General features: G+C 41.5%; 4 protein-coding genes across 7 annotated transcripts; 3 read left to right on the forward strand and 1 right to left on the reverse strand.

Annotated features, from left to right (window-relative positions):
• Positions 1–7014: 7014 nt before the first annotated feature.
• Positions 7015–19911, reverse strand: LOC111605864. Its single transcript, XM_023325210.1, has 5 exons — positions 19885–19911; positions 19519–19610; positions 13960–18247; positions 10553–10773; positions 7015–8133 (listed from the first exon to the last, which is right to left on the reverse strand). Exons 3-5 carry the CDS (start codon positions 18197–18199, stop codon positions 7261–7263), a joined length of 5334 nt encoding a protein of 1777 aa, XP_023180978.1. The 5' UTR covers positions 18200–18247; positions 19519–19610; positions 19885–19911; the 3' UTR covers positions 7015–7260.
• Positions 19912–24054: 4143 nt separating this feature from the next.
• Positions 24055–34733, forward strand: cstf1 (cleavage stimulation factor subunit 1). Its single transcript, XM_005810530.2, has 6 exons — positions 24055–24166; positions 24437–24638; positions 25271–25548; positions 25618–25815; positions 26820–27210; positions 34199–34733. The coding sequence occupies exons 2-6, from the start codon at positions 24470–24472 to the stop codon at positions 34456–34458; spliced, it is 1296 nt and encodes a 431-aa protein (XP_005810587.1). The 5' UTR covers positions 24055–24166; positions 24437–24469; the 3' UTR covers positions 34459–34733.
• A 989-nt stretch (positions 34734–35722) lies between these two features.
• On the forward strand, positions 35723–50583 carry cass4 (Cas scaffolding protein family member 4). Of its 3 annotated transcripts, none has more exons than XM_023353496.1 (7): positions 35723–35879; positions 45028–45441; positions 46048–46131; positions 46267–46383; positions 46822–48120; positions 48255–48329; positions 49682–50583. In XM_023353496.1, exons 1-7 carry the CDS (start codon positions 35727–35729, stop codon positions 50096–50098), a joined length of 2559 nt encoding a protein of 852 aa, XP_023209264.1. In that variant the 5' UTR covers positions 35723–35726; the 3' UTR covers positions 50099–50583. The 3 variants fall into 3 exon arrangements, with proteins under 3 accessions (XP_023209264.1, XP_014328596.2, XP_023209265.1); XM_014473110.2 differs by lacking the exon at positions 35723–35879 and adding an exon at positions 42824–43633; XM_023353497.1 differs by lacking the exon at positions 35723–35879 and adding an exon at positions 43645–44086 and having other exon boundaries at positions 49682–50582.
• Positions 50584–54134: 3551 nt separating this feature from the next.
• phf2 (PHD finger protein 2) lies at positions 54135–88183 on the forward strand. 2 transcript variants are annotated; one of them, XM_023325052.1, is made up of 22 exons: positions 54135–54494; positions 64762–64847; positions 65044–65158; positions 66847–67007; positions 67938–68079; positions 68175–68361; positions 68452–68614; positions 69415–69502; positions 70426–70532; positions 71968–72059; positions 72144–72233; positions 73014–73340; positions 74037–74153; positions 76583–76698; positions 76891–77069; positions 79409–79476; positions 79867–80033; positions 82530–82825; positions 84812–84907; positions 84978–85087; positions 85157–85472; positions 86338–88183. In XM_023325052.1, exons 1-22 carry the CDS (start codon positions 54397–54399, stop codon positions 86424–86426), a joined length of 3210 nt encoding a protein of 1069 aa, XP_023180820.1. In that variant the 5' UTR covers positions 54135–54396; the 3' UTR covers positions 86427–88183. The 2 variants fall into 2 exon arrangements, with proteins under 2 accessions (XP_023180820.1, XP_023180819.1); XM_023325051.1 differs by having other exon boundaries at positions 54136–54494; positions 79864–80033.
• Positions 88184–143070: the final 54887 nt, after the last annotated feature.

Below are 143070 nucleotides of genomic sequence, written 5' to 3' on the forward strand. Positions count from 1 at the left end.
GCTGCCTATGTCTGAATTTTACTGCTACACCCCGCAAAAACACTAAATCTTACCAGTACTTTTGATGTAGTTTGTAGTGCAAATATATTACACTTTAAATAAGACTAAACGAACTTAGAAGCAATTTTTCAGCAAGATATAGGAGCTTGTTTTAAGTCAATAATTCCATATTTCATCAATATGATGACAAAGTGCTAGTTCCATTGGCAGATTATTTCACTTATAACATGGGAAAAATGTCTTGTTACAAGTAAAATAATCTGACATTGGAACTAGTACTTTTTGATCAATATTAATAAATTATTTACTTAAAACAAGTTCTTAAATATTGCTGAAAAGTTATTTCAAAGTTAGTCTTGACTTATTTCAAGTATTGTAAGAGACATGCACTAAAAACTAGAGCAAAATGACTGGGCAAGATTTAGTGTTTTTGCAGTTCACTACCTGGAACATTAACTAGTTTAAGGATTTTGATTGGAGGTTGTTGCCTTCTTACCTGTGTTTCTATGACTTACAGAGGGGGGTTTTGGTGCATTCTTTCACATTAGACATTTTGGTAACATTTTGATAACTTGTAAAAGTGAGTCACCCGCTCAAAACGGACAATCAGCAGCAAGCATTCATTCATATCAGAGTCATCAAAATGTAAAATCCTAACATGTCTTCATTATGATGATTCACTCTGGAGATGATTTTGAATGTACAAAAGGTCAGATCTCAGTGAAAGTGTCTGAAAATGCTCAAGACAGAGCTATACAGTATTTACTCAGCCATCCGAAATCTGAACGTAGCTGTAAACAATATGTCACGTTGGAGCTGAACTGAGGGACACACTATGGACGGATCATCGCTGGTTAAATATCACCTCATTCATTTCTCCTTTCTCAGTGAAAGCTGAGCTTTAGCTGAGAGAAATTGTTCGGTTTGGGAGACATTTTCAGGGTAAAGAAACACATAGACAACCTGGTCACCATGTCTGTATGCACTGACTCAACCAACATAACAAGGAAGTTAAGTTTGATAGCATTTAGAAGTAGGGTTCATTTTGACGGAGATGACATGAGCAAATGGAGGACGTCCAGAAGTAGCAGAGAACTGTATGGAGGCAACTGATGAGTGTCCAAAAGCATTTTTATGACCTAAATGGGAGGTATTATTTTCTAAACATAAATACAGTGCAATCAAGTGGCTTTGTTTCTTTCGGCTGTTATAAAAATGCCCTCTGTCTCTTGATTTTTTTTCACCCGCTGTTTCTTTTGTTTTAATATTCACCTGAACCTCTCAGCTGATGTCTGACTTTATTCAAATGGTTTTCATTTCAACTCCCCATAAATCTCCAGACAGCTGAAAGTGCCAGAAGTCACTCGTGCCACGAGTGTTACTGAAATACTCCCAAACTCCCCAAAACCCTTTAGCCTGCACACGTCTGTTTGATCATCACTGTATTGTCAGAAGGAACCTCAACGCAGTCGAATAAATCAAACTATTTCTGCCATATGGTATTTTGACTCAGTATTTCAGAAGTTAATCTGTTTGTGTTTGGACTCTGAAGAGCAGCTGGATGGTTTTGATCTGCAACAAGCAACCATCAGTGGTGTTGCACTTGAAGTGCCTTCAAAGCTCCTCTTTTTTATATACTGTAGACTGTTCAATATCCCACCCACTCTCCTGGGAATTCTGTTGTTTTATGTCTTCGGGAACCAAAGTTATGCAGCTTTTATCATTTTATTCTAACCCAAAAGACCTACGTTGTCTCCACCACCGCATAATTAATCAACACAGAAGGAACAGGCTGATTTGGGTGCAGTACGACACACTTCTGCAAAGCACTGTTGAGTACGTCAGCAACTCTGTGCTGGTATGTTTGAAATGGGTATCACCCCATGACACGTTGTACACCAATAACTAAAAGACGAATTCAGGCAAAGGAATAAAAATATATTCAATTGAGAGCTGAGCCAAGGCCTATCAGTCAGATCACAGTTTGTCCTTCAGCCAAAGTTCAAAGACAGTGGATTCCTCGTAGATGCATCTCTATCCACAATAGATGAAATATTGTTGTTTTTTTTCCCCTTTATAATCGAGCTGCAAACTTTGTTCTGATAACATTTAGTATCTGATGTTTTGTTGTGTGAGAAGACATTTTGTAACTCCCATTTCAACCCTGCTGACATTTTGTTGTGGGTACCTCTATTTTTGTTCTGCTCTGGCTCCCTGCGTTCCCATTTTGATTTTGTTCTTTGTAAGTTTGCTGTGTTGTTTGGACTCTTTTTTTAATAACCCCCCCGAAAAAAACTTTTTTCATCATATTGACCCAGACTCAAGCTTGCACCTCGGTCCATCATCCACCCACAAGTCATGACAAAACACACAGTTCCTTTGTATCACATGGTGATGATTTTGATGATGACGTTTAAGATAATCCAATGTTTGTTGTTTTATGTTTTCATTATGTAAAGCACCATGAATTGCCTTGTTGCTGAAATGTGCTGAACATTTAAAGTCACGCTGCTTCGCCTCGCCCTTATATTTGTAGGAACCAGTGGGAGACTTTCAAGCCTCACAACACTGCTGGTGAACATGGCGGTGTTAGCATGGTTCCACCAGAGATATTGATCTAAAGTTTCTTGATAACTATGAACTCTGTGTTGCTGGGGTAAAATTTTGGCAGGGTTGTTATGGAAATATTTGAACCTGGACAGATAATGTTGACTTGAATGGATTAGAGATGATCTGCAATAAATTCAAACTAATTTGCTCTCATATAGTGCTTCACAGGACAAACCCTGGTGACATACCTTCTCCTAATAGTGAACCCATGACTTCATTTTACAAAACAAAAGAAGAAATAAATTGAAATGTTCACCATAAATGACACTAAAACCCACACCACACTGTTACCCCTCTTACTTTATAGAGAGACAACAGGCCCCCCCAAAAAAACTTCACACAGAGACCATTTAACAAAGTAATTAACATTAGGTTTGAACTCATAAATGTCCACTACAGGGGATAAATTTAAACTAGAAAGTTGATATATTTTGTCAAAAGAATAAAAAAAAAAAAGGAAAGACAAGTTGAATGTTGGACACTAATTTAACTGCCCTTGACATTTCCTTTGATGAGAGAGCACACTTCTGTCCTGTATATTATTGGAAGCATCGCTGAAAACCCTATAAAGACAATGTTGGGAAAAAATACAATAATAAACTAAATTCTTTCAACTATTATTTTACATTTCGTACAGGTCTTCCCAATTGTGAATCCCTCTTTTTGTGAGGTTTTGGTTTTTCTGTGTGTTTGTCTAGGTTTCTGTATTCAGTTTTGTCTCTGTGTTGTCCCCCTTGGTTGTCCCCAGTTGTCCCTCGTTTCCCCTGATTACCTTCCTTGTGTATTCAATCCCACTTGTGCTCCCTGCTCCTTGTCGGATCCTCAAGGAGGAAGTCACTGCTGTTGCTCGCCTGTGCTGCCTTACGCTTTTTGTGTAAAATGCAGGAGAGATGTTTCAAACGTTCACACATATGAATGAATGAATGAATGAATGAATGAATGAATGAATGAATGAATGAATCTGTTGCAACAGCACAGTGTCAGTAAAGCCAGTAGTGCAGAATTTGACTGTGGCTGCTGTTGAAGAGAATGTGGTTGATGAACCCTGCTTTCTATCATTAAGATCAGTTCAGGATCTGAATGATGTTGGGAACTTTCCCACTCCCAGCTGGAGCTTCTTTTTTTTATTTTTATTTTTTTACCTTTGCGATCTGTCATTTGGTCATCCAGAGTTTCCACACGTGTTTCATGTAACCTCTCTTCTTTGGTCATAAAAATTCCTGGCCTGGGATAAATACTTGTTTTATGTGAAACAAAGAATTTGTTAGTTACGAGAAGAAATTCAAAATGTTTTCAGTTTATGTCACCTGGATGTAACGTAATTCAAGTAATGATAAGAAACGTTGTTTCCATACATGTTATCTATGTTTCTCCCCTCCCTGAATTGAAGGCCTTGCTTCTGCACATAATGGTTTGCTATATTAAACCACCTTTCTTTCAGTGTAACTACATACAATGCAAATTTAGTTCATTCTACAAAAGAAGAATTTGATCTTAATTAAACTGGGATTTTAATTATTTTCTAAATAGACAGTCATCATTTTAATGCAGGTACATTGGTTAACTTACCTCACAGCACGACGTTTTAAATCGTTTTGGATGGAAATTTGACCACTCCTTCTGGGAAAAGCTACAAGAGGTCATGTGAAGGGTTTTAGAAAGCCCACCCAAAGCCCCAACCCCACCCAAATGAAAATGTGATCTTATTTAAAAACCAGGTCTGGTCAGTTTGAATGAATTTTTCCAATTCTACCAATAAGAGTGATCAAATACGCAGTCAGAATTATGCTGGAGATCCAGCATGCTAAGATGTAGTTCTGGTACCCTGTCTACGTTATCGATGCTGTATAAATAATTTTGGCTCTGTGTGAACTGGAGAAATCCACAGTAAATTCAAACTCCGTCCATCGAATCCCTACTCTAGTCATAAATTCAGCAGTTCCAAAAACTCACTAAAAACCTCAAATTAAGATCAACGAGTGATCTGGAACTCTTTAAAACTTCTGGAGCCAAAACAAAACGAAACACTTCAACAACAAGAAATGTTTACCGGGCCGATGTCTTCCTGTCTCTTCCGTGTCGCAAGTAATAATGACCTCTGTTAACATTTGGAATAAAACAAGCCTAAGCAGATGCGCTGGCGATGAAGCAGATTCACCCCCTGAAATCCCCTGTCAGGTGCAAAACGTTTTATGACAACGGACAGAGGAACAAAAAAAAAAAGGCAAATCAATACGAGCAAAAGCTGTGATCCGTCTTTAGGAATGTTACACATGCACACACTTCCTGTTGTTAGTGGTTTTATTTTACCTGCTGACTCATTCCTAGGCTGACACTTGGACTGGGCCCGAGGCCCTCCAGCCACCTTCTTCTTCTCTGACTGGCAGTAAAGATTAACTTCGCAGATATTTGGCAGCATGCGGACATGATTCACACAAGCAGGTGTTGTCTGGGACTGTAATAGAATTCACTAATAAGTGGGTGTCACTGTGGGAAGGTAGAGACAGATTGATTTTATAGGTGCTGGCTGTGTGTGGAGTGTGTGGGCAGAGGTAAAGTGAGTGGGTTGAGTTAGCAAAGGGGATGCATCTTGATTTCAAAGAGACATGCTATCATTTCTAGTCCAAGTAAGTGAAGCTGATCTGAAACAAATCTATTCATATGTTCATAACAGAGAGTGGCTGCATATTCATAAGCCTGACTATCTTTTTTATTGTCTGCCTCTAGCTTTACAAACATAATTTGTTCTTGTTAGATGAAAACTAGCCTATCTATTAAGTTTAATTGCAATCAATATCTGGGTTAAGTACACAATTTGATTCTCATCTCCCTTCAGGCCTCCTTCTGGGATTTCTCAAATTGAGCTTGATTTCTTGGATTCAATTCCAACCAAGCAAATGAGACAATGAGGAGTAGTGAACAATGACAATGATGTTTTTAGAAATGCAGTCTGGGGGCTGCTGTGGTGGTGCAGCGGTTAAGCACAGCAACCCACATAACAAGGATTTAGTCCTCAATGTGGCTGTTGTAGGTTCGATTCCCAGCCTGGTGACCCTCTCTCTCTCGTTACCTATTTTCCTGTCTGAGCATTTTCAAATAAAGGCCACTAGAGCCAAAAAGAGAGAAATGCGGTTTGTTCGTGTTTGTAGTTTGACCACGGCAGGAAGAAGTAAACAAAGCCATTCAGTCGGTGTTGGCCACACTTCCAAATGTTGAGCAGTTGAAGCCAGAACAAGAGGAACGTTTAAGACGTTTTATTACTGGCAAAGATGTCGAGACCTTACTCCTCGTGGGGTTGTGTACAGCGCACATAATTTCAATTTCTGGCAAGCTCCGTCGAGCCGGGCGCATGACATACATCACGGCCAAACATTAGCGACTGGTTCAAGTCAGATCCTGTGGTTTTAAACTTGAACAGGTGATGCTTAGCCTGTCCCAACAGCAATGGTGAGAGGCAGGTTTCATTCTGAACAGGTCAGCATTTCACAAGGACTTAAAGTCATTAGGTTAGATTGAGTTGGTTTGGCTCAGAAGTGGGAGCTCAAATGGTGTCACAGCTTAGCAAGCTCTACTTGCAAATCTGACAACCAGAAGGCCTGGCTAATCCTTGTGATGCTTGTATTTTTACTATTAGCAATACAAGCTCATAATATATTTCCTATTTTATGCCATGTGTTGACAAATAGTGGCTGGTACATATGTGTGCAAAATCAGCTGTGATCAGAACTGTTCATCAGTATCTTGTACTTTCAAGTTTTAGGATATTTTGTGTGTAGGGATGCACCAATTTACTGGCCAGCCAATTTCCTTAATTTTGGGAGAACGGTGATCGGCCGATACTTACGTGTGACGACAATCTTATCTACCTCTTTTAGGCCTCAGAAGATGCTTGAGAATCAACCACTGTCCTCTTCTGCTCTCCCGTGAGAGATGTTTAACTGACAGACCGGCCGACCAGGTCATGTCTGACAGTTTGAAGTTAACATTACTCACCCCACTGTTGCCAACTCAGCGACTTTCTTGATATGTTTAGCGACATTTCAGACATAAAGAAATTGGTATCGGCCAAATTCGGAATCGGCAGATCAGGCTTTAAAAGATTCGTAATCAGCCAGTAAACTACAATCGGTGCACTCGTATTTGTTTTACACGTCTAGTAAAACATCAGCGTGTGAATGTGTGTGTGACCGGGTGAATGACTGAATGTAGCATGAATCGCTTTGGGGACCGCTGGACTTGATAAAGCGTCTGGGCCGCTTTACCATTTACATGTGCTGTCAGTGCTATGTTGGTTGCTGTCAGAAATCCATGAGTAGGATTTGCATTCTCAAGTCTACAATGTGAAGGCATTATATTCATAAAGGTGAGGAGGCATTCAAAACCACCTGAGTTACCAGGAAGTAATATGTTTGGAATCGCAGCTTAATTTACTCTTTGCAGTATTACAACAAGATTACTTTTACAGTCATACAAAATATTTGCACCTATACAAAAGCCATATAAAACAAATCCATATGTGCAGTACTGTTTCTTTTGCCACTGAATTAAATCATCCACTGTTCTTATTTTTCCTTCCTGAGTACTTTGCCTCATAAAAATATACACAGCAGCAAAAAAATTGTCTGTAAAATAAGTTTTTGTCATGTTTTACTAGAGCTCAATGATGAGCTTTCCTTCGTCGTCACTGCTGCTGTTATCTTCTGTGTTGTCTTGAAAGCTTGGAACGGGTCTTACTCCACTGGGCAGACAGTCTGAAGACTGGTAGCCGTGAAAGGACCCGATCATGAAGACGGACTGGTATTTGCTGGTAATGTCAGGCCTCCCGGCGTTAGAGCTCTGACTGATGAAGTCATTCAGTGAGTCCATGGCGCCCTGCTTCTTTTCAGGTTCCAGAAGCAAAAACGGCTGAGATGGAGATTCAGTGATCTGGTTGTCTGGCAGCATTTGGATGTCCTCGGTCGTCTCACCAGTACCTCTGCACTCTTTGGGAACTTGGCTGAAGTACGTAGAGGACAATGTTCTAAAATCTGGTAAGACGCAAGAGTTGTTTTTACTCTCTACAGTGAAAACATCACAGCTGTAGTTACTGGTGGCAATACAGCCTTGCTGAGCTGAAAAACCGATGGCGCCTTTTGTTTGATCTTGACTTGAGAATGACTGCAGGCTGGGCTCAGCACATAAAAAGACACTCTGTGTTTCTGATGTGGAAATTGGAATTGGAGCATCCTGGCTCAGATTTGATTCACACGAGACCTGCATTTGCTGGTTGTAGAGGATGATGCCTCTGTCCCAGGTCTTCTGTGGCGAAGAGAGATGGTTGATTTCCAGTGGCGAAGAGTTCAAAAGGCTGGAATGAATGCTGTTGGCGGGAGTGTCAGAGTTATGTGAGGTGTTTGGGGCTTGACGAAGGTTGGGTTGAGGGCACTCGGACATACAGGAGTTCTTCTGGGAAAGAGACTTGAAATGTTGTTCTGACAGACAGGAGATTTTAGAGGTATCCATATGAAGGTTTGTTTCTTCTCCCTGGAATAGAAGAATAGAAAGGAATTAGCCTCTAACAAGAACACCATAGGGTGCCGAGACAGCATCTTTTCCCCAGTAATTGCAGCAGTGAGGTGTGCAGTTGAAACCTTCAGGAAGACCCCGACTCTACCGCAACTTGTCACCAGATCCTAAGCACTAAGTACTGGCCCCGTCCGAGTAATTTAAAATTAACTTTCCAAGTAAAGTTTCTAAGTGAATTTAACTATTCCTTATCCCTCCGCAGATCCTCATCACTGAACAGCTCCTACAGCGAGAACCCTGGTCCTTCTTACTCAAAACTGTGGACCATACAAAACCTTAAGAGACCCCAACACCATCATAATATTGGGAATGAAACAGTTAAACAGCCTCTTGGTCTTATTTCTTTGGTCCACTAGTCAATTGTTGATAATGGTTCCTTCGTTATGCTACCTCCTTGACTTTATGGCGTATCTCAAAAATACCAATGAACCGAGGACATTTTTCCTTTTCACAAACATATCTGTGTGTAAATAAGTTTGCTCTTTGTGTTGCTGCTCCATTGTTACCCCACGTCTGAGAATCCACATGTGTCTTTTGAGATGTTCATAAAGAAAAGCGTAAAGGTCTCTCCATAAAATCTCCCGTCATGGCACCACTTCCCTTCAAGAGCCAGAACATTTCATCGAACCCTGCGGTCACCAATTCCTTAAACATTTGAACTCAGTTTCGTAAACACTACAGCTTTGTTTCATCGACTCCCCTGACACAGCTCCGATTGTTTATCTTAAACGGACCTTGAAGAGCAAGTAGATCCCAGACAGTCAGTGGGAGTTAATTCTTAAATTGGTTCAAATTTCCTCCATGTATACAAGACTCAATTTTATCACAATCAAGGTTCTTTCCACAGTATACCGCTCCAGTGCTTTGCTGATGAAAGTGTATCCAGCCGTCACTGAGATGTCTAGAGCCAAATATTTGACACTCTCACAACGGTGGTGAAAGGTGACTTTATTCCCGATCCTTGTTTCGTTTTATTCAATACTTCCCCACTTAAACTGCCAAATATGCATCAACAGCAAATTGATGCATATTTGGCTTCACAGCCCTCTTAGAGACACATCAGCCTATTCAAATGGAAAAGTGCTCGACCTCTTCCAAGCCTTCGCTGGCTCAAGGAGGTCTTGACACACGTGAAACTTCAAAATATTACATAGTCTCTTGCAGGTTCTGGCCGGATGTAGGCTATAACAAGATCTGGTGACCTTTTCTGGAATATTTAGACAAAACAACCATCCACCCAAAGTGATCACAGGCCCCCAGGTCAGTCGTCCGCTATGCTCTTTATGAAGAAGATTTATAGAAATAACCTAAAAGAGAATTAAATTAAATTGTAGAAGCGCTTTTCTTCCAACGTGTGTTATTTTTTTTTAACTTGAAGTTTGTAAAGCAATCTCAAGAATTTTGATATCCTGGTTCAGTTGCCAGCTGCCTCCCCGTATTATTGATATAAGGAATTACTGGATGCCTCCAAGTGGCATAAATCAATTTGCCCCTGTGTGTGGTTCTGCGACTAAACTGTTTACTAAAGAGTCGTCTTGTGTAATTCATTTTACTACTTTCTACACTGTTTTGACACACGGGCAGGGTCATGTGTCTGTTGTGCTGCAACACTGTCATAAGAAGACGTCTGCTCCCACACCGTCCTCAGACAGCAGCATTCTAAATATGTGAATGATTTGTGGACGACTTGAGCTGAAGCTGTAATTAAAACAATAAAATCCACTGGAAGAATTCCAAACTGGAATAAGTCATCTTAGAAACTTGTTTTTTTTTTTTTCAAATTTTGTATTTTAAATTTTACAGTGGAACCAAAAGGGGTGGAGAGGAGGGGAAGCATTCATACACTTTTTGAATACATAACCACTTAATACCTGAGTGAAGTTGCCCCCTACCTGCTTCAAATCAGGCAAAAATTGTTGTCAAACATTTGTGCAGCAATTTTTTTTGTTTGTGCCGCTATCACTTTAAATATATTAAGGAATGTTTCCAGAGGTCATGAAAGGTCAACACCCCCTCCCCACCCCACACCTTCTTCAAATCGGATAAAATTGGTGTCGATCAACTCGATTACGTCTGCGCTGGTTTATGCAGCAAACATTTTTTGTTTTGTGCGGCTTTGGCTTGGCTTTGAAGATATTAATGAAAATTAAAAGGTCACTTTGATTAAGTAAAAGTGGGGGAGCTGGTTGACCTTTTGACCTTTACACTCTAAGCAATTAGTACATTTCGTACACAAACGTTGTCTAGATTTCTTCTAAGAGTGTGTGTTTATGTTTGATTCAGGCACCGAAATAATAATAATAATAATAATAATAATAATAATAAAGTAGGACATACAGTTTACATTCAACACATAAGCAGTGATTTTCCTTCTCACCTTACGCCTGCTCATGTCTGCTACAGCCACATGTCTGCTGTCAGACTCTGGTCCTTTGTCAGATTTTGTCAGCCCGTCGTTGCCCTGCTCTCCCAGGCGTTGCTGTTTTCTCTCTGGCTCCCCCTGGTTCTGCTTTGGTCTCCAGTCCGTGCTGTCTGGCTGCACAGGTGTCTCGCCGGGCTCCTGTGAGTCCAGATCCGTCTGTGCTCCGTCCGTGATCCCTCAGGCAACAAAAACAGACACAAAGAAGTTGCTTTTTTTTGTTTTTGATTTTTTAAGGCTTAAGTTTTACTGATTGAAGGCTTCAGGTGGGGATCAGGATTCACAACACTATGAAAACTAAATCGGCTCGTTCGGTCATAGTTGCTCGCTGTGACAAACTTTCTGGATCAAAATGCAGGAGCCAGGTTTAATCGTAAGCATACTAGATGTATTCTTTGAAGGAAAAAACGATGAATTTTGGCCCAACCATTTGCAATATAAATGTAATATGCTCTATATGCAGACCAGAAGGAATATTTACTTGATTCCTTTTATAGAGCCCAATTATATCTAGAATGGACATTAGAGAGAGTCAAACTCATTTTAATTTTAGGCCACATCTAGATCGTAAATGTTCTTATGGGGCCAGTTGTGGCAGAATATACAGGTAAAAACTACTTAATAAGTTGTTAAGCTGCAGTTTTCTCTGGATTCAATTTGTAATTCTTGATAAGTAAAATTTAATATCTTTACACATTTATGTCATTTGGCCTTGTGTAAATAAAAACTAACTTAATTTGACTAATAAAATAATGTTTAAGCACACAACAGTTATCTCGAACTTGTATTTATGTGGCCTTTTGAGCCCCGAAAGTGGTTATGACGGGCTGGTCTTGGCCCGCGGTCCTCGAGTTTGACACGTGGTCCTGAGTAGAGTAATAGTGTTAGTGGCTATCAAGACAGACAGTGGAGGGCACCAGACACAGAATGCACCACAGGAAACTGAAGACAACGAGAGTCGAATAAAGACAGCGCAATCAAAGAAACTGGACGTCGAGACTCTTTCAGACAGCGATGATGTTCAAACGATTCCAGGTCCAGCAGTAATTGACAACAGTCGATAGGGGTCACAACGCTGATTTAGTTCTGCAGAAGGTCAGATTGCTGTAACCGGGTATTGTCCTGCGCGTAGGGACGACTATTCGCAACACAGAGTTGGTGCTCTGAGCACTGGGCCGCCTTTGCACACATGCCAGACTTTAAACCGCACACATACACAACCTCATGACCTCATGCAAACCCAAAACAAGACACCGTTTTATGATCCCTGTACATTAGAAATGCAAAGTAATTAATTGAGAATTTGCTTCTATGCATTTTGTAGGTTCCTCAGATAACAAAAAGCTTTAAAGTCTAATGAACATTTAACACTGGAACTGGAAGACATGTTAAATATCCAAAATAAATAATAATAATAATAATAATAACAATAATAATAAAGAACAACAGAAACAACAAATACAATGAATTATAAAGACTCTGTAAACAAAATTGTCCTTCAGAAAAATGGTCTATTTTAGACCAAATCACCAAACTGAAGACTTTTGTCATCCAGCTTTTGGGAGGAAAAGAGAAAGAAAAATGATAAATCATGCAAATAGAAATTATTTTGCTTGTTTTAATTTATCATGCGATTAATCAATTTATAGATTTATTGTTGATTGCGACAGGCCTATCTGAAAGGTCGTCTACCCTTGACATTGTTTTGTAACGTCCTGCCTACAAGAGAAATGTGGGAACTTCAGCAATTACTGGGGCCTGGGAAGACAAAAACAAACTCCTATATTCTGTGATGAAATATAAGAAACAGAGTGTTAGCCCTGGGGATCCCGGCAGCAATCCACCGTCTTTTAATTAAAATAGCAAAAATAGCAAGCAAAAGCTGCTTTTGATTGTTTCCGCCTGCATTCAGAATTCCTGACAAACATCTTAATGTTTGAGTAAAAAAATGAATAAATAAAACGACATGATTTTTCTAGTTCCTGGGATTCGGGAGCCAGGAAAAGTCATTAGATTGTGCTGCCACCTTGTGTTTGAATGGGTCGTCTACCTAAAAATTTTTCAGGAACTGAAATCATCAGTGTGGTAATAATATACAGTACTCTTGTGCTGTTTGCGTACTGCTGGACACCAGGTTTACAGATATTAAATAAAGCAATGGCAGAAAATTCCCCAGACTCGGCCAAATCCACCATGATGGAGGAGATTGTTGACTGAAGACATTTTCCTTTGACCTGTCCCTGATTATTTTGCTCATCAAATATGTTTCTTTACTCATTTTTACTAAACAGATGCACCATGTGAGCAAAATCTAGATGGAGGTCATCATTTTAACACTGCATGCATTCGTAACTTTTACCTGATACACACCCGTGTCTCCTATTAAACGCTTTTATTTATTTTTACTGTAACCAATATTTCAGGTAACGTAAGCCTTTTTAAATTTCTGCTCCCATATATTCAACAGAAAAATTAGGCTTCTTTTCAAACGCTCTGCTTCTTTAATCAGAATTCGGATCATTTGGAGAGGAAGGCTACGTTCACACTGCAGCCTGAAATGACCAAAACTCGATTCATTTTCTAACTTAATGCGACATGTGTCTGATCTTTTCATGACAATTTGAGCAACACAGATAGTTTTTTTTAATTAATTTATTTTTTTTTTTCAAATTTGACCCAGACTACCTGTCCTGAATCCGACACCTATGATCTTTTCAAATGTGACCTGAGTCTACAGCGGCCTGGTCGCATTCCTCTGACCTGAACGCCATTGATACTGGACAGACGTCACGCGACTATTCTGCTCCCTGATACGCGCTCAAGTCGGAAGAAAAACAACCACCATGGTGGATGAGGATCAAGTTGTTAATGTGCTGTTTCCGGTCTTCCAACTTTAAAATCGTAAGATACGTTCACATTCGCAAACACTTCTTCTTTTTTATGTCTCTTTATGTCTTTTATGTGCAATAAGGTCACGCGCTCTCTGCGTGTGACGTTATTGCACCCTCTACTGCGCATGCGGGGCAACTTTTGCAGTTCACACAGGAGATCACATACAAGTCGCATGTTTGAACTTGTATGGACTTGTATTTGGAAGTGTGAATGACCACGCGAAAAAAAAAAAAATCAGATTTCATAAGAAGTCGGATTTGGGTCACTTCAGGCTGCAGTGTGAACGTGGGCTAATTATCTTCAAACTCTGTGTATGTAATGGCAAGTGACGGACACATACATACTTGCAGTAAGTTGTTTGCTCTGCTGTAGTTATCAATGCACTTGAATATAAAAATATTTCAATAGCATATTCCTGAATTATTTAAGACATAACACTCTGATGCTTAACATAATTAAGCTGTAATTCATACCTGTGGTGGAGCTCTGGAAGCTTGTAATGTCTCCGGGTCTTTTCATGTCAACAGAAGCGGGCTGTAAGTTAAACTGACCGGGAGATTTTTCTGAATGTTCTCTTCTCATTGCATTCTGTATTTCCTGAGGACAATATTCCATCGAAGAAGAGGAATTGTCAGAAAGTTCCACTCTGCTCAGATGCAAGTTTGCATGTTTGAGTGAACTCTGACTCGTGGATTTTGCAGGTTCTATTTGATGACTGTGAAAGACAAATGCTTGTGGGTTGAGCTGTCTTACCACATTGGGGTTACTGTTGGAAAGTTGAGAGACGGATGCATCAATGCCTGCGTCGCTTTTGGCTTGTTTGAGAAACTCTCCACTCTCTGTCCTACTGATTTTGCACGCCAAAGCTCCACCCTGACTGTTCAATACATTTGCGTTACACGAGGCTCCTGGATGTTTCGCTTTCTGTTGGCTTTTGTCCAGAGGTTCGATTTTCATGCTGCTCTGATTTGCTGGACTGGTGGAAAATGATCTCTCACAGATTTTCTGTTGACCTGTAAGCATTTGTGGGGCCATTCCAATTTGGTTCACCCTCTTGGTGGATAAAAATTTCTCCTCGGCACAAGTGTTTGGAAAGAGAACTTGTTTAGCCTCTGAAGTGTGGCTTCCTCCTGAGTTTTCACCTTTGACTGAAGCAGAGGTTGCCATAATACTGCCTACAGAATTTCGGGTCTGTGTGACTGTGATTAAATGGCCACTATTGTGCAAGTGCCGGGATGGTGGTTGAGGAGGGAAAGATTTGGTGGATGATGCAGCTCTGTAGGCAGCACTGTGTTCAGTTTTTTCTTTCACCAGCTGCACAGATTGTGGAGGTGATGCTCTCTCAGAGTTAAGTCTAGATAAATGCTCCTGTCTGACACCCTCCTTTAGATCTTTTGGTTGTTGTTCTACTTCTGTGGCATTGCTCATTTTCATTGAGTCAAAAGTTTGACTCTTACTCGGGGCACCTTCTGGGGTCACGACTTCAATTTCACGTAACTGTGACAGACTAGGGCCAGACTGACGTTCAATTTGGGGTGCAATAAGAGCCATCTGCTCATCTGATATGATTTGAAGACAGATCTGGAGGTCTGCTGTGTGAACATGAAAAACATTTTGAGCTTGCTGGTCCAATGGCACAATGCGACAACGTACAACTGAGGCATTAGAGTCAACATTTGCTTTGTTTGTGGGGTTTGCCAGGATTGATGCTGTTGACAATTGCCTGTCTCCCAAAGTGTTAGAGCTGTGGTTAGACAGATGATGCGAAAGGCCTGTGATGGTGGCAGCAGATGTCTGATTATTTCCTGTGGGCAAAGACACACTAGGAGCTGCAGTTGCAAGAGGTCTTGGTAAATGTGTATGCATAGAATCGGTTGCAGTTTTCGAACAATGCAACAAAGCGCTGCATAATCCACTCGAATAATCTTGAAAGCAGCTTGTGGTTATTGTGGTCGCTGCAAGCTGCCTTTGCATGACAGCCACATTAGAAGACAAACTATGGGTGTGTTGTGAAGTTTTAACCTGACATATACTTGTAACTGTGCGAGAGAAGGCAAGGTGGTCTTGTGTTTGCATGGATGGTAAGGTGTTTTTAGATATGTTTTCATAAGACGTCACTAAGGTTTGGTCGCTGGGACTGGGACTACAGTCATCTGTTCCCTTTGGTTTACTTTGAGCTTGCGGTAAGGACACAGAACCAGGTTCATGGGCGTTGGGTAACTTCAACTGATACTTGGGGAGGAAGCTGCTCTTTGAAGCAACAGAGACTGAAGTAGTTGCCGAAGTGCTAATCTGGGAAACATTTGCATTGAGTAAGCATGGCAAAAAGAGGGTTCCTTTGAGCCCAGGAGAATTTGGGATTTCTTTAGCTTGGACATAAGTAAGATCTGTACCCTGTGTAGGTGTGCTCACAGTGACAGACACAGGGTGTTGTGTCAGTGTGTTTGGCGCAATCTCCATCTCCAGAGGGGAAATGATTTTTTCACCAGTTTTCTGCTTCTTCCTGTCAGATGGAACGTGGGCTTCACAAAGCTCTGTCGTGGAGTCAGAATGCTTTGGAACATCTCCTAATCTCCCCGCCTCTGTTCGATTGAAACACTCTGTTTTGTGGACAGGCACGGATCTGGTGGCAGATGAAGGCAATACTGACAGAGACAAGTGTCTCGTAAGTGGAGCCTTAGCAGAACCATTTGTTGAATGAAGGCGACATCTTTCTACATTTAGATCCACAGAAGAGACAAGGGAGAGATTGGCCGAGAGATGGCCTGCTGTTGCACTGCTGGTTGAGAAGTTTACCGTTGAGCCCGATCTTGTTACTGTTTCTTTTTGAAGCATGGAGACCCTTTTCTGTACACCCTGAGCTGCCTCATGAACCAGGTTTGTCAAACATTTCCTGCCTTTGAGAGCAGTGGAATCACCACTTTTGTCAGAATCATAGAGCTTTTTAAATGTTCCACCCCCATACATGTACCACTTGTTGTAAGCAAACTTCTGTGCTTTCTTCCTCCGGAACTTTCTGCTGCCTGGCTCTCCAATAATGTCACTGGCATCCCTGTCGCAGCTGAGACTGCCGGTGCATGCCTCCTCCACAGATGAAGTTGTGAGGAGGCTGTCTGTTGTGTGGTTGCAGTCTACGGCTGTCTGCCGAACTAGTGGGCGGTGAGAAGACGAATGCTGGTTCACAGGCTTCTTCAATAAACCTGTTGGGTTGATCTGGCCAGAGCTTCCCCTGCCGATGTCTGTTGCATAATCACTTTGACTGGAGGAGGTTGGGCTGCTTCTGTCGGGCTGCAGAAGGGTAACGCTGAAAGGGAGTGAACTGCTGCGCGTTAAAGGGGCATGCTCTGTGGTAGAGGAGCACTGAGTGGGCACGGAGTTGAATAAACCGGACTTGGTGTGTCTCTGCATCCCAGTATTCTGGGCCGGGTTTATCTTTATGTCAAAGTGGAAGGAGTCCTTGTAGGTGTATGGCATGGGAAGGTCAATGCTGCCCTGCTTTGACAAAACAGTCTTTCTTGGCCTTACATTTTCAAGGTGCTTGTCCTCCACAACAGCCGAGTTATCTGAAATCAGCTTGGATATCCGTTCCTCTAGCCTCTTATGCACCTGCTCTCTTGCTGCGTCCTTTTCGTCTCGTCCGCCATGGCCTTGTTCTGAACATAAATATGTGTTCTGGGTTTCTTCAAGATGCTCCCTGGTAGGTTTAGAGAGGGAATCCACACAGTGTTCAGGTAAGACACTGCTGGGACTTGGGTAGTGGTCGCTGCTCTCGCTGAAGCCAGAGTCTGTACTCTCATGACTCTGTGATTTCCCTCTGGACACAGATCTCTCCCACTGTTTGGAGAACAGGGTGGCTTCCTGCCTCTGAAGCTGGAGATGCCGACTGATGGTCAAAGACTCTTTTGTATTTTCTGCCTTCTGTTTATCCCCCGAAACTGTCAGTTTGTCACTCCCATTTGTTTCTGCTCTGGGAACCGTTGGGCTTGTCTCGCTCTGTTTGGAACTTTGAATCCGAACAGCAGGAGTCGGGCTCTCAGTAGCACTCAGCGTAGTATGCTTCTCCTCGCTTCCCAAGTCTTCGCATTGCTCATCAAGCGACAGACTGGAAGAACAAGTCTCTCTCGAGCTGGACATGCTGTCCAGGCTGCTCAGGTTGCTCTGCTCTGACTCGGATGATTGTCGGGCATGTGCCTGAGTCCGTCTGTGTTTGTAGAGGTTGCTCTGAGTCTTGAAAGACACTCCACAGGTGGTGCAGGGGTAAGGTCGCTCCCCGGTGTGGCAGCGGAGGTGCTTCTCCAGGACACTGGGCTTCATGCAGTCACGTCCGCAGTGAGGACACACATGTTTGCCTGCAGACTTGGGTTTGGCTGCAGGAGTTGGAGTCGGAGTTGGAACTGGAGCTGGAGCTGGAGCTGGAGCAGCAGCAGCAGCAGCTGTGCTCAGTCCCAGTTGAGGCTGCAGTCCACCGGCGAGATGCAGAGTCAGGAAGGGAAGCGTCTCCTTAGAGTAGAGAGGTGGCATGGCCAGATGGAGTGCATTTGCCTCTCGCGCGTCTGCAGGAGGTTGAGGGAAAGGCTGCATCGGCACGGCAGGAACTGTCTGGATGTAAACAGCCGTTAGAGGTGCCTGGATGTCCATCCTTTTCTCTGCCTGTGCTCTGACAGAGCCGGTGTGCACCGGAACACTCGACAGTGTCGGCTTTCCGGTCTCCATGGCAACGCTGCAGCTGTCGTGATGTACCAGCGTCGGGTCTCTAATTACCTGAAAGATAAGGACATTTGTTTTTTAGTCCTTTTCTTTGCCTTTGCTCAAAAGGGCTGGTGAGTTTACTCAAGCAGACTGCTTTAAGTCTCAAAGTGAAGACAGCAGCAGTGCAATGTGATAAAGCAGCTAATGAAGACAAATACGCAGAATCGTTCGGGGCAGACGGCAAAGCCAGTCTTCATTTCACATTTTGATCAAATCTAGGATGTTTGCCACACATGTCCAACCATCCTGCAGCACCCCAAGCAAAAGTACATCCATTTGCTAATTACATCACTCTGGTGATGAGTAATAGTAACCATGATTGCAGAGGGGAGCGCAGGCATGTTGGGTCTCTAAGTGCAGATGGGAGGGAATCCAATGAGAGACAAGTTGAGAAGAGAGAGGCAAACATGAAGTAAACATATTGAAGGTGGGCATGTGGAACAACCCAATACTCTCTCGGACATTAAGAAACCTTAATCAAAACATTAGCTGCTAACATTAGCTGCCTGCTCCAGTCTGCAGACTGGCTGATGCGTTTCTGATCTTATCAAAGCGTACACGTCTCCCACATGGGAAGTATCAAAGGGCATATTAGGAGGAGCGAGTGACATTTCTTTCTGTTACAGTGTGGCGGGTTTTAAAAACCCACAGCGGTACAGTTGGCATGGAGCTCAGCCTTTTGTTGGCTGTGAAGCATGAGCACGCCCACACTGCATGGAGACTTGTGTGGTGTTGTGTACAGAGGGAAGTTTGCTTCTGATCACATTGAACAAAAAGCCCTGTGTGCATAGACTTCTCTTTCTGTCATTAGTCACAGTACGCAGATGTGGAGCCGAATGTGCTTTCACTTCCTTATCACCATGTAAATCACCTCGTATTGTTTAAAGTGCCGTAGCAGAACAGAAGCGAAGCGAAACAAGATTTTGTTTTGTTTTGCTTTGCTTCCACCTCTACAGTGACTTTGAATCTTGGTTTTCTTTTGTGGAATTATTTTACAATCAGCTCACACTCTCCTCCGCTCTGGCAGTTCAGTCAAACATTAGCCAGCATTTGTCAAATGAAAGTAAAAATATGGACTTTTTAATCCGCTGAAACGAATAAAATTAGGAAGGACACAAAGAAAGAATGGAAGAAAGCCCATCTATGCTGCTGTCAGGCAGCGCGAGCAGGAATAAAACAAAAGCAAACAACAGTACACGTAGTGCCTAACTGTGAGTGATAACTCAGAAGAGAACAGAAAGAAAAAAGGAAGTGCAGGAAACATTTAGGTAGAGTTCACTCACCGCCCTGACTGGTGACAGAGCCCTCTACACAGCCTCATTCTGACTGCAGCCGCTTGCTTCACGTTCCTCTCCAATCTCATCTTCTCTCAGCTCTGTGAGAAGAACCGTTTCTTGTGATGAGGAAGCGGAAGACATGCAAATGAGAGCGAGAGAGATGGAGAAGATGCAAGCTGGTATGGCAGAAAGGAGGAGAGTCCTGGGTGGGTGTGCTGGCTGTCAAACAAAGACTTCCGGAGGATAAGTTGAAGTCAGAGATTGCACTAAGAGATCAGCTGGAGCGCCAGGCTCACTAAAACAAAAGTGTTTGCAGTGAAATGAAAGCGGGAGCTGCTGGCGGAGGAAGTGCTGCAACAAAAGCCAACTTACCCTTTCGGAGGCTGACTTTTACCATCAGCAGTTTGAGGCAGCACCTGACTTCTCTCTGCCTCGCATGCTCACTCTCCCACCCACTGACTTCCACCCACGCGCAGAATCTCACACACCGACACAGACAGAGGAGTGAAAGTGCAGCTCGTGTTGATGTGGCTGCACACGTGCAGTTCTCATCCTTTCTGACAGAGAACAAATGGATGCGTTAAAGCGTTAAAATGATCTACCTCCAACCACAATCCCTCTTATGGGATTTTTTGTTGTTGTTGTTGTTGTTTTTTCTTTGTTGTGTAGGGGGTTTAGAGGTTAACTTTGCACACGCTCAAAGAGCTGGCTTTTGTTTAAATGAATTTATTTGCGCTGGCATTCTTATTTGTTAATCTGCTGCTAGTTTAGTGAGTAAGGATGATTGCGGAGCAAGCTTACTGTATTGATCATTTGTAAACAGATTATAAAATGTGTGTTTTTTTGTTTTTTTGAAGCAGCTTTACTTCAGCCTTTTATGAAACAAATTTGATCTATGAAAGAGCCAAAAGAAAACAGCCCAGCTAAGTTAAAATCCAAACTGCCAATCCAATCCAGATTCACAGGGTAAACGCGGAGAGGCAAAAACTCTGAAGACTGGAAGACTTCGAGCTGAAACTGGTCCATTCTGGACCAGTTTTGTTGAGGGATTTACACTCGGGTTGTTTCATTCTTCAATGTTTTTGTTAAATGATGTTTAAGAAAGCGAAGCAATAAGCGCAACAACACACACCTTACGTACGCCAAGAGCATTGCAACAAGAAGGGATGGACTGCATGAGGCAGAGAACAAAATGATGTGATTTTCATCGCGCCACTATAAAAGCCTATTCAAGGGACTTAAAGGTGCAGAATGTAGCCTTAATTTGTATATATATATATATATATATATACATATATATATATATCTTTTCTTACGTATTTGTTAAAACTGTCACCAGGTTACGACAGTATGCTATGAGACAAATCATCTGTGAAATGAGTCTCCTCCACCTCCTGCCTGTGCTGCTGAAGAAATGCACCGCTCCCGAGTCGTCCCAACCAAAATCAACCAATCAGAGACAATAGGAGTGTCTTAGCGCTGTCAATTAATCTCATGCACTAGCTGCTAAATGTGCCCCAACTCTGGATAAGCAGAGAGAACGGACGGACTGATTGATTGATTATATGAGAGGACCAATCAGGAACTTGGGAACACCCAGACAGCATCATTTCTAAAGGTCATTGACCTCCATGGGAGGAAGGATCGTGTGGGAAGTTCCTTCGATCAAGTAACTTCAACCTAGCAGTTTTTAACAAATCTTGTTTTTGAGAGTTTCGATCCTTTCATGACCTTTGTCAATCAAAGTACAACACAAGCCTTAGTAGTGGACGTGTTGCAACATGTTGAGTAAATTCATAGAATACAAGGAAAATCATTGTTTTTGGATTGTAGCTGACTTGGCTTGATCACTGGTTACAGTGCATCTGGAAAGAAATCACCACACTTCACGTTTTGCACATTTTGTTATGTTACAGCCTTTAGTGATATAGTATTAAATTTATGGCTTTCCTCAAAATTCTATACTGTAAAGGATTTACTCATAATAATTGTACTCAAAATAGAAAACTTAAATATTCATATAAGTGAATGAATATTCACGTATTCTTAGACTTAGACTTTTGCATGCACAGGGTGTATACAGAACGAAATTTCGTATTCGTTGTATGTGAATACTTACAATCCCATTTATGTAAGTATTCACAGTATTGACATGAAGCTCCATGTTGAGTTGTCTCCACTGATCATCCATGACCCTAACCCAGCTTAAATCTAGTCCACTTGTGGTAAATTCAGTATGAGTAGACTTGATTTGGAAAGGCAGATACCTGTGCATATAAGATCCCACAGCTGACAGTGTAGGTCAGAGGTCAAACATCAAGCATGGAATCTAAGGAAATGTCTGTAGACCTCTGAGTCAGGACTGCCTTGAGGCACAAGACCATCCCGACTGTTTCGTCTGCTTTGAATGTCCCAATTTCTCAGCGGCCTCCATCATTGTTAAATGGAAGAAGTTTAGCACCTGCAGGATTCTGCTGGCTGGCCGTCCAAGCTGAGCAATCGGTCACTCTGGACTCTCAAACCATGCCTCTTTATCCGTTTAAGATCTTTGGACAAAGAGGTTCCTTGTATGTCAGGAACCCGACAAGTGAAATGTTGCTACTTCGCATGTGCACTTTGCAAAATTAGTCAAGAATATTGACTGAAAGCAAACAAACGTTGCACTGCAACAGACTTCACTTGGTCTCCAAGGCAACTGCAGGCTGGTCCACGAAAGAGCATGCTTTCTGTTGACATGGCAACAGGATACCTCCTACCATGTTTTCTGCCATCCTCACCGAGCCCAGCAGGGAGGGGGCACGGCTCCAGGCACGTGTTCCTCAGATGTTACAGTCGTGGCATTCGATCTTTCTCGCAGGAATGCTTCAAGGAGACAGATATGAAAACAGTCACGCGGGGTCTAGTGTTGCTGACTTATTGTTTTCTGGCCATGTTGCTTAAGTTGCTAGGATACAAGGCTTTACAAGCCAGCCTTTAGAATAGAACAGAATAGAAATTTGATTTTACTTACTATTTTACTTTACCACTAATAGTGAGCAGCAACTAGAAATGAACAACATGTGTTTCTTTCTCACGTCATTGGCTTGTAGTTACTAAAGTTCTGCGCTGTTTGAGAAATTGGATGTAAATCCACGTGAAGGAGCTCTGCTGTCTGTACCGGCATAAGGCCAGCTGTAGTAATACTACAGCGAGTTGATGAACTTGATATCACTACACAGGTTTATTCGCCTGGAAGCTTCTCTCCAGGTTACTTTTTAATATACAGATAACTTACAAGCTTGAGGATTGAGAAAAGGATCAACAACATGTCAGGAGATGATCAGTTTTAACTCAAAGTCCTGAATGTAAAAGAAGGAAGACATGGAAAACATCTGTAATTCATCCGATTGCACAATTTACAAAATAGTGACGAATGCGTTATCGGTTATGCTTTGTGTTTTGGACAGGCTGTGACTGATTTATTTATCCACGCACGACCTAAAGTTTCTCTGATTATGGCAAGTCATTTATGTATTTATTCAATGTACTATTGGAGCCGTAATGCCTACAGGCAAGGCAGTTTTATTTGTATGGCACATTTCCACATCAAAGAAATTCAAAGTGCTTCATATAATTAAAGTGATAAAACAAGCAAGCAAATATTACATTGCAGTAGCAAATTCAAGGAAAGCCACTACAGCAGACTGCAGTTCGTGATGTTCTAGTGGAAATAATTAATTGGGAAATAATGAAATTACAGTGCTCAATGTTATACAATTTGTAATGTTCAATAATTCTGTCTTGACTTCCTCTTGGAATGTCGAAGGCTTTAAAGTCCCAATTAAAGCAATGAAAATTCTATAGTTTTTAATAAAAGAAAGAAAGAATTGCTATTGGATTGCTTAAGTAGACTCAAAGAATTCTGAGAATTTCTTTTTTGAATTTAGTTTTTATTTATTTTTAACAACATTGACACTTTTCCACAGTTACATTCTTCTGTCTCTCACTGATATATATCTTCTGCATTATAAGTTGACAAAAGGAAATGAGACAGCAGTAATACTTCACCGTTATAACAATGAATACAAATACAACAAAGACAGAGTGATAACAAATGAGAGACAAAAGCAAACTAAACTGAAATTTAAAAAAAACACACACAGTTAAGTCCCCTCTTTGAGACATGAAAGAGATCAAGTCAAAGTAAGAATAATGTGGTTACGGACAGAAACAGATAAATCAGAAAAATGAATCTACTGCCTACAAATATTTATATTGCTCTCTACCTCCACACAAACACACACACAACAAACATCATCACCATAATAATAATAATAATAATAATAATAATAAAGCGTCAAGGAATATTGGTAACTGAATAAAATAGAGGATATTCATAGATTAAGGAAAGCATTATTTATTTATCTTCATATTGCACAATTAGAAAATAGAATTTAATGGACGTGAGGTAGTGTTGTTACACACTCATATACAGTAGGGGGCGGTATGAACCGTAACGTTCCTTGCGATCCACCGTAATAGAAAAGAACAGGAAGAAGAAAGACGCTTTTCGTGACGTAAGCACGGCTCTTACGTCGGACGTAACGCACGTTTGAGTCCAGGAGCGCTGTTTGAACTGCACTTAAAAGTTGGGGATATTCTTCAAGTTTTAAATGTAAGGAGAACTTTTAGACACACTTTAAGCTTCTTACGTCGGTTGTTACATTGCGGTTCTAGTAAAGCCGGACGCTTAGTCAGACTGAAGCCTTATTTCAGTTAGCCGACGGTTGTTTTCCTCGGTGTTAGCAGTAGCATCCAGGCTAACGTTAGCTGCAGAGATATAGAGGAGCACCATTGACTCTGTCTCATACAGCCTATTCACCCGCTGTGCAGGATAAAGGTTGCAATATTAATGCAGATATAGTGACTGACTCTCTCTGTGTAGTGTCAGCCATCTACGTTGCAGCAGTGAGCCAGAATGTATCGTCCTAAGCCGACACTGAAGGACCGACAGCACCTGTACAGGCTCATCATCAGCCAGCTGCTCCACGACGGCTACACCAACATCGCCAACAACCTCATCAATGAGGTGAAGCCGCAGAGCGTCGTGTCGCCTTCCGAGCAGCTGATGCAGCTGGCAAAGATAGGTGAGAGCTGAAGCTGGCCCAGCTTTCATCATAGTGACGGCAGTTTGTTCCTCTAAGACCAGAGGAGGGCAGAAAACCCCCAAACTACTCGGTTAAAAGTGGAACTACTTCAACATATTTCTTACTCAAGTAAAAATGAAAAGTATCCGTCCAGGACATTACTCAAGTAATGGGTAAAAAGTCTACTAAAGTACTGAGCAACCGATCAATCATTTAATGTTTAAACATTACATCATCAGACAGACCAAGATCTAACGGTAAATGGAAATGTATGCATTTTAAAGACAGAAATGACAATAATTTATCCAAGTAACAAAAAATAACAGGCAAAGACACATTTTCCAAATCAGTTTCTTTCAATAAAAATCTTATGAAAGTTTAGTAAAAACTGCAGCTGACTGGTGAATTTTTGGTTAAAACATGTTTGTTTTTCATTCAGCGGGTAAAGAATCCAGAAATGTTACTCGCTTAAGAGTATTGATACTTCATAATAAAATTACTCGAGTAAAAATACTCATAAAAGAACTTTTTCTTTTTTTAAAATTACTCAAGTAAATGTAATTGCGTAAATGTAACTAGTTTCTACCCAACTCTGTCTAAGACTAACTGTACAGCCTGGACTCTTGCCACAGGGATGGAGAACGACGACAGTGCCGTCCAGTATGCCATCGGCCGCTCGGACACTGTAGCGCCTGGTGTTGGCATTGACCTGGAGTTTGACGCGGATGTCCAGACCATGTCCCCGGAGGCGTCGGAGTACGAGACCTGCTATGTCACATCCCACAAAGGTCCTTGTCGCGTGGCCACGTACAGCCGGGACGGCCAGCTGATCGCCACAGGCTCGGCTGATGCCTCCATCAAGATTCTGGACACAGAGCGCATGCTGGCTAAGAGTGCCATGCCCATCGAGGTGAGGCAGGCTGAGGGCGGGGGACGGGTTAGACTCACTGTTGCTCCACTAACACTGTGCTGCTTTTAGGTGATGATGAATGAGACGGCGCAGCAGAACATGGAGAACCACCCCGTCATCCGTACGCTTTATGACCATGTGGATGAAGTCACCTGCCTGGCTTTCCATCCGAGTGAACAGATTCTAGCATCTGGCTCCAGAGACTACACCCTGAAACTGTTTGACTACTCCAAGCCCTCCGCTAAAAGAGCTTTTAAATATATACAGGTCAGAGAATGATTATCTCAGTGGTCAGAACGGCCGTTTGGGAAATGTCCTGCTGCTTTTGTTCATATGCCTGTTGATTTGACATGAAATATTTACATCCACTGCTGTGCAAAAGTATTAATAGTTCTTTAAGCATTTTACTGTCGCAATAACACATTTTGCTGGACGACAAATTGTCCCTGAAGTTATCGCGATAAACGATAATATCGTTTTGTTTTCAAGTAATCTAGTGGTAATGGCATAATAATGCAAGAACACATTTTCAAAGATCAGTAAAAGTTACATTCTAATGAACGTTTAACACTGGAACTGGAAGACATTTTAAATATCCAACATAAACAAAACAGAAACTGCAAATAAAATGAATCATGAAGTCTCCGTAAACAAAATCGTCTTTCAAAAAAAGGGGACAGTCGAGACCAAAACACCAGACTGAAGACTTTTGTCATCCAGTTATTGGTAGGAACAGAGAAAAGACAAAAATGCTAAATCATACAAATGGAAATCATTGAGCTCATTTCAATTTATCATGCAATTAATTGATTTATTGCGTATTGCGACAGGCTTATTTGTTACAGCCATAAACTTCAAGGTTTTACTCAAACCACAACAAATAAACCTTGCAAATTTGTCTTAAAGCAAAAAAAAAAATCATAACCACGAAACAATGTTGTAAGAGGAAAAATGTTACTGCAATAATTTGAAGTTCCAAATCTCTGGTAGCTTTCTAAGTCCTAATTTACATCACATCCTCCGTGCTCCTTGGAGGGCATTTCCAGGATTAAACAACCTTACAGACCTCCCAGGCAAACTTCCAGAAAACTACAGAGCTGCTGAAACACAGAGTTCCTTTAAATGATGGCTAGAAATCCATTTTGTTTAGAGCTGCCTTTGATTAAAAACCGGAGCATTATTAATTTTGGTCCGTATCCCAACTTTTCCTCATGTAACACAGTTTCGTTTCCGAACATGTGCTGACCCGTTTTTAATCCGCCACCCAACAGGAAGCGGAAATGCTGCGTTCGATCTCCTTCCACCCCTCTGGGGACTTCCTGCTGGTGGGAACGCAGCACCCTACGCTTCGCCTCTACGATGTCAACACTTTCCAGTGCTTTGTTTCCTGCAACCCGCTGGACCAGCACACGGACACAATCAGCGGCGTCAGCTACAACCCCACCGCCAACAGCTACGTCACCTGCAGCAAGGACGGCAGCATCAAGCTGTGGGACGGCGTCTCCAACCGCTGCGTCACCACCTTTGAGAAGGCGCACGACGGAGCAGAGGTGTGCTCTGCCATCTTCTCCAAGAACTCCAAGTACATCCTGTCCAGTGGGAAGGACTCCGTGGCCAAACTATGGGAGATCTCCACCGGTCGGACCCTGGTCAAGTACACGGGTAAGGAACGTCCGAATGTTCAGGGAGAAACGTCACAATAATGATTTCTGCTGGACGATAAATTGTCCCAGAAGTTATTGAGAAAAACGGTAATATTGTTGTTTGGAGACCATTTTCAAGTCACATAATGGCAATAATGGCATAACAATAACACATTCTGAAAGAGATCAATAAAATGTAGATTCTAATGAGCATTTAACACTGGAACTGAAAGACGTTTTAAATATCTAAAATAGATAAACAAAACAAAAACAATAAATAAAATGAATTATGAAGTCTCTGTAAACAAAACGGTCCTTCAAATAAAGCGCTAGTTGAGACCAAAGCACCAGACTGAAGATTTTTATCATTCAGTTTAACAATTTTAGCAACAGTACTAAAACCCCAAACAGCACACACTGCAGGAGGACACACAGACTTCAAGAAGAGAGAACAGCAACAGATTGCTAAGCCAGTCACACTAAGCAATAAATTAATTAATCGCCTAATAAATTAAATCTGACACAGTCATTTCCATTTGCATGATTTATCGTTCTCCTCTTTCCACCAAAAACTGAATAACAAAAGTCTTCAGTCTGGTGCTTTGGTCTCGACTATCAGATTTTTTGAAGGACAATTTTGTATAGAGAGACTTTATAATTCATTTTATTTGTTGTTTTGTTTATTTTCAGTATTTAAATTGTCTTCCGGTTCCAGTGTTAAATGGAAATTATAAATTAAAGTTTATTGATCTTTCAGAATCTGTTCTTACATTGTTATTATAACATTGCCAAAATGACCTCAAAACAACAATGTCATCGTTTATCGCAGTAACTTTTGGGACAATTTATCATTCAGCAAAATTTGTTTTTATATGTAACTAGTTTAGTAGTTGATTAATTTCTAACTGGAGTAAACTGGCTAAAGAAAAGCCATCCGCTGAAAGAAAAACACCCTCAGAGCGGTAATTAGGCCAAAACTGTCCAAAAAATAAATACTAATAAATATTAAGATTAAAAACCTTGTCTGCAAATGTTCTACACAGAATTCTTCAAAGCACTTTTTAGCTTCAGGTCTAAATTCTGTATAAGCATAAGACTCCGGTTTACTGTTTCCTGATAACTTTTCCAGAAAATGAAGGAACTTCAAAGCATCAATTAAAAGGCAGACTTCACTAGCACGACTTCCTGAGAAACGGTGTGGCCGGTGTTGCAACTGGAGGGGACTTCTGTCTGTTCTGAGTAACCAGGCGTTAGTTAGTCTGAATTTCTGACTGATGGAAAACTTTTACCGATAAACCTGAACGCTTTATGATTAAGTATGCAGGACCTTCACTGGTCAAGAACTCGTATTTTGCAGCACAACGCTGGCCGCTGTCAACATGGAGGGTTTTCCTTTGTGCTGTAATTGCTGAAGGGGAAGTGTTGCGTTGTGATGCCCACCTCTGCCTGCTGGTGTCGCTGCTGCTCCAGAGCAGCCTTGACACGCCAACAGGCAGAAAAAGAAGGGAGATGGAAAACTCACTAATTGGCAAAGATTTAAAAAAAAAAAACATCTCCAGGAACATGTTTGCAGGTTTTTAAGCTCAGCATGTTGTTGGCAGCAGGTGGATAATTTCACCACAAGGTGAGCAGAAATGAGAAGAGTTCCTGGTACCTTCTCCTTTTCACACTACATTCAATCATTCACTTTTTAATTTTGTTTTATTTTTATGAGGCATGGTGGTGAAAGCTGAACTGCTGTGTAAGTTACTCAACAGGTTGTTGCTAGGTAACCAAAGAGTGAGTGAGTGAGTAAATTAGTTGATGCCACTTAGTTGGCTTAGCTGACTGTTTGAGCAGCTAAAGCCCTTTCTCTGCCTCCATCCCCCAGAATGCTGTGCAGTTCAGTGAAATAATTGAAAATTCTATCTGATGTATGATCTGTTGTTATTGATAACATCTGTCATGATGTATATTATTGATTTATTATTCCAGCCCCAAAACCCGGTCATTTTAGCCCTTTAAGTTCTATTAGCTAGATTTTGAAAAGCCTCTAGAATTCTGATTGATTTTATGGAAGTTTTCAAATGTATCCCTTTTTTACGCAATATTGCAGTAGATGTACACATTTTAACTAGAATTCCACCGTTTTTTTTTTCACAACTACGTTTTTGGTCATATTGACAAAATTTATTTATTCTTCCCGATTTAAAAAAAAATATATATATATTTGTTTGTTTCTTTGTTCTTTTTTGAGGAACTATGCCAACATTTTGAGCCGCTAAATAGTTTTGTCTCCTGTCTGGGTATAGATGACTTTTGCCATGCCGTTTTGTTTGAATAAAATGTCTTTTTCACATCAGAAACCAAATGATTTACATGAATAACAAGAACTGCCTGGCTCAAAAAAAAGGTTGCCACCACAAATAAGGTCACATGGTCTAAACATCACACATTCCCTGCAGCCTCTGCAATGTCAAAGATTTATTTCCATCCAGTGTCGCTTTCACTTTTCACCAAGATCATATATTGATAATGGGAGAGTCCGATCACTGCACTAAGTGTTCACTTCACATTGCGTGTGGAAATACTTTTACTTGAGTAATTTCATTATGAGGTATCTCTACTCTTACTTGAGTAAAATTTCTTGATTCTCAACCCGCTGGATGAAGAACAAACATGTTTTAACCAACAATTCACCAGATACAGACACACAGCTGCAATTCAAGTTTATACGTTTTTTATTGACAGAAACTGATTTGGAAAACGTTATTTTGCCCGATTTTGTTCTTTTATGTTATATACATTTACATTTTTGTCCGTGGAATGCCAACATTTCCACTTAACTTTATATTTTGGTCCATCTGATTATGTAATTTTTAAATGTTAAGTGAGTCAGTTACTCTGTACCTGAGTAGACTTTTCACCAAATACTTTTTTACATTTGAGTCATTTCTTGGATGGCTATTTTTCACTTTTACGTGATTAAGAGTGTGTTGTAGTAGTGTTACTCTTTTTGGGTACTGTGCCCACCTCTAACTAGCAGACACACACACCCAGGATGTGTGTATGGTTCTTGCAGTAGAGCACATTGGTGATGTTTTTTTTATGTGGCGGTTAAGGTCTGAAACCACCTGCAGCAGATGACGGTAAAATCATTTCAGACCTCATAGCTGTGGTTGTCATGGTTTCTGTGTTTTATTTATTTAATAGAAAAAAGTCAAACTGAAACTTTACCTCCTACTCTTTGTTAGCTATGAACTGGTGAAAAACAAATCAGTTTACAAAAAAAAAATCCCTTCTGTTGGGTTTAAAACAAATGTATCTAGACAAGATGAGATGGAACTACACCATGTGTTTAAAAAGACGTTTATATTGGAAATAAATTGCATATCTAATGGCAGATCAGAATCTTAGGGTTGGTTTAGTTCATGCACTCCATTCAAGACGATCTCAATTCATCTGAACTGATACCTTCACTTCAATTTTATTTACTGAAGCCACTGCATTCCCACACACTTTTTTTCTTCAGTGAACACTTCCTCTTGTCTGCCCTGGCCTACGTAACATTTTTTAATTTGTAAAACTAAAATTCTTGTGAATTCAGGCACTTGGTATTGCAGAGCTAGTTTTCAAAGCTTTGCCTTTGTAAAGCTTGTAATGTAACCTCTGCATTAGGCAAATGAATACCCTAAACCTGAGGTGACATGTTACCTGACATGTTCCTATATAAATGTGTATTTATTATACATTTATAAGAGTTCAAATTAAGTTGCTTTAGGAACACAGACGAAGCCTTTACAGGCTCTACTTTTAGCAGAAACAGGGATTCTGAATTGAAAAGTTTTTAACTTTTCTTGTTTTTACCTAATTGAACTTTATTTGAACTATTTTGTATTAGGTTGTATGAAATGGAATCTGAAGAGCCCTTGAGACGACACATTTTGTGAACAGGTGCTATATAGCACAGTTGAATTCAATTCAAGTATTTGGTTAATGCTCTGAGAAACTAAAAATACAAGCTATATCTCCTACTCTCCAGGCCTCAGTTAGCGTTTAAATTTAGAAATTTAAGCGAAACGGAGAGGAAAAACACTAACCAGATGATTGATTCGATTCTGACGGGTCTGTTTGGATTCACGATTCAGTTTGATTGATTTTGTGATTCAGTTAAAGACGTCACGCAGTACAAATTTTACTTGGATAGGGAGTTACAATCTCAGAATGCTCCAAATAGTAGAAACGAACTCTAACCTGGTGCATGAGTAAAAATACAATTACTTACATTAAGAATTTAACAAAGTGCAATTACGTACATGATTAATTCATGTACTTTTTATTTAGCATGACTTGACAGAAGTAAAAAAATGCAGTGAAATAAATTCAAACCATCAAAACATCACCTGTATCAGCATTTAGATGTAAAATGTTTGGCCACACAATAATGGCTGTCCATTGAGGTCGGGTCACATGCAACATTTTCCCATCTCATATGCGTCAGTCCAACAAGTTATGCTGTCCGATATATAAGAGACGTCTGGACTGTTTTGTTCAGATGTCTTGTTTACAGAACAGTGTAATAAACATGAATGGCCTGAGTTGTAAAATTTTGGCAAAATTTTACAACTCAATAGTTAGTGTTAAATAATTAATACTCATTGGCTCTTTTGTAGCAGTTCTCTGGGTCTAAAGTCCTAAATTTAGGCTGTGGGCAAACAAGGAAGAACAACAATAGAGTAGTGAGTCATCGGCATGCAAGAACTGTCGAAAAAAAAAATGAAAAGGTTCAACATGTTCTGTTTCAGCATATTGAAGTGTGTAGTATAGTACCGTTTATCGACTTCTACGGAAGTCTATAGATACAAGTTCACACTTGAAATTGTCTTTAGCATCTTTATGTTTTTGAGGATTTAGATCCTTTGCTCCAACTGAGATATTTGCAAGAGACTGCCAACATTTCCAAATCCAGCTTTGTGAATGCAATTTAATTACATTTATTTCCATAATGCCAGTTCACAGCAAATCTGTCTCAGGGTACTTAACCTGACAAATCAATCAAGTCAGTTGACTGAAGTTTTCAATCAAAGGAAACGCAGCAGATTGCATTGAGCAAGTTGACTTTACAGCAATCCCTCATACCCAGCATGCATGTAGGGACTGTAGAGACAAAAAAAACTAGAAGAAACCTTGTGCAGAAGCAGAACATGGCTCAGTATGAATGGCCTTGACCCATTGGAGGATTCACAAGACAGAGACACAAATACACACACTAACCTAGTAGTACTTTCGATGTGAATGAAAAGTCAAAAGTTGATGGCAGCTCTGAGCTGGTTTCCAGATCTAGATAATAAAGAGGTCAAAAACTTGGTTATCTGCTGAGACTCTGGCTGTTTCTCACTTTCTCACAGGCCAAATAAACCGCTGACATGTGGTAGAAAAGTTTTCTTTGAAACACGTTCTTTCCTCTCTGTTGGTCCTCTGGCTTCATCTTTAACATCCCACCGTTAAACACAAAGAGCTCAATTTGAGTTGTCTTCGCTCGGTAAGAGCCAGCCAAACTAAGACTGTTGTAAACACAACCTAGAAGCACGTAGTGTAGTAACTCTACTGATCAGGCTTTTAATCATCGGGCAGAACCAATCGAGCTGAAACTTGTCCGGCTTTGTCACCAGATGGTTTCACGGTGCGTCTTTTAGGACAGATTAGATGATCTTTCCAAGCCCTTGAAATTGGGAAACGATGTGATCTCCTGTTTTTTGTTTCTCAAACTTGACATGTGCGGTTGGTTGGTCTAGGGTTCTATGGCGACTCTACTAACGTCTGAGGCGAAAACCTGCAGGGTCATACAGGTCTGTAGACGGTACAGAAAACCTTCTAAGCCTGGAACTGGGAGCACTGGGACAGTCAGTCAGTGGTCCACCATGTTTTTGAGTTAAAAAATTGTTAGAGTTGACGGGAAATTTGAAAATAATACTAGGAAACTTTGGAGTGCTCACTTCTAACCCAGAAAATGAATTAAATTAGTCACTCTTTGGCTTATTTCTTCTAGAAACTGTAGAGTACTCACCATTTAGACCAATATTTAACTTCCTAGATTAGTTTTTAGATTATTATGCAGAGAGACTCCTATTACTGCAACCCAGAAAAGGAATTAGAACGAACTTAGAATCCAAAACAATCTTTCAGAACAGGAACATTTAGTTTTTATTATTACTTATAAAATGTGGAGTTCTCATTACTTTCACAAATTTAGAGCATAGTTAGAAAGTCCAGAGAATACTTACTCATACTTATGTAGCATTCCAGAAGTCCAGAGAATACTTATACATACTTATTTAGCAACCCAGAACAGGGATTAGAACAAAATTATAATCCAGAAAAACTACCGTAGCAACTACGTACATTTTAGGCTCCTATTCTTCCAACCGAGAAAATGAATTAGACCAGAGTATATTTACTTATATCTATCTACCAACCTTAAATAGGAGTATCTAGTTTATATACATGGATCCGCATTATTAGACTACTTTTTAGACTCCGGTTCTTCCAAACCAGAAATGAAATTAGACCAGAGGATTCTTATCTAGCAACCCTGAACAGCAGCACCTAGCTTACATACTTTAGATCAACATTAGATTATTTTTCTTCTTTTGCTCTTTCCTTTGGTTTGTTATTTTGTTTGTTTGTCCTTTTAATTCCTGTAAAGCACTTTGTATTGCCTTGTTGCTGAAAATGTGCTGTTTAAATACAATTACCTTCACCGTTAGGTAATTACGTGTTATTGGAAGACTTTATTAACAATAACTAAACACCAACTATAAAGTCTTAGTCAAACACACACACACAAAAAAACATTGCTCAGCCTGGTGGGGACACAAGTTAAGCCTGGAGGCCTGCCAGGCTGATGATACACTGGAGGGAAACCCTGTGGTGGACTGGACTAGACGGAGTTGAGGGCCCTCTAGTCTTCTGCCGTGGATTTAGCCAGAATGGCCCTTCACGGGTATGTGTGGCGTTTTGTGTTTCAGGGGCGGGGCTCAGCGGTCGTCAGATGCACCGCACGCAAGGCGTGTTCAACCACACGGAGGACTACGTGCTGCTGCCCGACGAGCGAACCATCAGCCTCTGCTGCTGGGACTCCAGAACAGCGGAGAGGAAGAACCTGCTCTCCCTGGGCCACAACAACATCGTCCGCTGCATCGTCCATTCGCCCACCAACCCGGGCTTCATGACCTGCAGCGACGACTTCAGGGCCCGCTTCTGGTACCGCCGCGCCACCACAGACTGAGCCTCGGCGGGGTTGCTCTGAGCGGCCGTCTATTTCACTTCGAGTTCATTTGAAAAACGTGGCGTGGCCTTTGTTGGAACATTTCTAGAGAAAAGCGGCAACATTCGTAATCGCTAAACCTCAAGAGTGAAACGTCTGGCCACCGCTTCCCTACAGAGCGATCCGCTGAGCGTCGGCGTTTAAACTGACAGTAGGAAGCAGGAAGCGTCAGCTGTGACAATGTTTTTGTTCTCCTGATGACCTGTACATTTGCTTCACTTTTCTTCTTTTTTTTTTTTTTTTTTTTAAAAAAAATGTCTTTTGCTTAATTTTGTGTCTGTAATTTAGATTTTTTTTAAATAAAAACAAAAGTGCCAAGAAGCTCTGCTTATCAGTTTGTTGGTTAAAAAAGTCAGCTTAGAACTCCTAACCACAGCTATGGTGATATCCTGTAGATATTTTAAGAACACAGTTGCTGCAAAACGTGTGCACCAAAACACACAACACACACAGCACTCACCCACTCGAGTGACCTGCCTGCTCTAAAAGGATTTAGTTTCTTAAAACATGAGGGGCACTTGGGAGAATCAGCTGCACTGAGAAAACACTAAACATTAATTAAACAGTAATTTTGGTCCCATTTGCAGTGCAAATATTTTAGTACACTTGAAACAAGACTAACTTACAAATAACTTTTTAGCAAGACACAGGAGCTTGTTTTAAATTCATTCCTTAAATGTCTGAAGTGAAATAATCTGCCAATGGAAGTAGCACTTTTTCATCAGCATTAAGGAATTATTTACTCAAAACAAGCTCCTTTCTTTGCTGAAAAGTTACTTGTAAGTTAGTTTTGTCTTATTTCAAGCATACTAAAATACTTGCTCTTGAAAGTAGAGCAAAATTACTTTGTAAGATTTTTGTTTAAGTGCGATCACAGTGGATTTTTCATCCCTCCACACAGCAGCCCAGTTCTCCCAGACGCTACATCCACGTTGTCCCGGCAACCCTGAGAAAACCAACAAGAATGTCCAGCTACAAACAACCCCTTCCACCCGTACTCAGTATCTTCAGAAATCAGTCCCACATTGGGAAGAATATGACAAACTTAACCAAAAAAAAAAACACCCCATCATTTCTGGAGTTAGTTGGAAAAGTAAACTCGTAGAAATTAGCATAGTTCCCCTTAACAGAGCAGATTCTCTGAAGTCCAGAGTAGAAAAGTGTAGGGAGAGTTGCAGCATTAGGTGGGGAGGGGGAATTTGCTGTGTGACCAATTGGAGCTGCAGGAAATGCTCTGGCTCTGTGACAGGAGCTCCGCCCCAGCCGGGGCTCTGACAGCTCAGACGCAGCGAGGAGCTCCGCCGGGCAGCTCACTCACTCACTCCGTCCTGCTGCGATGGTCCAGTGAGGACGCGCTGTGGACACACTGCAGATCAACCATGGTGAGTCCTGCCGGGCTTTTTCTTTTTTTTTTTCCCCTCACCCTGAGGGGAGGTCTGGTGGATCTTTAGCGGGACGTGTTTGTGTGTTTTTTGCTGGGTCCAGAACTTGGTGTGCTGTTGCTGGGATGTCAGACTGAGCTGCTGGGACTTGGTGTGTGTTTTCTGCGAGTCGCTCCGCTGCAGGGCTTGAGACCCTACAGCGGCTGATCCCGGATCAGAGCCGGCGGTCCAAACCTTCCTGTCCTCATTAACGCCAGATCCTCACCGGCTGGGGGGGGCGGGGAGGTTCTGTTCAAGTTCTGTTACTGTCAGCCTGTCTTTAGGTTGAACTCCTAACATATGACTGAAAACCTGCAGGCAGCCCCTCTGATATGTAGCCGGCGCGTTTCTACGAACCGCTTCAGCTTCCATTCGTGAGACTGGAGGTTGCAGAAATGAAAACAGTTTTTTAAATATTTCTGTGCGGTCGGACGGAAGGAACCCAGGAGGAGCTGGGCAGTCTGCAACATCTGGGAGAAGAATTAAAAGTTTCCCCCAGTAAGAGAAGAAGAAGAAGTGATCCGTGGTTCCAGAACTGAAGGATCCGTTGCTAAATATCCCAGAGTTACTGTGACAGCGCTGTGATCTCACTGTAGTGAGAAAAATTAAATGCATCACTCTGATAATTCCCCTTTTGCCGCTCTATTCAACCGAACTCATCATCATCATCATCACCACCACCACCCACTCTGTAAAAATAGACTGCTTTGGCTGATGAGTAATTTGACTGACCTGGTGGAACTTCCGTTCTGCAGGGTTATTTGGAATCGGAGTCGTTCTTTTTTCGGTTTCGTGAGGACTATTTCAGGAAGTCTCATGTGCTGCTGCTGCTGCTGCTGCTGCTGCCGGGAGCAGAAACCGGCCATGGCAGCATCAGGACCGGTTTTAACTCCATGTTCTCTTCGTGCTCTGCGTTACGCTGACGGACTCGCCTGCTGGTTTTTCCCACAACCAAATGAACAAAGTTGACTCGGCTCTAAGTTCAGTTCAGGATCCAGTTCAATAAATGTCAGGCTTGATACGGACAGCAAGAAAAACAAAAACATATATATATTTATCACGTGTGTCAAACTCGAGGCCCGGGAGCCAAATGTGGCCCGCCGTAGATTCTTCTGTGGCCCTCTAGACTCCAAACTACATCAGTTTATCAGTTGTTTTGTTGTTGTTGTTGTTGTTGTTGGAAAAACCCCTAGCTTTTGAACAAATATGTAAAGCTCGTACAAAATCAACAGATCCCCACATTTTTTTCAGATTTTTTTATTTTTCTTCTCTCTTTTTACTGCAGATTTTTCTCAAAATTAGCTAATAGCTACGCATTGGGTTTAAATAACAGCTGCCTCAGTCTTACTTGATGTCAAGTTATAGTCTGTGACTGATATGGCGATTAATAAAAAGTCACATTTAACGTCATATTAGCTCAAATATAAAAAAAATTCCTTACAAATATTTCTAAATTAGTGCCACAAAATCTGTGATTTTGATTCCAAAAAAACGACAAAAACTGTTATTAATTACAGCATGGACTGATCAGTGTGAAAAGATGTTCAGATAAATGATTTAATTTTAAGAAACACTTATTGAATGCTGAAAAAAAAGTTATTTATTGATATTTGGACAGTTTAATTGCTTTTATAATACATACTGGCACAACGGGCCCTTCATGAACATTCAGATCTTTGATTCGGTCCAAAATGAAAACGAACTCAACAGCCCTGCTCTACATCATCCCGGGTAACATGGCAACGTTTTGAAAAAGAGATTCATTTTACAACATGAACGTTTGACTTCCTTTAACCAATGAGAAGGAGGCGAGCCGTCCGTGATGAAGAGTCTCTTCCTTGTTCGGTAGAGCAGTGAAGGACATAAACACTGAGTTCTGCCTGACACGGAACCGAACGACACGAATGCATCAGAACCTCTTTAACCTTTGGATCTGCTGGGGTTTTTTTTTTTTAAATTATTTTATTTTTCTCTCTTTTCCATCAGATTGATCTTTATGCTCGCTTCCTTTGTTTTGCTACTGCTGCACTATTCAATATCATTCATTAGTTGGTTGAGGTTATGAAGAATGATGCAAAGTAAAACGTGTTTTTTACTCGAGCTTGATGTGCGCAGGCGCGGCAGCGTGCTGCGATGCAGACGCAGCAAATTTTACTAGCGGCTGTGTAGTTTGCGCCCACGTATCCATCTTCTTTTTTTTTTTTTTTTTAAATTGTACTCATGTTTCATCAGCCCATTTGTTATTGAACTGGTTTGTATTACGGTGCAGTGAAGCCAGCTGTGTGTGTGTGTGTGTGTGTGTGTGTGTGTGTGTGTGTGTGTGTGTGTGTGTGTGTGTGTGTGTGTGTGTGTGCGCGCGCGCGCGCGCGCGCTGCGAGACCAAGTCACACTGTAAAAACACTAAGTCTTACCAAGTGTTTTTGATCTAGTTTCTAAAGCAAATACCTTAGTACATTTGAAATAAGACAAATCTAACTTATAAGTAACTTTTCAGCAAAATATAGGAGCTTGTTTTAAGTCACTAATTCCTTAATTTTGATTTAAAAAGTGCCAGTTCCATTGGCAGATTATTTCACTTTTATCATGGGCAACAATGTCTTGTTTAACTTGACATAAGCTGCGAAAGGAACTAGAACCTTTTCCTCAATATTAAGGAATTATTTACTTAAAACAAGCGTCTATGTCTTCTTGACAAGTTATTTGTAAGTTAGTTTTGTTTTATTGCAAGTGTACCCAGATGCTTGCACGAGAAACTAGAGCAAAAATACTTGGAAAGATTTTGCGTTTTTGCAGTGCGTGAAAAAGAACGAAGAGGCTTGAACTCAATCCCTCCCCCCAAAAACGAACCGAAGGAGGAATGACGAGTGCTGCGGTTTACGACACTCGTGGAACGACAGGAAAGCGGCGGCTGCGTGTTCTGCTTTGTTCTCCATGAAAAGCGCGAGCGCGCAGGGACGAGAGTGAGGAAGTGACGGGTGACAAGAAGCCAGAGTGTGAGCAGTGAGATAAGAAGCGGCCGCGCCGCTGTTTGGAAGAGCTCAGGCTGTCCACGCAGACTGTCCTGCATGTCCCCCCCCCTCCGGTGTCCCCAGCTTGTCCCACTTGTGACGTTGCGTACTGCGTTATTTCTGCTCACTCTGGTCACTGCTTCAGCTAGACGTGCGCTTCTAACGTCATGAAGATTGGGCGTCAGTTTTATCTGGTGTCCTGCCAAGTTGCAGAGAAACGTCACATCATCTGCGGCCGTCGACGTCGGTTTGTTCAAGAAACCTTTCCTTTTATTCACCCTGTGGAGAATTATCCGTTCTCCGTGCTGAGTTCTTGATGTATGAGGTTGAAGAAGAGTCAGTGAGTTGAGTCCATCAATTCCATTTATTAACACCAAAATACAGCTGGTCCATTTCTCATGCTACCTTTAGGAGCTAGCAGGACAAAATGGCAACCAAGAACAGTTCGTGATCTACTTCGTTAGCCGCCATTTACGCTACGCTCAGGTCTGCCGTGAAATGTGGAGGAGAAGCAGAATCCCTGTGCATCAAACAAAACCGTTTGTGTTTTTGCCCAGAGATTTGTCCGTCTAATGTGGAACACTCGATTTCCCCCACAGAATTATGGGAAATCTTATGTTTCACCTTTGGCCGGGAGGATCGCTGAATCTCTACGTTCCAGTCAACGTCTACTCAGACAGGAAGTGGTCTCTGTTGTGCAGCCTCTGCTGCACGTCTGGAGGGATGATGGATGAGGCGCTGACCCGACGCCGGGGTCGCGACCTGTCTGTCAAAGGGCCAAAGGTCGGAGAAAAGAAGGTGGTGTTCCCACACGGTGGCCCGGTCTGACGTTAGTGCCTCTGTGTAAATAGAAGGCTGACCCTGAGGGTTCAAATACTTTGTTTCATTTGTCATGGCAACCATCATATAATTTAAAGGGACGGTTCAGAATTCCTCAAGTGAGACTTTAAGAACCGTAAAAAGCAGTAACAAACGACGCTGCTGCAGTTTGGGCCAGTGCTGTTTTCAGAACCTTTTAAGGCGCTCTCATGTTTGCATTAACTTACGCAGAACGCCGACGACTTCCTGATAACACAGGAAGTGGAGGTTGGAGGGGGTGCGCCACCAGTGATCGTCCCACTCCCTAGGAATGGAAACATGCGAAATGTTTCCTGAGATAGAGCCTAATATAAAAATAGGGCCGACATGCGTAAAATAGGAAACGCTAAAATAGCGCTTTGTTTTATTTTAAAACCATTTTGATTCCTCTTCAATATTCTCAGACGGATCCTCTCTGCATGGTTCCTTCATAATTCCCAGAATTCAGACAGGAAACGGGTCGAGATGGAGGACATGAGACAACGGTTCCCACGTTGGGACCAGAACCCCTTGACAGCAGCATCCACATATGGGCTAGACCTCCTCTACTGCACCGCACCACATCCCATAATGCAACAATTTTAAGCGCCGCTAATCGTAACCACAAATCAACCTGCAGTCTAAGAACCCAACAAACTTGACAAATTGTTTCCCTTTGGCTTTACACAGAAACAATGACTGCTCCGTCCCTCGCTTCTGCCAGAGTTCTGCAACCGTGTTTGTGCAGTGCTGCATGACTCAAAGGCGGCGTTGCCAAACTCGTGGGTGACGTGTGTTAACTTTGGGTCAGTATTAAGTCATAGATAATTTGCTCCCGGCGGCTTGTGAAGAGTTGAGCAGCCGGTCCGCCGCGGCGGACATTTGTCTTCGCTGGAGCCGCAGCTGAAACCGAAAAGATCAAAGACACCGATTCATTGTCGAGTTTGTTGCTCTCCAATTTACAGTTGTGGTATTTTCTAACCCAGGAATCGGGTCATATTTCTAATGATGACGATGCCAGGTATCGCACTGCAAAAACACAAAATTTTACCAGGGATTTTTCTTTCGGTTTTAGTGTAAATATCTCACAACACTTGAAAATAAGACAAAACTAACTTATTAGTAGCTTTTCAGCAAGATACTGGAGCTTGACTTAGGTAAGTAATTCCTTATTACTGATTGAAAAGTATTAATTCCTTTGGCAGATTATGTCACTTAAAACAATTCATTTTTCCCATGATGTAAGTGGAATTATCAGCCAATGGAACTAGAACTTTTTCATCAATCTAAAAAAATTATCAAATTAAAACAATCTCCTATATCTTGATGAAAAGTTACTTGCAAGTAGTTTTGTCTTATTCCAAGTGTACCAAGACGTTTGCACTAGAAATCTTACCAAAAATACTTGGTAATATTTAGGGGTTTTTGCAGTGTATAGCCCTGCTGCACTGTCTCTTTTTTTCTGTATATATCGCTAAAAGATCCTTTCCTCTCATCCAATCAATTCCTTGCTCTACCCAAATGTTGCTAAATTTGTCTAATGAATTTAGCAACATTTGGAGGCAAATCTTGTTCGCTCAACCTGTCGTGTAAGACTGTTCGAAAGTCACAGCAGATAAGTTGTAGATGGGGGAAATCTTTCATTTCAAAGCCTCCTTCAGTCGGTGTTTAATACCTGTTAGTTGTGCTGCTGATTTTTGTGAGCTTTCAACCGGGTCGGACGGACAAACGAGGCGAACTCCACGTTCGAACACTGGCTTAGGTCCGGCAGGGGGACGGGCAGAGGCAGCTGGGGCTGTGAGGGGCTCGGGGCCCAGCTGTCCGTGCGGCTGATCCAAACAGGCAGGCGCGTGCAGGAATCCCAGAGTCACAGCTGAAGATGACATTGTTACTGCAAAGCAGTGGTCAGCGCACAGACACACGGCCAACACAAGGCCGTGGGGGGGGCGGGGTGTCCTCAGGACAATCCAGCTGAACTCCGAGCATTTCAAAGGTCAACTTGTGGTTTGAACGACTTTGAAATGAGGAATTTAAATAGCAAAAACTAGACCAGGTTGTGGTGGAAGTGCTATGAATGAAACTACCTATTTTATTGTTTTTACACACATGTACCATGACAGAACGGGTCGCAAATAGAGCATCAGACATTGAGGATGCAGCGATAGCACGCAACAGTCACGGCAGGACCACTAATCTGTTTTCCAGAGTGAAGGTAGAAGGGAAGCCTTAAAGGGCCGGCCATCGCTGCATGTCTGTAGCATGACCCAAAGGATTAGAAAGCCAGTGTGTGTGCGTGTGTGTGTGTTTTGCTTCGAGGTCTGCTGTTGTGAGCGCGCTGCGCAGGCTCGCATCGCGACAGGTGCCGAGTGTGTCGATGTCTGATGGTGAAAGGCCTCTTTGTTGCAGGGAGGGCCGGGCGAGGCCTGCTGCCTTTATTTATCCCTGGCTCCGTGGCACACTTCTTCACATGTGTGAGGCTGACCACTCAATAACAGGGAAGTACAGACAGATGGAGCGAGGTGGGTTGAAAAGGTGTGGGAGTGTCTGGTCCGTGGCATGAACCGTGGCATTCACGCCGCCCACCGGTGGCATTTCTGGATTTTAAAAAGCAGAAAACCTGAAAATGAGCCATAAATGAGTCCTAAATTTGAAATGAGTTATTAATCAGTTTTCTCGTCGATTTTTCTACAGATCGGTTTGGTCGGCTGTAGTAAAGGCCGTTCTGGTAAACCGATCTGTTTGTAGTCGATTCCACAATTATCCAGGCACTGCAAAGACACAAAACTGGTACCAAATCATTTTGGTCTGGTTTCTAGTGCAAATATCTTAGTAAGCTTTAAATAAGACAAAACAAGTAATTTCTCAGAGCTTGTTTTAAGTCAACAATTCCTCAACATTGATGGAAACGTTCTAGTTCCACTGGCAGATTATTTGACTTAACAAGATATTTTCCACGTTGTAAGTAAAAGAATTTGCCAATGGAACTAGAACGTTTCCATCAATAATAAACAATTATTTACAATCTCCTATATCTTCCCAAGAAGTTACTTATAAGTTATTTTGTCTTATTTCAAGTGTACTAAGATGTTTGCACTGGAAACTGGACCAAAGAAACTTGATAAGATTTTGTGACCGCTGCGTTTCACTGTCTTTGTGCGCCAAACTAACCAACAGCAGATTGCTACGATTTTAAACATCGCATGTCCCAAATTCTTCCCTGCAGCATATGAAAAGGTCACTTTGTAGACTTTACACCTTCTTGATCTGTCGAGTATTTAGAATTTGTCCCGACATTTTCTCAACGTCCACACAGGAACGTGGCCTTGCACCCATTGTCTTATCGTCGGACTCAAACTCTGCTGCGGGCAAGGCCTTGCTCAAAGGCAGCTGCCACCGCATGCTTGCGGGGAACTTTCAGTAACCACCTACACGGAACGGAACCAGCCACCGTGCAAGATGACATTTCGACTGCGAAAACCTAAAACGTTTTACCGCGAACACCTCCTCAGAAATGCTCGGTGCCGCTGATAAGTCGGTGTGAATCAGTAAGGCCAGCAGTGCATACACCCGTGCAACACATCTGACCGCCGAGTGTTGGCTGTGAACTCATCAGACTTTGCGGTTCTAGTTTAGAAATATATGTCATCTTCCTCCCCCCCAAAAGGTTTGTCTTCCTCACAGCTCTCTCACCACAAGAGCCATCACAGCAAAAGAGGATGTCACTGTTGCTACACTTCCTGTGGCCTGGTCAGGGTTCGATTTCCCATGCGCGGGATGTGGCATGGGCACGTAAAGCACAACGGGGGAGCGCAGCGGGCGAAGAAGGGATGCATTCGGACAAAGCGGCGGCGGCGGTTCGCCTCGGGCTTGGTACGCGATGAGCAAAACGGGCTCCCGCTTTGCACAGCCTGCCAGAGGAACGGTGCAGAAACGTGGTTTTCATTTATCTTTCTGTAGGAAGCACAAACAGGAAGTGAAAATACAGAGGATGTTAGGCCGTTTAAAACCAAAACTATTTCATTTGCAACTACATCTGGTATATGGTCTCAACTGGGTCCCGATACGGGGTCTCTTGTGGTGATAGAAAAATGATAGAAAGACCCCTGAGGGTTGAAGAAGGCACAGATCATCTGTGGTGAGTGGTGCGGTCTTCAGATTCAGGGCAGAGCGTTGGTAGCAGTGAAAAGGTGTAGATGACATGACGTCCTGCACTTTTTGGTCATGAAAGCTGTGAAGTGGGACTTGCCAGGCCAGGAAGCACATTGAGGGAGCAGCAGGCCACATCAGAGACATGTGGGTGGAGGACCCAAAAGTTAGACTCAAGTAAGAGAAGGACTACTTCTACATAATTTTACTCAAGTGAAAGAAAAAAATTAGCCGTCCAAGAAATTACTGAAGGAAGTATTTGGTAACAAGTACTGAGCAACTGGTCAAATTATAAGTCATTTACCATTATTAAAGAGCTACATGAAAATATAAAGTTAAGTGGAATGTTTTGTATTTTAAGGACCAAAATGACAATAATTCATATAAGTAACAAATAGCAAAAGTAGGCAAAATACATATTTTCCAAATCGGTTTCATTCAATAAAAAATTTCTGAAACTTTAACAAAAAACTGCAGCTGCGTGTCTGTGTGTGGTGAATTTTTGGTTAAAATAAGTTTGTGGCTAGAGAATCCAACATTTTTATTCAAGTAAAAGTAGCGACACTTCATAATAAAATTGCTCAAGTGAGTAAAAACTGCAGCGTGGTAATAATACTCCTGAGAGTACAATTTCTTCATTGTCTTTTATCCACAAAAACTTGAATAACAAAAACTTTGTGACCATAGGTGCCAAAGCTCAACAGGGTGATATCGTTACCATGATAATGGAAGAAAAGAAAAAAAAAACAACATTTGGGTTAAATGTAACCAATATTCGTGTGGCAATATTTAACAATTATATCCCAATTTAATATTTGCTAAATATTCTGCACTGTGGCAGAGTAAAAAACATTCCAGACCTCCTGCATAGTGGAAGCTACTTTGTCTTGATTGTAGATCTCACTGACAGATACGCTCCAGTCCGTACCTAAAGATCTCCATAGTGACAAGAAACATCTTTCATCATCCTGTGATGACTAACACAAGTTAATTCTTATGTTTTGCAAGAGGAAGAACAATTTGGTTTTTGACAATGGGTTGTATCTTTGGTCTTTTTTTTTCTAACATACTGCCTGCTTCATCATCCTCATCTCCATACTCTCTGTTCTGCGTTCCAGAGTAAATTTGCCAAGGCTCTGTACGACAACGCCGCGGAGTGTGCGGACGAACTTGCCTTCAGAAAGGGCGACATCGTCATGGTGATGGAGCAAAATGTGTCGGACACCAGCGGATGGTGGAATTGTTCCCTGCACGGCCGACGTGGGCTGGCCCCCGCAAACCGACTGGTGCTCTTGCCACAGACCGTGACTGCGGCAGGGCCCCTAAGGCACGGCGCAGAAGAACCCGCTATGAATAAAGCTAAAAGTCACGTCAACGTGCAAAACATCTATCAGATCCCGAGCCCACCCCGACCCATCAGCACCGTCACCTACGAATGCATGGACATGATGTGCAAAGACCCGTCTTTGCCCTCGGTAGCTCCAAGCAGCCAAATCCCGAGGCAGGAGACAAACGGACTGGGCCTGAACAAGGTACAGAAATTTTATTTGTGTGCAGTTTAAGTAAGGAGTCAACCGTTGTTCCACATATTTTGGTGTAAAATCACACCTTGTCCTCCTCTGGAAGGGTAAAACCTACATAATTGGAAATGTACACTGTTGGGGAGAAATGCAAAGCTGTGAAACTCCTGCTGGCAAAAGAGCTTACATATGGGGGACCAGGGGGCTCTCTGTCAGGATAGGCATGCTGCAATATGGTCTTTATGGGCCTATAAAAGACAAACAGACATGGACTTCAGACACTTTTAACTACAAACAGCAATCCCTACTGCCTGGGACCTCAGAAACACACACAAATTTGTACGGGTGCAGGTTGTTGGGAAGAAATGCACCCATGTGTTCATGATTTCCTCTTCTGCTTCAGGGTAGTGGTGTTCCCCTCGACAGTAGCCACCTAATATCCACTGAGCAGCATGGTTTCTATTACAAAGCTGTGTTAATTGGCCAAGTGTATGCATAATGTGCTTCTCAACAGGCTTCAGAGAAAAACACTGTCCCCATAAATGTGTTTAACGCAGGGGTCAGTGAGGTAGCTGCAGCTTTGATCATGGCACTAACGACATGCCGTTATGTCTGCAGCCTCCGTTCTCCAGCCTTGCTTCCAGCCCAAAAAGGGAAGTCTACGATGTGCCGTCCCAAACAAGACAAACTTCTCTTTTAGTTGTAAGCATACTCATTGATCAAAATTGGTCTTTTTTTTCTTCTTCTACTAATTTTTATTTTTTATTTTTTTAAATATTGCCATCTGGGTGAGGTTCAGTCAGATAACATCATGGGTTTATGTTCTTTCCTTTTCAGGAATCATCACCTCCAGGCCAAATCCCAAAGACAAAATTTCTTGCTTCAGTTTTAGAGCCGGAGAACACGTCTGACACTCCGGAGAGTTTAAGGAGCAACAGTCAAACAAACACTTATGTAAGTTTCAAATGTCTTCAGAAATGATTAAAACAAGATTTATTTATTTTTTAGCAATGTTCCGTCTTTGAAATGCTATCTCACTATCAGCCACGTTATGGCTTATGAGTTCATCTCTTGTAGGTTCACAATTTCAAATTATATATACATTTTTTTTTTACTGAGCCAGGGCCAACAAATATGAGCATTATTTCTTAATAATTTTTGGGGCTGCCTATGGGCCCATCCACAAGTGATGAGGAAGCTGGAATCGAACCTACAACCTTCCAATCACAAGGCGATTACTCTACCCACAGAGCTACAGTCACCCCTGAATGTCCTAAATAAGCACCAAACTTGATTATTGATACAAAAACCGTTTTGTGCAATGCTTACTTCATTGAATGCTTTGTTTTTACAGAATTATAGGGCTCCTAATTTAATTGGTTTTTTTTAAAGGTGCATGCAGTTCCACCATCTTTGGCTCAGGACTCTGCCATCCCTGTTCCCTCAGGCACAGAATACCAACATAAAGTTCCCATTGGATGCAGCACTCTTCCTAATTCCCGCAAACATGAGTGGATCTACGACGTACCGGCGGGTTCTGAGAAGCAAAGTTTTCCCCAAGGCACCTATGACACCTTGCCACCCAGAGCTACTTGCAGGCAGCTCTATGACACTATACCTGCTCAAAAAACAAATCCAAACTCTTCAATTTATGATACACCGAAACCTTGCATTGCTGACAAGCTATGTCCCCCTAAAGCATTCCCCTGTCCCCCACTCTCAAACATACCTCCAACTCAGCAGCCGACAGAGGAGTCACCATATGATGTTCCACCCAAAGAAGACCCTCTCCCCCAGGTGGTGAGTGATCCTCTAGGAGATCATAACTCCCTTGAGAGAAGGGGTGACAACAAAAATATTCTGGAACTGAAAAGGGTGCGTCTACAGCGGATGAGGAACTTTTTGGCTTGTACGACTTTTCATGACCTCCCAGGAAGCGGGATGGCAACGGTACCAGAAAACGAGCAATTCAGACCAGGTCTCTCTGCAGTACTTAGTCAAAGAATCAGCACGGCCTCCAGCTCTTCCACCAGCTCTTCCACCAGCTCTTGTGACTCTCTGGCCTTAAGCTCGCCATCCCCTGAGCCTCTTCGAGAAGTGGCACTCAGCCAGGAAGAAGCTTGCCGAAAACTCCTTGAGCTTCAGGATTCTATTTGCGGGGCTATGCCCCAGCTCATGGACTTTGTAAGCAGCAACTGGAGGTGTAAAAACCATTTGGAGAAACACCTGAAAGAAATCAAGGAAGCAACAGAGACAATCGTATCAAGTGTGACATGCTTTCTCAACTTTGCCCTTGATATTAAGGGCAATGCTCGTCATTTAACTGATACTAACCTGCAAACCAGGCTCTACAAACAGCTGTCCATAGTAGAAGATTCTGGTGTGATCCTTCAACAAACGGCGAGCTCTCTGAACACGGCTGGCTGGCCCCTTGATACACTTTGTCAGGATGCAGGCCAGACCCAGAACCCTGACCAGCTTGATCGTTTCGTGATGGTGGCGCGCACTGTACCTGACGATGTCAAGCGCCTAGTGTCCATCATCTATGGGAACAGTAAGCTTCTTTTTAAAACTCCTCATAAAGACCAAGAGCCTGTGAGCAACAGAAGTCCAAAACAGACCAAGAAAAGTCCTGACAAAACAGAAGGACAAGAATCGCAAGAAGACGACAATGACTACGTAGAGCTACAGGTGAAAAATTCTATGTTTTTTTCTTTTTATCAATGTACATAATACAAAGCCGGTTTTGGCTGTTGAACGTCATGAATTTTCAAGGAAAACTCAAAGTACAATTGCTTGAGTTAATACTTTTCTGTTTTTCTTAGAGAAAATTTGAAGAAAGGAAGCCAGAAGAAATACTTAAAGGTCCAAAAGAAAACATCTCACCAGCCTCTAAACAGGTACGCGACTAAGTAACTCTTTTTGTTTTATGCATTTCATCTTTTATCTTTTATGAGATGGCTGCCTACAACTTGCATACGCTTCAAGACAAGTTTAATGAAGAACACTGTGCCTTGGAAAAGTTTATATCTTGTTGCTTTTTTTCCCATATTTTCTGAAATCACAACCACAAATTCCAATGCATTTCTTTTTGATAATTTATGTGATCATCCAAATTGATCTTTCACATTCACTACGCTTTTGAACCACCTTTGTGCTTGAAAATTGTATTTCTCAGATACATCCTATGTCAAGCACAGAGGTTTGAATAAAACAGCCATCCACATGGAGCATCACATGTCTCAGTGGCAGAGCAGGCACATTGTACACAGATGTCCTCAACACAGTTGGTCCCAGTTTGATTCCCAGGAGTTGAGTCCTGCTCCACTCACAGCTCCTTATTAACTTGCCAGTGACGGCTCTAGAGGCAGGTTTTGATTTGGGGGATTGGCGAGCCTGGGGCCACACCCTCGCCTGCTACCCCACTCACATAGCACCTACTGTATGTGAGTGGGGTAAAGTGGGAAGGGCTTCCGATAGCTTTTCAGGCCTGAAACCGCCTCAACCTAGGAGCCAACTGAACCTCCTGTCATTACTCTACGAGCTCCACTCAGACCTGGCTCCTGGTCTCACAAGGTCAGCTATTTCCTGTGGTCTGCCATTCATTAAAGTGTTTGACTCGCTCTTTGTCCTTACCCTCTTCCAAGTCGAATTGGCTGCAGGCAGATGCCCCAAACAACATAGGTTCCCAAACCTTACTCAAACCTTAACACTAAGCTTTCATGAACAAATATAGTTGTTCTTAAAACTGCCCACCCATCATCTTTTCTTTGACTGCAGATATTACTTATTATTGTGTTTATATAGCTTTTTTCCGGGCTGCGCAGTTGGTAGCACTGGTGCCGTGCCGGCCTGCGCTCTTTGTGCATGGAGTTTGCATGATCTCCCTGTGCATGCGTGGGTTTTTTCTGGGTACTCTGGCTTCTCCTCCCACAGTCCAAAAACATGTCTGTCAGGTTGATTGGTCTCTCTAAATTTTCCTTAGGCATGTGTGCATGATTGCTTGTCTCTGTGTTGCCCAGCGATGGCGTACCCTGCCTCTCGCCCATTGGCAACCGCCTCCCCTCATAACCCAACAAGGGAAGCATGTTGGATAATAGATGGATGGCTTTTTTCCTATTTTATAGCAGCTTATTCATTTTTAAGTCAAAAGGCCATACTTTTTGCCAGTCCAAAGTTGCAAAGTTAAGAAAAAATGCTCTTATGTGAATGTTAAGGAAATATGAGAAAAATATATGTCTTTTCTTCTCAGGTTGAGAATAAGCGTAACTCGTCTGACTCCAGCAGCAGCACAGAAGAACACCAGCCAACCTCCCTGTCAGAGCACTGCCGACTTTACTTCGGAGCTCTTCAAAAGGCTATTGGTGGGTTTGTGGAAAGCCTTCAAAATGACCAGCCACCGGAGAAGTTCATCTCACAAAGTAAACTGGTCATCATGGTGGGCCAGAGACTGTTGGACACTCTTTGCAGGGAGGCCCGTCGTCGAGGGTCCTGCAAAAGCCTCCTGTGCAAGAGCAACCACCTGTGCGCTCTCCTCAAGCAGCTGGCCGTGGCCACCAAGAAGGCCGCTGTGCACTACCCAGAAAAGCAGGCCCTGCTGGAAGTCCAAGACTTTGCTAAGGAACTAGCCCAGATAGCACAGCAATTTCGGATATCGCTCGACCTCTGAGCGGAGGCGCCAAACTAATTTGTTTGTAGAGCAAAAGCAAATGTCTCGTACATCAGCCTGAGTTTGTTTCCATTTCAGTGACTGCCTTGACAGCTTTTTGATAAATGTCGGGTTTAATAACAAATGCAGGCGTTTCCAATATTAAACGTGGATGAGTGAAGGAGTTATCTTTCTAATGAGCACAGATAACTTCGTTGCACTTTTGGCATACTGGAATGTGTTGTCCCTGATTTTCAAATGCAATTTCAGTATAGGGTTAAAATTCGGTTTTGTTATTCTAATTCATATTTTCGTTCTGTGAATGTACTTTGTCGTGTTTTGTGGGTTTTTTAAATTTCTATTTGAAGAAAATGTCACCTCCGAGGTAAATGTACATCCTGCCTTCTGTAAATTTTCTGTACAAAACACCTTCAACATTCATAAAGTTCAATGTCAAAAACCGAAATACGTTTAATTTTCACTGATGTTATGACTAAACACTGAAAACCTAATGTTAGTCAGCTTTACAGCTTTAATGTTGGGGTCTTCTGGACTTCACGAAGTCCAGAAGACCCCAAAGCACTTCACAGTACATTCAGTCACTCACACACACATTATCCTGCAATCTGACAGAGGCCAGGCTGACACGCACCAGCGCCACCTGTTGGGCCCTCTGAAGATCAGCAGCAGGCAAGGTGGGTGAGGTGTCTTACCCAAAAGATACAAAGTGACATCAGTTTTCTGTGGTATTTTTATGATATTTTGACTCCGCATCCTGTCAGTACACAAATGCTAATCTTCCCATAACAAGTTTGACCGCAAGTCAAACTTATGAATCATTTTGTCCTTTTTACAGACATTTAACACACCGACCGCCAGAATAGAAAACACAGCATTGTGGACCTTCGACATAAGCATGAAAACCTACTTCTGCTGTAGCTTCAGCTCAAAACCAACAGCAAAACCATTAGAGGTGATTTTATTACTTGCACAGTGCCAGTCATCAACAAAATGTCACTTCAAGACAAACGGATCCAGTTTCTGCATCCAGCAGCATGCCTCTACTGTGTAATCACACAGGCAGATTTGTGGATCAGTAAGGTTTGTGGAGCAGGCGGAGAAACAGAATCCGGTGATCTGTGATGAACTGGCAGCTCTAAGAAAAGAGGAACCGTCTGGCAGAATCTGGGCTAGAAGCTGATATTCTGTCAGATGACAGACATTACAAAGATGAACCAGGGAAATAACCAGCAGTGGAAATGACTCTTCTCAAGAACTCTTCTCAAGACCAATTTTCTTGTTCTTTGGTATAGAAGTAAACAAATGTAAAAAAAGAAAACACACATATATATAAGGTGTGCACATTACTGGTTTGCTGTGGTGGTGCAGGGGTTAAGCACATTCCACATAAGGCGTTGTTAGTCCTCTGCCCGGCTGTCGCAGGTTCGATTTCCTGGTGATCTATGTTGCATGACTTCTGTATTTAACTACTTAACTGTCTTAGCACTTTCAAATAAAGCCATAAAAATAAAACGTTTAAGCATGACTGGACACAATACCGGTGACACATCACTCTAATAAACAGGTGATTAGGTTCGCAGCATTACGCAGCCTCCCTGTGTTCATCACAGCGCTGCAAGTTTAATGAGGAAATGCTGCCCCCTACCGTTAACGATTCACAACTTCATCCATTCCACGAGAGCGGGCATCAGTATTGGCTGATTTCTACGAGTCAGTTAATATTATAAAACTGACTTTCTCTGTCAGTTTGATGCACAAATATGCAAATCTGAGTCGACAAAGATTCACCAACTGCCAGAGATGGGTAGTAACTAGTTACATTTACTCAATTACATTTACTTGAGTAACTATTTTGGAAAAAAAATTGCACTTTTAGGAAAATGCTTATTATGTTGTATTACTTTTATTTGATTCATTTTAGTATGAACCATCGCAGACACAGACACACACCTGCAGTTTTTGTAAAGGTGTCTCATGTTTTTTTTTTTTTATTGAATGAAACTGATTTGGAAAAATGTTCTTTTGTTTCATTTGATTATTTTGTTATATTGTAATTTTCCACTTAGCTTTACATCTTGGTCCGTCTGATGATGTAATTTTTAAATATGAAATGATTGATAATGTGATCAGTTACTTAGTACTTGCTGCCAAATACCTTTTTTTTTCTAGGAATCTGACTGAATTTATGTAGAGAAGCACCGAAAGCCCAGGAAGGAGAGCATCTGTGCTGTTTTCCACCCAATACCCCCCTTGCCAAAATCAGATGAAAAACTAACCTAGAAGGAGTAAATTGGAAAAATATCCCAAAAAAGATTTTCCTGAACAACACAATAGAACAATTAAATATGGTTTTCTGATGAGCTCTCTCTTCAGAGACATTATCTGTTAAGGATCTGATAGGTAATAATCGCATTGACTTGTTTTGCCTCACAGAAGCCTGGCTGCAGCAGGGGGATTATTATGATAGCATAAATGAGTCAAACACTTCCTCCATTATTTGATTTTTTTTTTTTTTTTTAGATTTCTCAACGAACTTGGTGAAGAGGAGGCATGGCGACCTGACACATAACGGGTGTGTCAGCGTGACAAGAGTGTAAGCAGCACCGTGGAAACCGCATAATGGCTAGAGGAATTTATGGAAACGGTTTGCATCTTCCTGATTGAACATTGAACTGTCAGCATATGCAGTCGAGTTAAACAACATGCTAAAACCCGATGAAAAAAACAGTCCCATCAATTGGAGGACCTAATATCGTTGAACGTTTGTTTAATGGAAAACACACACATGACATACCAGACACTGAACAACCGTATATGATACCTCCGGCTACATTCAAAGCAACCATTCCTGTTCAATACGCTTTCAAAGTATCCATACAACACCTCAACTACGGTTGATGGCAATAAATTCAAAGCTGGGGGACGAAGAACTCACCCAACACGCTGCAGTCTAGAAAGAGCTCAGCACTATGGAAAATGTGGAGAACACAAACCATGTGAACTTGAAGATGGCATCAGAAATCTGCAAAGAATTTCCTACGTAACCTCTTCCGGAACACACACACACACACACACACACACACACACACACACACACACACACACACACACACACACACACACACACACACACACACATTGCACTTAAAAACGGTCAGGGACTTGGGTTGCTCGTGTCGTTTTGGGCTTGTTTATTATTTCTGTCTTCCTTGGTTTCTATTCTTTGAGTAGATCAGCAGTGTTTCTGTTTTCCTTTGCTTCAGTCATTTCTTACTCTAGATTTATTATCTAGTTATTCCAAGTCACCCAGTTTGTGTACTCTCCCTCGACCCCTGTACCAATTTCTGTCTCGCTCTCCTGCCACCCATTTCTAAACATACACACACACACACCCCACACACAGACACACACACATATATATATATATATATATATATATATACATATATATATATATATATATATATATATATATATATATATATATATATATATATATGTGTGTGTGTGTGTGTGTAACATATATTACATATATTACATACATATACAGTACATACATATTATATTTATTTATGTATTCATGTCTGTCTATCTATCTATCTATCTATCTATCTATCTATCTATCTATCTATCTATCTATCTATCTATCTATCTATCTATCTATCTATCTATCTATCTATCTATCTATCTATCTATATGTAATTGAATTATATAATTCAAAGACCATTTTCATTTGTCTTTGAAAATTAAGACAAATGTAATAATGTATTTGTCTTCAATTTCCCATATTTCATTTAATGACCAAAGCTGGGCGACGCCGCCGAGCCTCAGTGTCCCCGGCGCTCCTTCTGCTCCTGCTGATTGATCCTAAAACTCATTCATCAGATCCAGAACCGCTTCCTGACGTAACTTTCCCACTTATTTATTTCACTCCGCCAAAGACGCCGAGCCTACTTTTTTTTTTTTTTTTTTTTTTTTTTTTCCCCTCCGGCTCCCGCTGCGAGCGCCTCGGTGCCGTGCAGTCAGCAGGGGGCATGCACATATAGTTATAATAATAATAAAAAAAGAATGCACTTCAGGAAAACCAGCTAAGACGAGCCTCCATCGCTTCGCCCGCCCGCTCCGCAAACGCAAACACGGCTGCGGCGGGGATGGAGCAGCGAGCTTAGCTGCATGTGTCCGGCGGGACTGCCCCTGGCTTTTTTTTCTGGGGAAGATCATATTGGATCATATTGTTTGCAGGACGTTGTTCCTCCTGCAGCCCCCCCAGTCTATCCCGACGTAGTTGTGAATTGAACATGGCGACTGTACCAGTGTATTGCATCTGCAGATTACCTTACGACGTGACCCAGTTTATGATCGAGTGCGATGCTTGCAAGGACTGGTTTCACGGCAGGTAAGGCCGGATGGCTCGTCGAGCTGCTTTCTGTGGCGGTTTGCATTTTGTGGGGGGAACAAACAAAAATGGCGAAGACTCGGCTGCGTTTTTGACAGCTTTGTGGCTCTCAGTCGCCCGTCTACATCTGAAGAGAGGCCGCTTGGAGAAGAAGAAGAAGGCGGAGTTAAATATAGCCGGACCGGGGTTGTGACATTTTTTCGCGAAATATAACGAAACGGATTCCCGTGAATCCTAAACGTACTTCGGGAAATAATATTATGGAGTGAGGGGCTTCGTCTGCTCATGTCTCCCGTGAGCTGTTTGACATCCTCCCGTATCCCCAAACTAAACTCTGCCTTCCCCTTGTCAGGAGCGGACAGCGGCGGGGGAAGCCTCGGCGGAGTCGCCGTTCTTCTGGGTCTCGTTTTCCCCGTCTCCCTCCACCGCTGCCACACTCCCTTTTTTTTTTTTTTTTTATTTATCAGCCATATTGTTGTTAAGTGCTGCCACATACGGAGCGGTCTGTCGGTTTTCGCTCGCTGTTCAAGCGGAGCGTGGTTTGGAAATCACGACTCGAGCCCGAGCTCAGAGCCCCGCAGCAGAGTCTTCCTGCCAGGCGCCAGCCATGGCTGACAATAGCCCGTGTTTATGGCGTCCCGACCCGTCAGCAGGGAGAGAAGCGCAGTTGTTGTTAACAGTAATGGAAGCGGCTGGAGCCTCCGGTACTCTGGACTTATGGCCAGCCGCCGTGCTGCCTGTCCGAGCGGAGCGCAAATCGGATCCTCCGCTCATCTTCCGTTGTACAGGAGTCGCTGCGATCTCCGCAGAATCCTTGTCAACATTTGGCATTATTTGCCCCACTTCTTTTTTCACAGTCACAAGCTGCCCCGTCCGAACGTCGGCGGTGGTCTGCGTGTAATTCACACCGTTCGGCTGCACTCCGGGGCGTCTTACTTTAATTAGATCATTTGTTTAAAGCGTTTGTTTGAGTGAAGAAGCCCTACGGAGCGATGGACAGTATTTACGCGCCTGAATGTTAACCCCTTAATGCTTCCCCGACTCGCTGGGCTGCCTGCCTGCCTGCCTGCCTCGGGCTTTATCTGTGAGTTAAACGCAGGGGAAAGAGCCATGACCTGCAGTCAGGCATCAGCAGAAACTCAACAAGTACCTGCATTCAGAGGAGTCATGTAGAGATATAAGATGCAGGTTATGAAAAGAACCTGAATGCCCATGTTTCCTGCAAACCTGCGTTATAATGCCCATGCAAATACAGTATGTTGGGAGCTAGCGTACTGTACATGAGCCCTTTAGAGATTTTTGTGTTTTTAGTCACTGTGAGTAGATCCACAGCTCCAGCAGCCTAAAAACACAATCCACAGGGAACCAGTGTGTTATTCTGAAAAAGCATAGTTTCAAAGGAACAAACCTCACCTTGACTGGAAACTAACACCTCAAAATCTATGAACTCGTACCGTGGCGTTAGAAGCATATACTGCTTTATAATAGCCTGTAATATCAGGTTTAGGACACAGTTGGACAAAATAAACTAAATATGAAATATGACGATGTTTTAGTATTAGCCTACTGTCAGAGGGAATGAAGTTGGAGTATTTTTGGGGAAACAGGTGTTTTTTTTTTTTTTGCTGGAGTACATCTGTTCAAACAGACTGAGTCTATTTCTTCATAAAGTTGCTGCTTTTTTTAACTTCTAAACTTTTTTGTTGTTGTTTTTAATAGTTAAGAAAAAAAATAGTTCATAGACATTTTGAGTGTCAGTGCTGTGGTTGATAACAGATGAGCGTTCTCAATAACTGTCGCTATCATCGCAATCCATTTGAACAACAGTTCAGTTTCAGTTCATCCGAAGGAAAGATACGTATTTTTTAGAATTCTGGATTTATGACTCGGTTTTAGTTGAACAAAGTCCGGATTTTGGCTCGGCCAGCCAGGGATTTCCCTCCAAACCCAAACCTCAAAATTCAATATGGCTGCTGCAGTGATAGCAGCAGGAGTCACCTGTTCCTCTGATGGGCTGTGTTCTACTCCATCTATCATATCTTTAGGTCTGAGTCGCATGTTGCTACTTTCCAAATTCTGTGACTTGACAGCGATTGGACCCCACCAAAAAAATTTTTGGGATCTCGGCCTTGGCCTTTCCCAGTCAGGGTTGTTTGAGTTGGACCTGGTCAGGTAGTGAGAACCGATCATCGACCCAGCTACAAACGTGTTTTTCCAACAGCCAATGAGAAACAGAGGCTGGGAAACAAACTATTGACTAAACACAGTCAAGTGGTGATAAAAAAAAAAACAGCGGAGACACTTGAATATTTAGAGTAATATACAGTAAACAATAAATGAGCTACTGAAGTAAACCAAGCAATTGACATATTTAACATAAAGGTAATTGGATTTAATTTAATGGGATTGTACTCGCGAGGCAGCAGCCACCCTAGTGGCTCTTGTAACACGGCTAGACATTTATAATTACTACATTCTCCAATGAGAATAAATGCATCTGTTGCGATTTGTAATTGCGTGTGTGACTCATCCCAATCAATAACATGCAACTCTGGAAAAAAACGAAGAGCCCACTGCACTGAACCCCATTGAAAGCCTCCTGGTTCTTCCACCAAATATTGATTTCTGAACTCTTCCTGAGTGTTGTTGTTTCTAAATGAATACAAACTTGATTTCTCTGCATTATTTGAGGTCTGAAAGCGCTGCATCTTTTTTGTTATTTTTGTAAATTTATGTATTTATTTTTTTAAGAAAGGGGGGCCACACCATGCTGAAGGGCCCTGCGCGGTCGACCCAGCATGCCACCGTCAGTCTGAACAGCAGCTCATGGAAGTCGAGTAATTGCTGTTTTCCACATAAATAAACACACCAATGAAATTCAGAACAATAACACAATAGTATGGAGAGGGAGGTGCGAAAAGTTCGCCAGCGTGTCGGACCACATGAGGCCAGAAACAAAACGACGCGATTTTCGTCACGAGGACTGATTGAATCAGTTTGGCTCAACCATTAGCACGTTAGCATGCTGACCCCTTGTATCGTACCATCCACTTGTTGAGTCGTTGATCAGTCTGAGCCCGCGTTTTATCCTTGGGTGTTGGGTTTTAGTGTTTTTATTTGGAACTGTGTAGCATTTTGGCCAAAGCAGAATTTCCTCCAGGAGCAAAGAAGGGCAGGGTAAGGGTTAGAAAATACAATTGAATACATTACAATTGAAATAAATCACAATTCTTTTTGCATGTCTGTTAAATCCCATCAACTAATCAGCCCCAGATCTTCAGGAGCAGACTGAACGTTTACAGCGTAGAGCAACCGCCACTGGTCTACCGCGTTCAGCTCTTCTTCATTTTCCATGTTTCTTTGTGTGCTCATCTAAAGTAGATTCACTGAAAATAAACCTTCCAGGTGAAAAGCAGATTGCAGTACTTGGCAAGAACACGGGGGACGAAAACAAACAAACAACAAAGACAAACAGGAAGTGCAGGGCCGGCCCAAAGCTCAGAATTTGACTTAGGGCTCTGCGTTAAAATGTAGATTTAAAAACACAGGAATTTTAACAGTTGTTTATTGTCACTATCAGTGCTGTTAAACTTGATTTAATGGTTTCAGTATGGATACATTAACATATTTAACTTGTTTTACATGTAAGTTTAAGATCTAAAGGAGCTGACAATTTTACTTTGTAAAAGTACAAATCTGATGCTATGAGTTTGTGTTTGAGCTTGGTTTGTTTGTTTATATGACCTCAGCAAACTACAATAATTATTAGTCACTTTTAAGCTCAGGCAATTAAACTGGCTGATGTTCTTAGCGGGAAGAGGGGCCCCTAAATCAAATTCTGCTCAAGGCCCCCGTACAGCTTTGTGCCGGCCCTGCACGTCTTGCTTGTTTGTCCCTGTGTTCCTGCCAAGTACTGCAGCCTGATTTCCACCTGGAAGGCTTATTTTCTGCGCATCTATTTTAGATAAGCACACAAAGAAACATGCGAAAATGAACCGAGTTTAAAGCGGCTCCTCTATGCTGTAAAACTTCAGTCTGCTGCCGATCCAGCCGGACATAAAGTGGGTGTGGTCTGACGTATTGACTCATTATTCTAATCAGTTGTTTGTCTAGGTTAAAGTTAAGGATGTTTCAGCTAATGGTTAGAGGTATCGAGGGGCTTTATTTATAGAAGGCAAATATTAAAAACAGTTCAGGAATCTTCTCAGATAGTCTGAGGTCAGACTGTGACGCTCAGAGCAACAACTGGGCCTCAGAGTGTCCCGGCTCCTGGACTTCAAGTTCCTGGTAGGACACGTGGGTTTCGCTGCGCGGAGACGGAGAAATCCAACGGTCCAAAGCGTGAATGTTTCTGTTGGTGTTTTATATAGAACAGAAGTGAAATAAATCCGTAGCTGCAGGCAGCTTATGATTATCCTTGTAATTAGTAAATAAGCTTGTAACCGAGATGCTGGCTCGGTTTTCTAATGTGTCAGCAGCCTGTGAGTGAAGACAGGCTGTAAAGCAGCGCATAGAGGAACATTTGCCTGATTTGGGAAGAGTTTTCCTACTAGAAACACTAAACTAAACCAACACAAAAAGTCACTTCGCTTCTTTAGTCCCTTCATTCATCTTTTTTTTCTGTCTTCTGATTTATTATAGGTCTGGTAATGATGTGGTTCTTGGATAGATCTTGTAGGTCATTTTTGTGAGTAGTTTGGGTTGTTTTTTTTTTGCTCAAAGTGTAATATCATATTTATAAACCCTGGATCCAAGACAGAATGATTGCCGCCTTTGAATTCAGCCACAAACACAGGAAGACGCCTGATGCTGGTGAAAGAATGTCGCCTCTGTTGTCTGCCGTTTGACTTTTGGTGTTGCAGATCAACTCTCTTTCAGAAGAAACGGTTTGCTATGTCCGTTTGCTAAAGGTACCGCGGGAAAAGAAAGGCAGGAAAATGTCCTTCAGCAGACAGCCGGTTCACCAGGACAGAGTGAAGGGAATAGCGGCAGTCCTGCTCAGTGGAAAAGAAATTGGTGCTAGCAGGGATCTGTGAACATTTTTTTTTATTACGTTTAGATGTGGTAACACTCTCTTTATGATGATGTAGCAAGCGTCTGGTTTTCTTGGTTTAGTTGGATGAGGTCATGCGTAGAGGAGCCCGCCTGATTCCAGCCTCCGCTCCCACCTTCCATTCCCCACGTCGTCTCGGTCAAGTTTCAAGGCGCAGGATGGCGCGACACGACGTGTTGCCGACAGGACGGAGAGCTTTGCATTTCCCTCAGGCACGCACTAAAACATCACGTCTCGAAGGCGTCATGTCTGACTTCTATTAGGTCTGCGAGCACGTTTTGTCGCCGCCGTTAGCGTCAGCGCTAGTGACGGTGTGACTCCTGCGTTGTTCGTACTTCCCTTCCTGCGACTGGTCAGCTTTGGTCGACATGTTTGCCGGCGTCAGGCTTGTTGACCACAAAACGCCGGAATCTAGCGTTGTTCGATTCCATCAATTTCCTTTCCGATCCAATACCGAGAAAAATGAAAGTTGGTATCAGCGATACCGATCCGATACTTTGTGCAAAAACACTTAATTTGCCTGTTAGATCTAACAGTATTTGTTGTATTTCAAAGCACAGCTTCCTTAGAAGAACGACACACATCACCTCTAATTTATTCATTTTAGTCTCAGAAGCACAGGGTCATTTCCTAAAGCTGCTATTTTAACTACGGCAAAAATCATACAAGATATGTGAAAATGTTGCAAACTCAAAAAATAATAATGGTAAAGTAATAACCCTACTGATATACAGTATATCCTTGAGTAATTTTTAAGAACTACTATAAAATGAAAGCTGAAACAGATTGACTGACTGAGCAAAATATGTACTACACTCTTACCAGGCAGAAGAAAAAGTAGTTCCTCGTCAACCCTGTGTCATTTAGGCAAAATCTCAATAATTTAGTCTCTTTCTGACGTGTTCTTGTTCAGCTACATTATCTAAAATGACTGAAGTGTTGATGCTTGGCTTTGAGAATCGATCGTAAAGCATATAAATCTTTATGTTTCGGTTTCAATCCGCACATCGCTACTGGAAACATTCTGTGACAATTTGATCTTCAAGCTGGGTAGGGATCCTGTCCGTTGTGTCCGTCCTCCGGTGTGTTTGCGGGACGCAGATTGAGAAATAGTTGCGAGAGTAGAGACAAAGATATGATATTAATGTTCAAATGCGTGCATTTAAAAAATACATTACAAAACACATGACCGCTAAATAAGTCAGAGCCTGAGCTAAATATAGTTCCAGTGAAATATCGAAACTTTTTAAAGCGAGTGATGTTTGGACTACCCTGGACTTCACCTGAGACTGTTTCACAGTTTCACTCCTCGGACAGAGAAACATGTTTTCATAGTTGTTTTAAAACAGAGAATATGAAGTTTATCTTGAGATTCTGGCCTCCGTCGCTGTCTGAGAGGATCTCTGTATGTTTACAGGCGTCTGATTGGCTCGTATTTTGCACGCCATCAGCAGATTGTTTGCTACAAATGTATTTTGCAGGAGAATTGAGGTTTGTGTTCTTCCAGCATAAACAATAGTTTGATTACTTTGGGCAAACATGTGCAAATAAATTATTTCCAATGGCTCAGAAAGTGCAATTAGGATTTCTAAATAGAACGTAGAAAGCACAAATAGCAATAGATTCAACAGGTCTGTCCTTATGCATCAGGCACGTTGTCACTGGTAACCGATCGGGAATTTTTAAAATATCGGATAGCTGCTGAAAAAATATATTAATATCAGATTGGTGGAGTTCTAGTGGGAAGTCCATGGCCTGCAAAGCTCACTGCATCGCCGCCTGCAGGCTTGCAGAAAATACTCCACAGAGAAATTATTTGGAAGCATTAGTCAAACAATATTTGTTGGTTTCAGTTTCTTTATTTTTTATTGTACATTAGCTGTTCTTCTCCTAAATGCAGTGACTGAGCAAATGAAAGTTGTTTTTACATGTTTGACCGAGCTTGTGAAGCTGTACTGGCGCAGAGTTATCAAATTGATTCGCACTTCAGTACCTTTATGTCTGTGTTTGAAAAAACGGAAACGTTTTAAGTAGGGATGAACTCCACATCGGCACCGAGATCGGTACTGGCCGATATTAGTCGTTTTTTAATATATCGGTATCGGCCCAATATAAACAAACAACATTTATTTTTATCTGTTTCTGGCCAGGTTTTTTCCAAAGGTGTTGAAACGGCAGTAAAATATGTATAATATCGCTAAATATTTCTGCGGATACTAAACCTCAGGTATCGTAGTGAAAAAAGTGCATCGGCGCATCGCTACACAGCATGTGGAGTTCCCATGTCTTATATAATTATATATAAATGTATATATAAGACAAAACTAGAGACTGTACAGTAAGGGGGCAACACAAGAAAATATCCCTATGGTCTTGTGTCACATTAGTATTTGTTTTGCCCTAATAAAGGAATTTTGTCATATTGTAATTAATCATATTTTTTGCTCTTAACTAGAATGAACCCAGTGTCTCCAAAATAAAGTTGCTAGGGTATTAAAAATGGTATGGAGTATTTCTCTTGGTATCTGTCTGGAGTTTGAAGTTTTCGCCTGGTGAGAAGCAGGAAGGCTTTCCACTGATCCTGCCGTCCAGGTTTGATTACACTCACAGGCTTGGTGTATTTCTAGGCTGCTGCTTTGTGTGGGCGTTGCAAAGATTGTAAACATCATCCCCAACACAGCAACAGGCCTGATTTTAATACTCCGATGGCTTTATGAGTCAGTAATAAGCCAGCGATCCGGATTCAGACTAAGATTTTCCTCTGTTTGGACCCAACAGTTTCTCTCTGAATGAGTTGATTTGAATTTCTGAAACGATTCATTGATCATTCACAAAGAAAATTCTACAAAAACTGCTGGGAAGCACAGACACAGCTAATTTATTTATTTATTTTTAATTGTGGTCTATAGGAAACTCTATTTCCTATAGAGTTTGCCTTTTTAATCTCCACAAAAAAGTTTGTAAATAATGCAGGAAAAATAACGGAGACAGCTTCGTTTAGTTCAACGTGGACAAATGGGTCCCTTTTTTCCGTCTGTTCAGGTCATAAAATTAAAATAGAGCAAGAATGTGACGAAATAAAACAATTCTAAATCAAATTCAAATTCTAAAAGTTAGTTTATTGATCTCGAAGGGAAATTAAATGATCAGGTCCATATAAGTAACATTTTAACTTTTTCATTCCCTTCACACACGCCTTCAAGAAACAACAACAAAAAACTGTGACAAGAAGTCAGAGTGTTTGATTCTGATTCCTAGAGTTTAATTCCTAACTCTGACAAGTGTGACAGACGTGATCAGTCCGTCTCTGAAAAATGTATTTTTTCTTCGCCCAATTTATAGAAACTCTTTTGTTCGGCCGATGAGATGAACAAGTGGTAAAATCTGCCTGGAGTTTCTGACATGCAGTTTGGTTGCGCCTGTAGAAAGAGAAGCAGAGGAGCGTCTGAAGGAAATGACTTCACTTTCCATCAGCTGTGGTAATAAACTCAGTTAGTTTCTGGATTACCTAATAATCTGTCAGATGACACTTTTCTCCTGCTGGCTGCAGAGAATCCTCCATTCACGGCATTGCAGTGAACTAACAACAGTCAAATTATTGGAGGAAATTGGACGAGTGAGCTGAAGTCTAAAAACAAACGTTTTCAGCATTTGCAGAGACAACTTCAACATAAACGCCATGATTAATGCGTCAGTTATTCACGCAAAAATCAGTAATAATTGAAAGTTGATAAGTTTCCATACGTTGGATGACAGGTATTATTTACTCTGACACACTCAAAGGTAGATTAGAATGGTTTGAAGTGAGGTTAGGATCAGGAAGAGCTTCCTGACATGTGGTTGGAAGAAGTCATCTCACCGTGACCTTGGGCGAAATGAGGTCAGTCCAGGATGGTGGTCAGAATCTCTCCTCTTTTCATCGACTCCATCAGTTTAAATCGAGCCCGACAGAAAACGTCGTGATCAGGTTGGAGCAGCGCTCAGTTAGCAGCTGTTAGCACCCTGACCGACCGACTGACTGGTCCAGCTTGAGCTGCGTTGTCCAGAAGAACTTTGACCCTGCAGAGTTGTGTAGTAACAGTTACATTTACTCAATTACACTTACTTGAGTATGAAACTGAGTTTAAACTTTTAATGAGTCAATTCTCATGGTATATTTCTGAGGTATTTTTGGCTTGAAAAAAGCGTGTTTGATAACGTTTCATATTCATATTTCATAATTAAAACTTCTCAATGTTTGACATTGTCTAGCAAAATGTTTTTTTTTACGTCAGGCTACATGGCTGCTACATTGATGAGCTGCTCTAAGCTGTAGTTGGTAATTTGTTGTTTGTTGCTGAGCAAAATCATTTTGTGGCTTTAAACAAACATTATTTTTTCATCAACTTCTAAGTTATGTGAAACTTATGTTAAAATCATTTGAAGACTCAGAATCAGTCCAGTTCAAATCCACATTGTCAGAGGAGAAAGACTCACCCAGTATAAATAAAAGTTTTAGCTATTTGAGTAACGCTTAAGAGAAATGTATTTAATCATAGAATGTCATGAATGTGTGTGTGTGTATTCCATCTTAAGTTTGGCTGCACCGACTGCAGTTTTCTGGCCGATCCCTGGTTACCGATCTTTAAAAAGCCTGACCTGCCGATTTTGATTTTGACTGATATTACATTTTTTTGTCTGAAATGTCGCTAAATATAGCAAGAAAGTCACTGAGTTGCAACAGTGGGGTGAATATTGTTAACTGCGAACGTTCAGATCTGACCTGGTGGGCTGGTCTGTCAGTCAAACCTCTCACTGCAGAGCAGAAGAGGACAGAGGCTGATTTTTAAACCTTTGCTGACAAAGATAAGACCAGGGAATAACATGGGCTTCAAGTGTAAGTATCGTCCAATCACGATCCCCCAAAATTAAGGAAATCGGCGCCCAGAAATCAACTGGTCGATACATGTAGCCTATATTATACATGTATATAATGTAAACAGCACTGCCAGAGATGCAATAAGTTCATAGCAGTTGTGTGAATGATCTAATGATCGGACTGCTGATTGCAGCCAGTCCACATTGTTAGCAGAACTTGAGGGCCCCAAAACCACATTTTGCTTAGGGCCCCATGGAGGCTTGGGCCGGCCCTGCCTACAACACATGGCAGAGGTCAGAGTGTCTCTGCTGTCGTCTGTTTGTTGACAATAAGCCACGCTGCGGTTCTGCTTTCAGCTGTGTTGGGGTGGATGAAGACGATGCGCCGGACATCGACATCTATCACTGCCCAAACTGCGAGAAGACCCACGGCAAATCCACATGTGAGTAACAGCACTGACTCAGTGGGCCACTGGGTGGCAGTGTGGGCCTCTGTTTTAATGGCTTCAAATTTTAATGAGATTGTGTTGAAGACAAACGTTTATTGACTAGACGTTTAAAGACTAAAAATGAGAAAATGCTTTTTTAAATTCAAATGCATCGTGCAGTCTCTATTTTTTCTTGCTTCTGACTTTTCAGTGAAAAAGAAAAAGAACTGGAGCAAACACGACACGGGGCAAAGCACAGACATCCGGGCGGTTCAGAACGGCAGCCAGGTTTTCATCAAGGAGCTGCGCAGTCGAACGTTCCCCAGGTGAACACCTCTCCGTCCCGTTGATTGTTCCCGAGAACAGGCCACTCGGTGTTCGCTCCACCTTAACACTGAATGACTGTTTTCGATGTTTGCTGGAGAATTTCAAGAAAACCTCGCTGGAAATGCTGGCGTGAAGCTGTATATCACACTGAGTTGAGGGTTGCTGTTTGGGGTGAAGCGGAGTTGCTAATGAGCACAACCATCATACATAGTTTCTTGCAGATATTTTGAAACTTTAATGGAGTTTGTTGGGTCTTTATCCCACAGACACACGTTAATATTAAGCAGACAGGAAATGATACTTGGCTTCCATGTCTTATTTACAAATGAAAATCTGATAGGTGGGATGGTCAGTGTGTATCCAGGCCTGCTGGGTCAGTACTCTGTAGATCCACAGCGACTTCAGGTCATCAGGGGTTCCACTTCACCGGCTTTGAACATCTACAGCACATGTGTCAAACTTAGGGCCCAGGGAGCCAAATATGTAACGTTGTAGCTTTTTAGACTCCAAATTACATCAATAAATCCCTCCAGTTTTTCACAAATCCACAAAATTTACGCAAAATCAACAAATTCCCACATTTTTAAAATGATTTTTACTGAAAATGTTTCTCAAAATTTGCCATAAACATTGGATTTAAGTGACTGTTGCCTCAGCCTCACTTAATGTCAAGTTATAGTCCGTGACTTTTTTAAATATAAAGTTGCATTTAATGTCATACATTAGCGCAAATGTAGTAAAAATTACTTACAAATATTTATAAATTATTTGTAATTATGAAAATCCCCACCAAAATCAATCACAAAGTCCTGGATGGATTTTATGATGTTCCATGGTGAAAAGATGTTTAATATTTTTTAAGTTTAAGACACAATTACTGATTGCTGAAACAAACAGCTACTTATTGATATTTTAACAGTTTAATGGGTTTTATTAGTACACTCTGGCACAACCGGCCCTTTAAGAACATTAAGATTTTTGATATGGCCTAGATTTTAGTGGTTGAAGAATTTCTCTTTTGTTGTTTGCTAAAGACGAAGAGCCATTTCTTCAGCTAGTGCCAAACTATCTTGTTTGTTTTGGTTGTATTTTACCCACAATGCCCTGGCGCTGCAGTTTGCATTTTGCTTTTTGGAGCGGTCTCCGGTCCGCTTGGCGTTCACATATGCATTCGAACCACAGCAGAGTTCGCTTCAACCAAACTGAGACCGAAGAGTTTAGGCAGACAAAAGTTTTCTTTTAATTTTTTTATCCAAATCAGAGTTTGATTACGCATTCACACCTCCCCAAATGAACCGGACCTTGCAGACAAACAACCTAGAGTTTGATTGATGAGGACTGAACAAGACTGGTGGGAACTATTCCTTGCAGGTCTGGGTTCATGGCTCTCCATGGTGCTGGTTGTTCTCAGTTGTTCTCTGAAGAACTTCTGCAGACAGAACAACTGGAGTAGTGGACCCTACTTACAAATGGGCTCCACGCTCTAGAGATATCTACATGGAGAAACCACACAAGGATGAATGAATGGATATTGATGGATGGTCAGTTTTCAGCTTGTGTTCCACCACCTCCAGCTGCCTCCACATGGGGGTGCTGTGGTCCACCCTTGAGGGGCTGCCTTACGTTAGTTATGGGGCCCAGCTGGGTCCAGGCGGTCACAGTAAAACCAAACTCCTCTCTCTTCCAGCGCTGACGACATCGTGGTGAAACTGAGCAGCAGTCAGCTGACCCTGGACTACCTGGAGGAGAACGGCTTCAACGAACCCATCCTGGTTCAGAAGAAGGACGGTCTGGGCATGTCCATGCCTCCCCCAACCTTCTACATCAGTGATGTGGAGAAATATGTTGGTAGGAAGAAATTCCAACAGCCTATCTAGAGCTCCCTGGTAGCGTCAGCGCCTCTACTGGCCTGTGAGGAAATGTAAAAGCACCTGATTGGAGCGCAATATTTCACCATTAAGATGGTACAACACATAATCTGTTCAATTTTAAAATATACTTACTTTAAACCAGGGGTCATCAAGCTGTGGCTCTGGGGCCAATGTTGCTCTTTAGACCGTCCATGATTATAACATTGGCTAAAAGTGATAAAGAACCAGCCAATGTTTTAAAATCTGGATTTAATAACAAATGCACATTTTTGATTTCTAGTTGTCTTATAATTATTATAAATTCTGCTGTCTTATAAGCAACATGTTTCACATAACACATACAATTAATTTAATAGGACAAAGTGTTATGTGCCTCTGGAGTTCATGTAGGAATTACATGTTTATTACTGAACTGCTTTAAATAATTGTAAGAATATTTAATGACAGGATTATGCCATAGAGGTGCATGAGTAATTATAACAGATGAGTGATTTAAATTTAAAGCAGGATTTTATTCTGCTGATTGAAATGTATCCATAACAAAAGTTGTTATCTGACTGACTTATTCGTATGTGTTCATTCTGCTGAACTGTCAAATGAAACTTTAGTTGTTGTTTTTTGCCTCCTGTTGGAAACTATATAAAGTTCCATTGTTTACAGAACAAGTAGGGAGTAGGGATAAAACCAATGAAGGAAAGCAAAAGTTCCAAACGCGGAGCTGGGAATCTGACCTGCACGCAGTGCCATGTGATCTCCAACAGGGGGAGCACCTGCTCTCTGAATACGCCGATGTTTGGGTGGTCGTGACAGAATCCCACCAGAGATGCGTTCAGCTACACTGACTTCATGACATGTTGACCTCATCTGTAGGTTCTGTGTCTTATCGGGTCCTGTCCTGCTGTCTCAGGTCCAGACGTCCCCGTGGACGTGGTGGACGTCACCAAACAGACCGACAGCCAGATGAAGCTCAAAGAGTTTGTTGACTATTACTACAGCACAAACAGGAAGAAGGTTTTGAACGTCATCAACCTCGAGTTCTCAGACACCAGGTAGCGGCTCGCCGTCTGGACTGTGATGTTTGAAAACAGGGAACTTTTTCTTCCAGACTGAAAGCCATTTTTTTCCCCTCCCCCTCCCCACCCAGAATGAGCTCCATAGTGGAGAGCCCGCAGATCGTACGGCGGCTGTCCTGGGTAGAAAACTACTGGCCCGACGACGCCTTGCTCGGGAAGCCGAAGGTCACCAAATACTGCCTCATCTGCGTGAAAGACAGCTACACCGACTTCCACATCGAATGTGGTGGAGCCTCGGTGTGGTACCACGTCCTGAAGGTCGGTGGCGGTCGGGCCGTGGAGCGGTCACTCAACCCTTCCTCAATGCAACCACAGTCCGTGATGCTAAACACCTGCTCATGTCCACAGGGAGAGAAGATCTTCTTTCTCATCAAGCCCACATCGGCCAACCTGTCTCTGTACGAGCGCTGGAGGTCGTCGTCCAATCACGGAGAGATGTTCTTCGCCGACCAGGTGGACAAGTGTTACAAATGCACCCTGAAGCAAGGCCAGACGCTGTTCGTCCCGTCAGGTCAGAGTCCGTCTCACTCCGCGCTCAGAAAGTGAGAAGAACTGGCGTGGAGTAACTTTAGGAGCACATGTGCTGAAACCCCGTCTAAAAACTCACTTCAGAATTATAAAATATGCTAAAGAAGATTCCAGGGATGCACGATATTATCAGTATCGCCTGATATTAGCTGTAAAATATAATATCGGACATCAGCCATTCTGTCAAAATAATTCACCGATATAAAAGGTGTTCTTATATGACAAACCAGTGACATGATGCCGGCAGCACAGCAGAACGTCATAGGAAACTGTTAAGTATTTATGCACGACTGATGTGCTTTTCACTTGTTGCTTGTGAACAGGTTGAATTTAGTTTTGTGAAGATTTACAAATTGGCACTGTTTGAGTGTTGTCATTGTCTTAGAGAGAGCAGATGTCATGAATAAATTTGACATTAAACATAATATAAGTTGAAAGTGTTGCATCATTTTCAGCCTCCTTTTTAGCATTTTGCATTTGGCAGCAGGCTAAATTGACAAAGATAATTCAGTTTTTTAATTCCACAGTAGAGAAAGCCATATAGTTTCAGTAAGTAGGTATAGGAAAAAATAACAGTATTGGTATCGGCCAAATGAGTTTTAATATATCAGCGTATAGGTTATCGATCAAAAATCCAATATTGTGCATCCCTAGAAGATTCATTCTTTGACTATTTGACAGGAAATGAAAATCCAAGCAGGCATATTCTTTTGTTCTCATCACCGGTTCCGGGTTCAGTCGTTAGAAATGTCTGATTGATTGTGTCGTTTCTTGCGGAATCAGGATGGATCAACGCGGTGCTGACTCCAGTCGACTGCCTGGCTTTCTCCGGACACTTCGTCCACAACCTGAGTGTGGAGATGCAGATGAGGTTTGGCATCCTGTCTTACGCTGCACACTCATCACAAACAGACATAAAGCTTAAGAACAAGGCCAACATTTGTTTGTTCGGACTAAGATGACTCTACAACTAAGGAGGTGGAATTGCTTTTTGACTCTCTAGACAGTAAAAGTGTGAACAATGTGACATTACAGCTTCATGTTCATGAAGAATTAAAGACACGGCCCATAGATAGTCCGGGAATTTTGATGTCAGATTAAAACACAAGAACTCTTCATATCTCCCTCTACTGTAGCATTTGTTTAGATTAGTTGACGGCTGTCTTGTGGTGACACCACGGTGGCACTAGAGGGTGCTGTTGCTCCCCCTAAAGAAGTCATAACCCCCTCATAGAACCTCTAAGAATTTTTTTTTTTTTTGTGGGTCTTTTGTGGGCTCTAGTGTCCCTTATATGAAAGTAGGCTGACAGGAAAGGGGGAAAGACATGCGGCAAATGTCGCCGGGTCCGGGAATTGAACCCTCGACGGCCGCGTCGAGGACTCAAGGCCTCCGAACGTGGGTCGCGCTATCCCCTACGCCACCACAGCACGCCCTCTAAGAAAATTTTAGATTATTATTTTCTTTCTCCAGCCAACATGGAAAAAAATTTATGTTGTAAGTGAAATAATCTGCCAGTGGAACTTTTTTCACTTTTTCATCAATATTAAGGAATTATGTACTTAAGACAAGCTCCTATGTCCTGCTGAAAAGTGACTTGTAATTTAGTTTTGTCTGAGTTATTTGCACCAGAAACTAGCCCACATCACAATCATTTCCACGAGTAAAAAAAATATGACAGCTTTATCTTTGCATTACCCCCATTTGGTAGTTTCCCTTTGGCCTCCCGCAGTTGTTGTTGCTTAATGCATGTAACCTGCGTGGTGTTTAGTTAAAACATGCTTCACTCTCCTCAGAGCGTATGAAATCGAGAAGAGGTTGAAGGTCAAGACTCTCACCCCGTTCCCCAACTTTGAGACGGCGTGCTGGTATGTGGGGCGCCACTTGTTGGAGCGGTTCAAAGGTGAGCTCTTGATCCCTGCGGGAAGTAGTTGTTTTTTTTTTTTTACAGCAGCTTGTGGCCATGTTTGCAGAAAAGCTTCTATCCTCTTGAAGTTTCCAGAAGAATGCATGAAGCAGAGAAAAACGCACACAGTCAGGAAAAGGCTCGTTTTGTTTTTCTTTCAGAGCACGGCGTTGTGTCTGCCGTGCAGATGACAAGTTGGATGCGCTAATATTGTTTCAGTCATTAAATCGGCAGATGGGAGAGAGAGCAGATGACTAGCTTCAAAAGGCCTGGCCCCTGTTAGAATGGCTTGCTTCATTGCAAGCCAGTGTTCCAACTCCCCTCGGCTGGCCTGGACCAACTGTTTATGCCTGCAGCCTTGTCGGGATAATGACTTCCTGTTTATCGAAGCTCCGCTTCTTCTCTGGGTCCTGCACGACACTTCTACCCCACAAAGCTGTGCTGTTAGCACGCCTTCATTCATTTTAGCCTCAGGGGTTAGCTTTTTCGCCACAGAGAAACCTCTGGAGGAGTTTGAATTAGCACCGATTGCAGTTTTTTGGTCAATCACCAGTCTTTTAAAAAGTCTGACCTGCCGATTCCGATTTTGGCCAAAACCAAATATAGCATTGCTAAATATAGCACAAAAAAAAAGTCACTGGGTTGGCAACTGAGGGGCGACTGTTGTTAGCTGCAAATGTGCAGACATGACCTGGATGGCAGGGCTAACAGTCAAATCTCTCTCACGGGAGAGCAGAAGAGGACAGCAGATGATTTTTAGATCTTTGCTGAGGTTGATAAAATTGGAGGATAAGATCAGCTTCATATGTAAGTGTTGGCCGATCACCGATCTTCCAAAATTAAGAAAACGGGTGTCGATAAATTGATGCGCCCCAATCTGTAGCTCCATCTTTGTGGTGGTTGGCAAAACATTGAGCACGCTCTCTACGTGTGACGTTATTGCGCCCTCTACTGCGCATGTGTGACGCTTTCAGGTCGTTTTGTAGTTCACACTGGACGTCGCATACAAGTTTCATATACTTGGAAGCACCAAACAGAAATCCTATTTCACAAAAAATCGTCATCGAGCATTAAAGTGCAGTTTGAACTTAGCTTTACAGTCAATGTGATGGTGCTGTATAGATCTTCTGAGGTTCAAGTTCTGTTACTAGATGGCAAAAAAAGCTTTTCTATCACTTTTCTTTACAGCTGCTTTCTCAAGGCTCTATACAACATAAAAAAAAAGTCAATTCAGTCTAGTCACTCAGACAGTACATCCCATTTGATCCTATCAAAAAGAAACAATCTGTTCTGTTTGGGTTTATTATTCAAACTGGTAAAATACAATAAGCTTCTATGTGCAGCATTCAGTAGTTCTCCTGGACAAACTTTGTGTTTTGTCGTTGACCCTCCATCAGTCCCTCATACCCACCACGATGTTCTTAATCTATAGGTTTACACAAAGCAAATAAGCAGCCAGCTCCATACCTGATACACGGTGCCAAAATCATCAACGGAGCCTTCAGAGCGTGGACTAAAAAACAGGTATGGAGAGTGAAACATCGGCCTCCTGCGGTGTTCCCGGCGTTCCCACGTCACCGCAACTCTGCTTGTATCTGCTCGTAACAGGCTCTCCTGGAACACGAAGATGAGCTACCAGAGAACATGAAACCTTCCCAGCTCATCAAGGACCTAGCCAAAGAGATCAGGCTGTCAGAGGTAACTTTGATTTTATAGATGTGGAGAGAGAGAGAGAGAGAGAGAGTGACATCAGGGAAGATTTGAAGTCTTTAGCTACGCTCTGCCTCATTTTGCACGCAATACGAGGCATTAGTGTGGAACCTGAAACGCTCGTCTCAAACTCCTTTAAGACATCAAAATCAAATATTATAACGTTACTTCTGTGAAGTGGTGGTGAAAAAGACTGCTGCTGCTTAGCAACATCGCTAGGCCGGTCACAATATCGAATTTTGCTGGACGATAAATTGTACCAGTGGTTATCACGATGAAGAATAATATTGTTGCCTTGAGACCATTTTCAAGTAATATAACGCAGGAACACGTTCTCAGAGAGCAATAAACTTCAAATTCTAATGGACATTTGAAAACTGCAGCTGCAAGACATTTTAAACGTCCAAAATAAATAAACAAAACAACAAATAAAATGAATTGTGAAGTCTCTGGAAACGTCACAATTTGAATTTCCTTCAAAAAAATTCAAAATAAGAGCTGGTTGAGACCAAAGCACCAGGCTGAAGACTTGAAGAAGAAATGAAAATGATTGAGTTCATTTTAATTTATCATGAGATGAATTGATTTATTGAGACAAGCGTAAATATCGTTATAAGTCAACAAATACTATAAAAATAATGTTTAATCCCAGTTTGTGTTGTAATGAAAGACATTTTCATCAACTGAAATGATTGTAAAATGAACACGTCTAAGATAGTGTTGCTGACTTCAACGATGTTCTCTTATTATCTCTGCTCTCTCTCCCAGAATGCAACAAAAGCCATTAAGAGCGAGCCCAGCATCAAGGCACCCGTGGAAGAACCAGCATTTACCCACTCCGAGCCCGACGAGCCCGTTTCCCCAGCAACCATCCCGTCTCCCAGCAGAGAAAAACCCAAGAAAAAAGCCCCCAAATCCCAGAAGCCTCCAAAGGCGCCCAAGGCCCCCAAACCTCCGAAGGTCAAAGACGGGGAAAAGAAGAAAGTGAAAAAGATAAAGGAGTTGTCACCGCCTCCGAAGCCTTCCAGCTTTGCTGCCCTCGAGTCTCACGCCAAGGAGATCTTGAGTCAAATGGACCAGCAAAAGAAGCCAAAGGTGAGCACATTTAGAGTAAAAAAACAATGTGATTGCTTTTAGATATTTTGTTGCCATAGCCCCCAATAAACCGAGAAAGCTTCTGAATGCCGGGCATTAACAGGAAGGAACAAGAAGATATTTTTCTGCAACTGCCTTTTCAAATTCAAGCTCCAACCTAAACCAGTGGTGTCTGAACTTTTTGCCCCCCGGTGGCCAAAACTGCCAAAAAATAAATAAATCTTTTAGATTTACCTGCTCAACAAAAAAACTTTTATGAAACCTGTATATCATTAAATATCCAAAACCTAAGACCGTTGCCTTAATAAAAGAAAACAGGCAATTTATAAAAATTCTGTGTCATCGGCTGCACTTTGGACACCCCTAGTCTAAACCCACCTAATTTTAAAAACCTGGAATGCTTTGTTTAAGCATTCCTGAATGCTGAAACAAGCAACTGTTTGTTAATATTTTAACAGTTTAACGGGTTTTATCAGTACATTCTGGCACAACCGTCCCTTTAAGAACATTCAGATTTTTGATATGGCCCAAAATAAAAATGAGTTTGGCACCCCGGCTCTACATGTTCCAGGCTGGGTGAAAGCTGCGTTGGAGGTTTCTGCGACATTACAAAACAGTTTGCTGATTGTACATCCAACAGCGTTTCAGGTTCCAGGTTCTTCTGTTAAACTTTGTGTCTCTGCTTTAAACTCCCAGGTTGTCAAAAATGTCCTGAGTGTGTCCGAGAAGGAAACGTCAAAGCAGAACAACATGGACAAGTTCGAAATCAGAGAGCAAAACAAAAACAAGACGGAAGCTAAATGGAAGTACAAGGTACGTTTTGTTATCATTTCTGCTTTTCCCATGCCAAAGTAAAAAAGCATCTTCGTTCGCTCTAAGCTGAACCAAACTTCTGCCCATGTTCTTTCCAAAAAGTCACAAGCCAATAGGCTGATCTGACAAAAAAAAAAAAGACCCTGAATCATCTAAAAGCAATTTGCAAACTTCAAAGTGGGAATTAACAACGATGATATGGCCAAGTCTTAGATCTCGGCTCTGCAGTCCATCATCCACCCTCTCGGAGTTTACTTAATGGAATTAAGCCATGTCCACATCCAAACACCTTCCATTTAAGTGCTTACACATGTCCACAAGGGAAAAGAAAAAAGAAAAAGTGTTGTGTGATCATCGCTGAATAATTGGAGGAAGCTTTTTGGGGGGAACAAAAGTGTAATTTTGTCAAACAGAAAACATTAGAGAGCTTCGGTTTCACGGAAAATGTAATGCCAGACTGGTGAGGAATGTTTGCAGCCTCTCTGCTAGCCGCTCCGCTGCTTCGCATCGGGCCAAGCATTTACAGATGGAGAGGAGATCATCGCTAGGTCTTCACCAAGGTTACTGCAGAACCTTTCTCCTTTTAACTCACGTAAAAAAAAGTCAAAGAAGCAAAGACACAGCCCCTGTGTGTGTGTCTTGTGCTAGCTATTAATCGTCGCCAGAATGTCAGGGCTGATTAGAAAGAAAGGCATTCTGAATTACAATCTCAGCATACACAATGCTGTCACACGCCTTTAATTAAAGAAGCAGAAATGTTTAATGTTTTGAACACTCGGTGGCGGATGCTTGATTACAGAGTCCGCTCAGCTTTTATGGCTGCCATTTTGGATTTGCCGTGCAACATCTGGATTGGCACGAGGCAGGTCAGAAGGCTCTGAATGTGTCATCTGGAAACATTAGCACTCTGACCGTTAGCGGTTAGCTTGTTTTCACTTATAATTAGACAGTTGATCCTAATAATCATCTCAGCCTGAATAGGGAGAGCAACATATCAGAAAACATGGACTTTTCATGTTGTGATGATAATGACGGGAATAATCTCCCATGTTCTGGTTCGAGTTTCTTTTTTTTTTCCTCCTACATGACAGTCTTCTCGTCTCTCTTCATGCGCTTCAAGAGTTAACCTCAAGAAAAAAAATCACACACGGACAAAATTGTTTGCTACCCTGTTAATGACTGAAAAAACCCGCAATGGTCAATGAAATAATTCAAAATTGGCAAAAGTAATAGTAATAAATAAAAACTGTACTGAAAATGAACCAGTGAAAATCAGGCACTGGTTGTGCCCAAACCTCCGTAAACGCCTGATAAAGGCGAACCCAGATGAAATCAGCTGCTGCTCTTGAGCTCATTGGAGTACACGGAAAAGCTCAGTCTCTTTGTGAAGATATCTTTTCAATATTTTTGTTGTAATTAATATGGAAATATTAAGTTTGTAAGGCAAAAGAAAAATAGAGAACATTTCTGCCTCACCTGCATTTTCCTTGTTTATTTCTACGCATGTACACATGAAGTATTAAAGAAATGAGCTAGAGAATAAAATATAGCTGTAGAAAGGCTTGACCATTTGCATTTCAAATTTGGTAAAAAAAAATAAAAACTAACCCCCAGACTTTTCTGGACATGTTTTTGTGTGTTGATGTTCAGGCAACCTGTTACAGCAGCTCCCACTTAAATTTTTTTTATTCAGTTTCGATATACTGCGTCTCTGCGTGAATCTACTTGCTTTGATTGACTTTCAGAAATTTCCTCACTATGAAGGATATTTGTTTTGTAAAATTGAATGCGTTACAACAACATTTAATTGTTTTCTTGGAAAATTAAGTTTGTGAAACTGAATTTCTGAACCAAATTGAATTGAAAAGTGGTTCTGATACCTCAGTAGTAGCTTGTCACCGATTGCAGTTTTCTGGCCGATCGCTGATTACCAATTTTTAAAACTCCTGACCTGCCAATTCCGATTTTGGCCGACATCAATTTTTTTTTGTCTGAATTGTTGCTAAATATAGCTAAAACGTTGCTGAGTTGGTGACTATTAACTGCAAACATGCAGACATGACCTGGTGGGCGGGGCTAACAGTCAAACCTCTCTTACAGGGAGTAGAAAAAGACAGTGGCTGATCTTTAGACCTTTGCTGAGGTACATAAGACCGGCTTCACGTTTAAGCATCGGCCCATCACCTAAAATCAAAATGAAGGAAATCAGCGCCGATAAATCGCTGCCTCCCTACCTTACTTTTTTAAAAAGTCACGATTTTCTGATTTAAAAGTTGTTTTAAATGTCTAAAGAAAAACTTACAGCTTCTTGGACTGATGTACCTGTAATGACCTGGTGCCGCTACGTTCTGTGAATGTCTTGTCTCTTGATACCGTACACTTGCATTACTTCTGCTTCCCTAAGTATTACTTTGATTGGACCATTACAGAACAGTAAGCCGGATTCCTTGCTGAAAATGGAGGAGGAGTGCAAGTTTGACAGAATACCGCTGTCAGGCAATAAAGACAGATTCAGCTTTACTATGTCTCACAGGAAACTAGCCAGGTACGTATGGCATGGCCTCCACTGCCAAATAAATACTTTATGGTAGGCTTGAAGAGTCAGGCCTTCTGATGTGGTCTATTATGGTGATTATGGAGCTATGTGGCAATCAGCACGATATCCATTAAAGCTAACTGGAGGGTTTCTCACTGTCAGTGCCTCGCTCAGCTTATTCTCCTGCGGTTTCTGTTCCAGCTCCAAGATGCTGAAACCTCAGACCAACTCAAGTATTTTCGGATCGTTACAAAACCTAAAAGAGGACAAAACCAAGCCAGTGAGAGACGAGTACGAGTACGTCTCGGATGAGGGCGAGCTGAAGATAGATGAGTTCCCCATCAGGCGGAAAAAGAACATCGTTAAGAGAGATCTTTCCTGTGAGTGTTTTCAGATTAAGCGTGTAGTGTTTCACTTTTGTTTAAGCCAATAACCATGGTGGGTACAAAAGCACTTCACAGCATCAGCTTTAAATACCTTAAACTTAATTTGATGCAAGTTAAGGTTCCTTTGACTGCCGCTTGACATTCCTTAGTTAAAGCCAGAGGTGGGCAGAGCGCCCAAAACTTGTACTCAAGTAAGAGTAGCAATACTTCAACATATTTTCATTCAAGTAAAAGTAAAAAGTAGCCGTCCAAGAAATTACACAAGTAAGAGTAAAAAAAAAAAGTATTTGGTAAGTAAAAAGTATTTGGTAAGAGTAATTGATCAAATTATCAATCATTTAGTTTAAAAAAAAAAGACATAATCAGATGGAGGAAAATATAAAGTTAAGTTGAAATTTTGGTATTTTAAGAAAGAAAATGACGATTCTTATCAGTAAAAAATAAAAAAAAGGCAACCAAACATTTTTTCCAAATCAGTTTTCTTTTGATAAAAGAAAACTTGGGAAACTAACAAAAACATCAGCTGTGTGTCTGGTGAGTTTTTGGTTAAAACATGTTTGTTCTTCACTTAGTATGTAGAGAACCCAGAAATTTTACTCAAGTAAGTGTAGAGATACTTCATGATAAAATTACTCAAGTAAAAGTAAAAAGTACAGCGTAGTAAAAATACTCTTAGTAGTACCTTTATTTTTTATCAAAGAAGTTACTCAAGTAAATATAATCGAATAAATGCAACTATGTACTACCCAACTCTAGTTAAAGCAGAGAGTGAGCTCTGTGTTCCTGTCTGTTATGCATTCAAAAGCATTTCTTGAACCAGTTTTAGCCTGTTATCCATTATCCTGTCTGCTCATATGACCAGTTCTTACAATGTTTTATGGTTCATACATTCATACATTTTCGGGGAATGTTATGAAATGGAAGGGAAGAAATGCTATTCTAGTCTAATCATACACACTGGAGCTAATCATCTGGCCAAACAGAAATGACAAATTCTGAAAAATGACTTCCAACATCATCTAAGCACAATTGAAAAGCTGAAAACAAAAGTTTTTGTCAGTGGGCCAGTTCTGGATGTGGAGGAGAGAATGACGGCAGACTGCTCATCATTAAAAATGGCTTTTTAAAGAATACTCTTTTAGCAGGAAGGATCTTAACCAAGCAGGGGAGAGACTTTTCAACGTTGCAGGACCGTAATCAAGTCCAGAGGACGCACTCTGGACCTGATTATCAGTAAGATCTCAACCAGAGGACAATACAAAGAACAAGATCATTGTCCCAGCACAGATTCAGCAGGATCACACTCTCCCCAAACAAACTGATACGTCTGGAAACATAAGTTGGTGAGCCCTCAGATCGTCCCACTTCTTTAGCACCCAATGGGAACCAAGACTCTTTATCGGAGGCTTCGTCTCATCAACACCAGAATGGCTCGTCAGAAATTTCGTCACCTGAACTGATGTTTCTTATCTTTAGTGAGGAAATGGATCGTCAATTTTCTCTAGGTTTTTCTCTCCTGAACGCCCCCCCCCCTAAAAAACGTGTTCCATAGATAAAATGAACGACCGAGTTCTGCTTGCTACCTTTCTCCTTAGTTCTCAACACTTCATTAAAACCCCCTGACTCTGATTCCCCAGAGCACCCACCACTCTGCGTAACAGAGGTCTGAGACCAGGGTCCAGGCTTTAGCTCTACACCTGCCTTCCTCCAGCAGTGCGATACGAGACAGTACCTGTCTGGATCACTAACAGAACACTAACAAGAAACCGAAAAAACATGAAATGCAGTGGTCAAAAATAAAACCTTGGATTCATCTCCAACCTCAAATTCATGAACTATCTGCCACCAAGCCACTTAAACTGCCTCTGCTAAATATAAGACCACTATCGGCAAAAGGACTATTTGTTAATGACTTCATCACTGAGCAGATTATTGGTGTTATGTTCCTGACAGAAACATGGTTGGATGGCAATAACGAATCACCTGCACCAACTGGATCAGCGCCTCGTAATTACAATTTATTAAGCGAGAGTAAAACACATAAAAAGAGAAGGAGGGGTTGCTGTAATATTTCACAAGTCAGTAAACTGCAAAAATGTCTTCCAAGAGAGATAAAATCCTTTTAAATATCTGGGAATTGAGGTAAAATGCAGTAAACGTGCTCCGACACTTACTTCATACAAAACCCCGAAATGTCTGGAAATTTTCTTCATTGACTTCAGTGCACTGCTGTCTGTTATGCAATGATTATGACGGTTTATTATCATGCGTTGCTGTTTATCAGAACTTGTTCTACTCTGATGTTTATGAATGAACTCTTCTTTCTTGTCCAGTCTTATCGGACATCAGAGAACCCCTTCAGCCGGCCAAAAAGGCAAAGTCGCAACCCTTAGTGAGCAAGGTATGTATGCCGACCAGAACCTGAAACTGCTTCTGCAAAATACTAATGCTGCTCATCTCTGTTATCTGATACGTAAGAAGCTGTGACTTGATAGTGGACATGTTATTAAAAATGTGAGAAATGCTTCCTGAGCAATTGAAAGTTGACATTTCTGTTTGGTGGGGATCGCTGAGGGGAAGTAGGTTTGGTCTGAATGGAGGAATTAGTCCAGATGTTCTGATGTTCCCGTATCTCCGAACACACAGAAACCCTGGCTTCGATTGTTCTGATACCTAGAAGACTTCAGTTACTGTGAAAGGCAGACAGAGTGCGTGCTCTTGCCTCGGGCCGCTTCCTGTTAAACTCTCTCGTAAACACGTTTCTTCTTTGTGTCACTTCCTCCTCCAGCAGAGCGTGGACTCCTCAGACGAAGAGACCTTGCACATAGACACGGAGGCCAAGCCTGAGGTCAAGAGTCGCAACTCTAAGGTGAAGAAGAAGAGCGGAAGTGCTGCAGGGATCCTGGACCTGCTGCAGGCCAGCAAACAAGTGGGCGGGATCGACTACAACACCAACAGGTAGGATAAATACCACCACGTAAAACCGCGTGTGAAGTTGGCCCCCTCGTCTTCTTCAGATCTAACAAAATTGGTGTCAAACGTTTGTGCTGCAAAAAATATTAGTTTGTGCTGCTATCATTTTAAAGATATCAATAAACGTTTCCAGAGGTCATGAAAGGTCAACCAGTCCCCCCTCACCCCCCCAACTTCTTCAAATCAGACAAAATTGGTGTCAATCAACTCGACTACGTTTATGCAGCAAACATTTTCATTTGTGCCGCTTTGACTTTGAAGATATTAAAAGAAGTTTTAAGGTCAAAAGGTCAATCCCCCTCTCCCCCAAATTTGCTTAAATCAAACAACATTTATGTCAAATATTTGTGCTACGTTTGTGCAGAAAAGAAAAATGTTTCTCTGGAAACTTTTATTAATATCTTTGAGATGTTTGTGCCTTTTGAAGCACAAATATTTGACATCAATTTGGTTTTAAGAAGGCGGGGGAATGAGGGCGGGGCAACTTCACTCAGGTTCACATGAAAGCCCCCATTGCCCCGCCCTTCTCCTGGGCAGTACCGCATGCACAGCATTAATCTCTTAATGGACCCCCTGAGACCCTCTTTCTTCTCAGCAAATGAATTTCTGGCCTCTTTAATGGGCCGAGTCTCTGACAAACAAACGAGCCGCTCTGTGATCGAATAAAAAAGTTGAGTTTTCTCATTTTTTCTTGGAGCTGAAAGGCAACAGGCGGTTTACAAATACTCCGTCAGCAGTTTGTGTTAAATCAGTGTTTGCATCCCGTCCCACACTAATCTATCAAGGCCTCCATGGCTCCAGGCGCTTCCTTCTGCCTCACTCTGTTTGCTGTTTCCCTTCACCTCTTGATGGTCTATTTCCACCACACTGAAAGCTACAAATGAGGAATGAAAGAGAGAAACAAAACATTGTTGAAATATGTTCATTTTTCGGAACGTTTCTGTGCTTTGAACAGGGGCTGAAGCGATTACCGGGTATTATCGGGATGTTTGATAGTGGATTTGTCATGTCGGTCGCTGACTGGACTTCCTCTTAATGCGTTTCGTTTATGTTCAGATTCTGACTTCATGTTCAAACCGCATATTTACACGCAGTGCATAAAAAGACATGTAACTGTTATGACTAAAGTTTTTTTTAATCTAGTTCCATTAGAATAAAAAAAATAAATCTATTTGCCAAAACAAGAGAGACAGACTGTCATCTTGCATGGCACCGTAAAACACACCTACCGCGTTCGTTTTGTATGGTTGTAGGGTTTTTTTTTAAGTTTTTTTTTTTTACGTTTCAGTCTTAATGTACAGCACTTTGGCCACCCAAGCAGTTTTTGAAATAAAGCTATAGGAATAACGTTGATTGATTGATAAGAATTGTCCTCCTTAATGGCAATTGTTCCATTGTTGGTCATATGAAATGATAATAACCAGTCCTGTACCTACATGGGTGTGAATGACCATAATTGGTCATTTCCTTTGACCAATTATGGAATGGTCATAAATACAAGTCTGAGAACATCAAAGCAATCATGAGGGAGGCTGGTGGCAGTATCATGTTGTATCAAGGTGTGTGTGTGTGTGTGAGTGAAGAAACCTACACACCTAAACTGCTCCAGTTCCTCATCAGAAGCAGAGGTGGGCAGAGTACCAAAAAATTGTACTGAAGTAACACTACTTCAGCATATATTTACTCAAGTAAATGTAAAAGGTAGCCATCTAAGAAATTTTTCAATTAAGAGTAAAAATAAAGTCTACTCAAGTACTGAGTAACTGATCAAATTATCAGTCATTTAATATTTAGAAATTACCTCATCAGACAGATCAAAACATAAATTTTGTGGAAATTATGGTATTTTAAGGACCAAAATGACAATAATTCATATAAGTAACAAAAAATAACAAAATCAGGCAGAAATATGTTTTTTTAAAATAAATCAGTTTCTATTATTATAAAACTTAAGAAACTTTAACAAAAACTGCAGCTGTGTGTCTCTGTCTGCTGAATTTTTGGTTAAAACATGTTTGTTCTTCATTCAGTGGGTCGAGAATCCAGAAATTTTACCCAAGAGTAGAAATATTTAATAATAAAATTACTCAAGTAAAAGTTTTTTTTTGTTTAAAAAAAAAAAAAAAAAGTTACTCAAATAAATGTAACTTAGTAAAAGTAGCTAGTTCTGACTCTGATCAGGAGGAATGGGACCAAATTCCAGCAAACTACAGTGACAAGCCTGTTAATGGAAACGCACAACACAGAACCCAAATCATAGTTTAATCTACCAAACATGTCTCTCTCTCTCTCATTATTCTCATATTTGACAAACAGAAACAAACATGGTAATAGATCTAAAATTGGACCAGTTTAATACAATTTTATGATATACGGTAAGCAGGTTGCCTGTTTTTTTGTACATCTGGTTTCAGATGGCATTTTTCTTGATGCCAGTTGACATGTAACAGGTTGCTCTGTTCGGCGCTCATTCCCCTGCAGCCAGCCGCCTGCGTCTCCCAGCACACAGGAGGCCATCCAGGGCATGCTGTCCATGGCCAACCTGTCCTCCTCGGAGACCCTGGAGCAGCCGTGGAGCAACAGCCAGTCCAAGAGCAACTCGCACGGCTCGCAGGCGTACAAGAAGAGCGGCGCGGGAGCCGGCGGGAGCAGCAACAGCAAGCGGCCCACCAAGAGGCTCCCGAAGAAACCCCGAAAAAGCAGCAGCATCGAGAGCCTGGACTATGACGACGACGAGCAGGATCACATGGATGCATGTTTCAAAGACTCCGACTACGGTAAGCAGAAGAAAAATGTCCCATCTTTTCACCGAAGTAGGTTTGAATATGGTGAAATGTTAAAGTTGGCTTTATTTTTGAAAAATCAACACTGCTCTGGGTACTGTGCCGTGCTCTGCTCTCAGGAGGAGTCTGCAGAGAAACTGGAGACGACGCTTCGAAGTAGAGGGAGAGGAAACACTGCAAAAACACAAAAGCAAATTTTTGGTCTGGTTTCTAGTGCAAATATTTTAGTGCACTTGAAATAAGACAAACTAACTTATAACATGAAAAAATTACCTTTTTAGCCAAATAATCTGTCAATGGAACTAAAATGGATTTTCTTTCATCAATTTTAAGGAAATTTGGCTGCGTTCACACTGCAACCTGAAATGACCCAATTCCAATTTTTTTGCCTTAATGCAACCTGTATCTGGTCTCTTCATGACAGTCTGAACAACACAAGTCGGATTTATTTCGAATGCGACCCAGACCACTTGGGTGTCCGATTCAAATGTGACCTAACGTCGAAGTCGCAATCATCCGATCTGACCGTCACTGATACTCAACAAATGTCACTATTCTGCTTCATGATACGGGCAAGCGGAAAGAAAAACAACAACCATGACGGACTGTAACGAGGGTTAAGTTGTTAATATGCTGCTCTGGTTGGTAACAACTTCAAAATCATAAGATGCTCCACTGTTAGAATCCATGTTTACTTCCACAAACACTGAGCACTTCTTCTTCTTATGGCGGTTAACAAAACACTGAGAACACTGACGTTATTGCGCCCTCTACTGCGCATGCGGGACACTTGCAGGTCCCACCGTGTGCCCTGTACACACTGGAGATCACATACAGGTCGCATAAGTTTGGAAGTATGAAGGGTCATGGCAAAAAAAAAAGAATTCCGATTTGACAAAAAATCGGAATTGGGTCACTTAAGGCTGCAGTGTGAAAACGAACTCTGATATCTTGCTGAGAAATAACTTGTTAGTTCCGTCTTATTTCAAGTGTACTGAGATATTTGCACTAGCAACTGGACAAAAAATGACTAGTGATTTTACAGTGGGCTGCTTGTGGAGCGAATGAGAGCAGCTCTGATGTCAAATTGATATTTTACAACAAAATGCTCAAATAATTACATTCCCTGGTTGAATTTTTTCTTTTGCTGATGCCAACAGGTGCCGCTAAAAACCAAACCGATTCCTGATGAATGGGCCTGTGGCTCTTTTACTTCTTACCTCTTGTAGCCGCTTCATTTGGAGCGGTTGATCGGAGCTGATGTTTATTCTTCCGAACGTTCTCCGCCGCGTCGCCCGGCCTCCTTTGTGAAGCCCTTCCAAGCGCAGCTGTTTGAACCGAGCGCGCTTGTTAAGAAGCCATTAACACTCGTTGCGAACTGTTGTTTTACTTGCTTTTTGAACTCCTAATTAGAGTCTAATTAGTTGTTCGTAGCACGAACATTCCTGCTGTGTAATCCCGGGGCCGGGCCGGAGCTGCTCTGCCTCTGTAAACAGGCCATTCTTTATCCTGATCACCCAGTTATCAGATATTTAAGTCTAGATTGGGATGATCGTGCCGTGAGCGGGCTGAGAGCGGGGAGCGGCCAACAGCTGGCCAACAGCTGTCCTGCAGGCCACCGCTGGAAATATCTTCCATGTTAGAAAACACAACCGAACGAGGAACCGTCTTGTTTTTCGTTGTTCTTCTTCTTTTTCTTTGTTTGCTGATATTTGTTGTCTTGACAAGCGTAACATTGCATTGGCCTGTAACAATGTAATGTTGCAAACCACACATTACATTGCTGGTCTGTAATGTTTGTTCTATGTGCACTAGTTTGTAGGGAAAAAAAAGAAAAGAGGTGTAGAAAACCTAAAATAAAGTCAACTTTTTATTTAAAAAAAAACAACAAACAATCTACTGAATGGACTTTAGCTGGCGTCCCGTCAGCGGAGCATCACGCTTGTCATGCAGTCACGCGCTGACCTGTTTGGGTTTCAGTGTATCCGTCGTTGGAGTCCGAAGAGGACAATCCTGTTTTCAAATCGAGATCCAAAAAGCGGAAAAGCAGCGACGACACTCCGTACAGCCCGACAGGTAAGCGCCGCGCCGTCGCGCCACTCTTGTAACTCACCGCTTCCGAGTCCTAAAAACGCTGTTGTTGCAGCGCGGGTCGGACCCTCGGTACCTCGGCACGAGCGACCGGCGAGAGAAGGAGCCCGCGTGGCTTCGATCGAAACGGGGCTGGCCGCCGCCGCGGCCAAGCTGTCTCACCAGGTAGGCACCCCGGAGCGCCGGACCAGGCGGACGCGCGGTAAGGGTAACCGCGTGTCATGTGTCCTGCAGGAGGAACAGCAGAGGACCAAGAAGAAAAAGAAAAGCGGCAAGAAGAAGAGCGCAGCGGCGGAGGAGCCGCCGAAACACTCTCAGGACAGCAGCTCCCCGGACCACAACGCCGACTCGCAGGAAGGCAGCCTGACCGACCATGAGTTCACCACCGGCACCGCCAAGTCCCCGGGCGGGCCGCAGCCCATGGCGCCGGGGATCTTCCTCAGCCAGAGGCGGCCGTCGGTGTCCTCTCCCAACAACAGCATCAACTCCACGAGCACCAACAGCAGCAGCGCCGCCAGGGCGGACCGACTGGGCCCCGCAGACGCCAAAGGTCCCCAACGCAACTTTTGTCTGTTCTGCGTCAGATTAACAAAATGATTTCTGTAACTTTATGAAAAATATTTGTTTTTGAGACTTTGCCGGCATGTGTTTGACGGAGCAGCACACCTGAACCGTTTCTACGAGCTTCTCTCTCTTTAGCTATTAACTCATCGGATTGGAACAACCAAAGTGAACTGGTTAATAGAATAGAATAAAACAGGAAAATAGAATGGAGCAGAATAGAATATTAATTGACAACTACTCCATCCAAAGTGTTAAATATTAATAGAACAAATATAATTATAAGCGATAAAATTGTATGTATATATATATATAACAACTATGTAAGTCATTCAGATATGACTGAATATAAGTAAATACATAAATAAAATAACAAGCATGCACATGCAAATATGTTAATCTCTAAATAATCTACGAATGAGTGCAGAGAAAATTAGATGCAAGTTACTCAGAGTTGTTCATTGTAAAATCTTATCAGCTGCAGGCAGAAATGAAATGAAGAGGAATTCAGTCGAGGTCGGACTGCTGAGGATTTCAAACTGGACCCGATCCATGGCGATTCTGGCTCCTAAAACCAAGATTGTTTCACTTATTATAAGATAATTTACCTATGTTATTATAAAATAATCTGCCAATGGAACTAGTACTTTTTTTCATCAATATTAAGGAACTATTCACTTAAAACAAGCTCATAAACCTTGCTGAAAAGTTACTTGTAAGTTTCCTCTTATTTCAAGTGTACCAAGATATTTTCACTAGAAACTAGACTAAGAATACTTGGTAAGATTCTGTGTTTTTGGTGGTGTAGCTGGTCATCCAAACTCATTTCCCGTCGTTTCTCCTTCTCTCCACAGCTAAGCGGCTAAAGAAAGGCATGGCGACGGCCAAACAGAGACTGGGAAAGATCCTAAAGATCCATCGAAACGGAAAGCTCCTCCTGTAGCAGCAGCAGCAGCAGGCCGTTAATGGACTGGGCCGGTTGACCGACTGGCCGGTTGACCGTCTGGGCCTCGTCCCAGACTCGCAACCTGCTCACTAACAAAAAGTCAACAAGAGGAGAATTAGGAAAAAATAAAAAATAAACTGAAACGACGCAGGAGCGGAGGAAAATCATGCATTTTTCAATTTCTAAGAAGAACATCACTCAGATAGGTTTTTGCCTCTACTTATACTTTATAACTTTCAGATATTAAAGTGTACAGAAGCTATTATAAATATTTTTTAAGAGAACATGTCTCATTTTACTACAGCTGTCATTTTATCAGGGGTTGCTCAATAGAAGTACATTGCAGTCATTCCAAGATTTGCGAAAGTATCCCCTGCATGTGTATGAGTTGCATGCGTGCTTCGGGTCGGGGGTCGGCGGAGTAGAGGGGGTTCGGAAGGGTGCGGGAGAGGGAGGGGCTCCTACCCACGGATGCAGCTTATCATTGTCAGACTGAGCCGGAATCTTCCTGGAGCGTCGGATCGGATCAGCACCGACCCCGAGCAGCATTTATGCCTTCACATCCACACTTACCGTTCGCAGAGCACTATCAGCGCCGCCACTTATTTATTCTAGTTCGAGTCGTTAGGTAGGAAAACGGAAACCAACGACTGTAAAGCACAAAGCACACCGAGTCCGGACGTTTCTCCAACGTGAACGTAGGTCGACGCACATCGGCGGACCGGACCAGGGGAACCAGGGAGGTGGGGGGGGGAAAGCGGAGGAACCGGGACGCGACGCGGGAACACGACGATGAGCCTCATCCCTGACAGAGACGCAGTCACACGGGGATACTTTCTCTCTTCCTTTGCTTCCACAGGCAGCACAGCACACTTTCCACTTGTTTCTGTGTTTTTTTTTTTTGTTTGTTTTTTTTTTTGTTTTAATGGCTCCACTGTATAGAATGTAGCTTTGTACATGGCCTTTTAAGTTTTTGTATCTTTTTCTTTTATTATTTTTTTGCCTCCCACTTAATTCTACATTTTTACTTTTTATTAAAAAATATAATTTAATTTGAAAAGTTTCTATGTATGTATATGAATTTCCGATATTGTCCTCCTTTTCCGCCTCACCGGTCGTCAGTGCTGCCTTGGGAAACAACAGAAGGAATTAGCCGACATGTTTATCGTCATATGGCCTTACATACACAAAGCTAACTGTATTGTGATTCTGTTTGAGCGAGAAGTGAAGCTTTGAGGAGAAAAAAACTGTAGAAAAGAAGAAAAAAAACAAACAAAGTTTCTATGACCAGCCACTTGTCCGACTTCTAGTATCCTGAAGGTTTCAGAATTATTTTACTAGCACCTTGTGAAGTGTTTCTGTGTCAGTGATGTAATTTATTAATGTTTGTAGCTTTTTTATACTTGTACAATTCTTAAGAGGTTTTTGCTTTTGGATATATATCATCAAAGTTGTGAAACGACCCTTTAATTTGTTTTGTTTTTTCCCATGTTGCGGTGCGTGTCGGAGGCGTCGCACTAGAGCTCGCCGGTCGCCCTCCGCCCCGTCCCGTCAGACGTGTGTCACGTGTTCCTGCAGCGGCGTCCATCGCGTCTCCCCCGGGACGTTCTCTCTCCTCTCGTCCTCTCAGCAATTACTTTTTTTTTTTCCTTTGAGGTTTTTAATTTGTACAGTACATGTGTTGCTTTGTCGTGATTTATTTTTGTATGTCTGACTCATTAAATGCATCCACTGTGCCCCAGCAGTGAATCATACTTGCTCTTGCTGTCTTCCTTGCTGTTTCACCTCAGTAATGTTACAGATGTTTTTTTTTTTTGGTTTGTTTGTTTTTTATACTTGAAGTTTTTTGTCGTTTGATGTTTTCTGCTTCACTTTCCTAAGATGTGGAATCTTTTCAAACTCCAGGAGCTTACAGACATGTTGCTGAGTGATATTGTTGGTGACGTGTCTTTCTCCCATACGACTAGCAGTGCAGCAATTTTTGCAGTTTTCTGGCCAATCGATGATTGCCGATCTTTAAAAAGCCTGACCTGCCGATTCCGATTTTGGCCGATACCAATTTTATTTTTTGTCTGAAATGCCACTAAATATAGCAAGAAAGTTGGCAACAGTGGGACGACTATTGTTAACTGCCAACGTGGAGATATGACCTGGTGAGCCGATCTGTCTGTCAGATCTCTAATGAGAGAACAGAAGAGGACAGAGTTCATTTTTAGACCTTTGTTGAGGTAGATGAGATCAGCTTCACATGTAAGTATCGAGCGATCCCCCAAAATTAAGGAAATCGGCACCAATAAATCGGCCGGCCAACAAATCGGCTCACCCATAGTTCAGAGGTCGGATCTGTTGCCTGATCAGAGGAACCGTTTTCTCCAAGGTCTTGGTCGGATGCTAAGCATTCCCAGAGTTCGGTTGAAGGGTAATTTGTTTTCTTTGCTGGATACTTGAGAGAATTGTTGAAGGAACAGCTGGATGTCATCTGCATAACAGTTGAGATATTCTGAAGATATTCCAAGTGGGCCCGGAAGACAGCCATGAGTTCCCTCACACGTTAAGACCAGTTGGAGTCTTGACATGTGGTGGTTTATAACAGAGTCTCTAACTCGCAATGAAATCACCTAAATAAATGAATTGAGGCTTGACTCTGACTTAGGATCAAATTCTTAGGATTTGACTTGGATTTAAGAAAAAGTTGCTTTTAAATCTGGTTTACATGGAACCTGAAGGCTCTGAAAATAGTTCCAAAGATCTTGACTAAACTATGCAGTTTGCTGATTAAGACGGTGGACTGACAATGTCAAAGGTTTCTAAAACACCAAACGAGACTCAAACGGTATCTTTCACAGGGATTGCAGCCATCATGGTGCCACTGGGCGCTTTGAGCAAAGCTAGAGGAATCTGTTGAATGCATTTTATGAAAACCAGATTGGTATTTATTTATTTATTGCATTGATCTTGAAGAAATTAGGGGTTTTTTTCTTTGTAAGATGTTTGTAAATAGCTCTAACTTAGAATCAGGCCTGTAATTAATTAGCTGAAAGGAGTCTAAGAAGTTTTTCTTAATACCAGGTTTGATGACATCATATTGTCACCTTCCTAAAATAATACCCTAAATCACTACTTGACAAAAAAATATATATATTTAAATAGTGGAGGAGAGACAACCGGTTCATCTTGGTCAACAGAAATCAGCCAAGATAACAAAACTATGAAGCTCTTCAAGTCTGGTTCGTCCCTGAGTTCGATTCCCAGATGTCTGAAGGTCATGGCTACAGACAGGGATGAGTGGCATGGGAATGTCCAACCATCCATCACACTGTCCAGGATGGAGACGGGTTCTGTGTGCTGGAGACGAACGGGTTTTGACGTGAAAGGTCTAAATCAACAACAGAACAAAAGATGAAGACCTTGTGAAGATGCCCGCTGGAAATGAAAAGACGGGAGTCATTATCCAAAGTGAAACATGTCCTGTACCAACGTGGGGTGAAAGGTCACTCAGAGAGGAAGAAGGTGTTCTCCTTAGGCATGACGTGGTTTGTGAGTGGATTCAGACACTCGCAACTTGTGCTGTTGAGGTCGTGCTCTGATTAAATGTTAGTTGAAGCGTTTGGCAGTAAGTTACACTGAGCGGGAAAACGAGGGAAGTTTGTAACCCTGGCAACACCGTCCCAACTGTGAAGGGCAAAGTTCCAGTCAACTGAGAGACGTTTGTGGCAGAAACCAGAGTTGGGTAATAACTAGTTACATTTACTCAATTACATTTACTTGATCAGCTTTTTGTGGGAAAAGAAAGTATTTTTAGGGGCATTTTTTTTACTGTGCTGTACTTTTTACCTGAGAAATTTTATCATGAAGTATCTCTGCTCTAACTTGAGTAAAATTTCTGGATTCTCTACCCACTGAATGAAGAACAAACATGTTTTAACCAAAAATTCTGGTTTTTTTTTTTTGGTTTTTTTTTATTTAAAAAAATTGAAAAATTTATTTTACCTGATTTTTTGTTTTTTATGTTACTTATATGAATTATTGTGATTTTGGTCCTTAAAATACTAGAATTTCCTCTTAACTTTATATTTCCGTCCACCTGTTGTTGTAATTAACATTAAATGATTGATAATTTGATCAGTTACTCAGTACTTGAGTAAATAGAAATAATTTTGAAGGAGCTACATCAGGATAGCTCTCATCTATTGTAACAACAAACAGTGCAAAAAGCATAATTGTGGACTTTCATACACTGTGTAAATAAATAGTTTCAGCTCTCTCTATATATATGGTAGTTATATTGACTGAAATTTCCTTTGCAAAACTGTAACCCTATTAGTTGAATGTCTGTTATGGTGCATCACCTTGCTATTGGCCTAATTCAATCATGAAGTCAGACAGGCAGAACTCTTGGCCACTAGATGGAGCCCAAGAAATATTTGAGCAAAGCCTGATAAAGGCATAAATAAACACTTTGCAGCTCAATCACGTTATTAAAAAGGTGCTTGCAGTTTCATTGTGGAAAGGAAATTTTTTTTACTTTGGTGTGTTAATTTGAGGTATTTTCAATATTTCTCAATTTGAAAAAAAACATTGAGAAACAACTTCTGTCTCAAAGATCTTAAAACTGATCCTCAACAAAACAAAAGGTCTATTTTATTGAATATGACTGTAAAGTCATAACCCGCCATCCAGACTGCATCTGTGTAAAAGTGGATTAAAAAAAGACAAAGTTTAGTCCTTTTCTTCTTTTTTTTTTCAAAGTAAAAGACTTTCCTAAATATAAAACCAGCTCACAGCCCCGTTGTGTTTTCACCCCTCTAAAGCTTTTAAGACATTCTGATCGTTTCTTATATTTCATTTACGATCACATCCAGGTTTTAATCTCTGGGACGGAAGAAAAAGTTTTAGCAGCAGATGTCGAAATAACTTCGTGGAGTGAAAGAAAATTAGGAACAGCACAACGACTTAAATTTGAGTCTGAAACCTAAATAAGTCAATTATCTCCCCATTTGTGTAATTTAAGATGCATTACACTAATAGGGAAGTTATTTCTTGCATTCATCACGGTGCTGCCTTTTAATTCCACACTAATAACACATCTGGACACAGTTGATGGCGCAAAAATAAAGCAGGCGGTGATCTTCATGGGAATTTATTTCTCCATGATCGCGCGTCTCTGTTGGCGTGAGTGTGAGTGTGTGACACAGCGAGGACGCTAAAGGTCATGACCCTGCTTCCACTGTGCTTAGAATCAAAGTGGGTTCTTGTTGTTAGCTAACGGTGCTGCGGACGAGTCACACCGAACATTTTATTATATGAAGCAAAAGCATGGGCACACACACACACCCCCACACGCCTACACACACGCACACACACACACGCATACACACTGCAATACAACAAAATAAAGTGGTACAGGACAATTCTAAGTGTATTTTAGCTCGGCCTTTGTTGATAAAGTAAAGAACCTCAGATATTCAATTTCAGTTCACTTTATTTAATAATAAATTGAACTTCATCGCAATGCTTAATACCTAGTATCAAATTTGAATATATGTGCTTGACTTTGAATCTGTTTCTGTGATTGGATTCTCTTTGTTTCATAAAGTGCCTTGAGATGACATTAGGCGTTAATTGGTGCTAGGTAAATAAACTGAATTAAATTTGAATAATTTTTCAAAATGATGCACAAAAGTATGTTTGATCTTTCACTTAGCTCTTTATAGTATTTTTCTATTATTATTTCTTATTATTATCAGGGATGTACAATATATCAGCATTGGCTGATATTAGTCCTTTTTAAGATATCGGTATCAACTAGATAAATACAACTGGGCCAATATTAACAATCGATAATTATTTCCATCTTGTTGCCATCTGTTTCTGGTCCAAAGTAAATTTGCCATAAATGTCAAAACAGTTGAGAAATTCAGTTCTGGAAATAATGAAGAGCCCACTGCACTGAACCCACTGAAAGCCTCCGGGTTCTTCCACCAAATATTGATTTCTGAACTCTTCTTGAGTGTTGTTGTTTCTGAATGAATACAAACTTGATTTCTCTGCATTATTTGAGGTCTGAAAGCGCTGCGTCTTTTTGGTTATTTTGATCATTTTTCATTTTCTGCAAATGAATACCGAATTGTTGCTTGGAATTTCAGAGACATGTTAGCAGTTCATAGAATAAAACAACAATATTCATTTTTACTCAAACATGTACCTATAAAACGTAAAATCACAGAACCTGATCAGATTAAGTGGTCTCTTGATTTATTCCGGAGCTATATACAATATCTGTAAATATCGGTTATCAGCCAAAACAATACTGTTAATATTGTATATCGATATCAGCCCAAATTTTCATATCGGTCCCTCCCTAATTATTATCAGTAGTTTTGGTGTTATTTTCATTATCATTAATGTGTAATTTGTTATTTGTCTTGAATAAGCTCACTGAAGTTGAGTAAAACATGGGAACACAACTAACATTTCACTGGTCGATATAAAAACTCGGCCTGGGAGAACACCGCCTCCCTGAGCACTTCATCGTCTTCTCTCCCCATTTCTGGTCCTTCAAAGGCCAAGTGGGGTCACAATTTAAACGTCAGAGTTTGAACAACAATGCCTGCGGAGTGTTACAGTCTAAATGCGTTCAGGGCCGCCTTAGGATTCACAGATGTGGGCGGGCTGCCCCGGTCCGCTTTGAACGAGTCTCAGGTGGCGAGGAGAAACAGGCCACGTGACAGATGTCCGAATTACTCAGGAATGTCAGCCCCGGCTTTGTCTTGCGGAGCCCTGCAAATTTTCCCCTTTTCGTGTCACCATCATCCCAGCCTCCGGAGCACCTTTATTCTTCCCAGTCTTTCCAGTTCAGACCTATCCTCTTCATAAAGCACGTTGACTCATCTGGTAACGTTATGGCAGCACCTGCAGCAAACTCCTCACCCAGTTTTTAAATTGTTTTTTTTATGGATTGACTCTGTCGGATTGCTGCTGTTGGACTCACACAGCTTAAGAGTTGCAGAAGGAAGATTGGTTTCTGTCTATGTGCTGCATGCAGTACCTGTGGTAATCATTCCTAAATATTTCCTTAATTTTGCTGGCGCAGAAGAAAAAGGCCCAAACGTAAAAACTGATGTCAAATGCACTGTAAAAACACAAATCTGGCCAAGTATTTTTGGTCTAGTTTCTAGTACACTTGAAATAAGACAAAACTAACTTGCAAGTAAAATAAAGAAGCTTGTTTTAGGTTAACAATTCCTTAAGTTGGTGAAAAAGTACTAACTCCATTGAAAGATAACTTCACTTATAATGTGGGGAAAATATCTTGGTATAAGTGAAATAATCTGACAGTTGAACTAGTACTTTTTGATCAATATTAAGAAAATATTGACTTAAAACAGACTCCTATATCTTGCTGAAAAAATAAGTTAGTTTTGTCTTATTTCATGTGTGACAAGACAAAACAAGACCACACATACTTGGTAAGATGTTGTAAGATGTAAGATGTTGTGTTTTTGCAGTGTGGATGGGAGTCTTATTGTTTCAGCTTCTTGAAGACATGTCACATAGAGAAAGGCTGTTTTATTCAGGAAATCTCAATTTCACTCACAGTATTAAAAACAAACATCAACACACCGCTTGTATTACACATTATTAATATGACAACAGTCATTTCAGGGTGCTTACCCAGATGAAAGTCAATACAGGTCCAATACATTTACACAGATTCCAAATCCGACGAAGCAATTTTAACACCGCCTGTAAATAAACATCAGTTCATTTATAGACGGTGTTCACACAGCAATGCTTGATGCTCAATTCTGATATTGAATTCCGTTTTTTTATTGTTGTTCTTTTTAATTTTCTGCGTGGCCATTCATGCTTCTAATAAAATGCGACTATAGTCAGACTTTTATGTGAATGGTTTATAAACCCAAAATGAAGAAGGTGGGCGTCACGCAGCCAGCAGCGCTCTGTACAGAAGTAATAATGGACACCACATCTATGGATGATTTTAAAGAGGGTACCATCTGTGCATATTGGATTTCTCCTGCCAGTGCTGTACCAGCAGCAAGAGAAGCTGAAGAAGCCAGTATCATCCTGTGAAGTTTGCGTCTCTGTTAGATGGGATTCAGAAGCGTTTTGATGAAATGATGAAAGAACCTGAACTCGTTGCTACTGCTGTACTCCTACCTGCGTTCAAAACAAACTGGATTACAGATAAGAACATCCTAAAAGCTGGTCAATACAGAAACATCAATGTGTGTGGGTGTGTGTGTGTGTGGGTGTGTGTGTGTGTGTGTGTGCGCGTGTGTGGGTTTGTTTGTAATACCTTTTGGGAACCATTTTCCTGACACGCTGTGGGGACCTACTGCTCCTTGTGGGGACCAACTAAGGGAAACTTACTCCACTTCGCATGTATACAAGTAGCAACAAACTTATTCAGCGGACAATTGACAGATGAGAAATATTTTTTTTCCCTAGTTCTTGGATGATTTCTGACACCGCCCAGGTCAAATGCCCATATCAATATATCAAAAATAATATCAAAAACCACTGTATGTGCATTTTCAAAAATTATTTATTGTCTCAAACCAAACACGTCTGAAGATGATCAGTTTTCCAGGTTTTTATATTCAGAAAGACGTTTTTGTTTTAAACGCTAATTTAGAAACGTCCCTCTCCATTCATTTCCCATGAAACTTGTGCGATGAGACGACAGTCAGAGCAACTGGCGTAATTCGTGCATGTGAAATTTTGAGCGTAGATGTGCAGATGAGGGCTAGCAACGCGACACGGGTGGGAAAATGTTCAACTTTGTCGCTGTCTGCTGTAGTGAAAAACTTTCGCCTTACTGTCTTTCGTTGCTCTCCTTATGTCGAGTCATAACGTGACACTGTGAACTAGGAAACCCTCTGTGGAAGAGACTATTTAGGTGAAGATAGGTAGTTGGATTAATCTGCATTATGTAACATTAACAAATTAAATGTTCAGATTAATTGCATGCGCCAACGCGTTGATGTTGACAGCCCTAATTTCTACATTTAATAAATTTTTTGTATTTAAATTCCTAGCTTAGCTTGGATGGTGTTTTTTCTACACCATACTGTTTTGTATTCTGGTTTTATTATGTTATTATTTCTGCTAGTCTTATTTTGTACTGTCCACTTTCTGTCATGACAGTCTCAATTTCACACTTGGGGGACTAATGGAGGATTATCTTCTCCTATTTTATCTGAACTACAATCCTCCAAGATGACAAAGGCTGGGTAAAGGTCTCAAAACGTCAAAAAGTTGAAGAAAAGGCTGGTTGCCTTTGATTTAACTGAGTGAATGTAATCAGTTACCACCCACCTGTGGTGGTATATGTACATGGTGCTATGAAAATACCAATCTGAAAATGTTCCTTTTCGTTTAACAGGCAAATTGTGGGAAAGCAATAAACATATTAGTATAAGCAGCAGATTTGTGATAATGTTAAAGTGACTTGGGTTTCATTTTGGATGCGAAAATGAACCCTGGTCTGCCAGCACTGGGAGTCTCCCAAGTGCAATTACTCTGTTTACTCTGGTTGGAAAAGGAGGGAAATTACATTTGAAAGCACTCCGTGGGCTCATAGAGTCGTTGCCGTGGATGTGCCCGATGTTTACCAAAGTATTTCAAAGGAAACAAGAAGCCACGTCACGCATCGACAAACGTCTCAGCGGCCGCATGAGGGGCTCCGTTTGTAGCTCGCCTGCAGCAAAGGCTCACCTAATCGTTCGGAGAGGCTCCTGTGACGGACCGCCGCCACTGGAGCGCTGTCCAAACAAACAATCCTAATCATTCTCGAACTCGTTCCTTCAAACGGTTCTGTGCCTGGCAATGCGGAGGTCGAGCGGTGCGTCTGAAGCTGCGGCGCGGTCATCTGGGTGTGATTATTCATCATCCTGCACAACAGTCCCACTAACTGGGCAGTGGCATCACGCTCCTCTGGAACAAGTGGGGGTTTATTTTCAGGCCTCTGCTTTTCCTCCCCGCTCCAGATTGCCCCGGGAGATTGGCTTTCTCCGCCTGTGAAACAGATACCATCTAAACCATTAGCGCTCATTCACTGCCATGTGCCACTCTGTAGCTCATGTTCCTGCGACCCTGGGGTCAAGCGGCTGAGAGCTCCCTGACCTCCAGCACTTCCTCCCGATATTAACAGGGTAGTTATGTAGTCAAAAGTCCTGATATAGAACATTGGTTTATTTCGATAATTGCCAATCAGGCCGAGCGCCGAGGAGAGCGGTGATCTCCACATGATGGCCGGGTCTTTATGTGGCTTACTGAGGGCATAATGACAGCAAGCAGAGGAAGCGTAGGCCTCTCTGGCTGAAATTATGCGGTCAAAATGCCTGCTGGCTGTAATGAGTTCTTCTAGCTCAGCTAAACGCAAAAACAAACCTGTTTCACAATGATCATTGCAGATATTACAGCAGCTGCTTGCAGGCCACCGTATAACACCTTCTTACGGTGCAAGCCCTGAGGTGCAAACCACTTCAACATTAGCATAGCACAGTTACAAATTCAAAAACACAACATTAACGAAACGGAAAGGGTATGTCCCAGTTGGAGACCTGAGAGATCACTGATTGGACGACAGTGCTTTTGAACCGGAAGTTATCGCTTGAGCGGCTCGGCCCGTTGTTGCGATACTTTATAGCGTCCGCCATATTGAAAGTGGCTTATCTACCAGCAAGCTAATACAAATAAATAGACCGAACTTCGTAAAGTTCTGTCCATTTATTTGTCCTTATTTGCCCTTCTGCAAAGTATTTCAAGTTAATGAATGCCACTGACACAATCTCTCACACACTATTATATATAGGAATGAAAAAAACAAACAAAGGACAACGTTTCAAACTTTTTGATGTGATTATTTAATTGTTTTGAGGCACAATAATTACATTTGATACAGCTGATTCGTTTTTATTGATGAACACACACACACCTTTACAGTGGTGTATTCACGAACATATTAACACAATTCCATAACTCAATGTGCATTTGCTATTTCAAGATATGAATAAAAAAACATAACTTAATTTAAATTTTTAGGCATTTTATTGTAAAGACACACTGTGCTATAGACAGCAGTGTGAACAAAATCTACAGACTAAATGATTTTTAATTTCTTTACATAAACTGCCATAATACCCTGATACTTCAAATTGAAATATTTTACTTAAAATACACAAAAAGTGAAAGAAAAAAAGTGTACAGTACATTACAAATTTATTTATATTATACTGGCAACACAGAGCACAGGCAGGGGGTCAGTCTGCTGGTCAAGCTGGGAGTAGTTTGGTGACTGGGATTTCTGAGACATCTGGCTGGCCACAGGTTAAAGCAAATGATAATAAATGATCTAATTGTGTAATAGAAAATACATCCCTGATTTATTCACATTCAGGATAAAAACAGCTCCAGCTCTGATCTTTATGGACGTGTCCTGATGAAATCCCCGGGTCTCCGCGCTGCTCTCTGGATTAATGTCCACTTCAGGTTCGCTGTTATATCAAACAAATTATTTTAATCTACATAAATTATAAGAAACATCTTACAGACAACTGATGTACCTTAAAGTAACCATGTTTGACCACAGAGAAACAGTGACTTGTCTTGCGAACTTCTAGGTAACCATGGCAACAATAAACAAATGGCAAAAGTGCCTATTACAGGTTTCTCATTGCCTCTCCTTTTTTTAGAAAAACTACACAATTTTAAAAAAAAGCTAGCTAAGCTAAGAAAATAGTCAGAGTAGTTAACTGGGCCAATTTAGTTACAAGGGAAATATTTCTTGGTTGTTAAGAAGTTTGTTTCACCACGGAAATGCACAGTACTGGCCACAAAGTCAAGAAATTCTGCTCGTAAATTTACGTCATTTTCATCTTTAATTCTTATTTATGAAAGGTAAAGACAGTGGGTCTACTTTGTACTGTAAAACCGTTGAAACTAGCCCACGCAGCACGTTCTCTCCACTGGAGAGTGTTTAATCATGCAATAGTGTCAGAAACCAAAAAATTCCTCCAAAACATTTTTGTATCTGATTATTAACTCCAATACTAACCATTTCAATCAATATTTGTGCAATAATGTTTTTTTTTTTTATTTCTCATAAATAAAGGATCAATAACTACAACTTACTCATTTACTCATTTGGACATAAAAAATGGAATTTACATTTAAAAATGTAAAAATGAAATGTACATTTTTTATGTCCACTGAAAAAAACCTAGACACAAAAAAATAATAATTTCCTTGAAATTGATCTAAATTTAATATAAAATTTTTTATATTACATTTAGATATTTTTTCAATGGGCGATCTTTATAATTGAACTTGAGACACGCATACTGTTCTGGGTCAAGTTGACCCGCTGATTAAAATCAAGATAAATGAGTCATGCAGAGAGTATTTATGTTTTCTTCCACTTCTGCTGAGTGTCACTCAGTGTGGGTGGAGTTTGTCCACGGGAGCAGAAAAGATTCCAGTCAAAAGTTGTGTGAACACCTGCTTTCTCGCAGTTTCCTGGTGAAGTAAAGAGAAGTGAAAAAGTGGGTTTGTGCCTGTGCATGTATGCATGCGGTGTGTTGTGTTTGTGTGTGTGTGGTGAAATATGGTTCATAGCTGCAAGAAAACATACAGAATTGGAATTTTTAAAATCATTTTTACCCTTCAACTTGACTGCCAGGTCAAATTGACCCGAACAGTATCTATGTAAAAGGTAGACCTAGGGGTTGGTACAAATGTGTAAAATGAATAAATTTTCAATTTATTTGTAGAGTGCACCTATTAAGACAAATAGAAGAAGTTTCATGCAAAAAAAATACTTTCAACTATTTAAAAAAAAAATGAAACTTTAAAACGGGTCAATTTGACCCGCAAAATAACAGGAGGGTTAAGAGATTTGATGTCACAAAAACATCTCAGAATGCCGAAGAATTTTGTTGAATTTTTTCATTTTCACAATATGTCCTACTGCACATGCTAGTGATTGCCTACATCTAATTATTCATTTTTAAACTAGTTTTAGCTAAATTTTACTTCTAATTACTAAGTACATATTTCTTTTCACACTGCGTGGAATTTGTTACAGTTGGTCAACATGCTAGTGCTAGCCTAGATGCCAACGATAGCATCTTTAGCTAGCTTTAGCATTTTAGCTAAATTTAGCTTCTTGATGGATTTTTTCTCACTGCATGGAATATGGTACTTTAGGTCAACATGCTAGTGCTGGCCCACGTGCTATCTTCAGTGTTTTAGCTAGCTTTTGTGTTTTAGCTAATGTCAGCTTTTACATGGGTTTTTTCACTCTGCATGCAGTATGTCACTTTAGGTCAACATGCTAGTGCTAGCCTAAATGCTGTCATTAGTATTTTTGTTAGCTTTACCTTTTAAGCTAAATTTATCTTGTATATCTTTTCTAAATTATTCTACTGATATGAAAACATTTTCACATCAGTTTGATTCATATTTCTTTGACATAACTCTGACATTGTTTTTGTCATTTTGACTACCTTTATTTTCTCTCTCATTTGGCAATTTTCATGAATACAACAATCATCATTGTTTCATAAATTTTTTTTGTTTATCTTATCATAAAGGTCATTGTTAAGATTTATATGTGGTTCAGACCATTTGAAGAGGACGGAGCAGGGAAAGGTTTCATGGTTTTCAAAACCTGTCTGAAAAGTGTGTTATGGATTTGTGTTCCGCTCCCTATCTATGCCACTAAATAAAATGTGTTCCAAGCATTTTGTCCGGGGCCTAAATGAACAGAGTGTTTGGGAATTTCTCTTAATATCTCTGAACATGTTGACATGTTGGGAAACAGCAAACCTGTTAGCCTGTTGAGAGTTTGTCCTCCCACAGACTCGCTATCTGTCCTTTAGTAAGTGAAGGACATAGCGGTGTGTTTGTGACGCATGTCTCATATGTGCAATGTGTTTTTGCATATGGCAACATCAAGAATGGTGACACACTTTAGACGCTCGTCAGTGATGCAAACGTTTTAAAGCAAGAGTCGGAGTTTCCTACCATCGCCTGTTGTGCAGAGCGTGGGGAACGCTGTCCCAAGCTTGAGTGCATGTCAATTACAGCATAATTCTCCTTGACCTCAGTGAGTAAATAAACACCCTAAAACCAGAGGATAATCATCGCAGGCACTCTTTTTTTTTTTTATCAGCGCAGTCCAGATGATACATGGAAACTGCATGCAGGCCGCCCTGCCCTCCACTATAAATAGTTGACAGCAATCAAATAAAATAAATGAACTGTCAGAGCACAAGTGTTTACAAGCACGACAAAATTTAAAGTAATTAGAAGTAAATTTGTTGCATTTCTGAGTAAGTGGTAGCAGATAGGCCTCTGACAGGGAGGCAGTGAGGTGTGACTGGCTGATTTAGAGCAGTGAAGCTGCCCAGCTCTGTGTAAACCTTTAAAACCAACAAGGAACGTACCCCCCATACCCACACATGCGCACACACACACGCACACACACGCCCACACACACACACACACACACGCCCACACCCACACGCACGCACACACACACACACACACACGCACACACACGCACACACACACACACACGCCCACACACACACACACACACACACACACACAGCTGTGTTTTTGTATTTTGTGGGGACTTTACTTCCAGTCATTTTCTACAGCCTATCCCTTACCCTACCCTTATTCCTATCCCTAACCAAAAGTCAATTAACACCTTAGCCCTAAACCTAAACCCTATCCCAAAAACAGCATTTTCCTTCATGGGGATCAAGAAAATGTCCCCACAACCCCGTAGAGTAGACAGAAATAGGTCTCCACAAGGATATAAAAACCTGGTTCACACACACACACACACGCGCACACACACACACACACACACACACACACGCCCACACACACACACACACACGTCACACATTGTCACTCACACATAGCTGCACGTCAAGCAATACCTGGTCTCAGTGCTGCTCCCCCAAACAGTTGTTAGTACATTATTTCCAAAGTTGGGTAATACCTAGTTACCTTTACTCTATTACATTTACTTGAGTAACTCTTTTGGGGAAAAAACCCTTTACTTTTAAGAGTATGTTTATTACGCTCTACTTTTTACTTCTACTTGAGTTGTGCGCTTTGAAGACCTCTCCATGGCCTCGATTATGTGGCCGGCTGAAGGGGACCAGCGCTGATTACAGAGCGATGTGTGCAGCTGAAACAATGTGCTGTCATGAACTTGAGCTCAGGGAGAAACGCTTTACATGCGGTGGCTATATTTGGGGATTTGAAATCTTTCATTTGGAGAGACCGCAGCATTTGTTTGAAGACTGTTGTCGCTGGGGCTTTTACACAGGCCAGATTAACAGAAGGTGTGGAGAGCAGCGGGGGGAACCTGGACGGAGGTGTTACCACCATCCAAGTTGATGAATGAGCGTGCCATGAATTCAGCAAATCTTCTCCCCAAGAAACACACACACCAGACGTCGCCCTTCTCTCCCCCTCACCAAGCCCCTTTTTTTCGGGGCGACTCCGCCTGACCATGAGTAAATGACAAATAAGGAATGATTTGCTAAAAGCAAAGCCCTAAAAACAAACAAACCATTACGCCGTGCTGCTTGGAGGGCTGAGTTAGTGCTTCTAATTCAGGTGAACTGCACACAAATTTCCCCCGGCTGGCACACTTACAGCTGTAATAACACACACACACACGCAGAGGGCTGCTGGTGAGCAGTGTGTGTGTAGGCTGAACAGTGTCCGCGCATCGCCCTCATAGCAAACGTCTCACGCTGCAGACCTGACCACAGAGGGAAAAATCCCTTTCACAACCTGTAAACATCCAGAACATTCCCAGGAACAACAGTCTACGCTCAGTCCATCCAGATGTGTTCAAGGAAAAGAATGGATTTAGCCACAATCCTGTACAGAACGTTTGTTCATATAAAAATGAATAACTATTAGTCTTTATTGCTCTTAAAACGAGCAAGACTGAGATGTTCTGTTTTATTCTTGAAGCCGATAAGAACAAACTCTTCCACTGTTTGACCATGTTTCTTACGATGCATTCACACCAGCCCTGTTCAGTCCGCTTTAATCGAACTGTAGTTTGTTTGTCTAGAAGGTCTGGTTCGTTTGGGGAGGTGTGAATGCATAATCAGACTCTGAAGCAAACTTTAGTCCATCTACAAACCCTGGTCTCGGTTCGGTTGAAGTGAACTCTGGTGCATTTCAAATACATACGTGTCCAAAAGCAGGAAGTGGACTACAGCGCAGTGCATTCTGGGCCAACAGAGCCAAAATAAATGAGCGAGTCTCGTGCTACATAAAGAAATGGCTCCACAGACGAAAGAGAAACCCTACAAATGCTAAAATCTGACGGACGCTACTCCATTTCCATTTCATGAAGAAGGAAGATGCGTTTGCGTCTTCCTCGGAGGTTTCTGTGTTGTTTCCTTCAGTAGGAGATGAACAGGTTTTTCGATTAGTTTGGAACGTTTCACTCAGGGCAGTGTGAAGGCAGAAGACACATATATATGCTAAGCCAATGTTGCCAATTTGGTCCCCAATGGAACAGAGTCTACTGGACTATCAGGTGTTAAAGCACCCAGATAGTGTCCCAGTTAGAAACCACACACATGCTCATTTGGCTAGTTGATTTTTTTTAGAAGCTAATCAAACATTGGTACTACACATCTAAAAGCATACATGAAATATGGCTTGGTTTATTTTTAATACCTGAGTGGTGTGTGTTTGTGTTGTTTCTAATACTTTGTGTAGACCATTTTCCTCATATTGTCCCCACAAAGGACATTGTGAGGACCCACTGCTCCTTGTGGGGACCAGACTTTGGTCCCCACAAAGGAAACGCTGTTTTTGGGTCAGAGGTTAGATTTAGGACTAATGTGTGAATTGAGTTTTGGTAAGGATAAGGGTAAAGTTAAGGCTGTAGAAATGGATGGAAGTCAATAGAAAGCCCCCACAAAGATAGCCACGCAAACGTGTGTGTGTGTGTGATTTTCTTGCGTTAGTTGTTGAGGACAAGAAGCTGAACGTGGGATAATCTCGGCCGGAGAGACACAGAGGGAGTATATTTGTCTGCGTTTTCTTATCCGTGTTTATTTTCTGTTTCTTCGGTTTCAGAGCGTGGGCTCCAAAACTGCAACGCGAATGATTAAAATTAAAGCGCTCAGATTGAAAGCTGTTTTTTCCAGCCTGCGGCACAAACATTTGGCATTTTGTCCTTTTATAGGGATCCTAATGACCTGTTGGGAACGCTCGGCTCTAAATGATGTGTTACAGGAAATAAACTTCAGAGGGATTTGCCTCCGTGTCGCCCTGCCTCAGATTATGTAAAGAACTTTTAATGGGTTTGATGTTTACAACAGTTAGCATTTGAAGCTCTGAACGCTTGGAGAAAAGTAATGCGGAGCAGAGCGCTCAGTTATGATTACGGTCAATCTGAGCGCCAAGCAAAGTGGGGGGTTCTGTAAACAGGCCAGAAGACATCAGGGAGGAGGATAAGGACGTTTTCACTTTGAATCCACATCATTCAGGCCACACACACACACACACACGTACACGCCCACACACACACACACTTGGGTTCTTTACCTGTGAGTGTTGCGAGGAGTTCAGGTCTTTTGTGTGCGCCAACATAATGGGAGGAGCAAAGTCTTGGATCTGAGCGCATGGATCTAGAAAAGATGTGGTGGCACCCAGCTCACCATAGATCTCCTTTCAGTGGGCGGTTATTACCAGAAGGGGGCAGAGTTCCCAAAAACATCGCTCTACTTCAACATATTTCTGACTCAAGTAAAAGTAAGCAAAGAAGTATTTGGCAAGAAGTCTACTCAAGTACTGACCAAATTATCAATCGTTTAATAATTAAAAATGACATCATCAGACGAACCAAATTATAAAGTTATGTGGAAATGTTGGTATTTTAAGGACCAAAATGACAATTTAAATGAGCAACAAAATCAATTAAAAAATTATGAAACTTTAACAAAAACTGTAGGTGTGTGTCTTTTGAATTTTTTGGTTAAAACTTGTTTGTTCTTCATTCAGTGGGCAGAAAGTCCAAACATTTTACTCAAGTAAGAGCAGCAATACTTCATGATGAAATCACCCAAGAAAAACTAAAAAGTACACTGCAGTAAAAAAATACTCCTAAATGTATTTTGTTCCGCAAAAAAATGTTTCTCAAGTAAATGTAACTAGTTACTACCTAACTCTGGTTATCACCTGGAGGTGAGCGCCTCCTACCCGCTGCTCGGAGGGGAAACTCTGAGTTCTGGGTCTGATCCAGCTGCAGCGGCTGCTGGTTGGTGAAAGGAAAACCTGTGGAAGTGTGTGGAGGCCGTTAGCCGGGCCCAGGCCCTGGAAACACATTGAGGCTGTGATGTGTGTTTTCACTGCTGCTAAACCTTTCTGCTTTAATGACTGCGTTGACTAAAGCGGAAAAAAAAGAAAGAAGCTTATTTACCAATTTTGAAAATCTTCAGTGATTCAACAGATTAATTGCTCAGCTGAGCATTAATCAAGCGGGTGAGGTCCGGAACAGAGGGGGACAAAGTTCACCTTTTTTTTTCTTTTTCTTTTCTTTATGAAAACGGCAACTTTCTTTTTGAATCCAGCCAGGTTCCCCCCCGTCAATCAAGCCTAGTAGCGAACACACTGGCTTCCAGTGTCTGAGCTATCTGACAGGTGTGCTGCTCCTTCCCCTCACATGCGCAATCAGACACTGTTGGTAAACAGGCTGTCTTTTCTCAAGGGGGGCGGGGGCCTCAGGGAGACTTTGGCCAGGAAAGTCAAATTGCTGCAGAAGGACCTCATTTGGCTCCAGGCTGCAACTTCCATGCTTGGCTGACCTTAATTGGCGCTGAGGAGGTGATGGCGAAAAGGGACGAGGGGAGGGGGGGGCAGCAGACCCTGGCTGGGGGCTATGCTATCTCCTCCCGTTGGCGTTCCTTGATGCCAGCGAGCGCTCCGAGAGGGGATTGGGTCAGGAAGTTCGGATCTCAGTTAGCCGTCCTCGGGTTGGTCTGGCTCACTGAGGTTTACCGTCGGAGCACCGAGGTATTTTAAATGGATTACGGTCCCCGTTTTGAAATAATTAGGTTTAATTGAGGCATGCACAGAAACAGATTACTTTAGAAAATTGGTTTCATCTTTGGAAATTATTTGCCATTTGGACAACAAACCTGCGTGTAATCTATCTCATCTTGTTGCAAGGAAATTGCTGTTGGCCCGCTTTGGACTGCTAACAGCAGCCGTCCTGCAGAATGAAGACTTTGTGAAACTTGCTGAACTTCCCTCTGTTAGCATGGTTTGTTCAGTGTGTGTGTGTGTGCGTGTCTTTATCCAAGCAGACATGACTTGGCCAGGCACAGCTTCATGTTTGGGTGTCGGGCCTCAGTTGTCAACATAGATGCTTTATGAGAGTATTTCCTGTGCTGTCCTGACATGTGCTGTCACCTCGGTGTGGCAGACACTTCCATCTGCCCATTAACAGCCAATCCTGTCAACACACACACACACACACACACACACACACACACACACGCACACACACCCCCACACACACACACACACACACACACGCACAAAGGTCGGTGCATGTTTGTTTTAATGCCCTGGTTAGGCGCACAGTCACACATCCCTCCATTGTTTAATAACTAAAATCAAACTGAAATGAGGATGTACTTTTAGGAACAATTTCCTCCTAAAACTTTTGTACTTTTTACTTTTACTTGAGTAATTTTACTATGAGGTGTCTCTTCTTTTACTTGAGTAGAATTTCTCACGTAAATTTATTTTCTACTCACTGAATGAAGAACAGGCATATTTTAACCAGAAATCCACCAAACTCACACACTGCTGCAGTTTTTGTTATAGTTTCAGGAGTTTTTCTGTCTTTTTTATTGAAAGAAACTGACTTGATTTTTTTTTTCTTTTGCCTGATTTTGTTATGTTTTGTTAAATATATGAATTGTTGTTGTTTTCGTCCTTAAAATACCCAAAATTCCTCATAACCTTACATTTTGGTCCGTCTGATGCTGTAATTTTTAAATATTAAATGATTGATAATTTGATCAGTTACTCAGTACTTGAGTAGACTTTTTTTTTTACCAAATACTTTTTTACTTTTACTTGAGTAAAAAATAAGTAGAGCTACTCTCATTTAAGTATAATTTTGAGGCTTTCTGCTCACCTCTGAATGTAAATGAACGACCTTGAATAACCCCGTATGATGGGACTCAGTTAATTATTTTTTGTTTGTTGATTATTTTTTTAAGCAACCATCGCTGTGCAGTGGAGGTGAACTCAAATCACTTCAGTTTCAATTGAATTCAGCTGTTTTTCAGGGCTGCAACGAGTCATCCTGTTCTACTTTGTGTCGGTGCGTCACATAAAATCCATAGGTGACCCGTTCGCGCTGAAGCGTGACCGAAATGTGGAAAAGTTTCAATGCTTTCACAAAGCGGCGAACCATTAACGTAAGAACGTGTCTTCTAAACTCACAGACACAACTCTCCTTACAGTGACATGAGTTTAACTCCATCCGTGGGCTGTTTTGTGATGATGTAATCAGCATACTTTCAAAAAAAACAAACACAAAAACAAAATGATGAATAAATAAATCTATTTGCTGCACGTGTTCAGCAGGAAAAGCAGCTGACGGGTCGCCTTTACGGCCAGAGTACAGTGGGCCGGGACAACAAAAAAGGAGGCAGATGATTCATGCAGGTGCTGTCAGACGGTTTGTGTGAGCAGGAAGCGAGACCACCCCATGGGAGCGGCCGTTTGTTGGCCGTGATGAATTGGCTTCATGCTTGAACCCAAAGGTTGGCAAATTAACAGTTAATTAGCAGTTGATAAATGACAGATTGTCCCAGGCTCTCCGCCACCTCCACCCTCTGCCGCTATCTCGCTGAAAGCAAGTGTTTATGTGCTGGTAACAAGTGCTGGAGCAGACTGTTATGTCTGGGTTTTGTCACAGGATGGGATTGCTCTCAGATGTTCCCAACGCCGCTCCGCCTTTACTAACCTTCACCACACATCGCTTAGTCCTGCCGCCCCCCCGTTTACCTCCTGCTCACACCCACACACCAGCTCCTGCTTTGCTCTACGGTGCTTAATTTGTTTCATTTTCCTCTCTTTATCCAGCTTCATGAAACTCAGGAAATTTTAATCTTCCAAAGGCAGTTCCAGCTCTTCACTGCAAAAACACAAAATCTTACTTGGTAATCTTTAAGTAAGTAAATCTTAAGTAAAATGTACTTACTTAATTCTTACCTGCTTAAGTAAGATTTACTTACTTACTTGAGTAAGTAAATATTACTTAAGTAAATAAGATTTACTTTCTTAAGTAAGTAAATCTTAAATAAGATTTATTTACTTAAGTCTTAAGTAAATCTTACTTAAGATTTAAATACTTAAGTAAGATTTAAGTAAGTAAGTCTTACTTACTTAATTAAGCAAATCTTACTTGGTAAGTACATCCAAGTTTACTTACCAAGTAAGATTTGCACTAGTTTCTAGTGGAAATGTCTTACTTAGTCCATGTGAAATAAGACAAAAATAACATATAAGTGTAACTTTTCCAGAAGATATAGGAGTTTGTTTTAGGCAAACAATTACTTTATATTGATGAAAAAAATATTTTTCCATTGGCAGATTATTTTATGTATAACATCTTGTTATAAGTGAAATAATCTAACAAGGGAACTAACACTTTTTCATTAATATTAAGGAATTATTTACTTAAAACTGATATTTTGCTGAAAAGTTACTTTTAAATTAGTTTGGTTTTTATTTCAAGTGCACTAATATATTTGTAGAAGAAACCAGACCAAAACGACTTGGTAAGGTTTTTGTGTTTTTGCAGTGTTGTCAGTGAGCAATAACATATTTGAATATAGCCGTGGCGCTCTCCCTGCTAAGCAGCAACTAAAAGGATGCAATAAATTTTGTTCCAGTGATGTCATTTAGAGGGAAGTCCCCCTGTGCTGGACATGTACGTATGTAATGAGTGTAGAGGAAGAAATGTGTAACCTCTTAAAAGCGCCTGTCACTGTTAATAGGCTGTAAGTGACCTCATATTCACATGGACCGTTTTCCGTTTTTCACATTTTCACAAGTTTTTCCTTTCAACAATAATCTACATGAGCGTGTATGATTCACGAGCCTCAGCACATGCAGTGCATTTACTGAATGTGAATAAGTGTCAGTTGTGAAGCGCGAAATCAGTTTTGTCCCTTGTGGGAAAATAAGATGTCAATAAAATGTCGCAAAAATACTATGTTACCTTTCTGCATAAATGGTATCTGATTGTTACTGAAAGGAAGCTGCCCTGAGCTGCTACAGGCTCTGCTAAGAAGAAAGGTGAAAAATAAAAGCACTAATTTTACTGGAACTAATGGTATGGACTAATGGTAACACTATTATTGTTAAATTACATTTTGACGTACTTAATGGAAAACTGTCAAAGTTTAAGTTCAAAGTTCCAAGTTTCAGATTAACTAGAAAATCCTTTTCATTAAATATTTTTACAGTTTACAACCAGAACAAATGGTACTTTAACTGCTGACCTCTAAACTGCTCAAATTTCTGACAGTAAAGTGCAACGAGTTCTGTAACTTTCAAGTAATTACTATGCTATAAACCACTGTTTATATACAGCTGCCTAGACCTAGGAATCCTTAAAATAATTTTATTTGAACTTTTCCTCATTTACTTTTATAATTTCCCAAATGTTGTTGTTCCTTTTCAGCTCCATGCATTACAGATTACTTATCAAAGTATTAGACCTAAAATGTACCTAATCGAATGTTTGACGTAATCAATTTCAACTGTTCAGGAGAAAAATAATCAAAATTGATTGTGAATTTGTTTTGCCAAAGGAGAACACTGGACTTTAAAAACCTATGTGTGCGAATTATTGGAACAGTTAAAGTCAAATAAGGCTGCATCGACATGCAAAATGAATGAAAATAAATAAAAATGTAATGACTTTCGGTGTGTTTTAGTTAGTTTTTTATAAATCCATGACGCAGCTCGCGTTAAGTTAGAAATTTGTAATGTTTTTATTTAGTTCAGTTAACAAAAATGTTTTCTTAATTTCAGTTTCAGTTATTTTGTTTCTTTTTCATCAACTTTAATAACCCTGCAAAAGCGCTTCACACTTCATTCAGTCATTCACACACACATTCACACACTGATGGTGACTAGCTACTGGATGGTAGCCACAGCTACCCTGCACAGGCCGACAGAGGCCAGGCTGCTGTGCACCAGCGCCCCCTTCTGGGCCCTCTGACTACCATCAGCAGCCCAGGCGGGTGAAGTGTCACAAAGACAAGAGGCAGAGCGGGAATCAAATGGGCCACCAACTGGTTGCAGGACCAACATGGACGCCACCATCGTTCTGGTTGTTTGGAGGATGTTAGGAAACACTTTTCAACACAACACCTTGCTTGTTCCCGCTGTCAGCGCTAACTTTGAGTGAACCAAAGCCCAGGCTACTGCAGGTGGCAGTTCTCGTCTCGCGAGGCTAGTGGTTGAACTCAGGCACAACAGCACTTTTAAAAAATAAAAAATAAAAACTAGCGTATTATAATATGGTAAACTTATGGGGAAATACTAATACGGGAGGACGGCGGGAAAAGAGGGGTAAAGTATGGTAGTTTCCTGTCCAAAACGGGAGACTTGAAAGCCATGAAGAAAAACCCAAACCTGAGAGTTTTCAGTTATTTCAGAAAAAACAGAGAAATAGTCGTCGCTTAATATTACGCGCCCGTCTTCTCCTCTCTGATTGGACACTGAGGCGGCCAGGACTCCGCCCTGTTTCTCTGACGTCGGCTTGCTCTACTGCTAAACATCGATGGCTCTCTAGATCCGTAAGAGAAGGCAAAGAACTGGGCTTCACTCACTGAGACATACGCAGTGCCTGCCAGGTTTCTTATCCAAATGTTTGTATCCCTGTTCCCGTCTGAAACGGAAAAAAATTTTTATTGTTGTTTTTTTCTTCTTCTTCTTCTTCTTCTTTTTTAACAACATCCCTGCTCCAAAAGCCTCCGCTTTGTTTCTCCGCTTCTGGGCGCCATTTTGGTTGCTGGAGTTGCTCAGAGCCAGCATGACTCGCAATGCTAATGTCAGGGACATTACTCTCATTATTTCATGGTTAGTTTGACACACTGCTAATATTCAGATGGCAGGAGTTGAAAGAGGAGGCCAAGGAATATGAAGTGCAAATTTGAGGGTGGGAGGTCCACGCAGAGAGAGAGTGTGTGTGAGCGTGTGTGTGTGTGTGTGTCCACTCATGAGAGTGTGTTGTAGGTGTAGGGAGGGGCATCTGGAGTCTGCCAAACAGTTCCTGACAGAACAGTGCCTCTCTTGGCTATTTCTTTCAAACAGCAATCAGGCCAAATCGAAGCAGCTGCTGCACTCCTGAATACTCCAATTGCACTAATCAAGTCCGTTTAGCTGCTCCACGGCTAGTTAGGGTCTACTAAACATGCACATATATTTATACACGCACACATGGCCTGGGCTGTTTAATTTTTTTTTTTTTTTTACCTCATTCCACAGTTCAAAACTGCAGTCAGAGATAATAACACTTATTTCATTAGGCTAACTGGAGTGGCGCCAGCAGCGTTTAACAATTTTCTCCTTTAAAGTGATTGCAATAGCCGTTGAAGAGTCACACAAACCATCCGTTCGCCGTCGACTCCCGGTCGGCCATGTTACTCTGTGGAGGGCGGCTCTGTTACCGCGCGGCAGCTGTTTTGTTTGTTGTGTGTGACAAATCCAGTCTAAACAACTCGCCACTAATCCTTTCACTCACATGATAGCAGTTCAGGTTATTGTCGTTCGCTGAAAGCTAATAGGCGGCGATTCCAAACAAACCGCCCTCTGCCCCCCTGTGCAGGACCTACTGTGTGTGTGTGTGGGGGGGCACACACACACACACACACACACACACACACACACACACACACACACACACACACACACACACACACACACACACACACACCACACCGGACGCTGATAACAATGCTAATTGTTCTGACTGGTGTCCCGGTTCCAGCTCAGAGGCCCGGCCCGCTAATTCATTTGATTACTTCATCCCCGTATCCCCTGCTCGCTCTGATCACCGTTACACAAATCCTAACATTTAGCAACACAAAGCTGGAGGAAGTGAAAGCACACTGAAAACGCTTCAATGTGGTCCGGCTGTACAACCTTGGCCCAGGCAGAGACTTCCTCTGTGAAGTATTTAATTTTGGAAGCCTTCCCTCTCCAAACACGGAGCACCTGGGACAACAGCGGCGGTTCCAGGGCCGCTGTTAATCAGCAGCTGTGGCCGACCGGCAATCAGCTGTACCCACAAGAATACAATTAATACACTATGCTGACTCCTGATAGGACCGTGTTAAACTGCTCTAAACATTTGGGGAGAGGCTGTGTGGTAAAACTAGAGAAAATTGTCCTGATTGCTTAAAGGATTTCAAAGAGTTTTCATGGAAACTACATGAAACAGAGGGAGAGGGGGGGTCTAAGCTTTTTTTGCCTCACTTCTGCCAAAAAAGAAAAAAAAGAGCAACTTCTTTGGAATTAGTCACAGAGCCGGAGAACATTTTAAGTTGAGCTGTCCAGAATCAATAGTAATAAGACTGTAATTTATCCAGGATGTAAACAGAAACCTTCTATTAGTTGTAGATGTCAACAGAGACAATAAATCATGTGCACGTGCGATGCACCAGGGGAAAACATGGGAACCAGAGCAGAAGCAAAAAGCCGCCTGAAAAATGACCAATTTCGGAGAAAATGATTATTATTGTTGCAAAATATACTCTTGGAAAAATCATTAGATGCTGTAAATAGCAGTTTCTCTGACTTTTAAAGGGTAAACTTGTTTACAGGCTAAATCTAAACCGGGCTTTATTGGCTATTCACACACTTTCTTTTTATGGTTTTGGCCAATAAAACGAAAGTTTGAAAGAAACACACGGCTACAACATCTATTTTGTTATATATCAAGATCCTGAAAAAAGTTCAATAAAATACTTTCCATCCCAACAACAACAAGGGCTTCATAGAAAAGTTGTTTCTGGTTAACATTTACTGATTTGGCCTTTGAAGCAGCTTAGCTGCAGCGTTCAGTGATGTCAATAAAACAGGTAGGTGAGCATGCCAGATTATGCCACAATGAGTCTTTTAAATGCGTGATTATGGATTATAAATCTGTATTTTTATACACTATTAAAAAAAGACACATAAGTATTTCTTCCCTCTCAAGGGACGCTCTTAAAAGTCGATGCTTTGCAGTGAATCGGACAGTCGGGTGCAGACTCTCTCCCCTCAGTCTGTAGACACAATGGATATTTTGGGCTAATCTGAACTCTACCTGAAACTCCTGGCTAAGGAGAAGCATCAATACGGGCCGCCGATTAATGGTTCAGGCTGAAGCTATGTTGGACACCACGGTTTTCTTTGGTCTGACCAGTGATGACATGTTCAGTTATTTATAAAGCACCAATTCACAACAAAATGTCACCTTGAGGCACCTAATTCCGAACAAGCCGTTTCAAGTCAGCCATACGTCAAAAAGTGAGGACAAACGACGTGGATGTGTCTTTTTTACTTTCTGTATGTTCATCTGCTCATTCCAATTCATCCTCATTGTCAGACGGTGCAATAAGGTCAGTTTACTATTCAAATTAGCTTAAAATATGGTCTAAGGAAACCCAGCAGATTGCACAGAGACGTTGACTTGCAGCGTTCACTCCTCATGGATGAACACGCAGCGACAGCAATCAACTTGGGTTGTGTCGCTGACTTTACAGCAATCCCTCATACCAACGATTTCATGCTGCATGTGTTTGTGTTGCCGTGCAATCATCTTTTAATTCGATAACATTTAAATCAACGAAAACCAAGCAATGACCTCAAAAGTTTGAAAAGCATGTGCTGAGACAGACTTGTCTATTTGTCCGTTTTGTAATTGGGCTCACCGTGATCAGAATTGATTATTGCAGCTTCAATAGACATAAACCAATGTAGTGTTATGGGAGTTCCCATCGCAATTACGTCAATAAGAGCCTGCCATGACTTCCTGCTGTTTACACAAACATTATTACTGTTTAAAACCACTTTAAATTGAGCATTACATTGCGAAGACAAATGAAGCGTAGCATGACCTCCTAACCAGCTAAACCGGAGGCCGAGTCGCAGCGAGAGCACTTCTCAACACTGTAATATTCAAAAGGCTGCAGACTAATTGCCTTGTTTAAAAAAAAGAAAGGCCACACTGGGTCCATATGAGAGCGGCCAGTTTCTGTCATTGACTTAATTCCAGACATAGCTTGGTCTAAACACAGAACCTTTTATGGAATTATCCTAATTAGCCAGGCCATTAGCCTTAATGGGGAGTAATGGGCAGTTAGATGTTATTTGGTAAAACAACACGCCAGAGGCTGGAGGTGTTTTATTACTGCTCTATATTAGGCACATCTCTGGAAGGTAAAGAATGTTTCCAGTTCGCGGGCAAAATTACCCGGCCGCTAATGGAGTTTCTGCGTGGAGCCGGGGAGAGACCACCCAGCAGGAGAGGAAAGCACCGCTAGATGCTGAGGCTTCTCGACAAACCGTCTTCTCGGCAGACTGTCCTCACAATTCAAAACATTTACAAGTTACAGTAAAAAAAACAAAAAACACTGCTGCTTCAGTAGGTGTAATAGAAACTAAGGGCTTCCATGTTCTTGAAATATGATTACTGAAGTATTGTTAGGCATATCTGAGTTACAGACCATGACTATGGACTATGTTCTGGTATTCTGGAGAAGCAGGACTGAACCTTCCATCCTCTATGAAGAGAATGTAGTAAAAATGCTAATTTGTGTTTGCAATGATTTGTATTCATGTAAATATTTATTGGTACTTTTATTTATTGATTTATGTGTTCTTTGTGGTGTTAGATTTGTGCATTAAAGGCAGCCGGCTGTTTTCAGTGTGTGATGATGTTTGTGTGCACATAACCTGCAATAAATCCACCTTATATTGAATTTTATTATTGTGCCTCTCCATTAAACATTGAGCTGGTCAAAAAGGGACAGTTGGACCTAAAAAAGTTGAACAAGAATGTCTGGGTTCCTTAAAAACAGAATAACGCCTCCTGCCCAAAGCTAGCACCTTTCTCTTCTACGTCCATCACGAAGGGGTTTAAGCTTACTCTTCGGCTCCTTCCCTCTAAGTGCGTCGATACTTCGGCAGCAGTGTTGGCGCCAGTCACAGCCATCTTGGGAATTCCCACAAAGTTCTTTTGGCTTGCTTCATCCATTTCTTGCCGTTCCCCACCCGTTTTTTTTGGGGTTTTTTTTTTTAGCAGAGCGATCCCGGACGAGCCCCCAGTGTTACCTTGGTAAGTCCAGAACAGGCTGGTGTCTATTTCGGCTCGTTTGCTGGTAACAAGCTCATAGGCTCTGCTCTTCTGGCGGCAAAACAAGGAGGAGGCAGATGAAGAACTTATCGAACTTTATTTCTCTTCTTGGCAAAAACGGACAACTACAACCACTCCATCGCTCGAGTCTCTAACAGCTAACACCTTCACTCCTCTTCTTCTCCGTGCTACTACTGATTGCTCTCTACCGCCCCCCCTAGGGAGAGGCTGGGCCTGTAACACTGTCATAAAAATGACACAACACCTGTCATGAACATTGCATTTATGGATGTTTATGTTTATTGTCATGAAGTGTTGTTCGGTAAAAAATGACACTTTTAATGCAAAGTTAGTCGTTATTTACCAAATGACACTTCATGACAACAGTCATAGACATAAAGGCCCCTTCATATTCATGCCATGTGGCTTCGGTCTGAAGCCACATGCCATGCTGTCTTCAGATCTGCAAAGACCACAAGCCCGACATGAAAAGTCGCCCCATACACGACTACTTAAACCAGAGGAGGAGTTTGGCTGGTTTCCAGAGCAGGCGCTGCTCACCATTTCCCGGGGAATTCCTTCACATTAGCACTTCTGTAAACAGCTCCAATAACAAGCTAATTGCTTGCCACGGTGAATGCTAACAAGATATTTTGGGGGATGAGGAGGGAGGAGGGGTGTATAAATCTCAGGTAGAGTACCACCACCGGCATCACTGTCTCTGAGATTTATGATATTTCTTGTAACTAGTTTAAATACTGCCTCTGTGTTTGAACTGAGCCACGGGCCATTAGCTTTACACAAGCACCATTAGTCTGAAGCTGACTGTGCGTTATCTGCCTCAAGGATCCCGGCCAAGTCAGTAGAACCTTTTCATTAGGTGTATTCTTCTTACCTTGAATGACCTGTCACAATAGAGATTAGAACAGTCTAATCAAAACACTGTTTTACAGCACAATGAATGACCTGACACTCTCGAAGTAAGAAAAGGGTTTGGGCATTTTTTTGGGCAATAAAAACCTTTATTTAAAGTTTTTTTTAAATAAAACCTTTAAAAAAGGTTTTATTCAAAATAAAGTAAAATCCAAAGATTTTAAAAAGAAGTTTAATTATTTTTACTAGGCATGCATGATAATATCAGCATGGAGCCGGTATCGGCCAGCATTAGCTGTAAAATTTAATATCGGACATCGGCCATTTCGTCAAAATAACTCATCGAAATAAAAAGCGTGTTGTTTTTTTTTTGACAAACCAGTGACAGTGCAGTATCAAATTTGTACTGCTTGAGTGTTGTCATTGTCTTAGAGAGAGCAGATGTCATAAATAAATTTGACATTAAACATAATATAAGTTGAAAGTGTTGCATCATTTTCAGCCTCCTTTTTAGCTTTTCCATTTGGCAGCAGGCTAAATTGACAAAGATAATTAAGTTTTTTTTAAATTCCACAGCAGAGAAAGCCATATAGTTTCAGTAAGTAGGTATAGGAAAATAAATATCGGTATTGGTATCGGTTGAGTTTTAGTATATGTATTTTAGTATATCGGCATATGGGATGCTGACCAAAAATCCAATATCGTGCATCCCTAAGTTTTACAAAAGGCACACCCTTAGTTCTAGTCCCCTCTGTTTAAAACTGTAGGCATCAGTTTCTATTGAAGGGCACACAACGTGCTTGTTGCCTCCGTGCTTCGAACAGCTCAGGTAATGACGAAACCACGTGCCGGAGTGATCCCATCTGGGATTGGTAATGTCTCCATTCCCCCCTGAGACTCTGTGATCTCCTTTGATTGCATGTGGCAGCCTCTGACCCCGCGCTTCAGGGCTTCTCCTGACATGGAAGATTGGCAATCGTGGTAATTTGCTTTACAAGGCTGTGCAGTCTCTGAGCCAGGGTCGCTGTTTCAGAGCCATCGCTGAAGCTGAGCACATCAAATCAAGTTCATGTAGGACAAACGATTGAGCGTCGAGGTGATTCTGATGCTTTGATTTTCAAATCTGAGGTTCTTTGAAAGCTGGAACGCCCTCTGAGGGAATCACTTCCTGTATACTGTATAGAAACGACAAACACCAGGAGTATTGTGTTCTGTGTGGAGCGAAATCTGAATCTATATTTCATCAAGGAATCTGATCTTCTTCTTGTTGACTCTTTAAAAATTGTCCAATCCGTCTTCAACACAAAAAAGAAACAATACAGATAATTGCAAAATGCGTCAAAATAAAGAGCTTCGCTTTTCACAAGAGAACATAGTTGCACTTAAAAATTATTTTCTTAGTGAGAGAGACTCATGGCGCTGAATGAGTAGTATTAAGATTCAAACAGGACAAGAAACTAAGGAGCATGAAGGCGGAAAAACGGGGAGTAAACGTAGCTGTTTTTGTTTGTATTCCTGATAGTCTGAGAGAGATTTGTTCCAGATGCCAAATTAACTCATGTTAAAAAATGCTAAGCGGCAAACAAAATTTCCCCGGAGTCATTGAAGCAAAAACTGCAAAATGAAAACATGCTAAATGGCAAAACCAAAATAAAAAATAAATAAATAAATAAATAAAAGAAGAGGATTTGAAATTGAAGGCGTTAAGCACCTCCACCTGCTTGTGTCTTTGCCGTCCCACCGCTGTCTGTGTCAGCAGCTCGGCTCGCCATGGGGGAATTCCTCCAGCATGTGGAGAGATGTGCTGCAGGAACCACAACATTACTGTGTTCTCACAGCGGACATTTATTTAAACGTCATTACTGTCAGATATCTATTAAAGGCTGCTTTGGATCGTCCGACTTTGAGCTCGTTTGGCTCAGCTAGAGATACATAGTGGCAAAAAACATCGGACCACACTGCAGGCGGAAGACTGTTTTATTTTTATTTTTTTTGCTTTTTGTGTTTCTGTGTATATTAGATACACACAACAGCTTCATTTGAACTAGACTGTTAGGTTTTGGTTGGTGGAGGAGATCTTAGACACGGACACTGAAAACAGCACTGATAGTTTCTACCTTAAATGTTAGAAACTAATAGAAACTCTAGTTTCTAATACTAACTTAATACTGTTAAGTTAGAAACTTAAAGGTTAGAAACCCAAGTTTCTAACTATTAGAAAATATTATAAACTTAATAGTTTCTACCTATTAATAGTTCCTAGTGATTAAGTTAGAAATTTAAATTTAAGTTAGAAACTGAAGCTTAATTTCTAACTTAAATATTAGAAACTTTTAAGTTGGAAAAGTTTTAAGTTTGTTTCTAACTTAAAAATTAGAAATAAGTTTAGTTTAAGTTTAAGTTTAAACCATTAAGTTTAAGTTTCTATCTTAAAGTTCAAAACTGTTACGTTTCTAACTTTTAAGTTTTCATAATGGTTTAATAGTTCCTAACTCGGAAACTATAAAACTATTGTAAAAAACTTAAAAACTTAAAAAGTGAGAAACTTAATAGTTAGAAGTTTAACATGTTGGATTAAGTTTCTATTAAGACAATGAAAATTAATTTTGCTGTTTGGGAAGGAAGCAGAGACGAGTAAAAGTAGAAGACAGATTCAGACTGACTGAACGAATTGCCTGGTGTTTGCTATATCACACAAAAGTAGATGTAATTAATTTGGTTGAGTATTATTGTCGTTAAACAGTTTTGACCAGTTCCATACAGCTAATGCATTTTAAGCAAAATGAAAAGCTCAGCAGGTGAGTAATGAAACTCAGATGCAGCGCGTCTCACTCCAGCTTCCTGTCAGGCCTGACAAGCATGCAGTCAATTCCTCACAGCATTTAGTAAGTATGTACACTAGAAAAATTAACTTCAACACACTCTATGCTTCTTCTTTTTTATTTCTTTAGCATCTGGAATGTGTTCACATGCTGCTGGATTTCATTAACATTTCCATGTTGGGCCAAATCAAAAATCTGAATGTTCTTAAAGGGCCGGTTGTGCCAGAATATATTGATAAACTCATTAAACTGTTAAAATATCAATAAAAGCCGTTTGTTTCAGAATTCAGTAAGTGTTTCTTAAATTTAAATATTTTCACATCAATCAGACCATCCCCAATTTTGTGATAGTTTTTGTGGGGTTCTTTTTTTCTGCAATCAAAAATGAAAAACAGATTTTGATTGCTAATTTAGAAATATTTGTAAGGAATTTGTACAATATTTGCGCTAATACAAGATGTTAAATGTGACTTTTTATAAATCAGTCACGAACTATAACTTCACATCAAGTGAGGCTGAGGCAGCCGTTACTTAGAACCAATGTTTTTGGCCAATTTTGAGAAAGAAAATTGCAGTAAAAATCAGAAAAAATTAGAGATGTGCTGTTTTTGTGTGAGTTTTACAGATTTGTTGAAAAACTAGGGGTTTTTCAACAAAAAAAAAAGAAAAAAAGAAAGAAATTTGGAGTCTCCAGGGCCACATACAAACCTAGGGCAGGCCAGATTTGGCCCCCGGGTCTCGAGTTTGACTTTGACACATGTCCTGAAGTGTGTGCTGATATTTTAGATGCACTCGAGGCAAGACGCTCACAGCTTTTCCCATGTTCAGGAGGAAAATTTTTAAAAAACTCCCTCTATTGTTGATGTTAATCCTTCGCTTTCCATTTATCAAACGTTTGGGCTTCAGCCAGGCAGATCGGCTCACCAGTCCAGACCAGCCTGTTTGAAAACACAGGAAAAGATCACTCTCAATCAGTGACGCACATGATCGCTAATCTTCTCGCCGTTTTTAATAATAACGATAATAACAATAACACCGGGTTACAAAAAAATATTTTTTGGAAGTTGTCTATGTGTTTCCAACTGAGTTAGGATTATTTTTGCACTACGGAATCCAAAAATGACAAAATTTTTCTCAGTCAGGTTTTTATTCTAATTTGACTTTGGAGAAATCTGATCTTCCGACTAAATTGACGATATTTTTGTGACTTTATCAGTTCATTTCTGTTAATGTTTCTCATCCAAAAAAAGGTTTTAGGAGAAAAAATATTGTCTTCTTACAGTGTATTAATTAAATGTTACAAACTAGGATTTCTGTATACTGAATAATAAACATTGATAAGGGTAAGAACATGTGAATTGAACATTTCGTCTTCATTGTGTAAAATTCTCCGTCTCTTTTCTGTCCTGATGGAGTCTCTCCTCCTGCTCATCACTCACTGATCCAGATTCTCAGCAAACTGATCCAGATGTGAGAACAAATCATGCATTTTGATGCTCATGTTGCTCCATAGTTCAGAAATTTGACCTGATGGAGCAAAACCAATGTGATTTCTGGATTCAGCTCATCGAAATGACCCTAAAACAGTTGATAAAAACCCCAGACAATTTTTTTTGGCTGTTCACCAGTTTGATAATAACACATTTTTTAAAGGCACATTTCAAGGCGTACAAAAATAGTCTACGTCAATAAATAAAAAATATAGAAAATAAAATAGGGACTAAACATTAAAGATTTCAATTTGAGACATAAAGGGTGTCATAAATAAAATTATTATTATGAATATTATTCTAAACTGATAACTGGGAACCAGAGGTGCCATATAGGGGGGAAAAGTTATGTTAATTCTAACTGCCCCTGACCAACAGGGGGCCCTTCACAATTTATTTATTTATTTATTGTTCATAGAAATAAAAATAAAACAATTGGGGCCCTGCCAATTACAAAATTGATCAGATTGTGTTTTCCGAGATTGTTTTTAGCAGTAAACATTTTATGTTCCCACTCCCAGACCAAAAAACACACATCCATATTTGCCCTGAATCCCCCTGGATCTGCATGAAATGGTTCGTTTCTCATTTAGCAGCGAGTGAATGAAGTTGATTGACAGCGCTAAGACCCTCCTCCTGGTTCTGATTGGTTGTTTTTGGTCAGAACATTGCATTACTTTAGCCCAGTGGTTCTTAACCTGGGTTCGATCGAACCCCAGGGGTTCGATGAGTCGGTCTCAGGGGTTCGGCGGAGCCTCTGCCGCGGAGGTAAAGACACACTTGGGTAAAGTCGTGATGACACGCCCCGCTTGGCCATCACTTGCTGCAGAGGATCATGTTACATTGCTCGGCCAATCAGTGCTGCGGGGAATTTAGTGCGCGAAGTATCAGCAGCTGTCGTAGTTGTACGTCGCGTGGTTTCTTTCTTAATATTTTAAGCCATACTAAATATGTTGAGCAAAAAAAGAAGAAAATGAACAGACTTTGCTCTGAAGATGCACTTGCCAAGGTGAAGCCACGCCTCTCTGAACTGGTCTCCCAAAGACAAACATCAGAAGTCACACTGATTTGCAGGTATGTAATTTGTGCAAAACTTTATTCTGGCCCCAAAAAAGTATTTTGTGGATTCAAAACGACAAGAAACAAACTAAATTTTAAATTAAAAAAATTAAGTTATTAAAAAAAATTTTAATTCTTTGAAAAAAATCCACATTTATTTTTAATTAGTAAAATAGTAAAAAAATATTTTGGGGGGCTGAAATTCTTCTATGGGGCCAAAATATTTTTGGGGGTCCAGAATAAAGTAATACTGTAACTTGCTGTGAGTTCATGGTTTTGTTCATTGAGCAAAGATGACGTTCATGCACGGCTCATTTTGTGCACCAGCAAAATAACATATACCTATGTGTTGAATTTGGGAAAAAATTTTTTTTTTTATTTATCACTAAAGAAGGGTTCGGTGAATGCGCATATGAAGCTGATGGGTTCGGGACCTCAAAAAAGGTTACGAACCACTGATTTAGCCAGTAATAGCAGTTCAGGGTGGAGGTGGAGAAGATTGATTGTTAAAGCTGTCACCATGTCATGACAGTTTGTTATGAGACAGATAATCTATGAAAACAAATATGGAGAAAACATTTTTTATTAAAGTTCTATATTGCAGCTTGAATAAAATGCAACTACAGAGCATTTTTTGAGAAGTCAGGATTGCTTCAAGTGTATTTTGCACGTTGCCGGTGACTGTTGCTCGTGGGGAGAGACATTTCAGTAATCTAAAAATGATAGAAAAATTTAAGCAACCTACTTGCATACTGTAAGTGGATTGTTGGATGTTAAATTCATGAGCAGTAAATATTGTGCTAGTATCAGTATTGAACCAAAGAAAGCAAGGTAGTTGCTAGCCTTTAAAATTGTGACGCTTTTTATGGGTCAGATAGACTCAAAAAATTGTAACAGCAGCTGCGTGGAGGGGCCCAATTACATTTTTTTGTCAGGGGGCCCAAGATTCCTGGCGGCGCCCCTGGTGGGAACACATTCAGATATTATAGTAGAGTTGTTTTCTACTGGACCAGACTGAATCAGTGATTTGATTTGTTTGGTAGTTATTTCATTCATTTTCTCACATTTTCTAACCAGTTTTGACGCCTACGTTGAAACTAATTAGAAAAACACATTTTGAGGGACGCGGAGGAGTCCAGTGTCAGCGCCTCCTTCAGGCCCTCATCAGATTTCAACGGTCTCAAATTGGCAACGTGACGTCTCTTCACAGAGCAGAATTTAAGCAACACGCTTATTTCCAGAGCTGTGTTTGAGAGAAAGTTTGACCTTGGTGGAGAGTATTAAGTTTTACTGTAAATTTAGCAAAGGAGCAGGATTGGGGCTTGGGGGGGCTGCAGGGTTGGTGGGACAGGAGGAAATAGGGGATTTAATGTTCTGCATCCACTTTGGCAAGACACCCACTCGCTGTCGAGCCAGGTCAGTGCTCTGGAAAATGAAAGAGTCATTATGAGTGGAAACACTTGCATTCAGATCGTTACCTCACGTTGTAATTATTGCATACAGAGCGTAATGAGTCATTGCAGGAAGATTAGTTTGTTAATCTCTAAGAAAGAAAGAGCCACGGAGGACGCGCAAAAAAAAAAAAAAGAGACGTCAGAGCAAAAAAACATCTGTGCACGCAGTTCCAGATAAGTGTTTATTTTGCAGAAAGCGGTGCAGATCTCCCGACTGCACCGCAGCTCTGGAGAACATCCGCCGGAGAGGAGACTTCAGAACCGACCGGCTCGTTTCCATACGAAAAAGGCCCAAACTGGACCCCTTACGCCTGACAGCTCCCTATTGAATAGATGCTTAATCCCTGCAACAGGAACAGTTTTCATTTCCAATCTGATTGGAAACAAATGGCATTATTCCCTAAAATACCGGCGCGGCATATCCATGCAAATGCTTTTGTGTACAAGGCTGCGACGGGGTAACAAATTGCCATATCATGTGTTACAATTACCTCCTTGCTTTGGCCAACCAATACATCTTCCCAATGAAATAGGTTGAAAGCTATGAATTATGGCCATATTTCAGTCTAAAAGAAACAAACCACTAATTGCGACGTGGCCTCTCGGTAATTTTCAACAGGGAACCCAGAAGGGCGCTGCAGCGTTTGGGGAAAGCAGGGTTTCAAGTAACAGACACTACTAATTTGGTGTGGGCCTGACCCCCTGCCATCCCACCCCGTGGCCGCTCCCCCCCTCCGTCCCCCTCATGCTCCACAGGGAAAAGTCCAATCAGCCCCCGTCGCCTCTGACTTTTCTTCTTCTCTCTCTCTCTCTCCCTCTGCCCTCCTCTTTCCATTTTCTCTTGAAGGGCCTGCATGCTACCAGCAAACAGGGGACTGCCTTTTTTCCTGAAATGTTCCTGCTAATTCCCATTTCCTTAATAATCACAAACTTTCATGTGAGTGGCTGGTCTGGCTGGGGAGGGGAACGGTAATTACTCCGGGGTCTCGGGCATTAACCCGGCCAGGTGTCACTGGATGGCCTGTTTACCTCGGTGATTAATGAATGGACCGCCGGTCTCTCGCTGCACCCCTCACCCTCACCCACACCCACACCCACACCCACACCCACCCACAGCTCCTTTTATTCGGCGAGGAGCACGCCGCTGAAGCAACTTGCAGAGCAGTGACAGGTCCGGGCCGCGTTAGGCCTCTAGGTCCAGGCAGTACCCTTGTCTCCCCACCGAACCGCCGCCCCCGTTAGCCGTGTTCGCTTAAGGACGACCAACGTGCAGCCTGTGCCCTGAGATAACACTTGTGTGCGGGAGCTATGATAAATTCTTCTTTATGATAAATGAACTATGGAGTGTTTTCTTGCGTGGAAACCAAAAGATGAAAGAAAGACAAGCTTGTGTTTGCACTCCATAAAACACAAGTATCCATAATCCCGTCTTGAACTGACAGAGTAAAACCGGTAATAAGCGTCAGCCCAGCATGCATTAAAAGATTAACTTTTCATCATTTCATCCCCTCCTTCTCTCCCCCCTTCCCTCCCCGATTCGACAATAGGCCGTGTCAGACTTCACCTGGTGGTTCTGTGCAAACAGCATGAAATATGTTTTACCTTCTCTCAGACTGCAGCAAAGCTGTTAACCGCACTGTGATGAAAAGGGGTGTGAAAGCAGAACTGCGTCTTCCCCTCATGTCTGTCAGAGAGGATATGGAGGCAGAGGAGTGCGCGGGCTTTGTGTACACAGGTGATTACCTAATCAGCATGTCCTCTCTAAGAGGGGCCAGGGAGGGTTCATGTCAGTCAGCTGCCACAACCCAACCACCTAAAGGTAAATAATACAAGCTCACTGAGACAGCCTTGACAAAATAGCACAAGAGGAGGGATGAAAAGTGAGCATTTCCCCCGTTAATGTGATTTGGGTTTTTTCTTCACTGAATAGAATCAACAAATGATGTTCAATATCAGGCCACTTTTCCAGTTATTTTCATGAGTAAATAGTAACTTTTTTTGTAGCATCAATTCTAGATTTTTGAATAGCCTATATGCCACGAGTATAGTGGTGACGCACTTCTGTTTAAATTTAAGCCACATCGATTTCCTGTTACCGCTCGCTCCAATCGTTGCAAGAGCTGTGCCATGAACAAGACACAAAAGTTAAGATATCTGTAAGCTACCGGTTTTGTTGTGTGCCGTTATGCCCAATAATTAGCCGGTACAATCCAGTGCTAAGTTTTTTCATTTTCCTGCTGATATCAAGGCAACAAAGGACCGGAGCCAAAACTTAGCTACTAAAGCTAACACACTGGTTTGTAGCTATCTGGAATTTCAAACCTGAAGACATTCAGGTTTGAAATGCCATCTTCTCATTTCCAGTGTCAGAAATGGGAAGGCGGAGGTTAAAAAAGGCAGCTGTCCGTGCTTCGTTCAGTGAAATAATTTATTGGAAGACAATAACGCTCTCTGGGAGGAAATCTGCCGCTACGGGGAACAGGCTGAAATCAGAGGCAGAGATTTGGAAGTGCTAAAATGGAAGTCCATGGCATAAAGTCAATTGAGGATCAGTTAAAAAGTTACAAGCAGATTCAATCTTACTGACTCACTTTATCTTTATTAATTGAAAAACTAGATTTCTTGGTTCTGGACGCTAATGGTAATGGCTATTTTGAGTAGGTCCAGGACTACAGTGGATTTCCTAAATCTAATTTAAATTAAATCTCCTGCATCATTTTCCTTCATTCATGAACAAAAACCCTGAGATACTTAAACTCCTCCACTTGGGGCAGGACCTCTTCTCTAAACCGGGGGAAGGCTCTCTACCCTTTTTCAGGTCAAGACCATGGCCTCAGATTTGGAGGCACTGATCCTCAACCCGGCCATGTCACACGCATCTGTGAACTACTCCAGCAAAACGTGGAGATCACAATCCCCTGAAGCCAGAAGGACCACCTCACCTTGAAAACGCAGAGACACAATCCTGAGGCCACCAAATCAGATCCCCAACACCTTATCTGCACCGAGAAATTCTGCCCATAAAGATTATGAACAGAATCGGTGACAAAGGGCAACCTTGGAGGAGTCCAACTCTCACCAGAAACAAGCCCGACTTACTGGCGACGGTGGTACAGAGACCTAGCAACCCGTACCAAAGGGCCCAGTACCCCATACTTCTGGACCATACACCTCAAGGTCCCAGAGGGACTCGGTCCAAGTCCACTAAGCACATGTAAACTGGTCGGGCAAACTCCCACACACCCCTAAAGGACTCTAACGAGTGTCTCAAAATCCTTATGAGTGGCACCGGGTCATTGTTAGCCTGTGGCTCTAAAGATGAACATTCAGAAGTTCAGAAATGCCACGTTTAGCCATTAGAACAACTTGCAACAGTGGGACTTTTTGTGATGCCCTCCTTGGTTTTCCAAGTGAAAACCATCACTTACTATTAAACCAACTGATATTAATTTACACATAGCAGCAGTGGCAGTTTCTGAGATAGGCAACCGCCCAGGGCGCCATCTTGTTTTATTTCATAAAACCAGATTTCATCCTGTCATATTTTATAAAATGTTTGTTTCATTTCACATAAATTACCAAATTTGCGGCAAATGACACATATGTGGTTACAGTTGGGGTCATCCAGCCACTGGCAACTCAATCCCCCTGGATTTGTGGTTCATGAATGCATCACTTCAAGCCTCTCATCAGTCACCTGGCCATAGCTCTCCTCATTGCTCTACTGAACTTGCTCAATTGACTTCAAAAACCGCAGTTCTAACTTTTTAGGTAGTGTCCAAGTCCCGCTCTTCGGTCAGAAACAGACTAAGCATTGAACGATGCTGCATAGTGCAGAGATAATTCCTTTAAAGACTCTTGTAATCCAATTTCAATTGAGTCATTGAGAGACGATAATGAAATGATGCAGTTTCTCTATTCTGGCTACGTGTCGGGACAGAACGCATTCCGACTTATGCATTCAGGCTTAACTGGCGTGCCATGACATCAGCTAATGGTAAACTCTAAGACGGGCCATTAACAGAACTGATGAGTAACAAACTGCTGCTGCTATCACCTCTTAGCTCCTAATGGATCGCACTTTGATTGTGTCAGCTAACACTCGAGTGACCCTTTCATGCGCGAGGCTCTGCCATGTACTTCCAGCAGCTGCTTTTTCTACGCCGTCTGTCAAAACAACACGGCTGAGTCAAGGCGGAGGTGGGGGTTACGGGAAGGTAAACTGTTGTGACTAGCGCAGGTGGGGACATGGAGAAGGAGAAGCATGACGAGTCGAGCCGTCACTGAAGAATGCCGCAGTATTGAGGAGCGTTCGGCATTCACCGTGCAGGTGTACTGGATGCTCAGGGGGATTAAGTACAGTGTCGATGGAACGAAAACATGCCAAAATTGATCCGGCGTGCTCATTGGGGTGTTTTAACACCTGCGTTTTCCTCGGTGTGTTGGTCTGCGCCGCGTTTCACGTGCCCAGAGGGGCAACCGGGGGGGATTTAGGCCATCATAAGCATTGTGGCGAAATATCGCCTTTCTCAGAATTACAGTTCCAACAGGATTACAGCAGTGATTATTGGGGAGGACAAAATGTATTGTTCAAAAGCACAGTCAGCATCATAGCTGTGTGTGGTCTCAAGAGCAAAGGTTTTTCAAGGCGTCTCTATATGTATATTCTTTCTTTAGTCTGCGTGTGTGTGTGTGTGTGTGTGTGGTGTCCAGGTAGAAAATGTCTCAGCATGACTTTGACAGATGGCAGCAAATATCCTATTGAAAAGTATGAAGTCATGATAAATTACGCCACGATCCAGTGAGCGCAACCTGATGATGCAAAGCCAGACCTGGCAGGTTTCAGCCGATCTATGGAAATACTCTCAGCATCATAAACGGGCATTAACAGCTCTAAACAATGGAGGCAAGTCGCTGCGAGGGAATTGTTAGAAGTGTACTGAAAAGCCTTTTTTTGTGTTTTTGTTTAAAAAGAAAATTCAAACTATTGTAACAACACGTCTCCCGAAGTTGTTTCAATGAGCCACTCTGAGATTGTCCTGATTAAGAAACAGTTTGTGAGATTCGCAGCGCATAAATCTGTTCTTCAGCTGTGTCTCAGCAGGCCGCCACTCGTCATCACAAACCAGAACTCTTCCATCTGCAGTAACTGAGAGGCAATGGACCATTAAGTATAAATCAACGGTCCTTATTTCAACATGCCCGGAGGAGTGGAATAGTACTTAGAGCTGTGAAGCATGTGACATTAGCTCCATTTACAGCATTTGCTTTCAAGTAACAATTCAAATGTGGGGGGGGATTTAAATACGCTGCGTGTCCAAATTCAAATATCTGCAACAGCCTGAGTCCCTCAGCTTGAGTCCGGGTCAACCGGCCTGGTTGTTCTCCGGTCCTGAAGGTTTCATGAAAGTGTCAGAGTAGCCAAAGATTGTACTCAAGTGAGAGTAGCACTGCTTCAACATATGTTTACTGAAGTAAAAATAAAAAGTAGCCACCCAAAAAATTACTCAGAGTATTTGGTAAAAAGTCTATTCAAGTATTAAGTAACTGATCAAATTATCAGTTGTTTAATATTTAAAATTAGCATCACCAGACGGACCAAAATATAAAGTTCAGTAGAAATATTGGTATTCTAAGGACCAAAATGACAATGATTCATATAAGTAACAAAAAAATAACAAAATTAATTTAAAAAAAGACAATTTTTCAAAATCAGTTTCTTTCATTATAAAAAATATGGAACTTTAACACAAACTGCAGGTGTGTGTCTCTGGTGAATTTTTGGTTAAAACATGTTTGTAGATAGCTTTGTAATGTGTTACTCTTCATTTATCATTCTGAACATACAACCATTACTCACCCAGCTGACACACAGTTAAGACAGCGTGTCATCGCCATTGTAGATAGCAAAAAAGTCAATAAAGGAATACATTTCAGAAATTTCACTCAGAAACTTTCTAGAAAAGCCCTAGACATTTGTGAGTTCCAAAAGTCAAAAATGTGCAAGAATAAAGTCTGAAATTTTGAGATTGATCTCAGAAAATGACCTCATAGATGCAACAGACTCATAGTCAACATCAAACCCAACTTCTTGTAGTTCCACATTTGAAGTGTGGCTCCCAAATTATTATTTTTTCTCAGATAAACTGAACAAGTTCTTAAAGCTGCTATATTTATGTTTCTTGACATTGTTGTGTAGATTAGTTTAATATTTCTCTGACTTCCTGGCTAACACAGCTGAATTTTGCCTGCTGCAGGACGACTGTGTGAGACTGACTGCAGTGCTTAGGAAGCGGGGTGCGACTTGTTACGATTTGTTGCTACTCGCTCTTTTGAAAACAAGCGTGGTGCTTGAGAAGTCGCTAAATGTAGTGACAAAATAAATCCCCACTGCTTAGCCCCACATTAGGCCCCGCCCCCTGTGGGAGGGTTGTGCTTTCACTGGTGGGGGGTTGTTTATACCTTAAAAACAGCTGTGATTTGCTGTGACCAAACTAACCCCCATTAGCACCACGAGCTAATGACAATGTATTTATCTGCACTTTGAACTTTCAAACACTGGCAAATGTGTTCACTAGAGCAGGCTGCGTTTTATGATTTGTTGTAAGATTTATTGCGGTGAGTCTCACAAAAAAATGAGTGTCAGTTGTCAATCGGTTATCTGAAAGAAAGCAAAAACTGAATTTTGACCACAAAGTTTGTGAGAAACCCGAGATTTCCCCACTTGAATCTTTTGACTTCACCGAAACTCGGAAATTTGTGCTTCTGAGTAAAGCGTGAGATTTAACTTTGCATTTTCCTTTTTAACAGTCAGAGAGCATCAACAAAAGAGAGCATTCTTTTTTTCATCTTTTTTCATGATTTTGCTTTTATAAAATTACACAAACCGTCGAAGTCTTGTTGTGCTGCAGATTTGAAAACTCTGTCACTATAGGGACAATGAGGTAATTTAATAATAATTGGAGTGGTACTTGAATTCAGTCTTATGTCCAAATATTGTACTAAAGTCAGAGTAGCACTGCTTCAACATATTTTAACTCAAGTAAAAGTAAAAAGTAGCCATACAAGAAATTACTCAAGTAAAAGTTTAAAAAAATTTTTTGGTAAAAACTCTACTCACGTACAGAGTACCTGATCAAATTATCAATCGTTTAGTATTTAAAAATTGCATCATCAGACGGACCAAAATATAAGCTTAGGTAGAAATTTTGGTATCTTAAGGATGAAAATGACAATAATTCATATAGTAACAAAAAAATAACAAAATCAAGCAACAGAAAATTATTCCAAATCATTTTCTTTCGATGTAAAACCTCAGAAATTTTAACAAAAACTGCAGCTGTGTGTCTGTATCTGGTGAAGTTTTGGTTAAAACATGTTTGTTCTTCATTCAGTGGGTAGAAAATCCAGAAATTTTACTCAAGTAAAGGTAGAAATACTTCATAATAAAATGACTCAAGTAGAAGTCAAAGGTACAGCGTAGTAAAAATATTCATAAAAGTACTGTATTTTCCAAAATGTTACTCAAGTAAATATAATTGAATAAAATGTAACTAGTACCTTCCCAGCTCTGGGTAAAGCTATCATATCAATGCAAAGTCAAACACAAAAAGTAAAGTGACTCAAACAAAAGAAGTCATGCAGCTCTTTCTGGTGCTTAAAAGACCTTTTCAGAAAAGACCAAGCATCCAGCGTCTGGCTTAAACCTGTTCTCTTGTTGAAAGATTAACCGGCTCTTTAGCACTTCAACGTGTAAGTTCCTCTACACAGAGGAGACAAGAAGTGCCGACAAATGACGATTCTTGTACACAAACGGGCATCAAGGGCAATCTTGAGCAGTCATCCATCAGGGTTTCCTTTGTAGACGCAGGTAGTCTGGCAGCCGGGTCATCGGTCAGCGTCTGGTTTACACCTCTCGCTCTCGCCGTTCCAGCCAGGAGTGGCCCGACTCCTGAGAGGTCAAGGTATTGATCTGGGTCTTAGTTGGGAGCCCTTGACCCTGCGCCTCCATTTAAAAGCTATAAAGAAAGCCTCTCTGCTATCTAATGTTTTCCGCCGACGTGCCAGTGGAGGCGGAGGACACCTGCACTTCGTCAGCGTGTTTAGATTGGGAGCTGTGGCTGATCCGGCCAGCCGGGCCGCTCCGGTCTTACATCCAACAACACTTACAATCGCAGAGGGGAAGAGCAACACAAAAAGCCATTCCATTAAGCCTTATTTATGGCCTTTGATGACCAGAGTGAAACTTGCCATCCAGCCCGAACGTTAGCTGGATTAATTGATTCAAAGCACTTACGGAGCTCATCTATTGTCTAGTGCTGAGAAGCTTGTCCGCTGTAAATATTAGGATTAAGAAATTTTTCACCCTGTCAAAACAAAGCTGCATTTACCAGGCTTAATCTTTGGATTCTTGGCTCTTTTGTTTTTGGTTTACGGCTTACAAATCTATTCACAGCTGTGGCATTTTGTTTAGCGTAGAGTGCTGTGAAAAAGTATTTCCTCCCCTGACGTTCTTCTGATTTCACTTTTTGTCACGTTTAATTCTTTCAGACAGTCAAAAACAGTTTTCAAATGACGATTTCATTCATTGAGGCTGGGGGGGAAATGCTGTGCAAACCGACCTGGCCCTATGTGAATAGAAATGACCTCCTCAAGCTAATAACCGATCCTTCCACCCTCGCTAAAGAGCGTTTGATATAACTGGTATTGAGTCTTTCACGTTGCTAGCGATGAACTGTTGTTTTACTTCAGCCATGCTGGATGATTTTCCAATGTTTCTAGTGCACAACATCACCTCAAACATGTTACTCCAAACTTTGAGTAATGAACTACTAAACCTTCATATGATTTATTCAGGGTTTTTTTTAAGCTATTCTTGTTAATGTGAACAATTTTCCTGATGCATAACCCGTGTGTGCTCGAGCCTAAGGTCACAAACTAACGGTCAGACATGTTCATTTACGATTTCCTACTAGAAAACAGAATTCATGACCCATAAATTACCAGGCCACCGTCCAGGTCCTCAAGAAGCCGGGAAGGAATATCATTCTACTGCCGCCATGAATGTACAATGTTATTTTTCTGAAATGCTGTTCGTTCACATCAAATGTAACGAATAACCTAAACAAAAAAAAGAAAAACAATCACTTTTGTCTCAAAATGAAAAGGCAACAACGTGCAGCACTGTTGACCAATATTCTCATGCATCTCACACCACAGTAATAGTGAAATCCAATAGATGAAGGAGAACAGATGTCAAAATAAATCAGTTTGTGTTTTGATGAAAGAGCAGAATGTCTTAGGGTGAATGCTAATGCTTTTTTTAAAACATGTGTTCATCCTGTTCATCAGCATAGCAAAGTTTTAAAAGTGGAATTTTAAGGCTTTTGCAATAATACTCTCACTCTAATAAAGCAATGGACTGAACTTATATAGCACTTTTCCACTGGAGTCACATTTACCTATTAACACTCACAATAATTTGGGGTTAAGTATCTTACCCAGGGGGGCAGGAATCAAACCTACAACCTTCCGATCACAAGCCGATCACTATACCCACTGAGCCACAGTCGTCCAACGATAGATAAATATTCGCCGTGCTGCTTCACAACCTGCTGACAGATTTTTCACAGCAGTTTCCTCTGTGCTGTAAAAACTGTAACAGAACAACCTTGTATCTGGGATTGTTTCTAACTCTGCTAACAATAGAAAAGAATCAACTGGGCCACACCATAGTCAAACTCAGGTCAGTTAAACCTCAGGTGGGTTTTTAGAAACTAATAGCATCATTTCCCCCCCTTTTCTCATTTCCTAGAATATTCAACTTGTTAACATATTCATTATGTTGCGGGCCATCTGAAATGATCCGACGAGTGATCCTAATGATCGGTGTAATTACAGAGCTCCATAAAAATTGTTCCGCCGGTAAATAAATCCATGAGACGGGATTTTAAAGCAAAAAGTTGCCACCACTACTTCCCATCACGTAAATGTGTTGATGTTGGGCCGGGTCGTTTAATGGAGCTCCTTTACGAAGACGTTCCAGCACTCGTCCTCAGTTTACAGCTCCACTCGGACAAAATCAGAGCGAATGATGCTTCAACGGATTCAGAAACACAAACAAGGTAAACGAGTTTGAATTTAAAGTGGCTTTTAATCCATCCCAACCCAAAATTACACATCACTATAAAAACGTATTTGGCCCTTTGTAGATTTGTTTTTCTTTTTCACACTTAATCAATTTACCTTTAATTCAAATAATCAATAGAATCTTAACTAAAGACAACCTGAAGTTTTCAAATGACAATTTCTTTTTTTTTTTCTTTTTTTTATTGTTTTACCCCTCCAGGGGGTCTTTTGTGGGCTCTAGTGTCCCTTATATGACAGTGGGCTGACAGGAAACGGGGAAGGAGAGGGGGGAAGATATGCGACAAATGTCGCCGGGTCCGGGAGTCGAACCCGCGACGGCCGCATCGAGGACTCAAGACCTCCAAATACGGGTCGCGCTAACCACTACGGCATGCCCCCAAATGACAATTTCATTTATTAACCTATAAAAGATATCCAGACCAACGTCTCTATGATCCATGTGAAGAGCTTCAAGGCCAAAAGAATATAAAGGTCTTATTGCCAAAACCAACCAAAAAACATATTTTTTGTAAAAGTTAGCCCAATATGACAAAATGTAACAAGGCTTGGCGAAACAAAGGTAGCACATACAGTAGGTTGCTGTGATGGGTTTTTTCCACTCTGATTGGCTGCTGATACGCCTACCGATTTTAAGCTGGATGCCCATTCATTGCATTTTTCTTAGACACCTTTAAAAATGATTTCTTTTCACGTGGCTTTTTGTTCTTTGGAAACTAATAATCCAGTAATGTGTTTCTCTTTTAAGGATTACTGCTGATAACTACAGAAACAATAAAACTAAAGATGGCAACAATAATGATAATATAAGTAATATTAACCATAACATATTACAATATAGGCCATCAAAGCAGCCTATATCTTCTTTGATGGGGGGCGGTAAGGGACCTAGATAATGGAAAGGGGGGTGCTGGTCCAACAAAGGTTGAGAAACACTGTTCTAGGGGAAGTAAAATAGAGAAGTTATTTGTAAAGGAGAACAGCTGCTGCATCAGGACAGCTGACTGATGAACTGATCATTGGGCTTAAATCTAATTGAAGTTCTTTAATGTCTCAGTTTGGTTCCAGACAAGCCCAACAGGCTTTACATACACAATTTACTCATCCATGTTCAGATTTTTTTTTTTTTTTTTTTCAGGCTAATTGCCACTAGTCACGGTTGTATAATGCCTGATTATGACTGTCAATCGTCTCTACTCTTTTACAAGGCATCCATAAAATTACTTCCAGTTCATGTGCCAGAAGTTTCCGATTGTTTTCACACACAGGCTCCACATCAGGCTCGGGAGGAAACGTCTCGCTTGATTCCACAGTCATGTGAAGCACATCTGGGAGATTACTGTAGCTGTGTGTTCCAGTCAACAACCTCCCAGGGGCCTATGCTATTTTAATCCACGTTGCATTATTGCAAATGACTGCAAACAAACCTAATGGCAGCGGATTGGACCTACAACACAGGACTGAGCCCCTCAAACATTTGCAGAGAATTGGGGAAATGTGAGTTGTCATGTTTAGATTGTAGAGTTCGAGAATGTTTCTAATGTTCAGCAATGAGTTCTTCTGACATCTTGTAATGATGCTGTCTGAAGCCTTTTAAAAAATGATTACAGCCACATCAGATCTTTGTTTTCTTCCTAAAGTTTTGTCTTTCCTAACAAACAGTTGAGAGCTTGTTTGATATAAGTAACTGAAAACAGCTGCCGTCCAGTTTTCACGTGTTAGAAATAGTAAAAATGTTCTCTTTTTTTGACTGGAGAGGTCAGCAGAGGAAAATGTTGTTCAGTTATTCCCCCACTTACCACCAAGCAAAACTGTATACCAGATAAAAATAGTTACACCGATGATATCCTGGGCAGGACGTCACAGTCTCTCTGGTCATTAGAAGTGTTACATCACAGCATTTCTCATCAGGGCTTTTGAACATTTACCTGCAAATACAAATAAAACTCGGATATTCCAATCCTGCACTAACGATCCAATATCCACAATGCTCCACAAAGAGATCACTCCCAATAAAGACACCTCTACTAGAATCTTGTTTCTGCTTTGGTTGCATTGCTTGTTGCTTGTGGTTTAATGCCATAACTCCCCCTGAGGTTCCTAGAGAAACCTCTAGTGCTTGTTCTAAACTCCACCATTTGTGTCTGAACTCGAAACGTCTCTGAACGAGAGACCAGAGTCAGTCTGCATTGGATGAAGCCTCTTCAACTCCTGCATGCAGACCTCTGGCGCCCCTCAAGGTTGTGTGCTCAGTCCACTGCTGCTCATGCTCAGAACACACAGCTGTGCCTCGCAACACATGGAAAACCTCATCAGTAAACTTGCGGATGTCGCCAAGGTTGTAGGACCTTTTCAAAGAAAAGTTGAGTCAATCTACAGGAAAGAAGTCAAACAATTAAAGGGTTGGTGCGGAGATAACAACCTGGCGTTCAATGTGGACAAAACAATTAGACAATCTTTGACCCCGGTAGAAGAACACAAGGGTCCAGCAGAGACGGCCATTTCTGAGGAAGAGAAAACAAACATTTCTCCCCAACACCATCCTCAAAACATTGTTGAGCTGAGAATATGCTGACCACCTCACAGTGTTACTCTAGCTGTTGTATGGCAGTCGAGACCCACATAAGGTAGTATAGGGAGCTAAAAGGATAATTGAGGCATCCCCCAAAACCCTAGATACGCAAGTGCACTCACGCCCACACTGTGATCCAATGAACAAGGTGCAGCTCATGTTTCTAATGCCATTTCTGCCAGAATTCTACATTATCAACACATTGTTTCAGCAGAATAAGGGAAATCCATTGAACACGCTGAAATGTTGGCTTCTTCTCTTTCCCTCATCTCCAGCGTGGTGAGGCTTGATGAAATCCCCGTGTCAGATGAACAACTGCTGGCAGCCAGTTTAACAGACCAAAGTGTTTTGTCACCGGTGAGTGTGATTTTGTTATGGACTCACCTTCACAATTGCACTGGAGGAGGCAAAAATGGAAAGTCCATCGGAGAGAAAGATGAAAAGCAGGCGCAGAGACTTCTCGGTGGAAGCATGGAGACAAATCCAACAGATATGGATAACACTCCAGATATGGAAATCTATGACTGTGTTCAGTCCAGCTGTCATTCTGTCACAAGCAAAACAACAGCTCTGATTACGGTCACTTCTGAAAATGTATTCTGGCAATTTCCACACAAAGTATCAGGCTGTGAAGTACCATCCACGAACAGACAAGGAGAACACCCAGACAGAGGCATTTTTGGGTTGAAGTGCTCGATTACAAAGATGACAGGCTTTAGGTGAACTTGCCCTATTTACCCTGTCTCTGCTTGCAATGCCTTTAAGCAACACTGATGTAATTGTTCTAACTAATGAACCTGGTCAAGTCCAAACCGAGAAATGGAATGGGGAAGGACACACTCCCCAACACACTCCTCATAAAATATGGACGGAAGAGGGAAAGTTTGGGCTCCAAGGATTTTGTTCCAGGCAAGGAGAAGCTCGAGCGTTTTAACGATCACTCTGTGGGAGAAACATTAGGAAGCACAGAGACAGAGCCAAACCAAAACAGTGAAGATGGACTGTAGTTCAGGTAAAAGTTATTTTTACATCTTTTTTTTGTTTGTTTTTATCTGTGTCAGGGCTAATGCTAATTTTTCCATATGTGTTTCCTGTGTTACAGAAGAACAGACCTGATGGGAAAGCAAGAAGGACAAGGACATATGCAAAATGATTGTTTGTTTGTTTTTTTTTTGTCAGTTTAAAAGTGTACTATTGGGAGAATTTAAGTTATTCAAAGAATTTATCAATAAATTTAAGTTATTCAACATTTTCAGACTAAAAGTGTTTAGCAAAATTTTGCTGTTGTTTATAATGCCATCATAAATGTATCTTTACACTGTTTAAAAACGGCCTCTGTTTAACGCAACGTGACGGGCTGGCAGTAAACTGAATTGAACTGAATTAGTGGTGTTGGTAGCACTGTTGCCTTGCAGCAAGAAGGTTGTGAGTTTGAATCCCGACCCAGTTCGTCTTTCTGCACGGAGTTTGCATGTTCTCCCTGTGAATGCGTGGGTTCTGTCCGGGTACTCCGGCTTCCTCCCACAGTCCAAAAACCTGACTGTCAGGTTGACTGGTTTCTCCTTAGGTGTGAGTGAGTGTGTGCGTGTGTGTGTGTGTGTGTGGGTGTGTGTGTGTGTGTGTGCGTGTGTGTGTGTGCGTGGGTGTGTGTGTGTGTGTGTGCATGATTGTTTGTCCTGTCTGTCTCAAGGTTGCCCTAACTCTCGCCCATTGACCACTGGAGACAGGTACCAGCATCCCTCTCTACTCCACTTAGGATAAATATGTTAGATAACTGATAGAAGCTGTGAATCAGGTCATGCGATAGTTCGTAATGTAGAAAACCTTTTTCAGAGCTGATGATAGAAATTTGTATGTTTTTTTCTATTTTGCCTACAACAGTTTATCTGGGGTTTTTTTGTGTTTTTTTTTTACCAAACTAAAAGATATGGTCGTCTTCTCTTCTCTAAGTGGAGAGAGGAGAGACAGTTGATTTACAAATGTATCATAAAACTCAATCTAATATAAAGTGACCAAAGGATTCCCAATGCTAAAAACCCAGCATGGTCTAAAGTGCCACATGAACACATGCAGTCACGGTAGATTTCAGAGGTAATGGAGCTCTGCTAAAGTAAGTTTCCTTCTGCAGGTAATTTCCTGTGGCTCCCCTTACAACTGTCCGAATGGAACTAATGGGAGAAGGCATTAGAGGACATAAACAAGAGCACATCAGCCTGTCGGCTCGTCCACCACCAATGTCTCACTGTAGAGTACAGTACCCGTCCATCTCCCCCGCCCGGCTCCGAGAGCGGTTTGCAGGAAATGTCAGCCGGTGTGATTGATTTCAAATGGCCAATTCCTTGACTTCATGCTTCTATAAAACGAGACAGCTGCTGGGAGAAATCAAAAACCCTGCAGGAGCTGGAAAGACCTTCTTTTTTTCCCCATCTGTTTAAAAGAGTTATTGCCTTTAGCAAGATGAGTAAATAAAAAAACATGGCCAAGACGTGGATGGAGGTCAGCGAAATGTTCATTATATAGCAATTACAGCACAAACTCGGCCTTTCCTCTTGAAAGGCAATCCCACTTTGGAAATCTTTATACAATCAAGACATGACATGTCAGCCATTAAACTTAGGTAAGGATTTGGACTTACAAGATGGCCACAGCAGAGTACTGAGGCATTTTGATTGTTATTTTGAAACCTCCTTTTCAGAGTTTCCACAACCAAATGTTTAACCTCTCTTCCTTTCAGCTATGCTTGCCATTTATTATGTTACTTCAGTAAATGTTTAATAGCTTAAGCGTTGAAGAGTTTCTTGCTGAACCTTTTTCCGTAACATTCTTCTCCAATAAAAATACTAAAGTTGTGGGAGCTGGCTGCCTTTCCTTCACATTAGTTCCCACATTTTGGGAACTATTTTTCCCAAATACTGAAAAGATTAACTACTGCGGCCAAAAGTTGAAATTACTACATTTACTCCGTTTTCTTGGATAACTTTTTTTTGGGGGGGAAAAAATAACTTTGACAACTTTTACTACACCATACATTTTACTTTTCCTTCAGCAATTATTATGATGCATCGCTACTCTTACTTGCCGGTATCCAGTAAAATTGCTGATGCTTTACCCACAACGACTGCGGTGGGGCAAAAAGTTAAATAGGACAAAAGGAGATAGAGGAGAGAAAGAAAAATAAAGAGAATACAAGAAAACACCCTGTAGTCTGCTTCTACACCTGCAGAAAGAGAAAAAAAGGGAAAACGGCGAAACCACAATGACAAACAGCATGCATTCACTGAAAAGTACATTGTACTAATTAATACTAATAAACACACGCGTGTGTGTTTACGTGTGTGTGGGCGTGTACATCTGGTGTAGGATTTCAGCATCATAACATCTTTGTTGATCTTTGCTTGTTATTAGCAAAGATCCCTCGCTTGTTATTAGCAGGTCCCTCTTGAAAATGAGATCTAGATCTGAACGGGGTTTACCTGATTAAATAAAATAAAGGAATATTTACTTGTCAGACGTCTACATCTGGGACCTGCTTCCAAATTTTGTACCAGAAGCAAGCAATTGTGAAATGGTATGACAATAAAAGTCCTTGAATCCTTGGAGAAAGTGAAGCTTGGATACTTCGTATACCTGACATATGTGTGAGCGTTCAAGGAGCTTCCCTGGGATTGACGAGGCTGTAAGTCTTTGCATGTTTGCGGCGGCGAGGAGCACCTTGTGAACCAAGAATTCATGTTTCTGAGGGAGTGTCTCGACTGCCTTGCTCACACACAGCTGCATGGAATGGCACACACACTTCAGCAGCTGAAGATCTGGCTTTTCCTGGAGCAGGTGTGTACGCAGAATTTATTTTCCCCACCAAATGACACTGCGGCCATCTGTGCAAAATCCAAAACCTTTTCTTTTTTTTTGGTATCCAGTCTAATGCTCTGTAGAAAACTGGTCAAGGTGGAGGGAACCGGCCTCGGCTGTTTCACCGTCCAAAAAGGTCGACACGGTCTACAGAAATAGCAGCTCGCCAAACACAGCTGCTTGACAGATGTGTTATCTGTGCTGTCGTCGATTACGAGAGAATACTGAGCATCTCTGATATCACTCGTAAGGTTTTTGAGCATGCAAGGAGCGATTGCAGGATTTATTAATGCAGTGCATTTTATTCGGTATATGTTTATCTCACTGTCAGTCGACGTGGATCCAATGAGGTGGCTATGTTTAGCTCCTTTCTTAGTTTTGTCTCATTTAGTTTTTGATGAATTGAAAGCCATGTTCAATAGCCTCATGGAAGAGAAGGGTGCTCTTGCTCGGTGAGCGCGTATTTCACACTTACAAAATCTGCAGAATGCCTGCGATGCATCTCCGATCTGAGAGCGGATCCCTTCCTTAAGTGTTCTCTCATTCTTCCACTCTTCTACATTTTACATTTTCATATTTTCCCCACTTACTGGAGTTCATTCTACTGCGGCCTTGTCACTCTGGGCTCTGGGCCCGTCGCCTAGCCAGCTTGGGTGGAAACGACAAACAAGAAACGAGGACCCTTCCTGTCAATCGTCTCTTACTAGACGGAGCTGGGAGATAATCGACAAGTTTAACTCGGAAAGAAAGTCAAACCCGGAATAAGCAACTTCACGTTCAGAAACAATCCCCAAAATCAGTAACGCACGACTCACAAATTTGCAACTGACTTAAAAAAAAAGAAAGAAACTGTCTTAAAGTTGCTTGTAATAAGCGGACTTGACAACATTGTCCGTGGCGCTGTTGTTACGTCTATTAAAAGTTGGACTAAACCATTGTTCCAATGACGGCACAATGGGGGTGAAACTTAAGAGTTCACTTCTATTTTTCTCTTAGATGAGTGGCATATTCATTTCGGTCTTTGTTTATCCTGACTTTTTATATTTATATTGCTTTACTACAAAGGTCCATGTTGTGATTTATTTGAAGGGTTCAATCTATACTTTTCCACAAGCGATGCTCCACCCACTACATAGATAAAAAAAAAAAAAAAAGTTTGGCAAAACCAAAAAGTTGAGAGATAAAAAAAAAACTCCAGGAATCTGATCTGTTTGGTGCGGATGGCTTCCCCGCTCTCATTACCCACCTTCCTGTCCAGCAACTCTCAAATAAGGGCCGCTAGAGCTAATCAAACCTAAAAACAACAAAGAAAAAGACATGACAGTAAGAAGGATAAAACATCCAAAGGGGTAAAAACTTTTCAATATATACTGAGTTTTAGAATAATCCTGCTCCAAATATCGATGTTGTTGATATTCTGTTGTCAGATGCCTTCTCAGTCCCTCAGCCACGAAGGGGCTGGGAAATGAAAACTGGTCCTTTTAAAATGTAAACAGCGTCATTTCCTCTGGGAAAAAAAAAATCTGACCCCACTGGAGGAACATTAACTGGACAGGGTTGCCAGCATGAGCAGTTCGAGAGGGAAAAAATCAAATAAAAAAACTCAAATCTACATATAGTTTGAGAGTCTTTTAATTCTAATGAGCAGAGAAAAAAGAAAACCTGACAGCTTCTCAGATGGTGGATTAGAGGCAAACCAATTAAAATCCCCTTAAGTCACAGTAACGTTCAATTTAATACCACTTTGCTCAGCGACACCACCGAGTCGGATTCATCAGTCATGGAGTAAACTGTCTTTAGGCTGCGTGTGCTGTAAATAAGAAGCAAAAAGAAAAGCGTTGATCTACTTCCTCTGCAATTCTAAGCCGCTATTTTGGCAACGAGCTCTAGGTCACACATGATGTGTTCACTGACATGCGGCTCTACAGAAAAGTCCAGTGCGACTCCCATTCATTAGAAGGCTGAGCTGTCAGCACTCGGAGGAGGGCAGGACGGGGAGGGGGTTCTGAAGCAGACCACATGGCAGCGTTAGCAGTTTGGAGTGATGGGGAGAATAAAGTCCTCACTGTTCCCGTCTCAACAGTCAGAGAGGACAGAGCCATAAATCCTGCTTCTTGTGTCCACTCGGTTGCCGGAGTCACGTTTTCTGATCAACAATCAACCAACGGGAACTTTTCTGCTCAGCCCAGGAGATCAAATACCTTCTCCTGTGGATGTTCTTCACCGAATAACACTCAGCACTCCTTTGTCGATCGTAATTTGTGGAGCTTGAGCGACTTTTCAGCTCTTTTCATGTTACGTTTTTTAAAAAATGGGGCTTTCCGAGGGCTTTTAAAAGGTTTCTTTTAAAATCCTAGATCTGTTCAGTCCTTATGCCTGATAGTGATAAGATGTACCGCTGCGGCTTGAACAGAAACTGCAAAAGACATAGCAGATATAACTGAAAGAGCATCGTTTTGAGTACAGAAGCACATTTAGGCTTAATGACTCCCAGGTAAAAGAGTCTAAATGTATAAACTGACTGCAAAGCTACTTGAATGTCTGAAGGTAAATCCCTAAAGTGTTTCAAGGATTTATATTCAGTTCCATTAGAAATCCAAGTGGTGGAGGACAAAGTGTTTCTGTTCTCAGACAAACAGAAAATCTATTGCAGTTAATGATTACCTGCAGATCCACACCGACACAACGCCATGTCGCTCATCTTTAAAATGTTTGTCTTGTGTGGTTTGTTAACCCCCACCGGTCCATCAATGTCACACTGAACAGTGACATGCCATCTGATTATTATCAGTATCAGTCATGTATAATGTGTGTGCAGGCCTCGTGTGTAGCAGGTCTGTTGTCACTGAGCACACTGTGAGAAGAATGGCAGGCCTAATGCGGAGCTGGGCCTGCACAGAGTTGGGTTTCAGGCTAATTGGGATCATGCGCCGCATGTGCAGTTTTGGCACATGTGCTAAATTAATCAGGGGCTCTTTAATGGTGGAAAAAAAAATCCTCCTGTGTGCAGTTGGAGAAGTGGCTTGACACCCCGCACCCCCAGCCCTCACTCTCCCCCCTGATCCCCTGACCGCCCAGGCCTGGGCTGTGTCTAAGCATGGACCTTTTGACTCAATAAACACCCGCTATTTAAAAATTAGGGTCAGCGTCCCAATGCTCACACCGACGCGCTATCAAGACCACCACAAAGGCTCCACCTAATGATTAAATTGTATGATTGTTCTAAATCTGCAGATTCCTGGCAGCTGACGCTTCCTCCTGATTGTAATTTATGTCGGAGGCCATTGCTGTCCGACTGTCTGCCATGTCCAAAGCCCAGGAGAGGGGACTGCCTCGTGAATCGGACCTGTGTCATCCCGCCTGCCGCGGCTCCCGGGCTCACTGTGTAGCACGACTTAAATCTGCTCCTGTTTTTCTTTTCGTTCAGCCTGCCTAAGCTCTGTTTTTTAGCTTAGCCTGTCATCTAGGTGAATATCATTAAGGCTTGACAGAAATTTGACATCCTTTAGGCAAGGACTGATTAGACACTCTCTCACACATGTTTGCGTGGCCTTCTTTGTGGGGACTTTCCATTGACTTCCATTCATTTCTACACCCTAACACCTAACCCTACCATTACATACCTCACCCTAACCCTAACCAAAACCCAATTCACACCTTAGTCCTAAATCTGACCCCTGACCCAGAAAGAGTGTTTCCCCTTGTGGGGACCAGGCTTCGGCCCCCACAAGGAGCAGTGGGTCCCCACAACATAGTATGTGTCAGGAAAATGGTCCTCACGAGGTATTAGAAACAAATGCATGCACACACACACACACACACACACACACACACACCCTCCCACACACACCAACACACACACACATAACGGTACACACTCCTCCGCCAGCATCTTTATCTGTGTGTGTGCGTGT

Source organism: Xiphophorus maculatus, chromosome 20 (genome assembly GCF_002775205.1).
Source record: "Xiphophorus maculatus strain JP 163 A chromosome 20, X_maculatus-5.0-male, whole genome shotgun sequence".
Classification (NCBI taxonomy): domain Eukaryota; kingdom Metazoa; phylum Chordata; class Actinopteri; order Cyprinodontiformes; family Poeciliidae; genus Xiphophorus; species Xiphophorus maculatus.

Bases quoted from the DNA above. Each gene is read 5' to 3' on its own strand.
- LOC111605864 (XM_023325210.1), bottom strand. From the start codon at position 18,199: ATGGAGACCGGAAAGCCGACACTGTCGAGTGTTCCGGTGCACACCGGC. The intron at 10,774-13,959 runs GTATGAATTACA...TTGTTGCCTGAG, and splicing joins CTTCCAGAGCTCCACCACAG to GGATCACGGACGGAGCACAG. The intron at 8,134-10,552 runs GTGAGAAGGAAA...CTTCTATTCCAG, and splicing joins CAGACATGAGCAGGCGTAAG to GGAGAAGAAACAAACCTTCA.
- cstf1 (XM_005810530.2), top strand. From the start codon at position 24,470: ATGTATCGTCCTAAGCCGACACTGAAGGACCGACAGCACCTGTACAGG. The intron at 24,639-25,270 runs GTGAGAGCTGAA...CTCTTGCCACAG, and splicing joins GATGCAGCTGGCAAAGATAG to GGATGGAGAACGACGACAGT. The intron at 25,549-25,617 runs GTGAGGCAGGCT...TGCTGCTTTTAG, and splicing joins AGAGTGCCATGCCCATCGAG to GTGATGATGAATGAGACGGC.
- cass4 (XM_014473110.2), top strand. From the start codon at position 43,403: ATGTCATCTTCCTCCCCCCCAAAAGGTTTGTCTTCCTCACAGCTCTCT. The intron at 45,442-46,047 runs GTACAGAAATTT...TTATGTCTGCAG, and splicing joins ACGGACTGGGCCTGAACAAG to CCTCCGTTCTCCAGCCTTGC. The intron at 48,121-48,254 runs GTGAAAAATTCT...TGTTTTTCTTAG, and splicing joins ATGACTACGTAGAGCTACAG to AGAAAATTTGAAGAAAGGAA.
- phf2 (XM_023325051.1), top strand. From the start codon at position 54,397: ATGGCGACTGTACCAGTGTATTGCATCTGCAGATTACCTTACGACGTG. The intron at 82,826-84,811 runs GTAAGCAGAAGA...TTTGGGTTTCAG, and splicing joins TTTCAAAGACTCCGACTACG to TGTATCCGTCGTTGGAGTCC. The intron at 84,908-84,977 runs GTAAGCGCCGCG...CTGTTGTTGCAG, and splicing joins CACTCCGTACAGCCCGACAG to CGCGGGTCGGACCCTCGGTA.